Raw genomic sequence first — 144,179 nt, 5'->3', positions numbered from 1 at the left:
CCAGACATGATGGGGAGAGGAATGGAGTGGGGATGGAGACAGGGAAGGGCTTAGATTGCGCCATTGTTCTCTCTTGGAAGGCAGATGCTTGGCAATACTGGGTGACATTTTCAGTTGTCATGATTGGGGCTAGAGGGTTTTACTGGCATCTAGTGGGAAGGAGTGCTGCTAAATACCCTAAAATGCAGGAAAGAGCCCCCTCAACAAGGAATTATTGGATTAAAAATGCCAGTAGAGCCTAGGCTGAGCAACCCCTAGATAGCCAGACCACACAGGATCTAGGAGTGCTGAGTGAACACGTGTGCATGTGAAGTGTTTTATCTCCAAAGTCAGAGGGAAGCGCTGGAGGGTTATAAGAGCAGGTGTGGTGTGATTATATTTACTTCCTTAAAAGCCACCTCTGGCTTCTGTTGCAGAAGAACAGCTGGCAGGCCTTTGCAAAAGTCAAGTGAAAAATCATGAGGCCTGCACCCAGCTTGTCTCAGGGTGTAAGACCCAACATTTCCTGTGCCCAGCTTGTCTCAGGGTATAAGACCCAACATTTCCTGAACTTTGAGCTGGGGAGTGAGTTTAACTGGATAGGACTAAGAAGCAGAGAAAAGAAATGGATTTCCAAGAATTGGAGTTGGGATTTATAAGTACATGGAAGTTTTGTTGCAGGGGGTTGGGGTGGGTGGTGTAAGCCTTTGGTCTTCTCTTTCCTATTGTCCTGAAGTCACCACTAAGCCTGCCACCATGTTGCTTGCTCTAATATCCTCCCTGTTTTCACCTCCAACTCTGCACTTGTACAGACAGCTCACTCTGGTGAGCTCTCCCTGCCGCCTAGACTCACCTAAGAAATAACAGCAGGTTGATCACTGTTCTGGGGACTCTCCGGACCCTTCCTCCTTCCAGTGTGAAATTTTGGTCTGCCTACCATGTCAAATGCTTTGAAAATGAAACATCTGTCCCCTTTGAAACTGTGTTTCTAACAAGTTCCAGAAAAAAAGCAGTTTCCCCATGCCTGCTGCCTGCCATGTACATGGCATCAATATGCCAGGGCATTGCCAAAATGATTTATACCTTTGATGCTTTTAATAAAAATAATTTATCATGGGTTTTCTTATCAGCATCATATAACTTCAAGTACTTTCTAGGGGGAAAAAGGCTAGGTACAAATAAATCTAATTGTCATTTGAATTTTAAGTTTGTAAATTGTTTTTCCAGTGCTTAATTTCAGTGCATATGTCAGAAAAAAAATCCTGGCTGGGAATGAAAAATAAAGGTAGCTGTGTTTACAAGTCATATTCTGCTCCAGAGGAGGATCAGAGTAAATAGTCTTACACTGATGATTTGTGGGAGTGCCTGACTCAGATATCTCAAGATTCTCACACAAGTCAGGCACAGGCCTGAACAAGCTCTAGCAATCAGGGACCCAGAAGACAGGGAAAGCTAGTCTCATAAAACAACCAGACCACAAGAATAGAAAAGAGTGTAATCTACCTCTAACTAGACTGGAGATGGATATATTTGAAGGTGTCCCAACTACTAACAAAACTGCCTTAGGGGCAAAAACAAATAGCCAAATGAAACCTGTCTAGAAGAATTGTTTGGCCAATAGGTGCCATTTCTAAATCTGGTTAAGAAAAGCTAATATTAAAATCAAAGGTCTTAAGATTGCACTATAAGTATTAAATAGCCAAAGAGAAAATTTGATAGATGTATAGCAATTAAACACACACACACACACACACACACACACACACACACACACACACAAACACACACACAGTGGGGATGAAGAATGGTTGGCATAACCAGAATTCTTCAAAACACTAGTGTCCCCTCTTTTGACTTTTGTAATATCAATGGTACCTATATAAGGACAAAGTTACTAGTCCCTCTCCTTGTCCCCAATTGTCCCCTGGCCATCACTCTTTGCTCCTCACATACGAACACCCACAATTACATACCGAACGTGGTCAATTGTTGTAAACAAGGCAAATCACGGTCCTTGCTGAACTGCTGTCCTTAATGTGTGCAGGCACATTTGTAAGCTGAGCAAAGTAGGTCATCAAAATCTGGGGGGACATATTAACTGTAATGCCGAGTGCACAATACAGCACATTAAAGGTAGACTTCCAGTCTTAACTCTTAATCTCTTTTCCAGCTTTGGTAGATTTAAAAGAATCTGATATTCCAAGCACAGCCTTATTCTTTCCAGCACTACAGCTGTGAGTTGCTTGCTATCTTGGGAGGAGATGTTTTTTTGCACAGGTCTACTGAAATGCAACACAAGAGAAATGCCATTTTAACAAATTTCAAGGGAGAAGAAAGTGCACTCTTTTTGCTGCAGTGGATTTTTGTTAGAGTGGAAATGTTATCTAGTAATCACACAGATAAATAAAAGTGGAATGTGCAATGGAAGGAAATGCTAACATGTTCACATCTATATAATATAATTCTAAATACCTCAAAGACCTTTACGGATGTTAGAAACTATTCTTATTGGCCTTCTTCTTTCGGCAAATGTACAATCTGGATGGAAATATTGGGGTCAACGTCGGCTGAGCATTTCCACTGAAACTTGTGCTGATATCAAACCTCCCCGTGAGATATTAAAAGGTGGAACGAGATGGGAACCTTCACAAGTGATTAGTTCCTGAGTGTTCTCCCTCTGCATGGACTGACTCACTCACAAACGAACAGATGAACAGCTAGTGGATTGTCTTAAACCATGCACAGCTGTGTGAGTCTGCTTGCCATTCTACAGAGAGCACACTCGCCATCCATAACCAGCCAGGGTGCTCTCACCAGATTCAGCTCTCCATGTTGGACTTTTTAGCCTTCATCTCTGCAAGAAATAAATGTGTTGGTGAATTACTAGTCTCAGGCATTCTATTGTAGCAACACCAAACAGACAATGACAGACACTTTTGTAATGACTAACAGAAGTGATACTGCGCATGTTACATACCTTCCTCTGTCTCAGAAACTTGGCGTGAGACTCAGACCCACAGCTCCTTTCACAAACGCCGAGATCTTCCATTCAACTGTTGTTGAGGGCCAACCATGATTTTAAATGCTGTATGTGGAGACTTCTTGGCTGACAAGGCTGACTGATTTATGCAGAGGAAGACAAGATGCGAGGAGGCCATCTTCATCATGAGAGGAGTTTGGTGAAGGCCTGAATGGACACTTGGAAGTTTCCATTTATTTTATGAATTTATAAAACTTTTTTCTTTTATTATTCATTTTGTTATTTTAGAATCTACCTTCAGCTTCTAGAGCCACCCACATCCTGTACCTTTGCCTCCTCCCTTCAAAGCTCCACCTTGTCATATAAGGACTCTTGTGAATAGATTTGGCCCACCCAAATAATTCCCAAGCATATATCTTGATTTAGAGGAAACCCAAAGGCATTTAACATTATTTTTTCCTCATTCAAAAGACATGGATATCATGCTGATAAGAAAACATAAAGCACTCATCTGTGGGCAGACCTGAGACTTTCCTAAAGACACTGCAGAAGCTCTTCCTTTCAGTCTATTTAGAGTCTCTTGGTCATTCAGACTAGTTTATTTGGAGGTTTCTGTTATCTCTACCATAGATTGTTTAAAAAAAAGCAAACAAACAAAAACAGATGTGTCTTTGTATTTCAAAGAAGTATGAAAATTTCTAATTCTGCCAATACCCCTCCCCCAACAATCTCATCAGTAGGGAAGGATACAGCAGAGATAACTCAATGTGTTACAAAAAAAAAAAAATTAAAGAAAGAAAAAGAAAAAGAAATAGCCTCGATGATTAATAGAAATTTGGTGATGTAGATTAGAAAGTAGATTGACACCTGTGGGTACATTTTAACCTTTAGGTTTTACTCTGGGCTTTGTAGATAACATAATGACTACCAGCAGCTTCCATCTTGCTCCTAAAAATAATCTATTGAAGTAACTTCTGAGAAATGTAGGAAATGGTGAGACAAGCGATCCACATGTAGAGGAACAGAAGAGTTTCTTAGAGCCTGTCCTGCTAAAAAAAAAAAAAAAAAAAAAAAAAGAAAAAGAAAAAAAAAAGGGAAGGAAAGGAAAGAAAGAAAAAGAAAAGGCTGACTGGGGCAGGAGGCAGAGCTGGGTGTGTCTCTTGGGTGGGGATCAGGCCTGTCAATTCAGGGAAGATAGTTGCTAATCTCTGAGCAGGTGGGTGAACACTGAGCTACACTCTGGATTTTCTGTATCACAGCCCTTGAACTTTTCTCCCTAAGCTCATTGCAGAAACCAAAATATTTCTGGGGCCATTTTGTAAATGGTGTAAGGCAGGTATCACTTTTTAACTGTTAATGTCATTTATAATCTTTCATGGTGCTACATAAAGGAAGAAATCCGGCCAAATGCAAGCCATGGGTTATTTATATGGAGGACCTGCTCCTAGAGCATTCAGTAGACTGCTTTCTCTTCAGTTCCATATTGAAAGGAAAACACAAAAAGGGAGCATTTTCATGCTAATCAAAAGGCTTTTCTGAACTGTTAAAAGGAAAGAAAACATATCTTCCATATTTTAATTACAGCCTTGAAAAAAATAACATATATCATAATCTTTTAAAACTGGTATATTGAACTTGCTTTATTATAATGTTAACTGTTCCATGATAACTATACTATATAATTTTAACTTCTTTAAGACTTTGCAGCACTCTGACTATAACTTAACATTGTAAAATATGATCCTAGAAGCTAGGAAACAGAATAAGTATGAATGCTCTGAACAGGCTAAAATTCAGTAACTATTTTCTGCTCGAGTTCTGAGGACTCAGAGCTGAGATTCAGCAGTGACACAATAAGATTTAGTCTTCATGCTTAAAGAACTAAAGAACTAAGAACAAGTTTGTAACACACACGCGCGCGCGCGCACACACACACACACACACACACACACACACACACAGAGAGAGAGCGAGAGAGAGAGAGAGAGAGAGAGAGAGAGGAGAGAGAGATACACACACATACCATAATAAAATTGCAAGAAATCAATTGTAGATTTGAAAAGATAAATCATTTCCAAGAGAATTTGAAATCACACTTGATTGGCAAGTAAAATTCAGAAGAGGATGGGCAATAAGAAAAAAAAATACCAATCATAATGATGGCATAATAAACAGTTACTGGGTGCACCCTCAATTCTAGGTGCCTTCACAAATCATATGTTTTCTTCCAAACTATATCAACTAAGTAAAGAATCATTAAAAACTAAGTCAGTGTAGCTGAAAAAAGCTACAGCTAGTGAGTGATACAGGCAGGATTGAAGCACAGACCTGGCTCCCTGTGAAGTGTACACTCATCACTAGAAAAGAGCAAAAGTTCAGGTCTACCAAACACTCCTGAACGCAAGGCTCTGGGGAAATTGCAGAAGAAGGGGTAGAGAGAAGGGGTGAGAGCCAGAGGACCAGTAGTTTGTTGTGACATTGTGTTGCCTAGTAATATCAGAATATACACCCATAAAGTCTCTCCAAAATGATTGCCCAAATATGAGCTTAAAAAGGATGACACCAACAAACATAGTAGACTGGACAGAGAAAAGTCTACAAAGCCTCAACTCTACACTAAAAATTATAGGCACAGAGGAGAGGCCATCTTCCCCAGGGAAGAGCACACCAACTGGTTGCCCACTGCCAAGTGTTCAGCCCTGAAAACATACATATAGGTTGCATTGTATGAACTGAACAGGTTAGATTTAGGAAAGTTTATGTACGTGCATAATACATACATGCATGCAATAACAATTAGTGAAAAAAGAGGCCATGTATTTGAAGGAAATATGAGAGAGGTATATGAGAGGGTTTGGAGAGAAGGAAGGTAAGAGAGAAATGTTATAATTAAATTGTAATCTGTGTGTGTGTGTGTGTGTGTGTGTGTGTGTGTGTGTGTGTGTGTAATTATCAACATGCTGTTTTTAATGAGAAAAAATCACAAAGGAATGAAAATTTTGTTGGGAGGTTATATGAAAAGAAGTTTGCATAACAAAGGCAGTAAATCTGAATAGAGCTAAATTATGAAGGGATTCGATGGTAGGCTAGAACTCTTAGGCTCTAGGACTCGGTAGGCAAATAACTCAATGTCCTTGGTTAAAGGTACAATTTTGACAACCATTCAGATTTATTGCGTTCCGTTTTGTTTCTAGCATAGAACACAAACTCTCTTACCCTAGTACAAGACCTGGGAGACAGAGTGTGCTTCACAGGTATCCAATCCCCACTCTTTGAGGGAGAAATCTAGACCCCTCCCTTCAGCTTTTCCTTTAAAGAATATGCCAATGATCCAATCCCTTCTTTATTGTCCTTTCAAATTCAGATTTTCACTTTACCTTCTTTGTCTGCACCTTTATTATTTATGTGTTTATTTATTTACTTTCTGTGAAACCAATCAAAGCTGTGCACATGTCAAGAAATGGCTGTCCTCCTGAGCTATGTAGCCCTATTCCTACATCTTTCTTTGAGAGCACTAGATGAAGCCTGAACCAAAGGACCATTACAACTGCAGCCAGGAAAGCCATAGCTTTCAGCACTGAGTGGAACAAACAACACATTTTGAAGTAGGAAAAACTATTCAAAGAATTGTGTTGGTATTTCTGAGATTCAAAGTGAGGAATGTGTGCACCACAAGTAGTAGGATTGTTTCCTACCTTGTAAAATCTACCTGATAGTCTTTACAAATAGAAGAGTCAACTGGGAAAAGCAAGTGAAGACGCAAAAAATGGTATAAAACTTATTAGTAAAGAGGGATGTAAATACATGAGGTTCCAACGTGTTTTTCAAATAATTTTATTGTAGTTTTATTGTAGTAATAGTGTCAGAAGAGAAATAGAAATTATAACCAGTGATAAGGTGTTCCTGTCAGGGCTGGTGCTGAGAACCAGTGAATGCATGATAAGCTGAAAGGTGTATCTTTTTTCTTCATTCAGAGAACCATACCTCAGATATCCTGTGGTGGTTTGAATAAGAATGGCTTCCCTAGGCTCATGCATTTGAAGGCTTAGTCATCAAGGAGTGGCACTATTTGAGAAGGATTAGGAGGTGTGTCCTTGTAGAAGGAAGTGTGTCACTGGGAGTGGGTTTTGACGTTTCAAAAGTCCAATCCAGGCCCCAGTGTCACTCTCTTCCTATAGATCTAGATGGAGAAGCAGCTATGGTACTTCTCCAGCACCATATCTGCCTGCATGCTGCCATGTCCCCTGCCATGATGATAATAGACTAAACTATAGCAGATTAATAGACTAAGCTATAATAGACTAAACTATGATAGTAGACTAAACTATAAGCCAGCCCTAATTAAATGCTGTCTTTCATTAAGAGTCCTCATGGTCATAGGGTCTCTTCACAGCAATAGAACACCAACTAAGACAACAGTCAGTTTTAATTCATGCCAAAAATAAATGCAGAATTACTACCAAAAAGAAATTACAAGTGGAAATTAGTGGCTACGGATTTGGTTGATTATGCTGAGCAACAATTATTTGCATTCCTTGAAGTATGTCTTTGTGCTCTATCTTGATAGTTCAAGATCAGGAAATCTTTACTATGATTTTTATTCTGTTTTTAAGGTAATAGTGTATTGTCTCTAAAGAGAAAATATGAATGTTTTGAAGGAAGGAAAATTTGTCTAGAATTGTAGGGAAGATTGATGACATGGTATTGAGACAACCAAGGCAGAGCAGCCTTGGAAACACACTTTCCTTTTCTTTATCCCCTCTTTGCCTTTAGTATTGCAATACCTCTGCTCTGTTACTTCCTTTTTCTTCATTTATTTCCTTCAACTTTTCAGTCTGTAGGCCAGTGACGATAATTAACTCCTCTATATCATCTTACTTACTGCTCCCTGGATGTCCCTACCATTGGTTCAGTTCTCCAGGCTGCCACTTACTAAGTCACTGACCTTGGTTAGCACTTTTTAATTGACGGGAACTTTCTGTCTTCCTTCCCCATCTTTTCTGTTTTGTGTCATGAGTGCATTTGTAAATGTGTACCAGAAAATGCAGAAGAGCATGGACAATTTCACAAATAGAGTTTTCAGAATTACTGAGCTAGTATTAGTTTTAAGTTCTTATTCATTGAACAAGAACTAAGAACGTAAAGGAATAATTATTTTTGTTCATTTCGTCTCACTGAACAATTGTGCTTGTTTCATTTGTTTCATATTATCCTGAAACATAAATTGAATAAACCTTGCATTTCTCATCTTTAGGCTTAGGTCATTATGGGATACCTGAACTACTATCACTTTTGTTCTTTGTCTTAATATCTTCGGCTTTGCACATTACAATAACCTGTGTTTGCACTTTGTTAAATCTGCCTGGAGCAGGTGGCAGGATATGGGATTGAGAGGCAAGTGGAGTGAAGAAGCCGTATAAATCAAGGTTCATTTGTTGTATTCTGTCTGGGATAATTGAGACTAAATATGGAGGCCATGGCTGCGATTCTAGGTGTCCTGAGTGTGCTGCCAAAGCAACCGACTGCATTGCTTTCAGGGCAAAGGTAATTAGCCATTCTGCAGGAGTTCCACTATTTCTCAGATTGAGCAAATCCCAAACAGGTGCAGCCTTAATTCAAGGCTTTGGAAAACGGCTCTGAAGAGGCAGCTGTGAGTGCTGAAACACGTCAAAAGTAAATCGTAAGCAGAGTCTGCCACGGGAAGGAGCATGTCCCAAGAGCCAAAAGTACAGCCTCGCAGTACCTAAAGCACTGTTGGCATGGAAACAGTGGAATGCATACCGTGGTCTTTTGTATCTCCTTGCTATTCTGCCATGAATCTTCTGTGCCTGGAAATCCAAGCACAGAGACAGAGAGGTGTATGGACCATCCACACGTGATGCTGAAGGTAAAACCCGGAAGAGGGGGAAAAAATCAATGCTTCTGAAACATTTATAATTGTTTTTAATTTCTCTTCTTGTGATCAGCTTTCCGTTATGGTGACAAAATACCTTAGGTTAACAACATATGAAGATTTATCTTGGCTCATGGTTTTAGAGGTTTCCATTCATGACCAGCTAGCCCCACTGGCTTCAACATGAAGCATTATGTCATGGTGATGACAGTGTACCTCGAAGGAGGATGCTGACCTCATCGTGGCAAGGAAGCAGTAACAGGAAAACAGTGACGGACCCGGGTACCATCCATACCCTTCCAAAGACCACCTGTACTTACCTATTAGCTCTCAGTAGACCCCACCTTCTGCAGTTTCCACTACCTTACAATAATACCATTAGATAACAAGCAAAACTCTAGCCCCATGGCCCAGGGAAACATTCCAGACCCAAATCATAACACTTTGATAAGGTCAGGTTGAATCCTCTTATCATGAAAACTATCAAAACTACAGTAGGGCTGAGAGAAAGCAATGACCATAGACACTGTACGTATTATTTTATTTTCTTGATTCTTTTTCTTCCACAGTGATGGGGATTGAACTCAGGTCTTCACACATGCTACCCCCGAGCTCCTCTCCTAGCCCTTCTTATGCAATTCAATTTGTGCGCCACCAATAATGAGTTTGGAAACTATGTCATTGAGAAAGTTAAGAAAAGACAAAAAAGGAAGAAAAGTAGGAGAAAAGGGAAGGAAGGAGAGAGAAAATGAGAGGCACACAGAGAAAAGGGAGAAACCCAGGAGAAAATAAGAGAGTTATAAGTTCTGGCTATATAAACTTCGATGCTGGCTTTCAGAATAGCTTTAGCATCGTTGGTGTTAAAGCTTGAGGTCTGAGAAAGCTAAGTGGTGGCTCTGAGCCTCTCTGGAGGTTTTGGTGTGTCTGCGAGTATAGACGGCTGCAGGGGAATCAGGGAATGATTTTCTTGCTCGGCACCCAGATAGGGGTGACTCTGGGACTGGCCCCTTGTTGAATGAGAGCTAGACACATGGGCATCTGTAAACATGAAAAGAAACATGGGAGGAGAATGAATTATCATCTGAACTAATTTCAACTTCTCCTCAAATGCATAGCTTTTCAGTGTTGAAAGGTTAACTCTTTGGTGGCGCAGATCCTTGAGTGAAGCTTCAGAGACGGCTCAATCAGTCTTCCTTCATTGCTAAATGCATGCATTGTAGTCATGACTTCATGGGGTCCCAGAAGACAAAGAGCATTTACTGATCAATACTGAACATAATTCAGCAATTCGGATTGTGGCTCAATTGGCCCTGGGTTGGGAGTTGGACTTGAAAATTGCAGGAAGCCTAATATTTATTTATTTTATAGGTGGCTTTGTGCAGGTTCCCCTTTCTAGAATCCTGCCACTTTCTTTAAATAACTAAACTTTCAGACAGACAGAGTATCAGTTACTGGACATCTAAGGACAGTGTGTTTATTTGGGAAAGAGAGGACTTGAACGTACCCTTAAATTGCTTTGACTTCCAAAGGCGAAGAAACCCTTCCTGGCTATTTCAGCTTAGAGAGTGATGCGCAGGACTGGGGGTCACTACCTGTTAACACTCATATAACCAAAAAGCTGGATACAAAGAAACAGGAAGGCAGGAGAGGAAGGAGAGAGGTGAGAGGCAAAGAGAATTAGCAAAGGGCACAAAAATAAAGGAGTGGATTTGGTGGGGAGAGGTGGAGGCCATTTCCTTATGTGATATTTGATGACATATAGTTCAGGGAGACCGTCTCTGAGAGCAAACACAGGCACTGCTCTGCCTCCACAAGGGCCAGTTTTGAAGAGAAGAGAAGCCCGCCCCACGGAAGGACAAGCTCATGTAAGGGAAGGATTCAAATAGGCACAGACGCCCACTCCAATGGCAGAAACAAGTGGGAAGAGAGAAATCTGTTTTTGAACTCCATTAACAAAGAACTTCACTCAAGGAGGAACTGTTAATCAGTAATGAAACGAAGTGGCTGTTATGGAGATGAAATGCCCCTGTGTCTAGGTACAAAGTTCAGACTGCAAAGTGCCTCTGTCACCCTGTCACTAACCCCACCGCAGCCTTAGAACCTCTAGTTCAAAGTGTGTCTTGCTGCCTTCCTGTTACTAGGCTGCTGAGTGCAAGGTCCAGCCAGGGGTCAGAGTTCAACGTCTGAGGCCCAGATGACTGCCTTCTTTGTCTAGCTCAGGCTGGCTTTTCCTGAGTAAGCTACATACTGCTTATTTAGAAGGATTATTGCAAGCAACCGACGGATGATTTCCCCCTAGATTCTCTCCTTTATCCTTCACAAGGAAGCTTAAACAGTCCCTAACAGGAATTTCCTGAGCATTTCTATGGACAAAAACCAGCTAATAGAAGGGCACTTGCAAGGATAAGAAAATCTATTTCTAAGCAATAACTATGTTCCAAGCAGATGTACAAAATGGATCCTTTGAAGGTAAGAACTTACCAGAATAATTTCAAGATGGCTCAAATAATTCACTCTTTAATCACCTAGGGCCCCATAAATGCTAGATTAATGCCTTCAAACCAAGCTAATACATATGAATTAATATGTGCTAACACATATGTAACAAGTTCAATTCAGACAAAATCCCAACATGGAGAATGGGAAACTGGTACCAAGTCCTACCCCTTACAAAAAAGCTACTTGCAACTGTGAATGGCTAGGAGAGGGAAAATCGGTTTCTTTTAGTGCAATGACACTAGGTACATCCACCACACTCTAGGACATGGCCTATGCTCAGGAATAGTTGGCCAACACAAAATGGACTCCGTGTTTAGAAATAACATGAAGTTGGGGGGGGGTGCATAGAGAGATGAGGAAGATATGGGAAGAATTGGAAGAAAGAGAAGAAGATTCTCAAAATGTATGAAAGTCTCAAAAAATAAATAAAGACAATTAAAAAGTAAAATTAAGCTAACTTTTCCTCATACGACAGTAGATTGATGTTCATTTATTAGAGCTACCTTCCATTTGATTGTTGTTTATGTTTACTCTCTGAAGAAGTAGAGAGAAACTCACTCTGTCAAATGGTTTCCATACTTTGACCTGATCCTTGGGAGAATTTCAGACAGCTGGTAAAACATTAATCCCTCTTCCCATTTTGCAGGTAAGGAAACAGAGACCTTCACAACCAGCCAGGAAGCTTCCCATTAATACAATGTGAAGCAGAGCCTACCTGATGCATTCCTTTATCCTCTCCCATAGCCCCCCCCCAAAAGGCTATCTCCCCCTTAGCTCCCTGCTGCTTTTGATGTCTTGACACCAGTTTCCTTTAAATGGACGTAGTTCGTATTCATTCTTCAAATTTACAGTAGTGAGTTGAGTTAAAATAAAACACAGGAGGCAGGCTACTGGGGGAAATGAGACTTGAAAGAGCACTTCAGGTAAGAGTTCAGGCAACCTGGCCCGACTGCACACTGGCGTCTCGCCAGGCCTTGTGATTCATGCTCCATCTCCTGGCCACAGGTGCTGGGAGGACAGGATTTTAGCTTAGCTGCCCAGTGGGTCGGTTAGGGCGCTGAGAGCAGTGATAGCCTGGATTAATATTTTACCACAAAAAAGGAGTTGTGCCCCTGGGTGATATACCAGTGTCCCACAGGCCTAGAATCTAGAATTCTACTTACTTTCCATTTGTGAAAAGATTTATTTTTTTCCCATAGTTTGTTCCTATTACAGTATTCCTTAAAAATCAATAGGTTTCATTCCTATGGCAGATATATGTGAGGATATATTTATAAATTACGCACACACACGTTAAAGCAATGTTTCAGTTATGTACTGAGTTACTAATTTATGATGTTAACATATGTCTTTACAAATATTTACTGGGACCACACTGTGCCATCAAGAAGGCATGCATATAAATTCATACATGCCCTAGTCTTTCTTCTCACAAAGCTGGCCCTATAGCAGAAACAAAAGGGGGAAATGCAAATAGCTAGTGAGAACAGAGCCATAAGTTATGGGAAAATGGGCGGGAAAGAACAAGGGTAGTGGTTGAGTGCCAGTTCAGGGCCAAGCGCAAAAATGGATGTTTATGTGGGGGCCTTGAATTCTCACAGTCGCATCAGGATGGGCCAACACTATCTCCATTCTACAGATAATCACACTCAAACCCAGGGTGGTTAAGGTACTTGTATAAAACCACACAGCTTATAGTCTCCCTCTAAAATTCACACAGAGGTTGGGAAAGGAAAGCTGAGAAGGGAAAGAAACAGGGAAAGGCAACAAGGATTGCATCAGAGCCTCAACGGAGAGACAGAAGGGAGCCTGAGAGAGGCTGCTGTTTGAGAACAGGGCCCTGGAGGTCAGAAAGGAAGATCAGAGACTGTCAGTAGCTGATAAGGAGAGGTGAGTGGGGACCTACAGGTGGTATGAGCTCCTAATCCTTTATCCCGAGGTGGAGGTGGTGGAGTGGAAAGATTGAACAGATTGAACGAGTTATGTGTTTGGTATCACCGTGCACTGGCTCTCGTTTTCTCTGAGCCACCTACACAAGAGCATACGTTTTCTCATCCTTAAATACATGTTGGAGTGTGATAACAGCTCTCACCTGAGCTTTGAAGGAAGATATGCCCTAATCTAAACATCTGGCTGCTTAGATATTTTGTCATAGTCTGAAGTCAGAGCATCTATATTTATCTATTGCACCATCTTACCATCCTATAACCTATCTTACTATTTGGCCTAAATTTCAATTAGTCATTATACTATGAAAGTTGGATGTTTTGTATGAACATTGAGATTTCTATATTTTGGAGAAAGCCAGAGTCAGGTAACACTGGACCATATTTCCAATGCAGCAGCCATCAGAGCTGCCCATTACAGGGGACCTTCCCTTCCCTTTCAGTTTATGGCATTCGCAGGCATTGGTCATATTAAGAATATCCACTCTTGTTATGTTAAGGGTGACATTATATGTCCCTAATCTTTTTCTCCCAAACCCAGAACACCAGGCAAATATTAAGAAAAACTGAAACCTTGGTTAAAAGGCTTCCTGCAAAATACTGACCAATGCTCTTTAAAATTGAGAATGTCATCAAAAAAGGAGTAATAGCTGAGAGCCTGTCAAAGCCAAATGGAAGCAAGCAATATAGTGTCCTGGACAGAAACACCAAACAGAAGATTCAAGGTAAAAGCGAAGCTGCTGTAAGTGAGGGCTTTACTTAGTAACACACCACCAATGCTTCATTAATTGTGACAAAACAGACCAGACTACTGTAAAATGTTAAGATACATTGGATGCCTGGAATCCATCTATACTACACCACACAATGATCTTGCAAATATAGACCAAGTCTAAATTTCAGTGATTTTTATAAGAACTGTGTGGCAGAACTAGTATGTTGGAAATGTATTTGTTGATTGCAATCTTCTCTAATTCTTCAATATCTCTGGTATTGGTATACATTAGTTCTTCAAGAAGAGCGTATAAAGCCATGTATTTATATAGACGGCTAAATACCCTTTCCTACAGGATGGCTTTTTCTTACATATGTGTACATAGATTCCCATGCACACATGAGACATACTGTGGTATGTGTTACCACTTGATCACTTACAAAGTGTGCATGGGAATTACTGAAGAGTCAAAGACTTTAGAAGGAGAAGACTTTCTCCTCTAGGGACTGAGTAGCTGGGATGCCTGAATGTGGGAAGTAACACTGGTGGGAGTGGATGCTTTCTCCAGTGGCAACACCATCAAACCAACAGGACCTGTTGTTAAGACATAAATAGAAGGAACAAACAAACAGATGGACACAACTGATTTTGGAGAACTTGCTGACATCACTTTTTTATGGGCTTTTTGCATTCATTAACAAATTCAAAGGTGTCCTGAAAACACATTCTAAAAACCACTGGGCTTCTAAAGAAACACTGCTGCAATTAATCTGAGTAGAAGGACGGGCATGGCTTCGATTCTTCCAAATGCTTGGATTTACACATTACTTTTCCTTTATTAATTTCATTTTGCTAACTATTCCCCACAGTCGTCTTCAGGGGTACATTGCTCTTTTCCTAGCTTTTCAAGGTGAAGAAATTTTGGCTGAGAGAGGCTCACTGACTTTCCAGAGGTTACCCAGGGATTCGTTAATAGAATAAAAATTAGGCTCCAGTTAATGTCACTAAGTATCACTGTCCTCATCTTCCTGCCTCCCTCAATCCAAAGAGGCTCTAAATAAGGAGATAACATAATTAAATACCTTCAGGGGAAACACAAATGAATCAAATCTGCAGAAAAGATGGAGATAAATTCATCAGACACAGTAAGATAGCTCAGGAATGCAGGGCGTTCAGGAGACAGCAAATTAGATTGCTGTTTGTAAGAAATAAGATAGGAAAGTTAGGAAGGCCAGGGATGTTCTAGTCTGTGCTCAGAGAGAGATGGTATAACCTGATAAGATCTTGGGGAAGTGAGTAGTACAACATGATGAGTTCCTGTCTATTCTGAGATGTTCCTTTAGGTGTCTGTGAATTCGAAATCTCCAATGTGTGTAGTGGGTAGAGACAATAGGAAAAGTGAATGGGGTAGCTTTTGTTTGTCAAGTTCTAAAGGCAAAGTTAAGGCAGACGCAACTGACTTAGCAAGCTGAGCCACTTGGGTCAAAGCACTGTGTGGTTTTGGTCAAGGCCAAGCTTGTCTCTGTCTGGAAGTGGACATGAATCAAGTGACCTAATGCCTTCACATAGATTGGCCCCAATCTCCCATGATTCTACTGCACTGACTACCTTTGTGGTAACACAAAGGAAAGAACGTCTTAACTACAGAGACATTTATTGCAAAAGGGCTGATTTTCAAAGACAGGTAAAATATTTGTATGTGTCATTGGGACAGAAAACCCCTGGCTTTCTCCTTTATGGCATCCTCACATGTGTGTTTACGAACCAACTTGGTTCAAATCACAGAATTTGTAGTTGTGCCTGCAGTAAGGGGATGGCATTTGAATCATGCTTAGGCAAACAAGGGTTCATCAGTCCTTTCTAATCAACCTATCTTCCATCTGATGGATGGACAATATCCATATCCCTCAAGAGGAGTTGAGTGATGTGTGGAGGGAGAACTAATTGTTTTCTGCTAATGGAAACTGGGAGAAATCTTATGACACCCAATCCAGAGAATGGATTGCATTTAGGAGACTTTAGAAACAGACGGACTTTGCCTACTTCATTGCCCTAATCCTGACGAACAAGGAAGAGGAGAGCTGTGCTTGACTCTTCTCCCCTTTCCTGTCAAGATGATCTGTTCTACAAACACCAGTGCTCATTGAGGAGAAGAACTACTCTTCCCTACGAACCCAAAGGCTTTGTCGACTGAATTAACATAAGTGGTTAGATTTATGTTTTCTTTCTGATGGAATAACACGTAAACCTAGAAACAGTAATCTAGTTCATTAAAGGAATTCTCCATTCTTTATTGGGATAACCATTCCACCCCTACTTTGTATACGGAAGTCAAGACTTTACACTGTTCACTTAGCACAGAAAGGTACCAGATAATAACACCTATTGCATGGAGAAAAATCTAGAATACTGTGTTTAGTACTACATTTCTGCCTCTTATACCCTCCCTTTAAAAATTTCAGTTGACATTTGACACAAGCGCGTCTTCTTTGCTTCCTGTTAGTATTTATAACTACAGTGCCTGCAACACATATTGCCTGACTGGAAGTTGAAGCATCCCACCACAGCCTCAGAGCTGGGATTCATAATACATTTTATTAATGGGCAGTGATAGGCATAAATGATAAGTCAGGGAATAAGAAGACTCAACAGCTTTACCACAACGAATTTCACCGGCTTCTTGGGTGTGGGGGTACCAACCTTCAACCCTAGCACTATGATAGAGGGGGGTTGCTGAGACAGAAGGACTGCTGTGGGTTTGAGATCAGTGAGAAACTATTCCACTGCAGTGACAACAACAAACAACCTAGCAGACCAAAAAATAATTTAACTGCCTAGAATGTGAGGGCTGCCTAGCAATACTGACTAACTAGAAGCCAAAAGGGTGCAGAACTGTTTGGTAGCATGTCCTAGTATACACAAACATGGAGCACCTAATAAGCCAAGCAGGGCAGTGTAGCCTGTAACCCCAGCACTTTGCAGGTACACAAGGGTATTCCAAATTCATGATCACCTTCTACCTCACAGAGAGCATGGGGCCAGCCTGCACTTCATGAGTAAAAGAAAATAAATTTCTTTTGTACTATTACCATTTACATTCTCTGTTGCCTCTGTTTGTTTCTATTCTTGTTAGCTTGTGTAATTTTCAAATCTCAACCAATATGATTCCTAGAATCAGAAGGATCCAAGAAGAAACTCAAGAGGGATTAAAAATCCTCAAAGATGCTGACACCATCAGGTACCACAGAACTGCCGCTGCTGGAAACCCAAAGGATTTCGGAACTGAAATTTTTCTTTGTTTGAAAAAAAAAAATGCTATGAAATGACTCCAGAGTTATCTTGGGAAGACTCTCTTCCTTCAGGGTTGTGATCATGTGTGTTGTCTTCACTTCCTGTTGGCTCCTGCTGCTGCTGTCTACGCAGCCAGGGAGCACAGTGTGGGAAGCTGATGAGGCATACCCTCTACCTCAGGGATTCTACTCCGTCACTGTGGCTCACTCACTCATGTGAGCATCAAAGATCCAAGTCGGTGCTAGGACCTAGAAGCAGGCTATGAGGTGCTGAATTCAAAGCTCTTGGAACGTCCTGCATCACAAATGAGTTCTGAATTATATAATGTAGTCAGCAGGGGCAGGACTCATCCCACGACCTATCTTTAGTTGCCAAAACCATGTTTAGGTCAGTCTTTGTTTTCTTTGCAGTCATAGGTTTGCAGATTATGTGTTTTGTGAAAATTGTAAGTAGGAAGTAGCTGACACAATATCACTCTTCAAATGAGCTTTATTATGAGAGAGAGAGAGAGAGAGAGAGAGAGAGAGAGAGAGAGAGAGAGCAAGAGAGAGAGAGCATGCTTCACAGCATGGACAACCATGATGGGGTCGAAAAGTTTCAGAGTACTAGAAGAGACACAGCATCACAGCCCTAGACAGTCGTAAGGGGAAGAGTGTTCTGGAGACTCTGGTCCCTCATGTTCCCTCTGGGTCTAAGAACAGATGGAGTTTCTCTGCTTTGCAAGTTTCCAGGGGCTTAAGAGCTATTCTACACATGTGACTTAGCTTGACCTCGCCTCTGTAGCAAGGGACACAGAGGCAGGACTAGCTAGCACCATAAACATCTCTTGGAAATGTAAGCAACATGGCTTATCAACCCTAGACCTCTAGTCTGCAGCATAGGTGTGCCTGATTTCTGAGCAACTGAGAGGCAGGTAAAGGGTCTGTAACACACACACACACACACACACACACACACAATAAGTCAGGCATTAGATGGTGGAGGCACTCTTCTTTTGAACTATTTCTGGCAGGTGAAGTATCTGATCTAAACTTTGCCATATACTTTCAGCTAGTGATGCTCTCTGGGGGGCTATGATTTCTGTTTACAAAATCATCTCTAGGGAGGAGTGACACTGTGCAGCCTTTTCTCTAGCTGAAACTAGTTATTTCTTAGCAAAGGAAATGAGCAAAGAATTCATTTTAAAATACTCACTTGGAATGACTAGTATTACCTTCTTGTTAGGTATGGGTCCTCAGTGATTGAATCAGACCAGTGGTCTGATACTGTGGATAATCAGGAACTCTCTGCTGGGATGCATTCGCTCTTTAGGAATAACTGCTTTTTAGCAGGCTGCTCCTGGAAAATTGGTGAGGTCCAGTTTCTAGATCTTTTTTTTTTGCTTCTCTTTTGTTCACCAGGCAAAGCTGACATCGCAAGCTAAGGGTCCATTGACAACAGATCATGGGGGCAACTTATATTCCAGTCTTGTTCATATTGTCTTTGTAAGACAAACAGACATACTAGCTGATCCCTTGAGACATGAACAGGTAGAAGAAAGCTGGGTATGGCTTTTGTCAGGCAGAGGTGGGACTGACTTACCTTTTAGTTCTGTGTAATTTGGCAGCGGTGGGTGGAGCTTCAAGTCAGTGCTGCTGTTTAAACTGCAGAGTTGGTGCACAAATGATCCATAACCCATTCTAGCATAGTAAATCATCGTCACAGTTCTAATATCCCGTGAAACCCAATTTACATATACCACAGCTCAGGAGATGAAAAGCAAGAACAGACTCCTATTTCCAAAGGCATCAGGCACACTGCTTCACTTCCTGGAGTGCCACTCACTTCTATAATTCCCTTTCTGGAAAAGGTTATTAAATCACCATTGCCTTCCAGCTATTCAATCCTTAATTCCCCCCTCTTTTGACATAACATATGGAAACTCATCTCTCTCCCTCCAATGTCCTGCCCTGTTTTTTTTCTTTCTCTTTCATCCTAAAGCTCTGTTAACTTGAGATGAATACCTCAGAATCCTAGGTCATAGCCAACATTAGTTTTACCTTTTTGATTAGATGTGTAATACAATTGGACTTTAGATATTCATTTAGTTAGTTAACTTGGCAGATGGTAGTTGTGACAGGGCAATAGAAGGTGGGCCAGACAAGAAACCTGCTCTACCTGAGTTTAGAACTGGCCTTGCAAAGAGAATAATACATAGATAGTTACACAGGGCCAGGATGCAGCCGTGTTGCGTGGAACACCACTGTATAATAATGCTGACATCTATTAAATAGTCAGCCTAGACAGTAGACTTACTACCTAATTACAATTAGCTCTGTGATATGACAAAGATTTCATGGTTTGGACAGTGTACCACAATTGGCTTTTACCACCTCAGAATATGTAATTCCTTTAAATTACATATTCTGAAACATTACCTAATCGTGTCCCCCAGAAAAATCATGTCCCCCAGAGAATGCTCGTGTTATATTAGAATTAAAATCAGTGTTCTCAGCCATTGTTATCAGTTGCTTGGCATTAGATTAAAAAGACACAGTCCCTGCCAAAGTTGTCCTTTTCACCAGGGTCCCTTCATCATGGTTTCTCAACATTGGCATGTGTCAGATTTTGAGACAGATTATTCTTTATGGAATAAAATTGCTGTCTGCACTTCAGAGTATTTCGTTTTTGCTCACTATAAACTAGGTGGAAGTAGTCCCCTCATTGGGACTCTCAAAAAGTATCACAGCCATTGCCAAACACTCCTGGGGCAAAAGGACAAAGTTGCTCCCTATTGACAACTGTAGCTCTGGGCTCCTAATCTTTTTTCTCCCTTTCTCCCACGTTCGAGTTCCATCCCTTCACCAGCACCACTTATTTCCATCCAATCAGATACCCTCTCATGTCTCCCTTTTTCTCTGAAATTGATTCTTAATCACATGAAAGTACCTTGAGAATGCTAGTGTAAACCAAAGCAAATCTGAACCTCAAAAACAGCATACAGAAATTCAATAGAAAGGGGTGAAGCTTTTGGGGGGATAGCTAGAAAATGTACCTGGGCCTCTGTAGGAGGAATAAAGTTGGTCTTGACTGCCTATGGCCTTTGGGTGGCTCTCTGGAACCCATAGAAAAGGACTATTATGGGGTTCGGATGAAAGACCCCTGAAGAACAAAGTATGTGCTATTACAGCCTAGAAAAAAATTCCTCTTCTAGTTTATACCTTCTATTGATTTCCTGTATAAATTATTCACTATAAATTTTCCATAACTTAAAAACAATTCTCCAAGACTCACTCTCCTTGACCTACTTAGTTACTCTTGGCAAGTGACAACCTTCCTAATTTGACACCATGAAAACTGGTGGGGAGGGGGCTGGAGAAATGGCTCTACAGTTAATTAGCTTTTTTGGATGTGTGATGCACTTGGATTTTAAATATTCATTTACTTAGTACCTTTGCTGATGGTGGCTCTTGGCAGAGGATTAGAGTTCAGTTCCCAGCACCTGTGTCAGGCAGCTCACCAACCCTGGTACTCCAGCTCCAGAGGAGCCTATGTCCTGTTCTGGCCTCCATAGGCATCTACCCTCACATGCACGGTTAAAAGGTGAACCCACAGCCCAGGTGCATATTAACACACACACACACACACACACACACACACACACACACACACACACACACACACACACACACACACACACACCACAAAAATTAAAAGAAATCTTTAAAAAGATAATTGATAGGAAGTTCTAAATCATTTAAATGTGTTTTCTCTCTTACTTTCCCCCTCTTTTCCCTTCAAAATATTTCTTCTTACACCTCAACTATACTTGTCTATTTTCCTCTCATTTCTTTTTCTTTGTTGGATTAGTTTTGTACTTCTTTTCATGTACTTTGTATTAGCACGTGTAGAGCAACAATCTTGCCTTTCATGAGTAACCCTATGAACTCTCCTCATGACCTCAAATGTCTAAGTATCTGATTTTCCTTACATTTTTAATGCTCTGCTCTTTGTTGGCAGCGTCTACTCTGTGTACAGACATTACTGCCCATATCACCATCATCTCTGTGGGTAGGTCAACCTCTTGTCTCAGAGTACCTCCCTCCCCCCTCTCTCTCTTTCTCTCTCCCTCCCTCCCTTCCTCCCTCTGTCCCTCCCTCTCTCCTTCCCTCCCCTCCTCTCTCTGTGCATGTGTTCCCTTTTTTCTCTCCTCTCTCCCAACACACTCAAAGCAATAACCTATCTTTCTAGTTTTTGCTGTGCCTTACCCTTTCAGAAACCATTATGGGTTCTTTCTTCCCTGTGTGTGATATCTTCCTTGCACAAATAAAGCCTGTCTGGGGGTCAGAGAATGGAGCTTGCCACTAGCTAGCCATAGAGGTCTGGAGGTCTGTACAGACAGACAGGAAATGATGTAGCTGATATCACCACACTCCCCTTTACAAATCTCTTAGAACCATGTTGCTTCTCTAATAGTGACAATTCAGTCCCCAACTGTCCTGGATCCTGGGACATGCAATTTGATCCTGAGGTCCTCAGGCTCCCCTAGTTTCCAGGCTACTCCATTTTTCTTAACTCCTTGCAGCCTTTGTAGCTGCTGTGCCCACTCTCGTCTCCAGGAAAGTAAAGTCAAGGCTTCAGTTGTCTGCCTTTTCATTTCACATGTGGGCACCTCAACGTACGAATGCCTCAACAGCATTTCCATTCAGTGCTGTGAAGATGTGGTGGCTCCGTTTGGACTTAGAAGTGTCATCCATTCTCATCCGGGGAGCTCCATCTAGGGCACTTTTCATCATAAGACACCCTCTTCAGTCACTGTGTGAGGAGTATTTTGTGTGTGACACTCAAGAATGACTAGTCACAGCTACAGTAGCTAAGAAAAGCAGCATGATTTCATCCCTGCTTGGCTGATTAATTTATGTAGTTGATAATGCTACCAAATGTCAATTTGGATAGCTGTCTTTTAAAAAATCTTTTTGCGTGTAAATGGGATTGATGTGTATGCCTGCACATATGCCATTTGCATGAGGGAAGATGCATACATCTTTGTAGGTGCATATACACATTTGTACCCATGTATGTAGAGGCCTGAACTTAGTGTCGGCGTCTTGCTTGACTGTTCCCACCTTATTGAGGCACTGTGGCTGAACCCGGAACTCATGAATTCCTGCTAGTTTTAACCAGCTTGCCGCAGTCTCCCCTGTCTCTGTTTCCTGAGTTCTGAGGTTATAGGCAACTGCTATGCTTGCTTGCTCTTTGCAGGGGTTCTGGAGATATGAACCCTTTGCAAGGGTTCTGGGAGAATAGAGCCCCTCTCTCAGCCTCAAGATAACTTTCTGAGGAAATTTTCTTCCAGGGTTCCTGTCACAGTGGATATGAGAAGTAATCACATGGCATCTACCTTGCTAGCAAATCTACCACTATATCCAAACTGCAGGAAAGTCTAACTCAATGTTTCAGAAAGCCTAAGTAGAAAGAGCACTCTTTTGAAGCTCATGAAGTTTGGAATACCTGCTCAATGGTGTAAAGGTAAAAGTCATGTCTACTTTCTAAGAGTGTTTTGGGAATGAGTAGTAACCATAGAGCCACTGGTACAAACTGGGCAAACCTCTTGTCCCAATTCAGCATCAGAATACAGATTAGTGGTTCTCAACTGTGGGGCTTGACACCTTGCGGGGGCGGGGCACATATCAGATATTCACATTACGATTCATAACAGTAGCAAAATTCCAGTTACGATGTAGCAAGAAAATAACTTTGTGGTTGGATTCACAACAACGTGAACTAACTAAAGGGTCACAGCATTAGGAAGGTTGAGAATCACTGTTATGGGGCCTTAAAAAAAATCTTTGGCAAACCTATTGCAAACCAAGCAGAGGCCTAAAATCCTAACAGTTCTAGGTAGAAAGAACAGTTCATTTTAGAAGCTGAGGTATCAGTCAACAGGGGTCTCTTCTGGACATTCAACTACTAGAACTGATTTATCCAAAGTACATGGGATGTAGACAACACAGAAAGTGTAACCTGAGGTATGATTGCTTTGTATTTATTTTTCTTTTTGAGGTAACCAAGTTAGTAAGAACTGGTTTATTGGTTGTTGTTAAAGTAAACAAACAACAAACAAAAATCAAAACTCATGGTCAAAACAGCTTTAGAAGCTATTCATCACTCCAAGTCCTAGGAAAACAGTAAAGAGCAAGACAAAGTGCCTCCACTTTTGGTGTGTAGCTCTAAGTGGAAATAGGTTATTAGAAAAGCGCTATAAGAATTTTGAATGTGTTCCCTTGATATGTAGGAATACATTTGTTTTACATATAGACCAACCATCAAAATCATTAAGGAAAGATCAGTGAGATGACTCGGTAGGCAAAGCCATTTGCCCGGTAGCCTGGCTGTCTGAGTTCCATTCCTGGAACTCATGTAAAGATAGGAGAAAGAACTGACTTTCAAAGTTGTCCGATGGCCCCCTCATACAAACCCACAGACACACATCAGACATGCAAGTAATTAAAACCGAGAGATACCTTTGGAGAACTAGATAACTCAATTGTCAAGGATCTGACAACTTCTATAATTGATCACTATGCAAAAACTACCTTTCCTTTGTGTGTGACTCTAACATGCACAAATTCTGATAAGCCGAGAGACTAGTGGGCCAGAATGTAAGTCCAATCACCTTATATCAAGACCTGAGCTGAGAATGGGGTGGCTGCTGCAGCCACCTTATTTTCAATTGGGTAAACTGTGGCAAGAAAATGCACAGAGGTCAGGCCTAGGAGAGAGTTGGGAAGGCTTGTGTAGCCACAAATCCACTGCTGTAGATGTCCTACTGTAGCGGTAGCATCAGCAGCATGAAAAACCCAAGGATGACAAAGTACTAGTAACAAACCATGGCACCATCTCCTATACTGATGTGAAGTTTGAACTGGGACTCAGGAGTGGAGATGTACTGCGCATGTGAGCTCATGTTGTGGCCTCCCTAGGTAGATGCATTGCACGCAGCATTATTTGGAACAGCAGGTCAGGCTCGATAATAGAAGCAAATGAGAAATTTCATGGGAATGTCCTGTTCTTTGTCATGGTGCTAGGCAGAAGCTGACAGGTTGGAAGAGAATGCAATGAAAGCGACCGGAGTGGAAGTTGGGGAAAGATACTTTCCCCACAAAGTATGTAGCGGGTTGGCGTCAGTCTTGAGGACTTGACGTGTAGAGAAATGATGAGTTAGTGTGACCAATGTAACGGGAAGCAAAGGAGATACCCTTTGTCAGCTTCAAGTTCTGCCTCGGAAATCAGCCTCCAGTTAAGACAAGAAGGTGGTACGAGCACTCTGGGGTTTACAGTGAAGTAGGCTGAGTGGGGGTTGGAGAAGCCATTCGGAAGAGAGCAGAGAGATGGAGAGACAAAGCAAAGTTTGGGACTGAGAGTAGGGGAGAGGGTAGATGGTCAAAGGGACTTGACTGCTGAACAGAGTCTGAGAATAAACATGGCCATGAGGTCTGAGGTCTGGTAGGATCAGTGCTTGCAAGGCCAACTGGAGCAGAGATGCAGTGTGCTTTCTGCACCAGGACTGGCTTGGGCCCCAGGGGGTGTTGCCAGAAGCTCCACGATATTACTAAATTGTGGATTTTTTCCCCTCAGTTCTCCAAACAGAATCTGTATGAGACAGTTTACAGATAGCCCTGATGATATCCTTGATCAGACATCTTTTGATTAAGAGTGAGGTCTCCTGGTGATGGATTGGCTCCAAATCTCTCAGAAGACTTGCAGTGTCCTGATTCAGTAGACCTTTGAAGAAATTCTGGCAGTTTCTCAGCCTCCTTTGAACACTGGATTCCTGACTGCTACACGTGATCCGGGCCCTTCTAAGGAGCCTTTACACTATGGTCACCCCTTAGCAACATTGATACCTCAGCTGATATACAGCCTACCTGAACTATGACTGACTGCTACTTTAACTAAATTCAAAGGCATAATACAAATAGAGAAGTATCTGCCCTGGAAATCTCAACATACTGGATTCAGGTTGATGGGGTGTGTGTTAAGACATACACACAGAGAGATTGAAGTTCTCAGGCATAGCTACAGGAAAGGATCCCATAGCTGGTATTGATCCAACTCCTGGAAAACTCTCTAGCCACCAGCCTGAAAGCTCTGGGTGTTCTGGATGGAAAAATGACTCCTTTGTTCTGAAGGATAACTCAATGTGAAATAAATATACATGGATTTAAAATAATACATTAATTTAAATTTGCCAGGTGGAACTACTTCCATGGAAATTTACCTTAAAAAGCGACAAATGATCTGCTTCTGCATCTAATCAGCCAATCAGACACCCCCATGCTGATTACTTAATGAACTGGAATTTTCATGCAAATTTTTTTGATTATTCACAATTCTTCCCTTCCCCCAGGTGCCCCCCAACACTCTGCTTATAATTCTTAACAAATTAGTTAATATTTTCTTCAACCATATCACAGAATTTGTTAATCAAAACTGAATTCCTAGCTGCATTTCTCAGGGCCATGTGCAAAGTCTGCAGTCAGACAGATGAGGCTTTGACAACTAACCAAAGGATTCCTTTGCCTGGGAAGAAGCAGATACAAGTAGCCATATACATTTGAAATCAAAGGCCCTGGCCCTTTACGGAAGTCTCATGGCACGTAGCAAAGAGAGAACATGATTAGATGCATAGAATGGGCTCCAGACCATTTGCCATGCTCTTTCGCCTGCTTGGTGTGAGGGACCTACTGAGGTAATAGATGCAGAGCCTGGAAATCTGCTCCAGTTGCCCACAGGTACTCAATAAACAGTTGCTATTATGGTTAGCACTCTAGGTGGTAAATATCCCTTTTCTCTCGGGAAAGGGATTGAATTCCAGAGCATTTTCGGTGACTTCTACAAGTAAAGCCTTAAATCACTACCTTGAGAGTGCTGCCAGGTCATCCCGAAATGAGCTGAACTATTGGCCAGCTCCTAAATCTATTTCTAAGCTCATAAATTCAAAGCCATAATCAAAAGACTCACATGTGGGTAATCTGAAGAGAGCCGTTGAACACAATTCTATCAAATCGGATATTACAGTTCATGGTCTGCAGTTGTGCCAAAAGGTGAAGTGTCAGTTGCTTGGCCTGCAATTTGAATCATTTGCAGGTGTCTGGAAGCTCTGCACAAAGGACCTGGAGACGGTCTGTTTGGGGGAGTATTCACCATGAGAGACATTCTAGGCACATACATGTAAAGCCATAATCAGTTGTCAGAAGGGGGGGTGCTTCAATGCTATGTGCACCATGATGGGCTGCTACACAGATCTGGCCTTGTCCAGCAAACCTGTGCCCAAGGAGCAGCTGTCCAGTTCCAGAGCGGAAGAATCTCCACCAGTCCCTGAGGCTGAAGACAGATCATGAGTACCTGGTTATCAACTTTAGTGTTCACAGTGAGTAAATCCAATAAAGTGGAGGATTTCTTCCCAGTGGAAAAGCAGCCGTACAGATGCTGCACTCCAAACACAGAGAGCCAGAGAGTCCTAAATGCGTTGGAAAGGAGCCTCAGTCCCGAGGCAGAAAGTGGTTACTGTATTCAGACCAGTATGGCAATGTGAGAGCCCAGACGCTGAGAGTCTCGGCTCAAGAAACGGAGCAATGTAGGAGAGCTTTACATGCATGCACCATATACACACACCACAGGAGCTTCTTGAACAAGATGGAGATATCTGGGAGTGGGCACCAGCACGTCTACAATCTAGTAGGTGGGAAATAAAATAAATTTTGTTAAAACACTAGCATGACTCCATTTTCCCCATTGGCTGTAGAGACATAAGTTAATCCTTTTTATTAACTTAGTGAATAGAAGTGCTGTGACCCAAAGAACATTACAGGAAGTAAAATAAGCTTACTTTTCTCCAGGACTAAAAATATGGAGGAATGCAAGCAACGTACAGTGGATGATTTTTCCATTTTACTTGTTTACTCTAGAATCTAATATCGGAGGGGGAAAATAGTTATCAATCATATAAGCAATCTATTAATAATTTTAAAGTATGATATTTAGTACATTTCTAAATATGCTCAAGAGAATAGAAGATAAATGTTTACAAATCCTCATTTTTATTCACAGTAGCTCAAAAGTAGAAATTAATGAACATATCTACAAACTGACAAATGGATAAATGAAATATGGTACACTGACATAATGGAATATTAGTCATCCCTAAAAGAAATGAAGTACAGCATAGAGTTTTAAAAGACTCCACCTATTCCTGGGAATGCCTACAATATGCAAACATGAAGATAGAATGCATCCAAGTGGTACCAAGAATAGAAGGGAGGTCCTGGGAATAGGGAGTGATGGTAGATAGGTAAGGAGGGGGTTATTCAGGAGGTAGTGGAATTTATTTTGGTAGTGGGTGTATACCACAGCCACTGAGGTGTGTCTTTCAAATAAATTGCATGATCTCTGAAATATTAAGTGCTTCCAACAATTCAACAAAACAAAAAAGAGAGGAAGCCATCCTTACAGGATTTTGGGAGTACACAGGATATACTAATAAAACAAAACAAATTTTTCCTGCTTTATCTGGAGCCCATTCTCTCACCTAGAGAATGTTAAAAATATTTTTTATGGTGATGTGTTGGAAGATGTTCAATGAAGCAAAAATCTCTTTCAGAGTCATTATGATCTCTCAAGTCTCCCTTCCTCACATCTGGGTCAGGCAGTCTCTATACAGATTCAGTCCTGCCCCAGGAACTGAAATCAATCTTGACCTTGACAAAGGGTATTTGTTGAACTCTAGTTCAGTATTCTACATATATAGCAACAACTCTACTCTCTGCTGGTCTGCTTCTAAGCAAGCATTTGGGTGTGAGACTTATTACTGAGTCCCTTATACCTAGATATTCTGGGTTTGAGAGGTCAGAATGAGAATGTCCTTCAAAAGTTTGGACATTTGAGCAGTGGATCCCAGTGGGTGGCACTTTTTGATAAGGTTAGGAGGTGTGTGGCCTTGTTGGAAGAGATATGTCATTGGAGGCAGGCTTTGAGAATGTAAAGACTCCATACAGCCCACTTCTACTTTTCTCTCTCTGCTTCAGGCTTGAGGCTCAGATATGAACTCTAAGCTTTCTGCTCCTGCCTGCAGCTGGCTGCCTTGCTCCCACACTATGATAGATTCCTATCCCTCTAGAAATGGAAGCCCAAATAAACTCTTTGATAAACCTTGGCCATGGTGTCTTTTCGCACAACAGAAAAGTACCTATTACATGGATTCATGCCATTCTCTTGGATGCTTATGCCCTAACCAGAGATGGAGGAAGTCTCTGTGTAGACTGAGCTTCTGACTTTTTAGGGCTGGGCTAATTGTGAGGATCTGATCTTTGACTGTCATTGGTCCTGTTCAGACTTTCGAGACTCTAGATTAAGATTTACAGATTCAGACCCCTATCTCTCTCTCAACCTTCCATATGTTGGCTTGATTGACCTTTGGTCATGCCGTGAACTTGGCACTAAGTCATTCTAACTATCTGTGACTATAACAACGTAGCATTGTGGAACCTGGCCAGATTACCTTTCGCCATTATTGGTCTTGCCTTCTGCTCAACTTCTTTACTGCTCCAATATAGACACAAGCTTCTAGACTACTTTGATTGTACCAACCCTGATATTTTTGGAATCCTTAATGTGCTGAGAAAACAATGTCAGTTAAATTTTTTAAAAAAAATATAGTTTACCATTCAAATCATTTTTAGGAAATGAAAAAAATGTATTTCTAATAGAAGATTGAGTACTTACTACATAAAGAGTATTCCCATGGTTCTGGAAACATGAAGCTACAAAAAGTGGGTGATGGAAAAAAATCATAGTCACTGAGTATTGTCGTGGGACAATGGATATAGATCCATAAGCTCATTTATTTCCACCGTAGACTTGCATTAGCTTCTAATAATAAATTCATTTTATATTAATTTCATTTTTTGTAGATATACAATATAAATTTCTTACCTACATTCCTCAAGTTATACTTAAATCTACAGGGTTGTTATTATTAAACATTGCTACTTCATATCTTTGGTTGTAACATGTCCCTTCCTTCCCTTCTTTGCTACACACACACACACACACACACACACACACACACACACACATCCTCAAATTCAGTACTTAAATGTGATCATGAGATATTTTCTTCACATGGTATCTCCTGAGTACTTGCATGCAGCAAATTCCAGGGTGTCAAAATCTTTTAAGCCTGCATAATTCTGTGGTTGATACTAATCAGGATGTTATATCATCTATGGAACTTAAATTCTAATAGAACTTACCACTAAACAGAACCCAAAGTACTCTGTTTAGTTTCACAAAAAAAAGGTGGGGTGACATTCCATCTTCAAAAGAATCGTGGCTAGGCTTGCTTCCTTCCCCCCTGGAGATGATTCATCTAGGGTCATCCGGGATCATCGAGTACAGTTTCACAAGACTGAGACAGAAAGCAGAGGTCAAGTCAGAGGATGTTATTAAGGCAAGGGTTAGCAGATGAATCATAGTTTTCCTAGGGGCATAGTACAGAGAGTCTAGTTTTTACAAAATGTGAGTAAAGATTCCCAAGGAAAAAAATTACAAATCATCCTGAACGCAGTATTCCTGTATCTACATGGGATACCAAGATGTGAAGTGCCAAGGTTAATAATGTCTTCTTCTTTTTGTGTGTATATGCGTATGATGTGTGTGCATGTGTAGGCACGCATGTTCACATGTACGTGGGCTCATGGATGTCTGGACATGATTGCACTTAACACACATACCGAGGCCTGAGGTTGATGTTGGGTATCTTTGTTTCTTCTGCCATCTTATTCTTTGTAGCATATTCTGTCAGTCAAACCTAGAGCTTGCTGATACAGGTTGTCTTGCCAGCTTGTTCTGGGCATTTACATGGGCTCTAGAGACCTGAACTCAAGTCGTCTTGCTTGTTCTTTAAACATATTAACCACTGAGTCATCTCCCCAGCTGGAGAACAAATGTTTTAGTGTCCTATGATACCATGTCTGAAAAGACTTGTACTGAAGTTTCTAAACCTGGGAAGTCTGGTGAGTCAGCCAGCTGCTTCTCAGACAATAGTCTTCTTCAACTTCCGGTTCCATGAATATACCACCTTGGGCATCTAGTCCTATTGCTGCCTTCAAATGATGACAGTAACAGTCAACACCCACCTACACGTTCCTGAGAGACTTCCTGTAAAACGATACAGTGAATCCCTGGTACTCAAAACTGATCAGAACAAAAGGATCCTTTTATGTCCTTAAAATCACAGATGGTTTCTTGTACTGTTGTGTGTCTTCTCCTGGGGAGATGTGAACAAGTATATAGTCAACCAATATAGACAACCAATGATAGACCTGAGAAACGATTCTACCAGTCTAACTTGGTGAACCAGTGAGGAGATTGACTTACCTATGGATGCATGGGTTACTTGGAGGTGAGTGCATCACCAGTAAGCCCACCCCATTGAGAGAGACAAATCATAAACAATGGGTTCCTGGACCTCCCTGAAAGACTCTTAGGCAGCTCTATAGGTTTCCAGCTATTGCCATGCTTATGTGACCTTGAGAATCCTTTTTTATTATTATTATTTACTCATGGAGATTCTTTTCCTCTCTCCAGGAATAAATACTTCACTTTGGATAAAATAACTATGTAACAGATTGCAGCAGCAACCTAGAAGCTACAGAGGAGGGATAATGCTTAGGTTCCTAAGACATATATTTCAGCTCTTTCCATTGCATCTCAAGGATGCCTGCTGAGGTTTTGAGAGAGGCAGATTCCAGTGTGGAGGAAGCAAATAGGTTCCAGAGATGCTTAGCGTTATGTCACCATGAGTAATCGGCTCATAAAATCTCCTTCACTACTTAGGCTACCCATTAAGCATGGTGAGCTTTTCAAAGCAATTAATTTTTTTTAAAGAAATTCTCAAGATCCATTGTTTTTAATGTCAAAAAGACTTCAGTCTGACTTCAGTTCTGGAAGGTTAATATTCCAAGATAGCAGCATGGAATTTTCCATGGTGACAATGGTGAGCACATCAGAAGGGGATAATGGTGTCTATGCCCTGCTTCTTAACTGCACAGCTGGGAATGGCAGGAATGGATGGTTGAAAGAAGCCCTATATTCCTTCTGCCTTGGTCACAGGGCTAATAATAAGAAGACATATTTAGAGTAATTGTTTGGAAACTTTAAGTGGTTATTCAGCAAGCTGTAAATCAGGCATGCTGGATTCTAGTACCTGTCACTTTCTCCTCTTCTCGTGATTAGAATTTTTGCAAATGATGCCATGTCTCCTGCCTCAACTTCTCTTCCAAATAAAGACTCTCATAAAGCATGCCATCTGCAGAATTCTCTGGAGGAAAGAGAAGGACCTCAGCCATAACCTCCTAACCCACCCTGCATACCCTCAGCCAGCAGCCTAATTCTCCCTTTGGCATTCAGAAGCCTCTGGGACCCCTTGCCCTCACAAGAGCTATCAACATAATGAAAGTTGAGGTGAAAATTAATCATTTAATAAGTAAGCTTCTCCTTCTGTCTGTTATAAAAAACCTTCTGAGGGTAAGATGAACCTGAGAAGCTGAAAAGTCTGTGTATCTGTACAGTTAGGGCCCCAATTTCTACAGGTTCTGTGACCCCCAGATTCAATCAATGGAGTCCCGAAGTGTTGGGTGTCTGCACTGAATGTGTGCAGACTGTCTTTGCATAAGAAACTATTTACTTAGCATTTGCAATGCCTTGGTTATCATAAAGATTCTGGGGATGGTTTAAGGCACACAGGATAATGTGTGTAAGTTATATACTGCTGTTACATCATTTTACATAACGACTTGAGAAACATGGAGTGTCTGAGGGAACACTGAAACCCATACCATACAAGTACAATGGGTAGCTGTTTTACTAAGGAAACAAACACCTGAGAAAATCCAACAGAAAAGGAATGCTATTTGTAAGCATTTTATAGAACGTATTGTAGATTTTGACAGACATTCTGCCTCTAATTTCCCACAGCTTTCTATTCTTTTTTTTTTTTTTCCCCGAGACAGGGTTTCTCTGTGTAGCTTTGGAGCCTAGCCTGGCCTTAAACTCACAGACATCTGCCTATGTCTGCCTCCCGAGTGCTGGGATTAAAGGCATGTGCCACCAACGCCCGGCTTCTATTCTCTCTAACAACCTACAGTATTACATATTTTCTATTTTTTATGCCTATAAAATTGCATGAGTTTGTTTATTTGTTTGTTTGTTTTGTATCGTATTCCTAGGAATGGGTAAGATAAAATAAAATCTTAATAGACTTTTGATGAATTAATAACATTTTAACTTCAAAAGGAATAATATTTGGAACAGAAATCTAATGTTGGAGAAGAAACCACACAGAGAGTGCGTACAAAATCCCAGCTATATTTATATTTAGGGTTCAAATCTCAGCTCTCGATAATGAAATTAGTTTGGACATGTCCTCAAATCTACTTCCGTGTAGTAGATGGAATAATGATATTGGTATGTGACATTTTTAATGGTACTTTTGTATTTATTACACTTATTTTTAAGACACTTCTAAACTATTTGGCAAAAGTTGATGTCCTCACTTTAAGGATTAAGAACCCAAACTTTAAGGAGATAGAATTATTTCCTCAGTTATTCAAGAAGGTGATGGGAAGGGCCCAGAGCCCCAGACTCTAGCATCCTAACTCCTAAGCAGGACTCTTTGACTGGAAGCCCCCTGCAAAATTCTGGAAATAGCAGAAGTAATTGTTTATACTAAAAAAAAAAGAATCAATTTGGATCTTGGTCAGAACCCGGAGTTTCTGTTCTACACCTTACTTGGTGATGAAGCCATTTTTCATTCTAGGGGCAAGCACTGTTGGAGCTAAAAGCTTTCTGCATTTTTATGTGAAATGAAGGATGGGAAGTTACCCTGAAAATGTCTGAGGGCTTAATTCAATTGATGTTGGCACAATCAACTTCGGGACTCATCCAAATCCTTTATTAAGGGTTCTTATGCCAAAACTCAGAAAAAAAAAAAAAACCCGATGTGGAATCCTCAGGAATACTTTCTGCTCTATGCTTTAAGGTAAAACAGTAGAGTTTCCTTTTTATATGAGTGTTCAGTATCAGTTTATAGTTGAAGCTCTAAGATGAAACAGAAACAACATCTCTGGCTACTGACTTACCCTTGCCTTGTACATAGTAACACTCTGATTCTGCAGTGTAAGCAATTGCACAGAAAAGCACTTGTTATTGTGCAATGGGACTAGAAAGTTCTATCATTCCATGTTCTCATAGTCATCGACCAGAAGTCAGAGACCTCAAGAAAGAATTAAAAGATTACTGGTTTTCCTATAAGCTCAAATGGGTAACGAGGGGGAGGAAAGAATCCATAGGCCCCACACAAGTTCTATGGTATTACAGAATCAAAGAGCCGAGCTTTGTAATTGAAAACAAGATAAGTAATTATCTGCAATTCTTCTTCGAAGAAGGTGGTAGTTAGTGAGGATCCCCACACCCAGGTCAATACTGCCAGCACAGAGCTGATAGACCTCCCCAGTTTGATGTTAACAAAGTAAATAGAACAATACATACCCAAGTCTACAGGGGAAGACCAGAACATAGTTGGAAATCTTACTCCTGTAATTGTTACCTTCTGTGGATGGAAACTACAGGTAATCTTAATAAGAGATCTCTACTAGCTCCTTAATAAGAGATCTCACTCTTGAGCTCCTTAAGGAGAGAAGAAGATATCTCATTAGTTGCACAACCTCAGATTCCTTAAAAACAAACAAACAAAAAACAAAACAAAAAACCAAGTTTGAAGATACAAAACAATGGCAAGTAACTCCTTTCTTAAGGATTTTTAATCTGAAAAATATACATTATTTTAAAAAAATAAAATCCCTACTAACTCTAAGATATGAAAGTTCCTTAGACTATAGGGTGGTGTGAAAGAGAAATGTCAAAGAAAAGACTCTGGGCATGGCCAGACACAGGGCCAATCACTAGCATCTAGACTAATAATCTGGTCTTGAAATTCTAGTGGTTTAGGAAAGAGCTCAATCTGCCTACAGGATAGTATAGTTTTTTTATTCTATCCAGGCCAGTGAGTCTGCTCAGTAGATACAGATGCTTGCTGCTAACCCTGACAACACGAGGTCAGTTCCAGGATCCCATTCAGTAGAAAGAAAGAATTGACTCCAGCTAGGTGCCCTCTGGTCTCCACCAGCACCTGGTATCATGTGTATGTGAGGGTGCACATAAATGAACACACATGCACGCACGCATGTGCTCACACATACAAACACAAATGAAAATAGAAGAATGTAATTTTACAAGGTGGTTATATTAAGTGTAGGTACTAACACAAGGAGTTGAACATGATTTGATCCTTCAAATCATTATTGGAAATTAATGATTTGAATTGAGAGTGAGAACAAGCAGAGTGGGAATTTGATTTTAAGAGTCAACATTGATATATGAAAGTTGTTTTCACAGGACATCAAATAAGGAAGACCTTAAAAGTCACGACCTTCATGTCAAGTCCTTAAATAGAGAGGGGAATGAGAATTCCCGGTGTCAAGTGGTCTAGTTTATAGTTAATTCTGGTTCCCTACTGTAGAACTTCCTGTGAAGGTCACTGTGAGGTCCTCAGTAACCAAAGAAGAAAGGTATAAAAGGAGAAATTGCCTTTGTGAAACACAACTGTGCATTATCAGCTAAATTCTCCATGGAAACAATTAGGAATATCTAACACATGCGTGTGAAGTTATGAAAGTTCAGCCTCGTTGTTAATTTTCAGTATATAGTAGGCTTCATCTCTTTTGAAAATTTGCTTTCACATTGGAATCAGAAAGCCTGTTGAGTCCTGGTAAATGCACCAATTCTATTTCCATTTTTACACCCTTTCCAATTTTATATAAAAGGTGCATTTTCATTAGGGGAATTAGGTTACTAATTCTCTTGGAAAGACTCGGCTGTCACTGAGTAATACGATCTTTTCCCTACCCTCTTCACCCAGGCTGGCAGGGACTTGACTCCAGCAAGCAGTGGCTCCGGCTTGCAGAGACACTGCTGGCCGTTGTGACAGCTGACAGGAGATGGGTAGCAGCTAAGGTGTCAAGCCATCTCTTCCCCAATTCCATTTGTTGTGGAGATGTGCTAACTTGAAAGTCCCAAGAGCCACTTAAAAGGAAGTATTAGTAGATGGTACAGATTTCTGTTCAGTTACTTGCTCTGCTTAGGAAGGAAAAGATATAACTAATGTCACCTTATTAAATTGATACGAATATCTGAGGACAATATTCCAAAGTGTCTGTGATCTTCATATTCAAGCAAGTGGAAAAAAATGGAGTCAGTTTCCAGATGTTTATATCTCTGTTTATAGTATAGGTGAATATTTATATTTTGTCTTTAGTAGGGAATCATAAAACACTGGTTTCAGACCCAATATAACAACATCTAAGCACCAGCTTTCCTGTGGTTTTGGTGGATTTAAAATGTCATTCATATGCACTTGCACAGAAAGGCGAGGAAAAGGAAAGATGGTGGACTGTGGAGATGTACAACTTGACCAGTTTTTGTGTTCAGAAAGCTTCCTGACCAGAGCGGTCAATAAAGTGTCAATATTTCTATAAGATCAGTAAGACTCACATGAAATATTACCCCCCAAAATCGTAAGTTTTACCTAAAAAAAAAAATAATTTGGTGACTTCACAGAGGCTCTATGACTTCCTAAATGGGCCCTCGGCCTAAATTTCTGAATACTAGTCCACAATCAATCACTCATAGTTAAGGACTACTGTATGTCTCTGTTTTCAAGGTCTCCTGCCACAAGAAGGTGGGGCTAGATCATTTCCAAATGCAAACAGTGATTTATGATACCTTTAAAACATGTGCCATGTTTTTATGGTGGTTTGCATCATAGCTAATAGATCAATTAGTAAATTACCAAAGCATTACCCCTAATTTAATTGAGTGGATTACCTAGGAAACTTCTCCATTCTAGCAATCCTATAAGAGTGACTTGGAATAAAAACACCTTTGCTTCCTGCTTTCTAATTAAATATTTATAAGTAAGCACATTGTGATTCCTTTTTAAATAAGACAGACTGCAATTCTATCTGAAGCTACTATTTACACATGCGGTGTTTGCTTTTTGGTTTATCTTGTTGACTTTTGCCAATCCCCCAAGTGGTTTTCACTGAAGGCAAGGTTATCTTGCCATCCTTGATTTGGGGCACTCAGCCATCACAAAACAATTCTTGGTAATAAACATTAGAAGGAAAGACCTGCAAACAGCTTCCGAATGATAAATAAGGATATCATTTTCCAAATAGGAAACAGGAGGAGGTTAATTCAAAATAAACCACGATGAGGTTTCTTACAGAGTTACCATCACCTGCCTTTCAAAATGAGCCGTCATTACAAGTGAGAGCAATTGCTCATCTGAAATCTTGTTTTCTTGTCTGATTGTCCTCCCCAGGCATACTGCTTTCCAATAGGTCAATCAGTGGTTTGAAAGTGGCTCTCAAGACTACTTAACAGCATCTTCCATCGGTCAAAGTGCGCATATTACATAAACTGCCCTCCGTTCATTTTTCCCATCAGGGATGCATCATGAGCCTTATGGTGGCTTACCTTCGTGTCCTGGCATTCCTAGAACTTCGCACCTGCTACCTACCAGATCAAGTTGTTTTGCCAAAGTAGTAATGAATCAAGGTTAGAGATGATTCCCTTCCTAGAAGGAGGCATACTTTACCCATTGTATAATTTACTCAGGTTACTTGAAATGTTTGTCTCATTGCCCTCATCTAAGAACAAATGCTACAACATGTACTCACTGACTTTCTGTGAGATCAAGTTATATTATAAACCTAGTGTTACAACAGTGACATAGCAGACACCAAATAAATGGTGGTTACAATTTTCCTAAACCTATGAGAGGATCCCTAGGTATTGAAAAGACAACACTGTCCTGTATAGCTGTAATCAGTTTAAATAATACATACTTGCATCTCTTTACTTATAGGTGCATGCAGGCCTGAAAAAACAAGGGATAGAAAAGCTTCTCTGTATGTAAAAATGTGAATGGGGAGAGACAGAGGAAGGGTAGGGAGGGATTGGGGAACACGGGGGGGGGGGGGGAGGGATAGGGGAGGGAGCCATTTTTCTTTTTCTTTTCTTTTTCTGAGACAGGGTTTCTCTCTGTGTAGATTTGGAGCCTGTCCTGGAACTTGCTCTGTATACCAGGCTAGCCTTGAACTCACAGAGATCTTCCCGCCTCTGCCACTCCAGTGCTGGCATTAAAGCCATGCCCAGTTCCATTTCTAATCTTGATTCATTACCACTTTGTCGGAGCAATTCCATGTAATGGTTCTTAGGAAACATGACTGGAGTGTGAAAAAAAATGAGGTAGTGGAGGGTGGGAAATCTCTACTGATAGGGCCGAAGTTGATTATTGTATTAGGGAAAGAACAATATCTGATGAGGGCAAATGGCCAGACACAGGAAGCCTTTTATGGGTGTGCAAGGATAAGCACAGGCAAGGCCTGAGCTCTGGACAAGGCTGTTCAGAGAGAATGAGGACGAGTGGTATCTTAGTTACTTTTCTATTGCTTGCAAGATTTACCATGATCAAAGCAACTTATGCAAGTATCTCCTGGGGGCTTAGAGTTTCAGAGGATTAGTCCATTACCATCCTGGCTGGGGATGTGGCAAGCAAGCAGGCAGGCAGGCACGCAACTGGAGAAATAGTTAAGACTTACATTTTGAGAAAATAATGCAGAGGCAGAAAGAAAGCCAATGGAATCCCCTGGTTATTTGAAACTTCAAAGACTACCTGCAGTAGCACTTCTCCATCGCGGTCACAACTCCGGATCCTTCCCAAATAGTTCCAGAAACTGAGGACCAAGTATTCAAATATATGAGCCTACAGGGTCAATCCTGACTCCAACCACCATGGTAGAAAACATCCATGCATGACTCATGTGTGACATGTTGATGCTTAATATGTCGAATTGCCATTTTTTTCCAAGTTAAGGATTTTCTAGGATTTGGGGCTTCTAGTGTGAATATATCTTGCCTGTGCAAATAAAGCCTGTCTGAAGGTCAGAGAATGGTGCTTGCCGCTAGCTAACCATAGAGGTCTCCAAGTCTGTACAGAGAGACAGGAAGTGAGATGGCTGGGCAGGGAGAGGATATAAGTAGGCAGAAACAGGAAGTTGCCTTCTTGTCCGCTGAGAGAGACCAATTAAGAACTCCTTTTTACATTTTGGCATCGCACCTTGGGGCTACGTCAGATGGCAACTACATTTTAGTCCTAAACCTGAGATGATCCAGGTCCCTTAGGTGAAGGGAGGAGGAGACGGTGACTTTGAAAGGTGTCTTAGTTAAGATTTCTAGTCTGTGACAAAATACCATGACCATAAAGCAAGTTGGGGAGAAAAGGGTTTATTTAGCTTCCACTCCCACATTGGTGTTCACCATTGAAGGAAGTCAGGACAGGAACTCAAACAGGCCAGGATCCTGGAGGGAGCAGCTGAGGCAGAGGCCATGGAGGAGTGCTGCTGCTTACTGCCTTGCTTCTCCTACCTTGCTTTTTTTTTTTTTATAGAACCCAGGACCACCAACCCATGGATGGCACCACCCACAATGGACTGGGTCTTCCATCTTCCCCCATTGATCACTAATTGACAAAATGCCCTACAGCTGTGTCTCATGGAGGCATTTCCTCAGCTGAGACTCCTTCCTCTCTGATGACTCTACTTTGTGCCCAAACCAGTCAGTACAGGAGGGCACAAGTAAAACACATATCAATGAACTCCATTTCATCTTACATATCGACTGGCTTATAAACATCCAGATTTATAGCTATGCACATGAAAGAATAAGTCATGAAAAATGCTTTACGTAGAGCATGTTTTTGTCTGACTTTATTATTTTTAAAAGGTGGCTAACTCATGGGAGCCAAAACATAATCATAATGAATAGATTTAAAAGATAAATAGTAAGCTGTTTATTTTTAATGCACTCAGGGTTTTTCTTAAAGTTAAATATTCTCCATTGTTTTTACTTTATATGTTTTGTATTAATATCTCCTAAGATTCAAACATTTATAGCTTTTAAAAATTATGGTGAATAAAACATTTCTAGCCGGGCGTGGGTGGCACACGCCTTTAATCCCAGCACTCGGGAGGCAGAGGCAGGAGGATCTCTGTGAGTTCAAAGCCAGCCTGGTATCCAGAGGGAATGCCAGGATAGGTTCCAAAGCTAAACAGAGAAACCCTGTCTCTAAAATCAAAAAAAAAAAAAAAAAAAAGTCTGACCTGTCTCCGGAAAAAAAAAAAAATTCTGAAACCAGGTAGTTGTGGCACATGCCTTTAATCCCAGCACTTAGGAGGCAGAGTCCAGCAGATCCCTATGAGTTCTGGGACAGCCTGGTGTGCAGAATGTTTCTAGGACAGCCAGAGCTACACAGAGAAACTCTGTCTTGAAAAAAAATTCTGACTTTTAAAATCAAAATTTGACTTCTGGAGGATTAGCTACATTTTACATATTCATATGTAATCAAAACATGTGACATTGTTTTTTATTATATTTTTCAAAAATCATTATTGATGTCTGCCTATGCATGTTATTAAGTTGCTTTTGCACATGTCAATAAGAAAATGGTATGTCTGTGCAACACAGTAGTTACCTATACTAAATGTAAAAAACTTCAGTTTGCAGGATTCAATTAGCTTATCCTACCAAACTCTTCATTCAGCAAACACATGAATATGTTTTTCAAGATGAGAAAGACTGCATAAATGCTAAAGAAATAAAACTCCGCAACCATCATTAATGTGACAAGAAACCTTGTATTTTTCAACTATCTGTTGACTGATAATCTGGCATAAGTCCTGAGTGTGGCACCAGAAAGAGGAAGAAGACAGTTGTGTTGGGGAAATTTATATTTAGCAGAAGTAATGCTGACTCCAGGAGAGACTCCAGGAATGTTAGTCATGAGAACAACTCTTTTCCCACAAGCCATGGTGATGGTGTGTTGAACTCTCAGATGCCTAATCAAATTGACATGAATCGGCTAGAAATTTAATTAGAAATCATAAAAGACTAATCTATAGATCACATTATTTCTAGGTTCTCATAAGAGCTGAAAAGGGTTTCGAGTGAACGTAATTGTTAAAATCTTGACTAAAGACTCTTTGATGAACTTGTCAATGTCACTTCCCCTCCTTTTGCTCTGGTTAGTCAAGCACAGGTTGCACCATTTTTTCCAGGGTAAGAAACGTCAGGATGTTCTGGACCCTGGTGGGACAGTCCTATGAGTTCAGATAATGAAGGATGCAAGATGGCTAAGTGGATAAACGTGCTTGCTGTCAAACCAGAAGAACTGAATTCCATTTTCAGGAACTGCCTGGTGGAAAGAGGACTGACTCCTGACTCCTCTGACCTCCACACATTTGAAAGACAAATGCAAAAGCAAGATTGTAAAGAAGGAGCGATGGCTCCGTGACCAAGAGCAGAGACTCTTGAAGTGGAGCAGTTTGGCTTAGTTATCAGCCTATCAGTGACTCACAACCAACGCTTGTAATTCTAGTTCCGGGGATCTAGAATTCTTCTGTCCTCTGTGCATGCGCACGCGCGTGCACACACGCAGCCATGTACACATGCTCACACATTACTACAAGCACACGTACTCCTGCACATGCACACACGTGTTAAGCACATACATGTGCACATGAGAAAGAATTATTTCACTAAAGAAGAAAGATTATGAGTCTTAGGACTGCCTGGTTCAGGTGAGTTCAAAGCCTTCCTGGTTGGCTTAGAAGGACCTTGTCTCAAAATACAATAAAATTCAACAAACGGGCCAGGAGTACAGCTCAGTAGTAACATACTGCCTAATATGTGTGAGGCCCCGGGGTTTGGTGCCTACTAACACACACACACACACACACACACACACACACACACACACACACACTTATCTACATAATGGTTAGACAAATAAAAGTGTCTCTCTGTGTGTTTGTGTGTGTCTTTCTCCCTGTCTTGGGTGTCAAGACAGTTGCAATAAACTAACCACTTAAAAATCAAGTCATGTAGTAAGGGCCTCACTCTGAAAAACATTCTGTTAAGAATCATCAGACCAGTTGTCTAAGGGTCCCAGCCTTAACGATTGGAAAATCATAAAAAAGAACTAGCAAAATGGAGTATCATCCTCTCTTGGGCTAGGCTTTGCTCTCTAGACAGCTTTTCTCTTAGTGTTCCAAGCTGGCGCATCTGAGACTTTTGACTAGTGTAAACCACCTAGGCAATTTGCACTGCCGAAAGGTACATTCTGGTCCTGCAGGTCTGGGGTAGAGCCGAAGATTCTGCATTTCCCACTGGTTGCCAGGCAATGTTGCTTATCCTCAGCCTCCTTAGGATGGTGCTTAGCTGTGTAATGTTCCCATGCTTCTGATGAAGCAAGGCCTCAACTTATTAGCATTTTATTATCTTCAGTAAAGTCATTCAGTTATATTTATCTCATGTTTATAACTTAGGGAAGTTGCTCAGACACAGGGTTTCCTTTGATCTAAGATGTCAAATTAGATCTGTGGGTTTGAGGTGTAGGAAATGACATACCCTTCCCACAAGGGACCTCTCGAAGGTTTCTTCCCTCATTTTTTGAGATTTTCCATCTTTTTCTAGAAGTTCCTTTGTAGATCTGTGTGGCAAATTGGCTAAAGAAAAATGGCCTTTTATTTTCTGTTGGTTAAAACAGAACTAAGTCAGCCATGAAGGAAGGGTTCTAGAATGAGCTGGAGGAAGGTGTTAGAATCAGGAACGAGGGGGGATTTGAGTTGATGATCATAGTTTTGTTCTGTTGTTTAAGAAAGCCCTCTGAGTGTGAGTGCCAGCTAGGAGGCCAAGACCATCTATGGGACCTCTAACAGTGGAGCCAGTCCTTATCCCTGGAGCACAAATGGACTTTGGGATCCCATTCCCTATGGAGGGATACTATTGCAGCCCAAATACAGCAAGGAGGGCCTAGGCCCTTCCCCAAACGATATGACAGACTTTGAAGGTCCCCTGTGGAGGGCCTCACTATCCCTGGGGAGGAGTTAGGGGTGGGTTGGGGGGGTTGGTGGGGAACAAGGGAGGATGGGAGGGCAAGAGAATGGGGGAAAAAAAACTAAGAATAAAAAAATTATATATATATAAAAAAAGAAAACCTTCTGTCTGGGCTCCAGAAGACACAAGCATTCATGAAGTCATCTGGAGCCTAGGAAAGCATTTTGTCTGTTTGTTTTGTTTTGCTTTTTTGTTTTGTGTTGTTGTTTTGGTTTTTTGTTTGTTTGTTTTTGTTTTGTTTTGTCACTTACTAAGAATTTATTTTCGCCAGCTGACTTTCCTTCACCCTTTTGAACATATACTTTCCCTTTATTTTTTTTAATGGCAGAATGAAGTTAAAGAGGCAGTGATAAACACTCTATATTTTCCCCAACTTTAAAAAAAAAACATGGCTCTATGAAGAACAAATTTGAACTCTTCATAATTTCCTACAGAATTAATATTCCAAGGGCTCATGAGACTCCCATTCTTATCTGAGCTACCATTGCCAGTTAATGGTGGCTGAAGAGTGTCACATGCTTTAGTGATGTAGTCACTGATGTCAACTGTAACACAGACACATATGTTTGATTGAACATGTGTGTACATGTGCACGTGTGTGCACACGCACATGTACGCATGCACTCGCGTGTGCGTGCACACGCGCGCACGCACGTAGGAAATATTGAGGGTTTCAGTAAGAGAAAGAGGTGGGGGTTAAGACTTGGGAAAAGCTGAAAAGGACTAAATTTCATTATATACATGTATGAAACTGGAAGAATAAAACAAAGAAAAGTTACCATTCTGACTATGGTATTCATTTGATTATAATAGTTTACCAGGCAGCCAAAGAGCTGTATGCAATCCAGAGTAGGTCTTGAGAACATCATGTATCCATAAAGATGACTGGAAAGCAGGATTATATAGGCCATATGTGAATTCTTGATATCTATCCTTTTAAAAATGTAGCGTGTGTGTGTGTGTGTGTGTGTGTGTGTGTGTGTGTGTGTGTGTGTGTTATACATTTCTTGAGGATGCACATGCTCATATATGTGTGGGCTCATAAAGGCTGAGATCAACTTCAGGTACTGTTCCTCATGAGCTAGACATCTTGCTTTTGAGACAGAGTCTCTGACAGGACTGGTGCTGGCTGAATAGACCAGGATGATTGGCCAGGGGGCCTCAAGGCTCAACTTGTCTGTGCATGCCTCCACATGCAGCTTTTTTTACAAGGGTTATGAGGTTATGGGCTTGAACTCTAGACCTCACGTTTGCATGGCAAATGCTTTGCTCACTGAGCCATCTCTGCAACCCACAGTATCTTTAAAAATTGCAATAAAGGTCTATTTTCATAGTGTGAGGCTAAGCACTGCTTTTAGATCTCATTATAGCCCTCTGCACCCACAGACTCATCTCAATAATGAGAATAATTTTTTTCTTTTTAGTGCAAGAGAGATAAAGTCCTTTTCTTTCTAAATCTAAAGTCACTAAATAAGAATGCAAAAAAAGGGGCTTTAGTACCCAATAAATAAAGATGGTAGATGTAAATGAGAATGGATGTTACTGTGGTTTCCCTAAGACATGATAAACTGTTTATTCAACTAATTAATCATCAGCAACATAAAGGACGAGTTCTAGAATGCCTGTGATGGAATAGAAATAGTGGCACCGCCAAGCATGGGACAGGACCTGGGAGGCTTGAGGCAGGAGGCTGACCTTTGAGAGTAGCCTGGTATACACAGTGAAGCCTTGATGAAAAGAAAGATAGAATGTATGAATTGGAGGAGGGGAGACAGAGGGACAGAGGGACAGAGGGACAGAGGGACAGAGGAAGGGACAGAGACAGGAAAGAGAAAGGGGTAGGGTAAGGAAAAAGAGAGAAGAGTAATGAGAAGGGAGATGAAAGACTGGCTTCAGTACCCAAATCAATGTAGAAAGACTATAACCGTTCTTCTGCATCCAAATTTGTTTTTGAGTTTATAATGCTTTAAGGTACCACTGAGTCAAAGTTTTAGAAAAATCAGTCACAGGTTCCAACAATTCAAATTTATCACCAAGTATAATATAATGGTTTTATAAGTTTCATTTATTTTCAATTCCATTCAACAGTGGTCAGTAATGGAAATGTGGCTGTGACCGTAAGAATTGTGTTACATTGACTTGTCACTAATGTGTGAAATGCCATTCTCAAATATTTAACCTTTCTCCTGCCACATGCTGCATCTACACTGTGAATAAGAAAAAACTCAAAGGGGTGGGTAGGTTTCATCACGTAGACAGCTTTTCAGGTCTTGCATGGATATTCCATCCAAGCTTGCACACATAACTTGATGATTCTCTGTTTGAAAACAGTGCTAATTATTCTATCACCATGTGTGCATGTGGTGCCGATAAGAATGATGCATGTCGGAGAGGCCTGTCTACACCACTTCGACGAGACTGAGCCTTGATTTGCAGCCACAGCTGCTAATGGCAGCACACTGCTATTTTCAACCACTCCACTTAGATTCACATTCTTCTCTGCTCTGGGTCTTTAAAAAGCATCAGATGCTTGCCTGTCTCCACTCTGTCCTGGCAGGCCATCGTTCTACAGACAGACTTTAATTTGAGCTTAGGCATGTCATCACAAGTTTGTGGGCGAGTCATCCGAAATTTTCTGAAATGTGAGGACTGTGTTCTTGGAGCACACATGGAGGATGTCACGAGAAAGATTATGGATGACTTTGAAGAGTTAACACCATGTCTCTGAAGGATGATAAATCCTAGGAAGTTGTGCACCCTTACATAGCCAAGATTCTCCACTGTATTGCAGAGAGGAAAAGTGTCATACATCCGTCCTCAGTCCCATAATGGACTGACAAAGAAGCTCAATGACATCTCAGTTCACCAATTCCTATTGAAACAGCATGCTTTGTGCAGAATTCCTATTGAAACAGTGTGCTTTGTGCAACACTAGCCTGCCTATCAGAAATTTAAGTCTTTAACACTGTAGTGGTAGCCGAGCCAACTCAACTTATGTCGTCTGTGATATTTCCTACCAACCACCAAGAAGATACCAAATAATACACATTCATACAACAAGGACATTATGTTCAGTCATGTTCATAACAGCATTATTTGTAATAGCCAGAACCTGGAAGCAACCCAGATGCCCCTCAACTGAAGAATAGATAGAGAAAATGTGGTACATTTACACAATGGAGTACTATGCAGCTGAAAAAAGCAATGGAATCTTGAAATTCGAAGGCAAACGGTTGGAACTAGAAGAAACCACCCTGAGTGAGGTAACCCAGTCACAAAAAAAAAAAAAACACCAAACATGGTAGGTACTCACTCATATATGAATTTTAGACATAGAGCAAAGGATTACCAGCCTACAATCCTCATCACCAAAGGAACTAGGAAACAAGAAAGACTCTAAAGGAAAAATGCATGGAACCCGGAGAATGGGAAGGGGCAGGATCTCCTGAGCTAATTGGGAGCATGAGGGTAGGGGAGAGGGAACTGGCAGAATGAGAGGAGGAGAAGAGGAGGGGAGAGGAGGAAATGGAGAAGCAGAAAGGTTGTGTCAGGGGAAGAATAGAGGAGAGCAGGATGAGAGACACCATAACAGAGATCTGAGGAGAGATCTGGCACTAGGGAGATTCCAGACATCTACAAAGATGACACCAACTGGCAATCTAGGCAATGGTGGAGAGGCTACCCTAAATGTCCTTCCCCTATAATGAGACTGATGACTACTTTATATGTCATCCTAGAGCCCTCATCCAGTGGCTGATGGAAGCAGAGGCAGACACCCACAGCTATACACTGAACTGAACACTGGAACCCAGTTGCAGAGAGGGAGGAATGAAGATCAAAGGGGACCAGGCTGGTGAAACACACAGAAACAGCTGGCCTATACAAGGGGAAGAACATGGACCCCAGAATGCTGTCTGGGAGGACAGCACCAAACTGATCCAAACCCCTGAACACGGATGTCAATGAGGAGGCCTCGGCACTCTATGGGCCCCCTGGTAGTGGATCAGTATTTTTCCCTGGTGTAAGAAGGGACTTTGAGAGCCCGACCCACATGAAGGGATGCTCTCTAGGCCTGGACACATGGGGGAGGGCCTAGGCCCAGCCCAAGATGATGTGGTAGACTTTAGGGAACCCCCATGGAGGGCCCTACCCTCTCATGGGAGCAGAGGGGGATGTGGTGGGGAGCTTGGTGGGGGTTTGGGGGAGGGGAGGGAGAGGGAGAAGGAGAAGGAATTGACATGTGAAGCAAACTTGTCCCTAATTTGAACTAATAAAAAAAAGTTGATCTCTATTGTTCATGCCTTGCTACTGGCCCTATAGATGTGACCATTTGCTTTTGCTTTCTCTACCCAACACCTCTCTCTTTGAAAGCAAGCTTTATTTCTTTGGATCTCTAGCAGACTCACAGTGTCCCGTGAAAACTTTTGTTGGTTAAGTACTCATGGATGATTGGATGGATAATTAAATGGAAAAAATAAGTAACATTTGATTCAGATATAGGCTATTTTGTTTGGCTAGACCTGGTGCTCCTGAGAGCTAGAAACAACAGGTGAATCAATTTGAAGGAAAGGAGAGGATGATGTGGAATGACAGTTATTTGATACCCATGCTTCTTGATGGGCAGCTGAAATAATAAGGGAAACAGCTTTGTCCCTTTTAACCTGGCATCCAGGAGACCAGCTCCCCTCCTTCAATGAAGAGAATGAAGGATATCATTGCTCTAGAATTCTTCTTCTTCTTCTTCTTCTTCTTCTTCTTCTTCTTCTTCTTCTTCTTCTTCTTCTTCTTCTTCTTCTTCTTCTTCTTCTTCTTCTTCTTCTTCTCTCTCTCTCTCTCTCTCTCTCTCTCTCTCTCTCTCTCTCTCTCTGTGTGTGTGTGTGTGTGTGTGTAACTATGTAACTATAGAAAAGAAGCTTTGAAATTGGACACATTGAGGAACAAACTATAATCCAGCCAATTCTAAATAACTGCATGATTTTGGAGAAGTTGCTCAGTTTCACAGACTACTTCACTCTACATGAATTAATTTAAGAAAAATAATCATGATATCATACCTTGCAATGATTAGGTTGTAGTATACTCTAAAGTGCTGGCACAGGCAGATGGTGGAACATATTTTTATTTATAATGATCATACTTATAAATAAATAATATTTTAGCTATGAAATTACATTTTATTTCATTAAATTTGACATTAATATTTCTTGGTACTATTCTTTTGGTCAATTCAGACTTCCTATGGAAAAGGAAATTCAAGTTCTAAGAATTTGGTGTCTGCTCTTAAGCAAAATGCTGTGTGAAGAGGGTCATATATTCTTTGAAAAATGCCAAATAAAATGGAGTGGCCATGGGAAGGTCCTTACCTGGAAGACATAGCTATCCAGATTGCAGAGAAAAAGCTGCACTTGATAGACAGTAGAAAGAGGCACTTAACACACGATGCCATGTCCCCTTCAAATGTATGTGTTGAAATCTTAACTAATGTGATGAGGGTAGAAGTTTGGGCCTTTTGGGTAAAACTATGAGGATAAAGCCACGTGATAGGATGACTGCTATTCTCATTCTAATAGGAGGAGATGCTGGATAAGATGGCTGTCACAGACTACAGAGAGATCTAACTGCATAAATCCTAAGGCTTGGATGCTGTGCTGTCTTTCCAAAGCATTGATGCATTGAAAGCTTAATCCACAGGCAGCAGCACTTAGAGGTCTAGGGGAAGGTGAGTGGATCACTGTGGGAACCGCTGTCTGAAGGGGGAAAGTGAAACTCTTGGGATTTCAGTGACTTCCTGTGAGGTGGGTTGTTATAAGAGAGCTAGACTGTCCTCCTCATCTCTGATTTCTTGTCACATCTTGGCATCTCTGCTGTGAACATACTTGGGCCACCATGATCACTTACCAGAAGGCCTTCACCTGAGTCCAGCTGACACGTTCATCATGCTCAGCACTTCTACAACTATGCACTAAATAAAGCGATTTTTCTTTCTAAAGACTCAGGCATTTGGGAAAAGCCGTGTGAAATAAATGGACACAATACATGTTAATACCTTGGTCTCCTATTTTCTGCCTCTGGAATTTAGAGGAATGCATTTCTGTTATTTGGAAGCCACCCAGTCAATATTTCATCACAGTATTCTCAATTAATGCAGGCGCCTGTGCATATGCAATATAAGAAGGAGTGCATGACTGCCGTGAATGTAACACTAATATTTCCATAACCACTTCCATTGCATCTCCCAGGGTTATGGAGGGACAGAGTTGTCTGAATTTTGTGTGTCCTAGCCTTATATTCTTAAGATGCTAGTCTTTCCTTTCTTCAGAATAGTAAAATCTGTGGATGAGAATAAGCAAGTGACCCAAGAGGATGCTGCCTTGATGAGTCACTCTGAATGTTGTTGAACAATTCACAGGTTGTTATAGCAACCAGGTCCGGTATCTGACACTAGCCTGTTTGACTTTGACTCTCTCTCTCCCTCCTTCCTGGGCTTTCCCATGACCCTCACTCTAGATGATGACAGCCTGGACCCAGCAAGCTCTCTCTGTGTCATAGAGCAGTCCTCTCAAAGCCTCCCCACTCCCTGAAGTGACCCAATCTCTAGTTACCTTATGAACCCTGTGTTCCAACTGGTTGTCATAAGTTATTCTGGGCTTTAATCTCAGACGTTGTGATCGAAATTATGTAAATAAGATCTAGGTGACTGGGTATACCTGCATGAGTAAACATGCTCTTAATTTGCATAAGTTTTTAGCTATCCATCCTTCTGATTCCCTTACACCTTCCTTTCCTGGTTCAGAAGAGGTGCTTGGACGTGCAGGTTTTGTCTCCCTTTCAGTATCCATTAAGATGACTTCAAGGGCAAGCTAACATGTTGGATGCCAAAGAGAAACACCAGGAGAGGATACATTGTCTTTATATAAGATTTTGACTATGTGGGAAACTATCTTTGAAAAGAGATCATATAAAAATCCACTTCCTAATTAATTATTAGGTCATTCCTAAGTGAGAATCTATAGACAGTTAAATTAGTTACCTCAATATTTTTTGATCAGAGAGTACACAGTTGATAACATGCACAATATGATCACCTATAACACACAGCCAGACAAGCATTGAGAAGACAGGTTTGGCCTTAGCAAAAAAAAAATAATAATAGCAATGAATTCTGAAAATATGAGGATGGAAGAAATTATTGAAAGAAATGCCAACTCTCGGTCTGGGAGTATGGCTCAGTTGGTAGAGTGCTTTGGATGGGCAAAGCTCTGGGTTTGATCCTGGGTACCTCATATATTGATGTGATTGTTTGCACCAGCAATTTCAGCAATGGGGAAGCAAAAGCAAGAACAGAAGTCCCAAACCATCCTTACCTATATAACCATTTCAAGGGAAAACAACATTCTTATTAGTAAAGAGCTAGAACTGTGGTTCTTAAAGAAGAGTGCTGGGGAAATCATTATTAATTCTTGGGAGCTAAAGGCTAAGGGCTGTAATGTTAACACCTACTGGATAGGACACAAGACTGTAGTAAGGGGTTAGCGAGTTCAGCTTCCCAAAATAATCCTATAAAATCACCCTGCAAGCTGAGGTGAAGCCCATTTGAAAATACTTCCTGTAAACAGAACACATCATAGATGTTGTAACTGTGAGATCCCACTACAACCCCATGGGCAGACAAAGAATAAGAAGGTTGTATCTACATATGTCTCACTGGTTGGAGATAGGAGCCAGTGTTGTCTGAGCTGCCCAGACTGGTGATAAAAGTATCACCACCTAAGAAAAGAGCAGCGTGAAAATCTTGGTGCTATGATTTATCAAGCTAAGTTCTCCCCAAGAAATAATATGCCACAACTCCATTTTTTTTCTTTCACCTATTGGCTCCCTCATTATATTTAAATATTATGAAAATCAGTGGCAAGTGGGTAATGAGACAAATGACACTCCTGACACTCAGGGCCCTCCAGGAACAGAGTCTGTAAAAATACATCTTTCTACCAAGTCGCCAAAGCCCTGCTTCCATGTGGGCACTTTCTGCCAGGCCACCCAACTTCCACCCTCTGCCATGCTAAAGTCCCAAGTAACACACAGAGACTTATATTAGGTACAAATGCTGCTTGGCCAATGACTAGGATTTCTCATCTGCTAGCTCAGTAATTATCATCAATCTATATATTTTATAAGACTTAACGGATGCCAGTGGAAGCGTCCTGTCTTCCAGGGCTCACATGGTGACTCTGCACTTTCTCCTACCTTCCCAGAATCCTCCTTGACTCCAAGTCCCACCTATCTTGTTGTCTTGTTGACCATCAGTATTTTATCTATCAACCAGTAAGACAATCATGTACACAGAAGGACCTCCCCCATCAAGATTCTATGAAGGAGGCTATGGAAAATATTTTGCAGAAGTACCACAGAGGGAGGGACCTGGATGATGGCTCAGCCAATGTTAAATGTGTAAAGGAAGAGTGTTTATTGTGAATGGATTCTGAAGGACAATTCTGAAGAATGGATTCTGATACCTGAAGGGATCAACATACTGATTCCAGACAGTGACTCAAGTGCTCTGAGGAAAATGTAGCCCAACCAGATTTGAACTTCAAAGGGGCTAACATTCCAGAATGTGAAAATATTCCAGCATGAACAGGATTGAGCCAGTCGGAGCACTGACTTCATTTTTCTTTTCTGTGAAGTTCCGAGACTGCTAGATCAGGGAAATCCAGTGTTTTTATTTCATCATGATACTTGATGAGCTCCCTTGTCAACAAGTTCTGGAAATATCTACTGCATGGTGGCATAATTATGTAGATTAATCACTAGGTTTCAACTTACCTTACCAGTCTTTTCTTCTCCTTTTCCCTGCTCCTCCCAAAGATCCATTCATTAAATTCCTTGTTGATCCTTGTACACACCCTGTGAGCTCCAACCACACTGCTTTCGTTTATGGCGCCCTCTCCACCTGGAGTGGCATCCTTTCATCTCTTGACACTGGAATCCTGTTCATTGTTCAGTGCGCCACCGCCTCCACAGATATTTTTATACTTGTCTAATGATCCTTTTCTTCTGGATCTTGCATTATAGTGTAATGTAGGTCAAGGTAGAAACTTTGTGTTCTCCAGCATAATCATGCTGATGCTGATGATAATAGCACAGTGAATGTCTTTAGTGCTTTTTAAGCAGCTCTCACAGAAAGCCCCTTCCAGACTTTCATGCCTTATGGACTTCCATTTGGCAAGTCAGTGTGTAAAAGCACCAGTGTGTAAAAGTATGAGGCTAGCTCCTGATTGCTGTACATTTTCTGAGTAACTCGAGGCAACTTATAACTTAAATTTTCTCATCTCTAAACTCTTACAGTTCTTTAGATAATTGGGGGAGATTATTATTTAAAGGCACTAAATGCCATATGTAGTGTTTAACACAAAATCAGAATAGAATACAAATGGTCTCAGTGAAATCAGTAGTAAATCTAAGACACAGATGCTTAGAAGTTTAGAGGGACATAAACACATATGTGAAGCCCCCTTGGGGAGTCTGTCAATGCTATTTAGTGGTGATAACTACTACCATGCCTAGAAAAATAATGGAGAGTGAGCATAATAAGCATTTCTCTTTCATGTTGACATAGTATTTAGTGCCATATAAAAGTTAAATCGTTTTCTAATCCAGCACACCTGGATTATATCCATACAGTGCATCAATATTTTAATCTTTGAAACTAATTTTTTAATCATAGGAACATGTGGCTTTCAGGGAAGGGCCATATCACTGAGTTCACCTTCAGATTACACAATTTTAATTAACTATAAAACTTGTTTTGTTTGTTTGGTTTTTTATTTTGTTTTCTGAGCCCAGTTTTATGTAGCCCAGGCTAGTCTCAAACGGGCCTATGTAGTTTAGCATGACATTGAACTTTTGATCTTCCTGCCTTCACCTGGCAAGTGCTGGGATTACAGGGGTGTGCTAACCTCACCTGTTGCATGCATTCCTGGGTGTGGATGGAAGCCAGAGCTTTGTGTCCATTAGGCGAGCACTCCACCAAGGGAGCCGTATCCTCAGCCTCCATCTTAAAAAAAAAAAACTATGGGAAAAGAATCATCCAAGGAATTTCTCAAAGAAAAAGGGAAAGAAAGATGTGAGAATTTGGGGTAAAAAAACTTTTGGGGATTATTTTTTCAATTATTCTGTGAAAACCGGAAGTTTGGCATTAAGGGAAGAGCTAAAGGAACTGGAAGGCTTGAGATGACCCCACCCTCAGCTGTTCCCCACCCCCCCCAAAAAAAGACAAAGGCCAGGACCCTAGGGTTTTCATCTTTGGAGTGCTCTTATCCTCTTCGTGGTCACTTACCTCATCCAGGGAACCTGGGCTCACCTGCCCCACACCACAGGCTTTCTTTCTCACTTTGGTGTTTGACTGGTTTCTAATAATTCGAAGGGGAGATGCCAACTCACCGGACAGTGAACTTGGGGTTTTCCTTCCTCCAGCTCCTGCTCCACGAAGCTGTGAGATAGCAGGGCCCCTACTGTGTAACTCCCTCACCTCTCACCAGAGCATTTTCTTCATCTGGATCTTTAACAGCCCTCACTTCTCCCGCTTTCCAACCCTCAAAGTGGCAAAACCAGCCTCCCCCGCCCCATATTTCACAGTCTCTAACTGGTTTTACAGTACTCGGCACTACTGTTCAAATGTGCCCCTTAAGCTCATGTGTTGGACATTTAATATTCAATTCAACACTTTGGGGAGGCAGGGCCTTAGTAAGAGATGATGAGGTTAATGGATTAATACTGTTATCTTTAATACTGTTATCTTGAGAGATAGTTGGCTAGTGAGAATGAGTCCTCAATGAAAGGGAGATTACATACTCAAGCTCTTACCTCATGGAAGTGGCAGTGCCTTCTGTTATGCTGTGATGCCTGTAGAAGGCCAGGGCCAGGTGGCAGATCCTTCCATCTTGAATTCCCCATCCCTATATCCATGAGCCAAGTAAACTTCAGTTGTTTGTAAGTTACATGGCCCATGGCATTGTTACACCAGTAATAAGGAAGGGGTCTCTGTGATTAAGTCAGGTTTATTAAACAGCTGAAAAATATAAAGAATACTCACAACACAGAACAAGACAGCAACACTCATGATGTCTCAGCTGCTAATCTTCTGGTTCCCAAGGGTGACTGGGGAGGTCTCAGAAGGTCACCATGCTGCTGCTGACAATGAGAGCGTTGTTTGGGTCTTCAGGTCATGTACCACCAGAGAAGACCACACCCATTGAGCCAATACACTACGTCAATCTGCTGTCAGAGCAAATTCCCAAAACACACCAGCACAAAATGAATACCACTTTTGTCCAATCTAGACCTTTATCAATTATGTCAATTTAAAGCTTCTCTCAGTCATGCCAGCTGAAAGTGTCACCTGGAACATTGCTGTGACTACACCCTTGGAGCTGAGTGTCTAGTCTCCTATAATGGTGGCTTGGAACAGGCCGGAAGGGAGGACTGCTTTTATGGAAATAGGTTTCACTCTATTATTCAAAAATTATTCTTTCTTGGAAATATTTTGTTAAGAATTGACTGTAAATCTCAGTCTCTTTGGTGAGGATATTGTAATTTCTTTGTAGAAGGGTTCAGGAAAAACGTTGTCATTTTTCCTAGTGGAACCATTGCTAAGAGAAATACATCTTTTCCCTAGCCCTTGTCCTCTGGTAAAAATGAAAACAAGTTATTCTTTGTGATATGAGACCTACAAAAGAGCCAGATGAGCTCAGAGATAGCATCCATCATGAGGCTAGGCCGGAAGTCTTGGTAGAGAACCTCAGCAAGAATATAGGATGAAGAAATGACAAACCAAAAGAAAAGACAGCCAAGGGCTCAGTGGGGAAGGGCACTTGTTGCTTTCCCCAATGACCTGAGATGGTTCTCCAGGCCCCACATGATTAAAGGAGAGAGTAGGATACCACAGGTTGCATTCTTACCTTTATACTTGTTATGCTTGAGTACACACACACACACACACACACACACACACACACACACACACACACACACACACACGGGGGTGGGGGGGAGAAGAGGAAAGAGGGAGAAAGATAGAAGAGAAGGTGGGCCACACGTGTTTGGGATGGAGGAACGTCTATGTAGAAATTACTCAAGAATAGTTCAACCACATAAAAATATGACCCTGCAATTCTGCCAAAGTCAACAGAACCATGGTGCCAGATTTAAAAAGAGCTAGTCTCACAGGATACCGGTGCCTGCAGCCTACTACAGTTTATAGCCCCATTTGTCAGCATTTGCAAGGTGTTTTTGAATCCTGAAAATTTAGCTGTGCAGAAACTATGAAATAAAACCCATGTTTTTCTGGTAGATAAGACCATAAAAGGATGCAAAAAATTCAAACACAGGTTTTTGTTATTTGATTAGCAGTTATCAACTGACATTTTCCTTATTTGCATATTTAATTGGTTTTGTTGTTTGGATTTAAGGTCCATAGGAATACATATAATTCTTTTTATTCGATGCTCATTGAGGAAGTTATTGTCATTGGTAAACAATTTGTAGAGTTCTTATTAAGCGTCAGATTTCTGGTACTGCACAAGCAGTCATGTCATACATGCTGAATTTACACTGTTTGAATGAATGCAAATTTGTAATGAAGGATGACTATTTTCTCTCTCAATTTGCATGTCTGTTAACAAAGTAAAGGAATTCCTTTCAAGTTTCAGCTACAATCCCCACTCATGCCCAAAACAAGTTATAGAAGAGACCCATTTCCAGCCATGACCACGAACCCTAAGTTTTTTCTGCCCAACAATATTTCTGGCCCAAATCAACTTTCAGTTTGTAGCAGAGAGTCAACGTGGTAAGGATAGGATACAAAACAAGGAAGATATTTGTGGGAAAGGCAGACTGGCAAGAAATTAGAAACTCCTAAAATGATCCTATTCATTTTATACCTTGCCCCCAAATCAGAGCATTTAAAAATATCTATGAAGAGAGCCTCAAGCAGTATTTATGAGGGTCATGAATGTTGAGATGTCCAGTATTCCTAAGTCTGGGCTGGCACTGTGCCAACTAGTCCATGAACTCTCCCATTAAGTACATCCTGAAATGTTCTTGGAGATTGCAGGTCATAAATGTGCATGATTAATTGCTTATGTTGAAACAAACCAAAGAAAAAACTGTTTCCAGAACATTCAGATGAGACAGTGAAGCAAGACCCTAGTGAGTATCAGGAGAAATCTTTTCGGGAAGCTGACAGTGGTGGCTGGAGGAATGTAGAGCAGACTGGAAAGGCTGGTAAACATTCCTAGGAGGTAGAGCACAGAAGAGTAAGATTGGACAACAGACATTTGGTATAGATTGGGAAAGGCACCAAAGAAATCACAGCATAGTTACCAGGCAGTGACTTAAGTAAAATAGAAAGCCAAATGTAAGGTAATTACCAAGAGAAATTTACACTGTGGTCCCTAAATAAAAGTAAGAATACTAGAGAGGTGTGCTGTCTTTTCCTCGTAGATGTACCTGGGTTCATTTCAACAATTGATCACTTTTTTATTTCTGACTTAAAAATTATTTTGTGCATTGAGATACAGGCATAGGCAGAGGCAGAGGATCTCTGAGAGTTTGAGGCCTGAGTTTCAGGATAGCTAGAGCCACATAGCAAGATCCTGTCTCAAACAAACAAATGAACAAACCTATATTGCCTTCCTTTGGAGTATAACTGTGTATATGTAAATACCTACTTTAAACATATTGCAGATGGCATGACCAAAATAGGCAAAGGAGAACCCAGTTTTGTTAACTGAGTCCATACTGTCTGGGAGATGTCACTCTTGGCACACGAACTATCAGACAAGAGGCAATATAGAAAGAGAATGAAATCAACTGGTGAATGTTCTAGTCTCTCTCCACCTATACATGAAAGAAATGATATAATCCTAGTGCTTATGGCCATCATGGTTTTTGTGATGTAGCTATAGTTAGGGGTTGCCTCTGGCCTAGATGAATACACAATGAATCTCAGGGTTCAGACAATTTTCTTTTACATCAATTAATTGTTTCAAGACAATTGTATCTTACTGCTATTCTACTCAACGGCTCCCTTCTTGCCACTGGCTTCTCAAATCCAAAGAGAAGAGACTCTGTCTTTCACCAAGTACCATTTCCCAAGAGAGATGAGGGCAGCCTGGTGTGTGCTGCACCATAGCACCTCCCAGATCAGCTCGACTCTATGGGAGCGCCGATTGTCGTTGCAGAATTCTGCAGCCAGTCCACTTCCCCTAAGGCAGTTCATGTTGGGAGTCCTGATGATTCCTGTTAAATATAGACAGTTTATGAGCTGCAGGCTGGCACACAGGAGCTTGAGGAGATCTGATCCTAGTGCATATGAACTCCCAGGTCCTAGGGCACGTGTCTTACCGTCCGGTGACCTCTCCCTGGGAGGAGGATCACTATCTCAGATTTCCCCCATACTCAAATTTCTCAGGGAACGACCCTCAGTCACTTAATCAAGGTAGCATGTCTTTTAAGCATGGTTCCTAAATATGTTGCATATATGCCCTGTAAGCTGTTTCCGTGGGCAAGCACATTCTCAGGATTCCCCTTCAGGTGTGGGCAGCCTGGGTGACAGTCTCAGCAGGTTTTCTCCATGACAAGAAGAAAACTAGATTTAAGGGTAGATCAGGAGCCCGGCATGGTGGTACATACCAGAATCCCAGTACACAGGAGATTGAGGCAGGAAGGTTGCCATGAATATGAGTCCAATTTGAGCTGTGTATTGAGTTTGATATTATGCTGTATGGTGGGATCTTGCCTTGCCAGTGAACTTGTGGTGGTGGCCACACCCTTTGGGCATGTTTTCAGTGCAGATGTGACCCATTATAAGGGAGAGGAGAGGGCTGGCTTGTGCTCTCTTGGGTCGTGGAGGGCACAGAAGGGCAGAGACTGCATCTTCTGGAGCAGGAAGACCTCGACAGTTATTTACTCTTATCTGTGTAATTGCTTCCCTAATAAATACCTATTCATCATCTATCTTGGGTCTGGTGGACTTATTTCAACCCTGCCTTCAATCCTGGGCTACATAGTGAAACTCTGTCTCAAAAAACCCAAACAAATATCCATAAAACAAGAGACCAGGAAAAGGCTTGTATGGCATCTCTTTAAACTGATCAGTGGCTGAGTTTAGGAAGTTGGTCCAGTCCTGCACACAGCCTTATCAGGTAGAGGAACGGAAAAGATTCCCGACAACCCTCCAACATACTAGAATATGGGACTCACCTGCAGATGAGGTTGATAAAACATGCTGTTACAGATGTACATTGGAATTTGAGAAATAGCTGTGTTCGTTTTTGTGTCAGAGCAGAGGATCTGGGGTCGTGTGTTCAGGAATCTTCTGGAAGGATGGGGTTCACATTCTCCTGTGTCATTACTGGAATGTGAGCATTTGCTCAGGCTATGCTAACCACAGTTATAAGTCAGAGTCTTTGGTCTTGGTTGTTGCTGTGCCATAGAAGGCAGTTCGAACAGTTATCTCCAAAGTCTTTGATTTACTGTAAATTTCATGTGAATATTAACTAGAAAGCTGAAACTCTGATAAGAGGGAGGGAAAAGTCAGTCTCTACTACATAGCTGGGAAGGAATTGGACTTACATGTGTGGTGGTCAGGGGACAACATGTGCAATGTTGTCTTACTCTTCGCCATGTTGGGCCCGGGCTTTGAACTCAGGTCCTCAGGCTTGTCTGCAAGAGTTTTTACCTACTGAGTCAGCTCAGATGCCCTATTCTTTGCTTTAAATTTTTAAAAGCTTACATTTAAATTTAAAGAATATGTGAGAGGATTTTATGGAAGTTCAACAAGTCAACCTAAAATGAAATTAGAAACAGAGGCATAGGAGATATTATCTTGGGACAAATTAATCATGGAAAACACATTGACAATTAATGATATTATGTTGTTATAATGTTTTTGGGTGTGACTACAGTAACTTATATCACTGTAGGATATAGGAAGGGATGGAATTTTTTCTTTTTAGGTTTCCAGATATGTATATTTAAATATTTAGGATTAAACAACACATGTATAATTCACTATTCGATATGTGAGTGAAACACAACAATATATAAACTTAAAACGGCATGATATTAAGAAGGCTAAGCCTCACTGACATTTCTGCTGCTATTATGTAAGCTATGATCTCAGCTCTTCTGTAGCATACCTTTCAACCCAAACTTGGAGGAAATCATCCTATCCAGTTTCCACGTGTACCTCCCTTATGTCTTCATTTCAAATAAAGTTTCAGTTTTTTTCTTTCCCCAAGGGAAATGGCACTTAAACAGTCTTTAAGTCGCCTAAAATATGGCACCCGGATTACAATTTTAGATACAGGAGTTACAAAGCAGTAAAGCAACAGCCTATTTCAAAAAGACCTTGATTGCAACCCTTGATACGACTTGTGTCTCTCATACCTTTGCATCAGAGGTTCCTGAATACTTTACAGCTTTTGCTATTTCTCAGAAGCCAGGTGACACTGGGTGACACCGTGACAGTCTGAATCTAACAACACTCAAATGTTTGGGAACTTGAGCAAGCTACCGTCTGCATTCAGCTTTCTCAGCTATAAAATGGGGGAAATGTTGCCATGTGTGTGATGAGACCTTCTGTAGGTCAGTCGTCTAACACCATCAGCACAGCCTCCAACACTTGGTGTTAATTACTGTTTAGAGATTTTTTTCCTAAAGGAAAGCCTGCTAGAGTTTGAGTCACTGATCAGGGGATAAATATTTCCATGTTTCAGATGATGAAATTTGCTTAAAGAGGATTGTTTTCCCTTAGTGTGAAAGCACAGAGGCCAAGAGAATCTAAAGGAAGAGGAAGTATAGCCCTGTGGAATTCTTCCATCATAGTTATTTCCTTACCAAGCTGTTTTGCTCAGGTTTCTCAAAATGCTAGAAAACCAGTGTCTGAAAAATAAATTTCTCAAGACTCCCTAAAAATAACTACATTTTTTCTCAACAAATTCAGGCAGAAAACCTATTTGGTGGATATTTCATTGCACTTGGCAGGCATGCAAACATGGTGTGGTTGTTATTTCAAAATGTTCTGCAATCATTTGTAACCAAATAAGAATAATTCCTTAGCTTGTGAACCTATTGTAAGTGCTGATTGAAATCTAAGGGCTTGAACTCTGTATGATGCATAAGTTTCCAGTTATTTATGAATTTGTAACGTAAACAAGGAACACACATGAAAACCGGAATACTTTTGAATGCAGTTATATAGCTATCATTTATCATTACTGGATCTGTTTTATTAAAATTCGATGATGTTCTAATTTATCTTTAATGGGCTGGGAATGTATATGAGTGGTAGGCTACTTGTCTAGAAAATGTGAGGCCTTGGGTTAAATCCAAATTACCACAAAAACCAAAGTCATTAAAAAATTATTTAAAAAATAAAAGTCTTAGAGGAACTCTCACTGAGACTCAAGTTTTATCTTTGCTATAATTCTTTGTTTAATAGTGGTTCCTATGCACATCTCACCTCACATAAATCTTCCATTCTTTTGTTTGTTTTGAGGCAAGATCTAACTATGTAGCTCTGGCTGTCCTGGAATTCATTATGTAGACCGTGGTGGCCTCGACCTCAGAGATCCACCTGCCTCTGCCTCCCAAATGCTAGGATTAAAGGCGTGCAGCACCAAACTCAGCAATCTTCTCATTATTAAAAGAATCAGTGAATGACTTCTCTTTTGAAGTTTCATGGGGCCCTGGATTTCTTCTGTTAGGCCAGAAGTTCCTTGGGATAAGGAACATTCTCTGTCAGGCCAAACACAATTTTCACATCTCAAAGAGCCATTTACAACATTTGTTGAAATGAAAGTCTTGTGTTGCCAAGACTGAGAGCAGAAGCCCTTTGGTGTATTGAAGCAGTTGCAAGAAGCCATCGTCTAAACCAATCCTCCAGATCTTTTCATGGACGAGAAGCCAATAGAGTTGTGGATGCAGTTTGGTTAGGAGAGTGCTTACTTAGTGTGTATAAAGCACTTTATTCTATCTCCAGAATACACAAATGACCTTGTTGGTGTGTAACTGTCATCCTAGCATGCAGGAAGTAAGGTAGGAGGAGCAGGAGGTGCAGAAACTCAAGATCATCAGTTCAAGTTCATCCTTGTCTAGACCAGAGTTCAAGGCCATCATGGAATACATGAGACCATAGATATATAGATGGGAAGACAGAGATAGATAGATAGATAGATAGATAGATAGATAGATAGATAGATAGATGATAGATATGTAGACAGATGATAGATAGGTAAGTAGACAGACAATAAAAGTCAGGTAGAAGACATGAAATAAATACTTTACCCTGGAGCCTTCTGAATTCAACCTAAGTCAGCAGATTCAGAGTTCTTGGGTTGCTTCTGGTACCTCATTGGAAATGAGGTCACCTCTTCAAATCCTGCCAGTCTCTTTGCAAAGGAATTTTTCTCCAGTGTGCCATGAGATACAAGCTGTCCTGGCATCTTGAGTAGGAGAAGAAATGGACAGCAGGATCTCGTTGGTCCTTGGCACTCAGGATCTGGTTAAAGAACTGTCGGCCCTAAGGCAGTGTGACACCTGGCTTTGTATTTCTTTTTCATCTTCCTAGCTCTCCTTGGCCATCAGATCTCCTTTGACTGATATGACCAAGTCTTTCTTACCAATCGCAGATGTCATCATTGCTCTCATCTAATCATTTCTAAGTTGGCAATATTCTGCCCAAGCTTAATCTTAAAAAAACAAAACAAAACCAACACTGCACAAGACATCGCTACTGTATCCTTCTAAAATTATTGGATGTCTTTCATTCCTCATGGGATTCATCTTGGAACTTATCTGTCCTATTTATATCTTACACTCTTATAAAGTTAGCCATTGGCCTCTGGATATACATGCATGTACCCATAAACTATTATTATCAGATTATAAATTTATGCATTTCCTTCATTGGTCTACACTGTGGACTTTTCTTTCAACTGTCTCGGACCATCTCCTCTCATTCTGGCTAGAGGATGAATTTGCAAACCTAATAATGGAAAGGTGAAAAAGCCCTGGTTCTAAGTTAGCAATACATGTAGCTCTCTGACCCCAGGAGGCTGCAAACTCCCAAACATTTGCTTAGGATTCCCCCATCTATACAAAGAGTTCGACTCTCATCAGCTCCCTCTCCAGTGGCAAAGCAGGCAAATTTGGACACAGCAGCTGTCTGCTCCCGAAGACAGCTGGAAATAACCATGTCTGATAGGATCAGCTATCAGAGGCAGGGCAGCACTGTTGTGTGTAAACAGCATGCTATCTCAGAGACGCTGACACAGTGACATAAGCAGCACCAGGCTCAATCTGCCCTCAAAATAGCAAGAAATACATTGGGTATCCAGCCTTGCCCAAGTAAAATCAGAATCTAAAACCATAGTGATCACAGCGTAACTACCCTTCCCCCACAGCCTTTTCAGATTGAAGGAGAAACCCGAGGCTGCTGGAGATGTGGAGATCTGTGTGATATTTATAATTGTCACATTTGCATGCATGTGTTTATAGCTAAGCCCACTGGAGATCTCATACATGCACAAATCGTTCTGTTATGCTTAAACTAGCACATTAGTTTCTTTCCACATAGCTGACTGTGAACACCCTAAGGTTTCTCAAGATGTACCCTTAGATACAAGGGCAAAATAAATACCTTCAATTCAAATGTGCCCTCAGCATGTGGGGCAGCCACAACCTTGTGGTTATTGTATGCCAGCCTTTGTCTGCGGTCAGGCACCGAAACTACAGAGACAAATGATTTCCACAGCCAGTGTGGGGAACAGATACATGAACAAATAATTAAGAGATATTACAAGTGCCATATGGGAGATTTATGTAAAGTGAAATATTAGTATATGAAATGGGAGCCACTTAGTAGATAGTGAAACAGTGCAGAAAACACATACTGAAGTATCTGCATAGTAACATTTGTGCTCTGCAGAAGGCAGTCAGAGAGATGGGTGGGAGAAAGGAAGAAGACCATGCACAGGGAACATTTTCAAGAAGGAACACTGCTTGGTTTACTGGGAACTAGCTTCTGAGAGCAGCCCCTCTTTATTTCTGAATCATCTAGTCTATTACCCACTGAAGGTAGTCTAGTCTATTACCCACTGAAGGTAGTCTAGTCTATTACCCACTGAAGGTAGTCTAGTCTATTACCCACTGAAGGTAGTCTAGTCTATTACCCACTGAAGGTAGTCTAGTCTATTACCCACTGAAGGTAGTCTAGGTTATTACACACTGAAGGTAGTCTAGTCTATTACTTACTGAATGTAGTCTAGTCTATTACCTACTGAAGTTAGACTGCTTATCTGTGTTACAAAAGTCTCCTTTGGAGCCGTCCATGTGGACTTCCTTTTCCTTCCTTCCAAGCGACTCTCCTGGACTCTACCGTCACTTGCGTTTGGGTGCTCTTTGATTGAGATGGTCACAAATAGGACCCTGGTGCAGAAAAGAGGCATTCTGAGTGAACAAATGGGATTGTTGGTGGCAATTCCAACCGTAGGGGTGACTCTGGGAGATCATAAAATTCTAAGAATGACTCAGAGGAAAGGTTTTCACTGTGACCTCTCTGCACAGAACTATCCCATGAGCCACACTGCCACCATCTTTAGGAGTTTATCTGGGCCTGAGAGCAAAATATCCTCATAGCTGGGCTTGTTGACTGCTGATTTCTCTCATAGGAGAGTAAGGAGGGGGTTGTGTACAATTCTGACATAAATAAACATGAACTTCGGGGCTTGGCGAGGGGTAAAGGATATGGACTGCACAGGACTAGGGCTGGGGACCCCATATATAGGTCCATGGAGAGTCATCATTCATGCTGGATGAAGACCTTCCATGGTGGCTGCTTTCAAGGCCAGTCACATTCTTGCCAGTCACTGCTCTCCAATTGCTCTGTAAGTAAGGCTAATAAACTCTGGTTCTCCAGAGAGAACTTCATTTTGTCCCCAGGACCTTAGGCAGAGGGAGGGAAGAGATGTTTACATCTCCCCCATGCCAGGCATGTTGGCTGCATGTCAGGTACAAATATTTATCACAACCAAATATTCATCACAAATACTAGAAGGAATAAAGGATACATTTTCCAAGTTCAGATTTATGAGAAGTCAATGTCACTCAAATTAAGACATATGATTGCTTGTCTAAAAATTGATTGGTTTTAGAAAAGGAAGAGGGGGAAGGAAAATAGGTCTTTAGTTTACTAATGGTACAAACAGATACTATATGGCTGTCTTGGAAGTAATTTCTTCTTCACCCTCTGTCTTTGAATGTATACCTACTTTGAATATATACATACAGTGTGTTTTAGGCAAACATATTATTGTATAATATACCATATGGATTATAAACATTTGCTCTCTAAATGTGTTAACTTTTGTTTATAAGTAATATAAAGGTAATTTTCAATTTAGAGCACCATAGACCTTCATCTCTAGAAGGTATTACCTAGATTGTGATCCAAATATGTTCACGAAGGAGTCATTTGTCTAAATATAAAATGGGGGCAAGCAATGTGATTTAACAGGTAAAGTGTCCTGTTACCAAGCCAGGTGAGCAGAATTTAAGCCCCAGGCCCACATAGCAGAAGGAGAGAAGTGGCTCTTGCACACTGTCATCTGTTTTCTACCTATATGCCATAACACTTACACACATGCACACAGTCATTTAAAAAAATTGAATAAACAGATTTTTTATAACAGGTCCTGCTTCAGGTGTATCACAGTACATTTGAATAATTAATCTCCAGATAAGGGATTCCTGTCTAGCTGTTCAGTTAGTGTGCATTTAGGAAAATAAGGACAGCAATGATACCTATAAAGTGTTTAGAACAGAGCCTGGTCAAATACCTGCTCAATGTACATTTCCAGTTTTATTGCTATAATTCATGTACTAAATATTGGAGGATCCTCCTTTGTGATTGGAAAATAAAGTTTATAAAACAGCATGTAAGTTATGTTACCAATTGTGTGTCTCTCTGTGTGTGTGCGTGGTATATGTGTGCGGTGTGTGTATGTGTGTGTATGTGCATGTGTGTATGTGTGTGGTGTGTGTGTGGTGTGTATGTGTGTGTGTGTGTGTGTGTGTGTGTGTGTGTGTGTGTGAGAGAGAGAGAGAGAGAGAGAGAGAGAGAGAGAGAGAGAGAGAGAGAGAGAGAGAACTTAGCAATAGATGGCTACTATAGCAACACCACAGGTTGTATGGTGCAAATAAGACTACTGTCTTGCAGTTCTACAAGTCCAAAATTGAAATCTCTGCAGGGTTGATTCCTCTAACAACCACGAGGGTAGGGTCCTGTCTCAGGCAGTGTCCTTAGCTGGCAGGTGGCTGTCTTCTCAGCTTCCCTATGTATGTACCCCCGATACATTGTAAGGACACAAGCTATGTTAGATCAAGGCCTGCTCTAATGGCCTCTCTTTAATTTATTGTCCTCTTAAGATTTTATTTCCAAATCAAGCCACACTCTGAAGTTCTAAAAAGACTTCAGCATCTGACTTTGGGGCTAATACAATTAAACCCATAGCAGATAGTTCGTGTATTTGTAATTTATTTAATATATTTTATTTATTGCTTCTGGTATTTTCTGTGAGTACTAGCGTAATTTTAAAACATTTCGTCCCAGTTCCATGTTTCAGAAAATTTAAATGAAGTTATTTTTATTTCCATTAGTGTCTTTCTGCCCTCCTTTTTTGTTGTTTGTGTTTGTTTTGTTTTGCTGAAACAGGGTCTTATGTAGCCCAGATTGACCTCAAACTTGTTATGTAGCTGAGGATGACCTGGCTCCTCTGATCTTCCTGCTCATTCTTCCCAGTTGCTGGGATTAGAAGCATGCATTGCCATGGTCAGCTGTTTCTGCCCATTTTTAATATTGCTTCCAGTTGTCCTATTTAAGAGTAAGCACTGGACTTCTGTTTAATATTCTCTGTGCAAATGGGAAGTTTGAAGCCTGAAACCTTGGATATTCTGTACACACATACACACACACACACACACACACACACACACACACACACACACACACCACACATACACCACGTACACACACACATCACACACACATGCACATACACATGACACCTACACACATATACACACACCACATACATGTACACCACACACACATACCACACACACCACACATATACTCACACACAGACACACACATACTTTCTCACACACATATAAACACTACACACACACATACAGAAACAAACACCAACACCACACAAATACACACACTACACAGGGCAATAGAATTTGGGAATGTTTTTCTTTGTAAATCCCTTTTCAGTAAAGCAGAATGGGTAGCTAGTTTTCCAGAAGCTCTCCTGTCACGTCTGAAGTCAATACTACATATATTTTTTGCACGTGCTTTGAACACTATATCACTTAAAAGTAGGAATTTTTGAGATTGAAAAATGCACTAACACATGTGAAATGTGTCTCCATAGTCAATAATAGTAGTATAAAATGAATTACACTTAAGCATAGTAGCATCACCTTTTACATTTGTAAAATAAAGAGCAAACATGTCAATGAACAATGTGACGATTCGTAGTTTCCAAACTGAATTTTCTTAAAGCTAAGAGTGTCCCTTCCTTGTAATGATAACCTTGCTGAGATTAGGATCTGCCACACCAAGATGGAAAAACCGACATAAAGAAACATATACTTGAAAATGCCTCCCAAATCTATTGTCTGAGAGTACTAGTCAGTTGACCTCAAATGTCATAGCTCATTCATGGGTGGGGTGTTTCGTAAAGTGAATTTGCTGTCTTTAGTTATTATATATCATCTGTATGTTCTCTTGGTTCATGGAGCTAAAGCTTTACCAATGCAATTATCAATATGATGTACTTTCATGGACTAAGTCAGATGCAGAAAGAATCACATTCTTAACTAATATTTTGGTGATGCTGCAGAATTGCAGCAATAAATCTTGAAAACATAGCTAATCCGTTAGGAGAGGGAAAAATAGAAGCACATAATTAGCAATTGCTTAGAAGGAAGACCATATCAGACAGAGCTCCATGTACTTTATTGTTTATTTATTCTTCCAATGTGGGAATGAAAGCTGTTTTGACGGATATTAGATATGAAAAAGTATCACTGACATTTATCAGTTCTCAGAGCTGGGGCTTTATCTCTAGATTTAAAATAGCTGCATGCTTGGCTATATCTGATAAGTCAAATCAGACAAGATGCTTAATATGGGACTCTCCACTGTGTGTTTGAAGAGATTCTCCCATCACTATGTTTCTCTCTGTGGCTTCCATGGGAAATTAAAAGTTAATTTCGTCTTTGCTCTTTTGTCTTTTGTCTTTATCAGCAGTGCCTGGGAGGTAGGGTAAAGTATGTTCAAAGTGACCTTCAGTTAACTCGTATCATCTTGACACGAGTGAGCCAAGCTCTACACTGATAATTTTCATTATTGGCTGCAAGAAAAGGAGTGTCTCTCAGTAGGAAAAACGCATCATCCAAAAAAATACAGGCATTTTATACATCTGGCGTGTGATTGTTCCACGGAGGCTGCAGGGGAGACAATCAAAACTCAAGATAATGCGCAAAGGAGTCAAAAAAAAAAAAAAAAAACCAACTACAGATGAAACTGCTACTATGCAGAAGGTAAAGTGGTTTACCCAAGGTCAGCAGCAGAGCTTCTGCTCACTCCACAATCAGAACTGGAAGCCCAGATGCTGTGCTCTTCCTTCCTTGGGTTTAAACAGCTGCATTAGGCCCAGCACAGCCGCATGATAGTATGGCCTGCTGCTCTTTTACCTCTGCCCTATTCATATTTTTCTCCCTGTCAACTGAAGTCAGAAACTGAGACTCCTGGTTGTAAGGGCACAGCGTGGCTCTAGCTTAACTTTTCCCCTGTAAACAGTTTTTTTTTTTTTTTCTTTTATGAGCATACCAACCAGGGGCATGTCAAAAACATGTGACTGCTTTTGGCATTAGAGCTTCCACCCTCCTTTTCCCTTTCCCATTTCGTGGATTAAGGGATGTTTCCTGATCATTCTTCTTTGCTGAGGGCCCTGGAAACTTCTGGAAGCTTCTAGAAGACTCCTGAAAACCCTCTCCCATTTCATAGACACTTCAATGCCATTTTGCCTTCTGCAGTGAAAAGCTGATTCGGATGAATACATCGATTAGAAGTCAGAATACATCGATTAGAAACAGGTTAAGTCTATGATTCTCTCAACACCCAGACAGCTAAGAAGGCCTGCTGATGTCTTTGTTGCATCCCCCATCCAAGGTGCTGTATAAAAATTTTAACTGGAACTTACTGAGGAGCCACTGTGGGTTCAATAAACACAGGGCAGGCCATCTGAACACAGCAAAGGACACAGAGGAGCATCTGTGCCCTTGGGAATCTTCACTATAAACATGCCAGAGCAGAGATAATGACCTCATGCTTCCCAGGGAACATCTTCTCTCTGTTGTCCTGAAGTCACCTCAAACTCAACCACACATCCAAAATAGAAAATAGTCCTCCTCACACACTCAGGGGTTCAGAACATTCTTCTATGTTCCTGGACCAGGAATCTAATTTTTAGGTCAATGCCAGCCAGGTTTTGGTTCCAGACAGTTAGTATCTTAGGTGTCTATCTATTGATTTTACAGTCATGTAGTTACCCTTTCTAGTAGCTTCTCCAGTACTCTGTAAGTGCATCTTTTCTCTCATTGGCCATCTTGTGTGTTGCTAAAGGGATCATTGATTAAAATGCCTGCTCAGGTTTACCACTGTCCCCCAAACAAACCTCCAGTCATTCCTTGTAGCCTGCAGAAAAAAAGTACCAACATTTGAAGCCAACTTTTTGCATGATTTGGTTAAGTGTTGCTTTCTCAAGTTTGTGAGACTAGAACATTACCATGGGTTGTCCAAATGCAAATCCCTATGTTGGAACCCAGTGTCCAGGACTATAATATTTAGAGCTGTGGTATTGGGAAGTCATTAAGGCAAGAGTCCTCTGACCTCACAAATTGGGTTAGTGTCCTCATCAAACAAGTTCCTTGCTCTTGTTACAATGGGATGAGAGCAAGTGGGAGAACCAGAGGGCATTCTCGTTAAATGGTAAATTTGCTCTTTCCTTGATATTTGATTTCCCAGCCTCCTGAACTATGATGAGTAACAGATTTCTCCTGTTTATAAATTACTCTCAGCTAATATATTTTTGCCATAGTAGTCTTAATTAAGATAATCAGTGATGAACTAAATCTGTTTTGTTCAAATGTGCTCCTTGCATTCAACCTCTAAGTTCATTTTCCTTCTGTTCTTCCCAATGCCCTTTACGTCTGGACTACCCATGAAGATCCTTCAAAATTACCCTCTCAGGGATACACTAGAAGTCAGCATTTAGGGTTCTTAGGTTTAATCCAACATGGAAGCTCAGCGTTCACTTGCATAGTCAAACCACAGAAGCCAGCAAAGCTGAGAGAATAAAAGATGAGGATAATTGGCCAGTTATCAACAGGCAAAACTGTCCTGCAATGTGACATATTCTGAGGACAGAGTCAAGCTATGAATATGACACATGCATCAGTTATAGTACATTCATGGACAAGAACTAACATACGGGGATGGAGATGGTGAATTGAAAATCTTTAGTGGTGATCTTTATTTTGCAATTAACCTAAAGCAAAGACTTTTAATAATTGCGGTAGCCCTCAAAATTCAAACTATTGCAGGGGAAGATGAGATTTAGAGAGGGAATTACATTTCCAATTTTCTTACCCTTCATGTTGTTTCTTCCAAATATATTTATCAAAGTGCATTTTGAAGAGAGGGGTGGGGAACACTGGTTACACAAGCAAAGCTATCCTCTGCCCAAATGAAGAAATTGTTTAAACCCAGTGCATTGTTTCATAAGCAATGCTTCCTAGTGCAGCCAGAGCCAGTAAGGGCTTAGGTTATTAGTTATGTAATCACTGGTTCCTCAAACTGCAATTTTGATCTAAACACACAGTTTCAATTAGTTACTTCAGTTTTTTGCCTTGAGGTGTATTTCATTTTTAGAATCAAGGGAAGCTCAGATAATCACAGCGTTATGGAGCTGCTCCTGTTTGCACAAATAACACATCTGACCTCTGAGAGACAATTTAACTACAGCTTTGAGCCCGGTGCTCTTTCCATGGCCCCACGTATAGACTGAATCATGCTGCCTCACAAGATATGTTAAGTCTTGACTTCTAGTATCTGTTAATGTGACCTTACTTAGAAAAGGGGTCTTTGCAGACATAATGAAGAAATATTCTGCAATGAGGTCATACTGGAGTTGTGTAGGCTCTTAATTCAATCTGACTGGGCTCTTAAAAGGAGAAGGAGACACAGAGACAGGCACAGACAGTGAAATCTCTCTAACAACAGATGAAGGTCAAACAGCACAAACACAGATGGTTGCTACCAGAGAGTAGGAAGAAGCAAAAGATGGATGGACCCAGAGTCTCAATGGGCATGTGGTCCCTGACAGTTCAAGTTTGGATGCCTATCCTCCAGAATGGATCCAGAGGAAACTCCCATTTTACTTCATCCAGCTTATAGTACTTGGTTACAGAAAATTCTAGATGATAACTACTGCAGAAAATTCTAGATGATAAATATACCTCCCCTGATAGTTAATTTTTATTTTTATCAAATTGCCTCAGGAAATCTTGAAACAACATCACTCATATTGCATCTGAGTACCAGAAAACCTTCCCACTTGGTGAGTGTCATAGCCCTTGCCCTTTAGACTGGTTATGATAGAGACATTGACCTTGGAGCCATTATTATCCATAGTGTCACATCAAATCTTTTGTCTTCCAACTTGGTTAGTTAAGAACTCGTAGCTAGGCACAGTGGCACATACCTTTAGACCTAGCACTTGAAAGGCAGAGGCAGGTAGCTCTCTGTCTGTTCCGGGACAGCTTAGTCTACATAGTGAGTTCTAGGACAGCCAGGGCTATGTAGAGAGACCCTTTCTCAAGAAAAACCAAACCAAACCAACTCTCTTAATACTGAACATTTAGTGTAAAGCCAACTGTATCTGGCATGGACAGAAAAGAGAAGATGATGCAGCTGTGGAGAAATGGAAAGCAACACCCTATCCATTTGGGGGTGGGAGAAGCTTACGGCTAACCAATGGCTGGCATGGGAATTAAACACAGTGGATCTGCCTGTGGGGAGGTATGTTGCTCAAGGCATGACCATCTTGGAGAGATTCTCTTTTAGGGTCAATGGTTGAATAATTTAATAATTCAAATATTTATTTGCTAAAAGTATGATATTATCTTACTATGCTAGCTTATGCACAACAGTCTTTCTTTCTTTCTTTAGAAAGAGCTAAGCAATCAGGGAAAAGAAATCTGGATGAATGTTAAGATCCAGGTATGTTCTGTCTTTTCTCAGAGTCTTGCAAAGAAGCAGAAGCAGAGAAAAGGATTGGCTACTTAGGCATCTGAAGTGTGGCCTTGGACACCAGGCTCCCGGTTATCTAAAGATTCAGGGAGTGGGGATTCCAGATGTTAAGTAATCCTCCCATCATGGACCATGGACATTCAGGAATAGTACTGTAGCCTATAATTAGAGTTGTCCCCTTACGTACTGTAGGCAGTGTGAGGCCTCAGAACTTCTGAATGGTATAGACACAATGCAGGGACTGAGCATCAAGAATGACTCCGATGGAATTTCAGGAGCTCAGAGAAACATTCGTTCTCTTCTAAAGACAACAAAGCACGCAGCATTTACCACACACCCACTTCAACTTTGGAGCCATGATTCGTAACCAAAGCACTTGTTTCCATGTCTGTCTTCATTACTGGACCATGGGCTTCTCCAGGGCAACATCCAATATCCTCTGCCTTTACATTCTTTCTACTTGCATTGTGTAGCTTGCAAGCCAGTTCCTAAGCAGATGTCTCCAAATGAATGAATGAAGAATGAATCACTCAAGGAATCAACCAGCCTCTATGGGCTCTGCCTTTAGTGAACGTCTATGAAGGACATGGACAAGGCTGCTGATCTTCCAATCTATTGTGTGTTTGTGTGTGTGTAAATGAAGCTAAAGGTGGGTAATTAACATACAAAGACTTCCTCTCTCTTTAGCCTTTTGATTGAATTTTCTTATTGTATTTGTGTCCACTAACTACCTGGCTACACAGTGATAAATGGAAGAATCAGGCTGATGCCAATACTTAACAATTTATCCAGGACTGTTGGAAGCTATTCAAAAGTTTCTTTGGGGGAAAACAGTCAAGAAAATAGTAGTCCCACCCCTCACCCCCCCCACACTTGTTTGTTTGTGTGCTTTGTTTTGTTTTGCTTGCTGACTCAAAATTTCACTAGCTGCCTGTTTTTCCTAAGCATCTGTTCTCAGAGGTCATGCTGAAGGCCAGGATGATTTGGCTGAGGGTGTCTCAGCTTCTGATTGTGCAGTTTCCTGGATTTTTGGGAATCCCCACACCAGGGCATGAATTTCGTATCCTAGTCCAGACTTGCAAGGGTTCACGTGGTTTCTTTCAGGTGCAATCGATTATTGGATCCTTTACTTAGCAGAGAATATAAGGAGCCAAACCCCAAATTTCTAAGGGACAATTAGAAAAGGCAAACTTCAATGTAAACTATGAAGCCAGCCACTGCTCTTTTGTTTCCTTCCCAGCTCCTTGACCAAATAGCCCTGTTATGTTTTACAGAATGCCAATCTGATTTAACGACGATAACAAGGTTGTATGATAACAAATCCCTTCTAAACAGTGGGATTTCACTTGTTTTCAGGGCCCCTTTCATCTTTTACCCAGGGTGACTTAGCTCCTCACTAAATTATTTTTGCTTAGAGAAATTGACAGGCTGATCACTGGTTTCTGATTCCGGTGATCTTATTAACCATCTGTTAGAGCCGAAATACCTTGACTCTCCCAAGTGGGGATCAACAGAGGCCAGGAACTTCCCTCACCTCAGGGCTATTTGGCCATCTTCCTTCTTCCTCCTTCTATACCCTTTGGAGGTAAGAGTCATCCTATCCCTTCCTTTGCAGTTTTGCTGGAGTCAGAGGGATTAGGCAATGGGCGTGGACTGCAATATGCCAGCCCCACCCATGGGTCAGGGCTCATGGCCAGGTTACTCACACAGAGGTCACTATGGCTGTCTGCTACCATTCTGCCAGGGGGAAAGCACTAGTCAGATTCAGGTTCTGGTACTATTGGCCATGGGACCAGTTTAGCATGGAACCAGGTGGACGTTCTGAGTAGACCCATCACATAATTCCAGGTTCAAGTCTGGAATACAGGAATTTATAACCAAGGGAGACAAACACTAGAGACCAAGGGAGAATGGAAGAAAATATTTTAAAATGTATAGGTTAGGGAAAGTAATTTTGCTTCTTACAAAAAGAATGTATTGTAAATATGGGATATTGATTACATCAGTAAAGCAAATATGGAATTGGCCATAGCTTTAATAATAGTGTTAGAATAGAACTATATAAAGAAATAATGTTAAAGGAAAATTTGATGTAAATAAAACCACCATCTTTAACTGAAATCTTCTTACATGTTTTGGGGTTCACTGTAGAAGCGCCAGAGCAGTTTCCCTACCTTTTTAATTTCCTCTAAATTCCCAGAAACTGTCATCAATTGTGTTGTTTTCTATTTGTTTCCCACTCTTTTCCCCTAATTTTCAATTTCCTGTTCTATCTCATAAAAACTGTTTAGGGTCTTCATCTTGTGTGATTTTCAAACTGACTCCCTGCATTTAAAGACAAACTTTGAAGACGTAAGAGTTGATTTTCCACAGTGTACGTTTGGGCCAGAACCCCACTGCGCTTGGCTTGAGGAGCTCCCGTTGGTTCTTCAGTCCAGCTTCCATCACCTGCATGGTCCCTCAAAACACTTCGGTTCAAAACTGCAAGAGAATAACCAGCAGCTGTTACAAGTGGGCTAAAGGTGCTTCTTGTTTGTTTTCTGGACTAGTCTCTGTTGTTAGGCTTCCTTCATGATGTTTATAGTACGATGTGTGCTGTGCCTGCTGCCAGTGATTCTGTATCGCCTAGCTCTTCACAGTCTTACCTTGTGTTTGTCAGGTGCCCATAGAATCTGTTTCAAACCAAAGAAAGAAAATGATCGTAGAGATAGGCTAGGCAAGGGGAAAGGAAGAAAGAACTGCTCACGATCTATAAACAGGAAAATGAAATTAGGACAACGGGGCCTCTGCAGCGCTGCAGGCAGGCACCCTGGTAAACAAATGGAGGCTGTCCTGGACCAACCCATTTGTCCTTAACTGGGATGGGGCAGTGTAGTCAGTGCTAGGGCCTACTGCGGATCCAGGAACTGGCTTTAAGTCTTGCCTCAGACTCACGGTTCTGGAGCAACTGGCCTTGGATTGAAAGGCCCTGGACTGAACGGCCCTGGACCGGGTTTCCTGATCAGGCTGATAGGCAGGTTTCCTGCCTTCTAGACTCTGTGTTTGTAAGAGGAAAGGTTGCAATGGGCAAAGGGCACAACTAAGACAAAAGCGGGGTTATCAGCGTCAGCAGCCAAGACAAGGGGGTGGGTGCTAGCTCCCAAAGTTAGCAGCCCAGGCTTGCCCTCCTAGCTCCCAGGCTGTCCTGCTGTTTATTTGTTTATTCCTGCGTGTATTTGTGTATTTTGTTGAGCTCTCTGATAATCTGGGAGATTCGCAAAGCAGCGAGAGGAGGTGTGAATAGCTAAGGGAACCGCACAGTGACAGTTGGTGACGTGATGCCTCCCTGTCTTTAATGCATCTTCAGTCTTCATGATCCAGTGGCCACCCCTTGTTGCAACCGACACTTGTATTCCACACTTTCCGAAATACAGCAGCAGCCCTTGGCATTTTTCTGAAAGTGGTGTCAGGCCTACCCATTAGAAGACAAGACACTGAAACCTGTCTGCAAAGAGAGCTGTGTCTGAGGACTAATCCACCCCTGCTAAGACCCAACCCAAGCCCTAAGTTCAGCTGAGCTTGCAGAGGAGTGAAATCCATAAATAGTTAAGAAACTCCAGCACACCCCCCCCCACTAAAGAGGAAGTAAAAACAGACTAATCTCATGACCTAAAAACACACATAAAGCTGCAAAATAATTAACTTTTACCTGGCCTCTAAACAGAACTTTTTATAATAAGAATCCTTGGTTATTTCTGGCTTGAATTTCCATTCCAGCATTGGAATCAAATAAACTTGAGAGTAATTGTACGCGCTTAGATTTCAAAGGCCAACTTTTAACAAGAAAATGATTGCTTTTGCTTCTTAAATCATGAGGAGTTGCGTGAGAGTTATTACTATTTAGCCTGGAGAGCAGTTACAAAATAGGTAAGTTAATTCTTTAAAATTTAAATATTTTCAATATATTGAATAAAGTCTATCAGTACCATTTTTCTCTTTAGAGGTCATTGGCCTGAATAGTAACTTGTGCTGTTTGTCTGGGTGAGGAGGAAGGAAGGAAAAAAAAAAAAAAAAACAGGTTCAAGCTTGCTCCTCTCCACATTTAACACCCAACTCTGAGCCTGAAGAAATGAAATTGATTCTAAGCTCTGGCTTAGTGGAGAAAAATGACCTGCTCAGTAGTGATATTTCTGCCCTTTGCCCCCAACTTCGCTCCCTGTCGGCACTTTGCTACAACTCTCTCTCTCTCTCTCTCTCTCTCTCTCTCTCTCTCTCTCTCTCTCTCTCCATTGTGAACCTACTGTATAGTCAGGACTGTCATAGCGAGTGCATCAGAATTCAATCTGAAAAAGCAAAAACAAACAAAAGACCCCCCAAAACAACCCCCCACCCTCCCTCCAGTCTTCAGACTATTTTGAGAGAAACAGAAGACAAAACTTCCACATTCCCTACCAGAAGATTCTGAGACCCTTAAAGAAATGGAGACAGCCTGACTGCAGAAGAAAGGCTCAGGCGGGACCCTTCCCAGTGTGCTTCAGTTTCGAGTTGGTTAATACTAAAACAACTTTGACCATTTAGAAGTACAGGAAGAGAAAACACACACACACACACACACACACACACACACACACACACACACAAGACGCAGAGCATCTATAACACCCGAGGACCCATGTAGAATGTAGATAGCATGTGCGTCTTTGATTAGGGCCAAGGAGGGCGAAGATGAGCAGGAGGTGGCATTCTGAGACTGGAGGGCTAATTTCCTAGGTCTTGCTATGGAAACCCTCCAGAGGAAAATGGAGGCCATTGGGTGTGCTTAGTTACAAGGAGAGCACAATCAGAGTGTTAAACGACCACCCTTTCAGGGTCTGGAGATCTAAGGAGACTGAAATAGGGAGTCATTTATGAGCAGGCATTTTCCTTCTAAATAAACCTGGGCCGGAGCATTCTTTACACCCCAAACCTGTAGCTTTTACACCACGTGCTAAGAAGATAGGAAAAGATGGTCACTCATAAGATTCTAGGTAAACCAGAACACCATCTTGCTCCTCTGGACCTCAAACTTAGCTCTGCTATTCCAAAACTCCGTTGCTTTTATGCTAAAATGCAACAGCTTTAGTACATTAGTGTTAACCATTCTTAGAGTACTTAGAAGAATAATTGCAGAGGCCAAGGAGAAGGCTCAATAAATACAGCTCTTGAAGGACAAGTGTGAGGATCCAAGTTCGGGTCCCTGGAATCCTTATAAAAAGTGAGGCAGTCTTGGAGACCTGCCTATCAGTCCCAAAGCTCAGAAACTAGAATCGGGATCCCCTAAGACAAGCTGGTACACTAGCAATGTTGGTGAGCTCTTATTTCAGTGACAGAGCCTTCCTCAGGAAATAAAGTTGTAAGTGTCTGGGGAAGACACTCAGCATCCACCATACCCTCAACATACATGCACACTTACACATGTGAACATGTACACACACACACACACACACACACACACACACACACACACACACTCATACACTAATTTCAATGTCACTAGATCTCCCCTGGCACTAGCAATTAGGAAAAAGTATAAGAAAAGCAAGAGAAATGTTTTCCATCCTTTTAAATCTACACCATTCCCTGGCCTATATGGATATATTATCTTCATTTTCAAGAATGTTTAAAGGGCTGAAAGTTAATTTTAAAGGGGGAAAAAGCTGATTGACAGCCTCACTTTAATTCTACTTGTAGGAAATAAAGGGGGATCAGAATTAGCACCTATCTCAGCAGAGTCCTGAGACACCACCATGTGAGAAGACAGGGTGCGATCCCAATCAGAAGCCACTGCAATGAATTTTCAGAACCAAATATAGCTTCCAAGATGGAGCTGGACCTGAAATGGAAATAGTCCATTGTACAGTTAAAAGAAAATCCCAAACAATCTCCATTCATACCTTGTATCAATTCCTCTAGGTTTCAGGAATTATAACACTTGACTGTGGTGGAATTTTTCCCAAGCACAATTACAACAACAACAACAACATAAAGCTATTTTCAAAACTTAGGGTAAATTTTTTATAGCAAAATAGTTTGAAAGTTAAAAAGAAAGGTAAAAAGCACAAAGATATATAAGGAATTCATGTAGCACTAGACATAAGATATAGACATAGAAGACATAAGATGAACAGAATGGATCTCACACAAAGAACTCCAATGGAAAGCTACATGTACAATTTGCAGCTCATATATATTAATAATGCAAGAACTCTATACATTTATTCATAGTAATTGGCTGAAGATAATTTGCCATGGAGTAATTGAACCAGAACTAATTGTTGTTCTATGCACTTTATTTTAGTACTATCCCTTTTCATACCCAAATGTTATGCTGTCAGAATTTAATACATCCTTAATGTCTGGGTTTCATGTGTATGAGCAGAGTATACAAAGGGATACCATGTTTAAACACAACCCTTCTTAAAAACACCTCCTATTTTTGTCTTTAATTAAGGTATGTATACACTAATTATAAAGCAAAGAATTTAAGTGATTTTGGCTCATCAATTACTGGTACATGTAGTGCAATTTTTATTGGTTTTAATAATAAAAATCTGGAGTCAAATATGGAGTAAATGTTGAAAGATCAGAGAAGCAGAGCAGCTAACCACTAGTTCTTACCTCTACTAAATCCTTAGACCAAACGGGCCATCCTCCATATGAATCCTCAGATTTTATGCTCTGAGCTCCTGTCCCCTCTTATAGTCCTCTCTCTGCCCAGCCATATCCTTTATATCTGTCTCTACCTCCCTAGTGCTGAGATTAAAGGTGTGTGATTCCAAATACTGGGATTAAAAGTGTGAGCCACCACCACCTGGCTCTGTTTCTCTTTTAGGCTGGTGGCTAGCTCCGAACTCTGATCTTCAGGCAAACTTTATTTGTTAAAGCACAAACAAAATATCACCACAGCTGCAGATTTGTCCCATGCATGCAGGTGTGGTGGTACATTTAATATCAGCACTCATGATGCAGAGGCAGAGGCAGAGGCAGAGGCAGGCTGATCTCTACAGTTTTGAGGCCCGTCAAGTTTACATGGTGAAACTGTGTCCCAAGATAAATCAATAAATCAATAAATAAATGATAGATTTACTTTTGGGGATGAAAATCATTCTGATTATTTCTCAGACAAAAATCTTCAAAATTCATAGTGAACCCTAAAAATACATAACTAAAAGTGCAGAGAGGAGGCTTTCAGCTTTATGGGTAGCTCCAGACCCCTTGACAACTACTTTGTACAACTACGGAGGTAGGGAGCCTTTATCATTTTTCAGCCCTTTCTGTAAATATTTTAACAAATCTGTCAATTACCAGAGAAGCCATTATCCAATTGGAAAGATCTGTCTCTCACTGAGCCTATTTACCTATTAATCTAGTCTGCTAAGGATCAGAGCCTACCCCTCTCTCACCTGGGAAAACTCAAAACTTCAGCTGCAGCAGTCTACACAGTGAGAAAGAACTCTGCTCTGTAAAATCCTAGTCTGTGATACATGGTCCTTCTGACACTGCAGTGTTTGCTGTGCTCCAAGATCCTCAAGTGTGTAGACATGTTAAGACAGGCTTTCCAGCCTTTCCTTATGTTAAAGCTAAGCTGCTAAGACACCACTCATAGCCGTACAACTCTGTCCTCTGCAAAGCACAAACATTTAGTTAAGGTTAAGCCCATCATTTTGGAGGTAGATCTCAAAATTTAAAGAGAAGTTTGGGTTACACCTTCTAAGATTAAAAAAAAAAGTAAAAGAAATAGATGGGTTTTATTTTGCTTTTTAAAAATTTTTTAGCAAAGTTCTACTCTGTGGTCCAGGTTGGTCTGAAACTTAGTATGTTGTTGCAGAGTGCTGGGATTACAGGTGTGTGACACTACATCCAGTCCCAAGATCATTTTGAAACCCAGGTAGAGTGTACCCAGGCTGCTAACCAGTGAAAAGTGTATTTTGACTCTAAGACTATAGAAATAGGCAAAAGTTGCATGTGTGTGTTTAACTTAGACTCGTTACCATAGCAATTTCTGAGACTTCCTCATTTATTTCAGGTCATAGGTAGCAGGAGCTTATTTTTTAGAGAACCACATAACTAGGTCTCACTATGGTGTAACATGCACACGCTTCCTCTCTACCAAGGGCTTCTGATTAATGGGGACATTTTTGATAAAGGTCTTCTCCCTTTGGGAAAGTGTGGGGAGTAAAGGTGCTGTTGCAGGACCAAAAAAGCAGTGAAAAGGAGGTCAAATCAAGCAGTGGGTCTTTCTTTGCTGTCCCCGTTCAGTCTGGTAAGATGAAGCAGATCTTGTCTTCATGTTTGCGTATGTGGAATTCTATGGATCTTTGTAAAGAGGAGGTTTTAAGGGTAAAACAAGCATTCGATGCCTTCTAAGAGGCAGACTCTATGAACAAATTTAGACTTGACTAAAATAACCAGTTATCTTGTGATCTGATCTTGATGTCATGTGCTTTTGAGAATCAACCAGGGAGATGCATTTTATTAGTGTGCTCCATGGGACAGAATCTCAGTAGCTAGTTACTTGGGCTAGTTACATGTGGCATGTGTTTTGGAAATCCAGCCCGCTTTGGGAGTCAGTCTCAAGATATTTGTTCAGAGGTGTTTGAGCCTTTAGTCACAAGATGCTTGAACCACAAGCAGCCAAATCCGGCTAACTTATAGCTGTCAGGTAGACTTTCCATGTTTGACAGTTGTGACCAAATACAGGCATCATTTCCCTCAAGTAACCTTGACCATTTGTCCGCCCTCATCTCATTGTAGGGTTTATAACTGTCTTCCTTCAGACCAAACTGTGGGGATGCTGTTCGAGTTACAGAGTATTGGGAGAAAGATGTGTTATCTTTTTCTACATTATCCAACCACGCATGGCTGTTCCAAGAATGATGATCACCATGCTTTGCAGTATGTGATGAAACAAACTTTCCAGTCTTACTTGCTTCCTTAGCCCACCCCAAAGTGCAACCTTCTTTGTCCTTTAACTCACAAAGTCAGAATGTCACCAGTGACATTAGGAAAAGAATGCAGCTTGGAGAAATAACCGATACTATGATTTTTTTCTAATAAGTAAATACAGCATTTATTTGCTTACATATTTATTACAACATTTTCCAGGAAAACGTCATTTAGTCGTGATCAAGGATTACTCTGCACTAAAGGACTGTGTGTGTTTAGTAAATGGACGTGGTAGTAAGTTTGCTTTGGGGTAAAAAATAAAGCTTCTAGCAGCTTGATGGGATAATGTGTCCTTGAGATAAACCTGGTAATGTCCCTCCCCGTGTGCTTGGGCCAGCTGATTCTTTTTGTGACATGAAAGAGGCTTCAGGGTCTGAACTCTGTTGTTTGTCACAGGAGTTTATTTATAGCTTTTGCAGTCTACGATGGTTAATGTTTATTATACAAATCACTCTCCCTTACTTTTATGGGTCCTGTGGTGTAGTCTACATGGTTATGTAAGCCATGCAGTTAAACATTCTCATGCTCTTTCTCAGTTTCCGGATAATAGCATGTGTTTACTAACAATACATTTGAACACACAGAGACTGACAGGAGTCGAGGAGACTGTTTGAGTTTCTGGTTTTGAACTGAATAAGGAACGGTCATTTAGCAACCCACTAAAAAGGGCACGAAATAGCCTTTTATTCTATAATATGAACACCTGCATATCACATATATGGCATCCTTTGTTTGTAATGGAAATAGTGATACATAAACAGTACAACAAAAGAGAATCGATTTGCCAAAATCAGAGAGGCAAACACACGCGGTAGAATGTAACTCCACAAGGAAACGTGAAGGGCCAACAGAACTCTTACATAACCATCAGTTTAACCAATCTGCAAAGGCAGATGTCATAGCAGTTGCTGGAAATCTTTCTAAGGTTTCCAGGATGTGTTTCCAGCCATTTTTAAAGCACCTACTGTATTGTGCAATCTATACCCAGCATTGACTAATTTATATTAGGTAGCATCTTGAGGCTGACTCAGGTCCAGTTCTCCTTAAAGGGTTTCGACTGAGCAGCATGAGGGACTCAGGCAAAGAGGCTTCTCCGGGCAGGACAGAGCACAGCCTCAGGAAGGTCACAAGGGTCAAGCTGATTACCTCCTCCAGCTCTGGCAAGCTCAGGGCTCAGCTGGGTTACCCAAGTTCACAAGGAGCTATTGACATTCAGCTGCAGCTCTCTTTCATTACCAGACCAGCAGGGAACTGTCTGGGCTTCAGATTAACTCTTCTGTAACCTGTTTCAAGATTTCTGGGAAGCCAGAGCCAGAAACCGTAATTCAACTTACTCCTGGTTATTATTCAAGAAGTGAATCTTTACATTAATGCCGAATTCACCCTTCACAAGTGGAACCAGCAGTCCACACAATCATTTCAAGAAGCACCAGATAGAACAGGAGTAAATGCATTTGTTTCATGTTTACCCATGCTACAGTCTGAGCTTATTTATGAAGTGAAAGTACAGGGAAATGGTTCATGTTCCCACAAAAGCAAACAAGTCCTACTTAATCCTGAATGAGTGAAGTCACTACTCTTTTTTTAAGAATAGTAATTGTTGCAATTCATAGTCACTAAGAGGTGTGTGTTTCCCCTGAGTTCATTAGTGAAGTCCGGTCTCAGGGAAGCACCGTCCCCAATGTTAGGTCACAGACACAGGTATCTGTGTAGTAAGCCTGTTGCTTCAGGCTCTGATCTCCTGATGACTCATTATGATCTTCTAGAAGTGACTTAACCTGCCTGACTCCATAAAATGATTTATAAATTGAGAATAATATTTGGTGAATCCACAAAGCGCGTTGCTATGGTAGCAACCAGAGGACCTAGTCACTGTTAAGGCTAAGGACCACCACAGTGTAACTGTAATTGCAAGACTGTCCTTGTTTAGTATTCAACTGGCCCCAGAATACATGTTATGCCGAATCCTTGGCTCTCTTATGCCTGACATCTCTGACACAATGGGTGGCGAACTGTCCCCAAATCAGGCCAACGTCTCTTTACCTACTGTAATTTCTTTTTTAAAGTGTTAAGCTTCTTTTCAGGGCTGAGGACTAGTAAGACAAAAGCCTTACCCATAAAGGAGTTTAGAGTTTCCCAGAAGATGTGGGAGATAAGAGCAGTATGTTCAGTTCTGAAAATCCAAATGTATAATTTAGCGCCCTCTTGGACTTTGCAGTTGTTACTCAGTTTAATTCCTAGCTTTGTCAGATGACTAAGCTAACTGCCAAAACCAAAGACGACTCCTATAGTCGTTGTGACTTTGATCACAAAGGCAAACAGAAACCCTCCGACCTACCTGGTTTGACCTGGCTGGCCACTCTCTTTATTATCTCTTTAGATTACCGTGAACGGGGAGCACTGGGTAATGCTAGTTGACAATGAGTTTTAGCTTTGTGTGACCATGTTTCTTCATTTCCAACTTCAATTAGACCCTCCCTCCCAACTTTAACTAGCCTCTGGGGTTTTTAATTCAACATGCTAACACTAACACCTGCTGACTTCCTTTGTACCATGTATAGATTTGTCATTTAATTGGTTTCCAGCTTCCCAGCTTTCCTTTTACCTGCACAATTTTCTCTCCCAACTACATCTCCTCAATTCTGTGTTAAGCCTGTGCCTTAATTTACCATCACCTTCTTAACATTAATCTATTTGACGCAGGACCTTGATTTAATCATCCCTCTGTGATACTGTCAGAGATCACTGGTTAAATGTTGAATTCAAGCAGGTTTCATTTTAACTACAATACTCTGGCTCCAATTTACTTTGTGTCCTCCTCTGACTATGATATTCTAGTGCCTTCTGGAACCTTCTAAGTCTCCAGGCCTCTCCCACAGAGTCTACATAGTTTACACGTGGATGCCTCCTGCCATCAGCATTTGCTTGTCTACAGACAAGACTTCATGATTCTTCAAGGATCGGTTCATAGGTACCTGTAGTTGCCACTGATTCATTTTCTAGATAACCTGTCTAAGATGGACTTTTCTGGAGGCATCGACTAGTAGTACCATAGTTACCTGCATAACTTCTAAAGTCCTAGGAAGACAGAGGAGATTGTCTTTTGTGGACCCTGGATCCTCTCTGCTATGTAATATGATAAATTATGACAGTAGATCATATTGTATTATTTATTACAACTGTAGAAATGAAATAGAATAAAGGCTATCTACCCTAAATATTTCTGAAATATTTCAAATTTTAAGATATCAAACTTAAGTGAAACCCACTTCCCCCATCATTCACTCTACTCAAACTTTCTAAAAACAATGTACAAGAGGAACCCAAATTAAAAAAAAATATGGACAACAGAAGTCTACTAAATGAAGATTACAATTTAAGTGAGAGCTAATAACATCAGAAGTGAAAACCCCACTAGATTGCAGAGAGAATGGAAAAATCAAACAGCAAAATCAATTTATTCTCATTAGACTTTCAATTAGTAAGTTGCAGGAACAAAAGGTCTCCTCGGGAATATTCAAAGTGATGTCCAAGCAGGGCTGCCTTCATGGTCAGATCCATCCAGGCAGCCAAGAGAAGGACACAGAATGGAAAAGAACTTCTGCAAAGCAAAGATAATTTAATGTGAAGTTAGCATAAGACCAAATTAAATTTTAGAGAATCAGATCCTGAGAAGAAATGACTGCCATATCTTCAGATACAAAAAGATTTGTTCATGTGGCTTATTGTACTGGGTTTTAAGGGAGGCATGTTTCATGGGAGGGAGGGGTTGCTTGGTCTTTGTAGGATGCTCATCCAGGTTTGAATTCAAAGCTTACCAAAGCAGTAGTAGGAGAACAGCCTAACAAATTTATATTTGGTCAAAGTTTACATGTGACGCAGGAGCCTACAGAAATGAAGTCCCAATGCATCAACGAAACATGGGACATTTTCTGCTTCCATTTAGTGATGAATAAACGTGTCGAAATACAGAAGTCATGTGACTGGACAACAGTGTGATCTAATGTTAACAGACTGAGAGGAGAGGCAGAAAGCCCCATCTGGCCTCTGTGCTGTGTTCGTTCCTCCCAGATGAAGAGGGTCCCATCTAATGAGGGTCTTGTGCCCTACTGCCAGGTAAGGAAGGCCACAGACTTGTTTATAGCACCCTTTCTTAGGAAGACCACAAGAGGTTAGAATCTCATTTCTAGGATGAGGAGTGTCTTCAGAGAAAGAACAAGCAAGTTCATATCATCTTCCTCAGGGATGAGAGAGTAGGGAGTCTAGGTTTGGGGACTGGAAAGAGGAGCTGGGAAGGTTCAGTGTTATTTCTGAGGCCCTTTCTTTTAGATCAACAGGAGGCACTTTACTCTGAGAGGTCCTATTCAAAGACCCATTAATGTTATGGAGTATCATTTTATAACAATTTTAAAAAATAGTATGCAAAGTATTAGGTATTGTGATGGTATTTTCTTCTTCTTTTTTTTTTTTCTTTTTGTGCTTTTGAGACAGGATTTCTCCGTGTAGCCTTGGGTGTCCTGGCACTCACTCTGTAGACCAGGCTGGCCTTGAACTCACTGATATCCACCGGCCTCTGCGTCCGAGTGCTGGGACTAAAGGCATGTGCCACCACTACCAGACATTGTGATTGTATGGTAGATTCTCTTTCTCCTTCATTTCCTCCACCCATTGTTAACCTTAATCCCACTTGCACCCCCCTCCGTGTCTTTTCCTGTTTCTCCTTCCGTATGTATGTATGTATGTATGTATGTATGTATGTATGTATGTATGCGAGTGTACACATATACATTGCAGGTTATCACCCACAGGTTATCATCTACATACAAGAAGGAACTCAGTGCTTTTGTGTTTCTGAATTTGACTCACTTAATTTAATATTATACTTTCTTTTTTTTTCCTTTTTTTGTTGGAAAATATTTTTTCTTTTTTTATTTAAATTAGAAACAAGTTTGCTTTACATGTCAATCCCAGTCCCCTCTCCCTCCCCTCCTCCACTGCCCCCCACTAACCCCCTACCTATCACATATCCTTTCTGCTCCATAGAGAGTGTGAGGCTTTCCATAGGGGCTCTTCAGAGTCTGTCATATCCTTTGGGATAGGGCCTAGGACCTCTCCCTTGTGTCTAGGCTCAGGGAGTATCCCTCTGTGTGGAATGGGCTCCCAAAGTCCATTCCTATGCTAGGGATAAATACTGAACTACTTACTACAAGAGCCCCCCTCTAAATCCATCAATTTTCCATAGTTTTTTCTTTCTTTCCTTCTTCCTTCCTTCCTTCCTTCCTTCCTTCCTTCCTTCTTTCCTTCTCTCTCTTTTCCTTTCCTTCTTTCCTTCCTCCCTTCCTTTCTTTCTTTCTTTCTTTCCTCTTTCTTTCTTTCTTTCTTTCTTTCTTTCTTTCTTTCTTTCTTTCTTTTTCTTTCTGTTTTTTGAGACAGGGTTTTTCTGAGTAACACTGGCTGTCCTGGAATTAGTTCTATAAACCAGGCTGGCTTTGAATTCATAGAGATCCACCTACCTCTACTTCCCAAGTGTTGGGATTAAAAGTGTGCACCACCACCACCCAGCTCTACTTTTTGAGGTACTTCCATATTGCTTTCCCAAATGGTTTTACTAGTTTGCAATCCTACCAGTGGTAAGTAAATGTTTATCTTTCTGCACATTTCCACCACCTGTTTTATTACATTTCTTTTCTTTTTCAATGGCTTCTTTTATGTCTTGAGATTATAATTACATCATCTCTCCCTTCTCTTTCCTGTTCTAAACTTTCTCACATAATCTCTCCTTGCTCTCTTTCAAATTCATTATACAGCTAAGCAGGCTGTATTAATATAATTAGGAACGTATATGTATATACAAATATGTATGTGGCAACAATGAAGGAAAATAGAAACCCAACTTTTCTATCAGATTTCTGGATGCAAGCTGTTTTGACTAAGATGAGGTGGTATCTCAAAGCAGTTTTCGTTTGCATTTCCCCAGTGACTACAGATGCTAAGTTCTTTAAAATACTTACTGGCCACTTATGTTTCCTCTTTTGAGAACTGTCTGTTCATTTCATTTGCCTATTTGTTAATTGATAGTTTTGAAAACGTATTCATGTTATACTTAATGGTGTGTGTGTGTGTGTGTGTGTGCATATGTGTGTTGTGTGTGCCTGTACGAGCATTTGTATCCATGTATGGTGTATGGGTATGTACATTCAAGTGCTGGTGCCTGTGGAGGTCAGGGTTTTGGACCCCTCTGGAGATGAATTATAGGCAGTTGTGAGCTGCTCAGCATGGTTCTCGGAACCAAATTTGGTCCTCCACCAGAACCGCATGTACTCTGAGCTGCTGAGCTAGTCCTTTTTCAATTTTGGATAATAGCCCCTCTTTTAAAATATAGATAGTGACTGTTTTCTCCCATCCTGTGGGCTGCCTGTATGCTCTGCTGATAGTCTCCTTTGCTGTGCATACCTTTTAATTTCATGGCCACTCCTTTGTTGGTTCTCAGAGGGGTCTAGTTCCTGTTCTATTGGAATTCTGTCTTGAACACTTTCCTAAGGCTGTCTCCTCAAGTGTACCCCTGCCCCCGTTTTCCTGCTATCACTTTTGGCAATTTAGGCTTTCAGTTTGATCCATATCCAGTTGATTGTTTGTAGCCTATCTGTGACAGACTCTGGGATCCCGCCAGTTCTGGGGTGAACTCTGGCACCCCTGGCACCAAAGATCCAGTTCTTCTGGGAACTCTGGAATTCCCAGAGTCAAAGGCTGGGTCTCAATTTATGGAACCCTGGGGGAGCTTCGATCAAAACCTGGAGTGAACTCAGGGAATCCTGTGATCAAAGGCTCTATCGACTGTGATATTATGGACCCTGTTCCATAGCAAACTCTGGGAGTGCTGTAGCCAAGCCCCCAGTCTTGCAAAAAAACTTTGGAACCCCTAGTGCCAACCATTTGTTCCCGAGGTAAATACTGGTACAGATGAATAAGTTTGTGTTTTTGCACAGTTTTAAAATATTTAAAATAATAATAATCTCATAAGGTGCAATAGTTTCAATAACAGTAATTTGTGGTATAATGCCACGTACCTTAGTAATCTAGTTGTGGCAAGCACAGGTCCTTTTTATCCCAATTACAATTATTAGCAGTAACTCCCATATCACACAACACACAGTAGTGGCATCTACGAGCACACACGCTGTTTGTTATATGAATACCAGTTAAAGAGGTTGCAGCAGAATTTAAGAGGTTTCAGAAATGGCCTGAAAAGGAGTCAGGATTGATAACAGATCAACCAGCAGAAAGGAGAAAGACCAAACTGGGGTTCAAGGGCAGGAAACAATGGGTTTAGGTCAACGTCCAGATGGCCAACAGGTGGATGGGCAGGCTGTCAAGTAGGTCAGGTAAACAATGGGAGACCGAGTTGAAGCCAAGCTCCAGGGATGGCAAGGAGTGAGGGCCCCGATGCTCTTGGCCCTTTCCTCACACACCAGGTACCGGATGATAGGCTGGTTTGGGACCATGCCATCACAGGGTTGGGTGTCTGTCACTTTAAGGGATCCAGGTGCTGAAGTTACACCCTATCCTTTGTCTGATAAGTATGATAAGCTCTTGGACCTAGTTTCACTGATATGAGTTTTAATACACCCAGGTGCTCCAATAGTTTCAAGTCATCCCCAGAAAATTTATAGCGTGTCTCTGTTTTTCCTTCCAGGAATAAGTCATTTATATTTATAAGCCTAGCTTTCTTGTCCGACTATCTTTGGATCACCAGCCCCCACACAATGACACGGAGACTTATTATTAATTACAAAAGCTTGGCCTTAGCTTAAGCTTTTTTTAAAGCTAGCTCTTATAACTTAATTGATCTGTTTCTGTTAACCTACATTCTATCGTGTGGCTTAGTTACCTTTCTTCTGTCTCGTTCGACTCGTTCTGTGTGTCCTGTTGGCATTCCCCCAAGCACCCCTCTGACTTCCAGTCTCTCTCTGCCAGAGATCCCGCCTATCCTCTCCTGCCTAGCCAATCAGCTCTTTATTACACCACTCTGAGCAATGCATCTTCCCACAGTGTACAAATATCCCACAACAATCTAGGGGCTCCAGTCATCCTTTTCCCTCAAAATGGAGTCAGAAGCATTGCACAACCTAGAAAACCATTAAAAAAATAAAATATGGAGTAATTTACAGTAGTACACAGCCTAATCTTTCTACCCTGGGGAACACTGGAGCCATAGATCCTATTGCCCAGGGAACTCTGAGGTCAAAACCCTGGGTGAAAAGTTAACTCTGGGACCACTGTAGTGAAAATGTGGTCCCTTTATCACTCTGTAACCACTGGAGTCTGGTGCAGTAGGAATTCTGCCACTTACCAGTTCAAAACACCATTTCCAGAATGAACTCTGTAACCACTGAGGCCAGGCCCAGTCATCTGGGGGCATTCTAGAACCACAAGTCCCAATTCCCTGTCCTGACCAGAATTCTGAAGCCAGGGACTAGGAGCCTGGGTTCTACTGTGAACTCTGAAACCCTTAGGTTCTGAGAGAACGGCGGGTCGCTTGAGTGAAAAAACTGGGGTTCCATGGGGTACTCTGTGATCCCTGGATCCAGAAGCCTGCTTCTCGGAGAATTCTGCAACCTGTTGTTAAAACGGTGATCTGACGCTAACACTGGGACAGCTGGTCAAAGTTCCGGTACTGTGGGAAGGCTTCTTCTTGGGAAGTCAGGGGTCTCTGGAGCCAAAGGCCAAATACTGCTTCCTACAATGGTGTCGCTGGAGGCAAAGGCCTGGTTTCATGAGGCAATTTTGTACCTCTGGAACTAAAGCCTTGGTCTTGCAGTGAACCCTGCAACACTCGGAGCCAAAGACTGGTCCCTTGGTGAACCACATACCAGGGAAACACTGGGATTGCTGGACTGGCTTCAAAGAGGTTGAGAAACTACCTTTTGGAAAATGGAACTGTAACCCATTGGGCAATGCGACCAAACTCACCATGGAAGTCCCCCACCCCTGCCCCCTCCCTCCCTCTGCCCTCATAAGTATTCCCTTTTCTTCTCTGTGGAAAGAGGTAAGTTGAGTGTGATCTAATGGCTACTGTCAACCTTCGGGACAGAAACTGTCACTCTTGCCTCAGTGCGAATGCATCTGCTCTTTCTTAGTTTTCCTGGCAGAAAACAGTGAGAGTGTAGCAGACGTGACACATTCCTTGATGGTGGCCATCTTGCTAGCGTTGTCTGTTAGGAACTAAAGGAGTGTCAGAGGTGGACTGACTCCAACTTGCAGCTCCCATCCAATCTGTTCAATCACCCGTGGTCTTTAACCTTATTATGTCTCCTCTACAGCACTTCCTCGTGCATTCTGGCCCATGCAAGCTTCGACTCAACAGGGTGACTTCACAGCAGGCTGACCTGTCTGCCCTCCGGTTTCCCAGAAGATTAGGATCGCGCTGCAACGACAGTTATGCTTCAGGTAATTTGAAGTCATCACTTTCCAGACAGCCTACATCCATCCCACCTCGCATACATGCGTCATCCTCCTGTAAGCCTGGTGTCGCCATCACCTATACTCTTCCTGAATCTTCACTTCAGTGAAGCCCACTAGCAATTGGACATATCCTGCCTCCTTGCTGTTTTGCCTGGGTTCTTACTAGTAAATTACCTGTGAGAGAGTGGAATGGGCCTTTGCATGTACTGCATTTGAAGATCATTAGGTTAGGTGATTAACAAAGACTACCATAATAGGCTACCATAAGATTCCCCAAATCTTAATGGCTCCACATATGGCCTCTTTCTTGGGCACTTATCAATGGAACATGGGTAAGAGAGGCTCCCTCTATTGAGACCATTGGCTTTAGGTTACCAAGAAAGGGAAAGCAAGATTGGGAGGATGTCTTGTGAAGAGTTTAGGGGCAGGATTGGATCGTCTGACCGACCACTAGAACCCAGTAATCAGATCCAATTGGAAGCAACTGGAATCCAGTAAACTATGACTGAGTATGCTAACCCACAACTGGAATCTCAGTACTTGGCAGCCTGTGACAGGAGAATCGTGAGTATGAGGCCAACCTGAGCTATATGTTGAATGGGAGGCCAGCCTGGACTACAAAATAAGGCCTTCTCTTTAAACCAAAGGTCAACATTTTTCTTTTTATTTTAATTTTTGTAATAACCATAGAGCTTCTGGTACTGACTTGTCACCTTGAAGTCACTTTTCTACTTGCTTTTGACCCTTCTTCTGGCATACAGTATCTTTATTCCTCCCATAGTAGTGTGTGACTGGGGCTGCAAACACATGGACACCGGCAGACATTGACATATAAAGTGTCAGTTTACACTGCAACTGACAGGTAAAAATAGAAGATTATAATCTCTCAAACCACATCCTTCCACCCTTGCTCCCATTTCCCCAGGGGTACCGACCTTGAAGCTCAAGGAGAACTTCCGCCTTTTAACTCTTTTTTAGCTCTCTGGGGGAAGTCACCAGCTCCAATCTCACGGAGGCCAGGCAGGCAACACCACGAACAAATAAAGCAGGGCTAGAGTGCCAGGACTGAGGGCTGGGGAGACAAGGACAGTAGAGTTCTGCAAGGGAAAGCTGCTTGGCCGCTCAGGCCAGCTGCTCCCGAGTTAGAATACAACAATGATGCTAGGAGCTTTTCTCTCTTCCATGCCCTCATCCCCACCCCCCACCGAGGAAGGCAGAGATCTGAAGTCTTTGATTTAATTTCACAAACATCACACAAGAAATAAAACACAACCTGGAATGAAAAAGTCTCTTGCTGAATGATCTTAAAGGCCGTCAGCATTACAGTTGGGTGAGACAGTACATCCAAGCTTCTACTTCACATTTACAACTCCAAATCATTTGTGATTATAAATTCCCAATTTATAACCTGAAATAGCTCCTTATTTTTTTAGAGAGAGAAGCTTATCAATTAGCTGAGAATTCTTTTTTTACTTTATTCCCTCCAACTTTGATTGAATTATTATTAAATGTTGGTTTTTGTTGGTGTTTTCAGAACTGACATTATATCTTTTCATCTTATGAAGATAAGTAAATTAACACCCTTTCGTCTCCCTTCTCCTTCATACCTCTTTGGATCTGTTAGTTGTAAAGCATTATGTACATTCACCAAGTTTATGTTATTTAAAATTAAAACCAGTACAGTTAGTTACAAATCGAAGTTCTAGACTTTGTATAAAAATACAGAAGCAAGCAACACTCTCAATATTATAATTATCATAGAACTGTGAACAATGACATCCTCGTGTTTTTGCTGATTGTCAATATTTCATCAATAAAGGCCAAGTTGAGTTCTTTCCTTACAAAGGATTTATTTCTCAGAATCCATCTGCATCAGGATTTTCTTCATATCGGACCCATGGTTTCCATACGCAGATCTTTGTCCTGCCATGAATTTCCCATTTTCATTTCCATTATTGCCAGTAGAATCTCTCTTTTCTATTTCAGCACCATGTTAATCATGCCTCTTAGGATATCATAAGCTGAAGTTAACCCATTTGGTTTTGGAAATATTGTAGTAGGAGCTCATTTTCTGGTTATGACTGGTTTTCTTCTCACATGCCACAGAGCCTAACCGATGGGATTCTTTCCACTGTAGTTTGAAATGTGCATATTATTTCTTAACTGCCATGGCTTCATTTCTTTAATTCTTTGTTCTCATTTTAAACTATTTCTGTAGCCTATCATGTGTGAGAGTCTGAGTCCAACTCATGTGACGGGGGAAACCAGTACTTACAAAGGGTCAACACTGTTTCTAAAGGACAAACATGAGTAGATAGCCCATCATGTGTTTGGACATGTCTTTATTCCATGCTATAACATATTTATTTGCCTTTAGACTGGAAAAAGGTCTGATTTTCTTGGTGACTAGACATGGCTTTTCCAACTTGTATCCAGTTAACACTGTGTATTTCTTTAGAATGGATGCATTTGTTGAAGCTTTTGGATCTTCTGATATAAATCTCAATTTCTCTTGATTTTTCTCTCAGAGACATATAATTTTCTTCAGTTTCTGGGTCTTGGGCTCTATTTAAACAAGGGGTTTCTTGACATGCCCTAAGTAGTTCAATACATGTCTAGAAATTTCCCAGTTAAATATCTAAGAACTCTGGTTATATAGTTTCTCTTTTCTCATAGTGCTCTCTTGAGTATATATATATTGCTTTTTGTTTGTGTGAGCCACACCTTCCCGAATTTGAAAGTGCAGTTCTACTCAGTGAATTGCCTCTGTTACTCCGAGGTCATTTGTTGCATTCACTTTTATTTTCTGTTAGCCTTTATCTTGCTTTGCCTTGCTTTGCCTCCTTTGGCTTGTCCCCCTCCTCTCTCAGCCCTGTCCTGCTTTCCCTTTCCCCTCCCCTGTCTTCCCCTCTTGTGTCCCTGTTACTTTCTCTCCTCCTGGTCTTTCCTCCTCCTTTTCTCATTGCTGAGGATTGAATCCCCAAGATATATATATATATATATATATATATATATAATATATATATATCAACTTAATAAACTTATGTCTAGTTATACTTAGCCTTCAAAACAGAAGCTGTGAAACTTTACATTAAATTCTATAGTATTGAATTTACTTTATGTACTTATATACCACCAAAGCACAAAAAAATATACAAAAACCTAACAAAGTTCAATGTAATAACAGTTTCTATATAGGATATATATATATATATGTATATATATATATATATATATATATGGTATAAGTGCTCTAAGTGCTCTCTGCCTGCATCTCTGTGTGGTTCTAGCCCTAGATCAGAGGATCTTGCTATAAGACATTCCTGAGTAATGCAGCCTGCCTGTCTCAAGGTTCCATGGTTTAATCAGTTATTCTGTGAACACACCAAAACTATTCAATTTGCTCATGTGTTCCTGCAGTGATTTGAGTATGTCCCTTTCATTTAGCCAGTCTGTTATGACACAAACATGATTATAATGAAATAAGAAAACACATTTCCTCTGTGGATTTTCTTCAGTTCTAATTGCATTAAATGGAAAACATCAATCTATTTGGGAATGGGAGGAAATTACATAAGGGTCAGGTGGCATACAGATGTAGTCAACTTCAATCATTTTATGATGGCTAAATATTATAGTCTTCATCTTTACTGAGGCTACTAAAATCTCCCTGGGAAATGGACTCCTTGATATTGAGTATTTTCAACATTTGGTAAGGTGGAAACACTAAGATGCTCTGCTTCCACATGAGAAAAAATTAAGACGCAAACCCGTGTGAGGTATAAAAACCTGGGCATCTGTCTATTAACTTTCTCTGGGAAAGTCACCCCAGGGATCTATGTCTTCTCTTCTTCATTGTTCCTATGGATTGGTCAACAAGGAGCTTTATTCATCTGAAATTATAAGAGGCTATCTCTAGGGAACTCACACTCCAAGTCACCTGGCTAGTTTTTTGTTTGTTTGTTTGTTTTTGTTACAAGTGAGTGAAAACTAAAATGCCCATGGAGTTGGACATGTTGAATAGCTACCCATCCATATTACACTATGTGGAAAGAAAAACAGAAATAACCATGACAGGCCTAGAGAACCAGAGAGGCCACAAACTACAGGAGGGGCACTACAGGGGCTTTTGTTGCTAATCCCCACTCCATTAGTGATCTAGGGTTTGTCTTCATCTGAATTCCTGGAATCTTTTTTTTTTTTTTTTAACTTAGGCTGGGTTGAGGCGCTTTGCTACTGCTATCCAAACTAAGCAAAACTGTGGTGGATTGAATCAGAATGGTCCTCATAGGCTCATATATTTGAATGTTTGCTTCCCAGGTGGTAGACTATTTAGGAGGGATTAGGAGGTGTGGCCTTGTTAGAGGAGGTGTGTCACTGAGGATAACAGAACATTTGTTATATATATATATATATATGAAGGGACTCATCAATATTGTTACTTAGCAGAGAACAAACTAGTCAGTCAACCAACAGGGATAATCCAAGTTCCCTTCCAAGTTTGTGGACCCTGAATTTCCTCACCACATTACCAACGCATTTAGTCATTCATTTCTCTTGGATAATGTTTATAAGGCTGTGGACCACATGTTCTAGTCCCAGAATGCCTAGCAAAAAAAGACTTCAGAAAACAAAAGGCCATTTCAAGATACTTAACAATATCTTACCTCCATTTCTGGAATAGCACAAAGATGGTCCATATCTATATTGTTACATCCTAAAAGCCTTTTTGGTCTTGTTTTGTGCATCACAGTTATCCGAATCTTAGTCCCAACCCCAGAGCCTAAGCATAGGTGGTGGTAGGGAGTTTCCTTGCTGCTTCCTTCCTACCATTCCACTTCAATTCCCATCACTGGGGATCAAAAGAATCAATCGGGCAACAGCCAGTAAGGATGGAAAAAACTGAGAGCTCCCTGGCAGAATTCTCTTAATGACAAAGGAAAGAGAAATGACTGTGATATCCTTAAATGAGTGAATTCCTTTTATTATCAAAATGTTTTGAATTCATTATTATTATTTATTTGTTTATTGATTGATTGCTTATTGTTGTTGTTAATTGGCAATACAGAGTGTCAAAACCAGCACTTGATATTAACTAGGCAAAGAGACTTATACTGAGGGACATTCCCAGACCACATTTTTAATTTTTAAATGACTATCTTACTGTATAGTTCAGGCTGGCCTCAAACTGATCATTCCAAGTGCCAGAATTCTAAGCATACACTACTATATCTAGTTTCTATGAGAAAAAAACTGGAAACTTTCCCACACAGTCATTTATCCAGAATTTTGCTCACCACAGTGTTTAGGTGGGTAATTTTCTCTCTAGGCATTCACAAAGGCCCCTGGATCAATCTTAATATTGCCCATTATAAAGTTGAAAGACACAGGTAATACAACAGCTGATTTATTTTCAACCTTTCATAAAATGAGAACATATGGAACTTATTTATTTTGACTTAAGAGCTATAGCAGGCATCTTTCTCAATCAACACTTAGTGATGTTCTAGGATTACAGCACAGTTCAGTCTCATGAGAAAGGCAGAGGAGAAAGTTTCTGGAATCCTCTCTTCTTGTGGCTATAGAGCCTGGAAGAGGAAAGGCCAGGAGAATTCTTTTGCCCAGTGATTGGCTTCCAAAAAAGCAGAGGAGACAGACAGGAAAGGAGCTGAGAGTGCTTAGAACATTTTAGTCTACCTCAGGAATGGTGCTGCTTTAATCACAGCAGTAAGAAAGAGGCAGGCAGATGCCTGAGCTGAGGCTAGCCTCATCTGCAGAGCCAGTTCTAAGACAGGCTGAGAAGTCCTGAGTCAAAAAAAAAATTGAAACAAACAAACAAAAAGCAAAACAACAACAACAAAACAAAAACAAAAAAAGAAAAAGGAAGAAGAAAGGTAGGGAAGGAAGAAAGGAAGGAAGGAAGAAAGGAAGGAAGGAAAGAAGGAAGGAAGGAAACGAAAAATATTACTTAAGGGAATTCAAGCAAGCATTCCTAATGGGTTTGGTACATAATGAACTGCTTTGGAGAATGCCATCCCAGTTTCTTGGGCAGTTCTCTCACAGGCAAGAGGGTACCTTGGAACTCATAATGATGTCCCCCAGAAAAGCCATGTATTGGATTTATCTGACTCAGGAATGAGGCATAGATGAGTTTAGGGGATTTTTATTTTCAATGTCAATGACATTAATTAAACAGTAAGCAGTGGTTAGATCCCCCCCCCAAAAAAAAAATAGAAGCAAAGCAAACTAGAGTGACATCTGCCATGTTCATCAGGGTGCATAAGCCAGGGGACAGTCAGACAACCAAACTTCCCAATGTTTTAAGGTACATTGCAGCACAAGGCCCCAAATATTAGCAGTGAAGGAACAGAACCATAGCAGGACATTATCATTCTAGGCAGCCTGAGGAGTTTCCCCAAGCATTTAGGAACCTCAACTCAGGCCAAATCTGGATTCATGGCTTTGACACTGAAGAGAATTATAGAAGTTGCTCGCATAAGAAAGATATTTTAATATAGGCTTAAGCGTGAAGGTTAAGAGCAGGCGAGCAACTTAAACAGCAATTAAGATATGTGTGTGCAGGTGCACTGGCTTTTCAAGGGAAAGTAGTCTTTCTAAGTGGGAATTTTTATATAGTTTGTTATCTAGTTTTTGTCTTAAAATGGGGCATTAAAATATTTTCTTTGATATAGAGTTTTGTCTTGTTATCGAGTAAAGAAGGAAAATGAAAATTTCAGAGAAAGATAGATTGCTCTCCTACTTTATCTTTAGCTCTGCCAGTACCTCTAACCTTTTAACAATTCTTTCATACAATACATCCCAACCACAGGTTCCCTCCCTCCACTCCTCCAGTTCCCTTCCCACACATTTCCCCTCTCCTCCAGATCCTCCTCCATTGCCCTTTAGAAAAGAGCAGGCCCTGCAGGAGTACCAACAGAACAGGACATCACGTTACAGTAAGAGTGGGCACAAACCCTCACTCATATCAAGGCCACAAGAGGCAGCTCAATAGGAGGAAAAGGGTCCCAAGAGTAGGCAAAAGAGTCAGATACACCCCTGCTCCCCGTTACCAGTTGACAAAGACACCAAGCTAACAACCATAACATATTTGCATATTTGCACAGGACCTAGACAGACCCACGCAGTCTCCATGATTCTCGCCTCCATGATTATCGTCTCTGTGAGTCCCTATGAGCCCTGCTTAGTTGACTCCGTGGGCCATGTTTTTCCTGGTGTCCTCCACCTCTTTGGCTCCTACAGTTCTTCCTATTCCTCTTCCATGAGTTTCAGGGAAGGGGCCTAATGGAGATGTCCAATTTGGCCTCTCTCTCCACCTAATGATTGGCAGTGGGTCTCTGCATTTGCTCCCATCAGCTGCCAGAGGAAGTGTCTGTGATAACAGCTAGGCTAGGCACCAATCTATAAGTACAGCAGAATATCACTGGAAATCATTTTTTTGTTGTTTTTATCTCTAACTTAAAATAAATAGTTTTCTATTTATATTTAACCCCTTTCAACAGAGATCTAGCCTTTAAAGCTACTAGTAATGTTTATAAATTACCAACTTTATCACTTTGGGTGATTTTAAAATTTCATTGAAATAGACTACTCATTTATAAATTTTTTTTAAAAAATGGGACCTACATCAAGTCCCTCCCCTCAAGGCTCAGTATATTCTCAGAAGCAGGGGGAGAAAAACTATAAGGACCAGAGTAGTGGATAAAATCAAGTAAACAATATTTTCTGGATACAAAGGGCAATTGGACATATAAACTCAGAGCAATTGTGATAGCATGCAAAAGACCTCCATAAACTCAACCAAACAAAATCCCACTATAGTATGGGGAAGGTGGGCAGAAAAATCCCACCATTAACTAAGCAGCTATTGGTGTTTGGTTGCTGCTAGGAGAAGGGGAGACAACTTTCTTTAATGGTGTTACCCATGGAAGGTTGACCACACACAAGGGAAGTCTCTACACCCAAGACTAGATGTTCAATACCAACTGGACTTGATGAAGGTTAAAAAGAAGAAAAGAAAACTTAAAGTTGAATGGGAAGAAATTAGAAGGTGAGACGATGGTTATGGAAGGAGCTGGGGGAGGAAGGATAAATATGTTCAAAATTAATTGCATGATACTCTCAAAGAATTAATACAAATATTGTTCAAATTTTTCTTTTGTCTAGGACTTTTAGTTAATCATATAAAAGAAACTAATTCGGAGATAGCAAAGGTTCTCCATTGAGGCAACTGGAGTTTGTGAATGGTTTTGAGCCACTGTGTGGATGCTGGAACTTAAACCTTGTCCCTCTGCAAAAATGGCAAGTGTCCCTAACAACTGAACCATTTCTCCAGCTATTCATTTTTGCCTTAATACTTATAAGTTGAATGAACATATTTATCAAACATAAATATTTTCTAATTCTTTAGATAAGATTGGGGAGTAATTTAGAGAAAAAGACTACTAGCAAATTAACAAACCAAATGGCCAGAGACTAAAATGTCTTGGGGGGCTGGAAGCAAACAGATGACAACAACAACAACAAAAAACCCAGACCAGAATAGTCAGAAACTAAGATGCTTTCAAAGCCAACCAACAAAATGAATGCTGTAAAGTAAACCCCAATCCAGAAGGTCTACAAAGTCCAGTCAAAAACAAGTCTTTAAGAGTAACAAATAAATGGTCAGACCTTTAAAAAAAAAAAAAAGTTGCTGTGGCCATGGAGTCTCTTCCCAGTAATAGAAACCTAAGAGAGAAACCAATACATGAGTTCCCCAACTCCAATACTTCATCTAGGGTTTGGGGCAGCGAGTAAAGGAGAATTGTTCTTTTACAGGATAACAGCTATATGCACAGCCACACATTTGTGGATTTGTATAGTCCTTGGCACACGCTGTGCATCTGAAGAAAACAATCTTCTAAAACAAAAGTCTAAATCTCAGGAGTGACTTTTATTTAAGAGGGGAGAGCAGGGTGCTGCTGAAGGATAGCCACACCGGCAATATTCCTGCTGAGGTCTACTCTGAAAAGGAAACAGAACTACTTCTTAGTGATGAAATGGCTGTTCTCTGTTTTGCAGACTTGCAATATTCTGTGCAATGCCTACTACTGTCCAAGGAGGAAGAAGCCAAAGACAATAACATTTTAATAATGCTAGGTAGTATGAATTTTTTTGACATAGTGCATATAGGATGAAATACGTGATCTTATTAGAGATAATTGAAGTCACGTGCCAAAAATGGAAATAGCGCTCACTGTTTTTAATTTGACCAAGTCCCATTAAACACCAAAAGTCCTTCACGATTAACTCCATTATTAATACAATGACTATTGTATTTATTGGGTTTCCGTACATAACAAAATGTTCTCTAATCTAAAAAAAAATAAATGTAAAGTTTTCATAATGTATTTCTATGTTAAATTTATTATTGTTATGTTTACTTTTATTATTATTATTGTGTGTGCAATGTGTGAGTTTGAATGTGGGTACATGTGTGCCATAGGGAGACAAGGACAGTTTCACAATTCAGTTCCCTTCTTCCACCATGAAACCTTGTTTCAAAAAGACAACTATGCCAACTAACTGCCCCAGTAAGAGCCATATTGAACCAATGTATTTTAAATGAAAGTAATATGACCTATGTTTAATATTTCTTATTGCAAACCTCCACTTGCTCTTTTGTGAATGAATGATTCCAAGTTAGTTTGACATAAAACTAGTTTAAAATCACATATCCATACTTAAGGACGATGCCTTAAACTAATTCCTGATTCATTGTGGTTTCTGTACTAGTTGGGGAACAATGCTAGGAAATCATTGGCACTTGGGTTTTGACGTCATCGGTTTGCAGAGTCAAGTTCAAAAGAATTTAATCTCTAATCACAAAAATAAATGACACCAGAGGAATAGACCCTCTGTAACTAACAATAAAATCCACACCTTCACACTAGGGGAAAAGCACATTTTTTTTCTTCCCCTGAAATACAGCAAATTCTTATTAAAACAACACTCCAAAGTGCCAGTATCCAGTCTCGATTACCTTGACGTTGTTGGATAAGCTTACTTATCTTTTGGCTCCAGTGACAGACACCACGTGTTTCTACCCGTATCACGCTTCTGCTCTTAGGCTTAGTGGCAGGATACTCTGACCCTCATGATTCAATTCTGGGCACCCTGACCTTCGTAACCTGACCTAAGGCACTTTCGACCTTCGCATCCTAATCATTCAGGACAATTTTATTTTTCTGCAGATTTTTTTTATTTGAATTAGAAACAAGATTGTTTTACATGACAATCCCAGTTCCCTCTCCCTCCCCTCCTCCCCTACCAACCCCCCCAAATAAAACCCTACCTATCACATATCCTTTCTGCTCCCCCTGGATGGTGAGGACTTCCATAGGGTGTCATCAGAGTCTATCGTATCCTTTGGGATAGGGCCTAGGCCCACCCCTGTGTGCATGCAGGACACTTTTAAGTCACTTCAAATCTGTGTCCTGAGATCTGCTTTAGAGTCTGGGAGGGTGGTCTCTTTGGATGCCAGGTGGGCGAGTCTCCTTGGGCAACTAAAAACCACTCTTACTGCATCCGTCACTTTCCAATCCAAAAAAACAGCTGATTGATCTGGATACAATTTCGGCTTTTCAAAATTCAGCCCCCTGCAGGAGTTTCTGCTGTGCTGGGATTAGAGGATTTGTTTAAAGGTGTAAGCAAAGCCAGCAGGAAGCCCCCCCCCCAATGTGCCTGGAGCTCAGATATGCAAAGTCTGAAAGTCGAAAGTGCTGGAAAACTGCTTACTCTCTTCCCTATTGGGACTGGCCTCTAACTCATTCTGCACCATTTTCAAGGGAAGTAGGTTCTGTGCTTGTGTTGACTTGGGAAGAGGCCTTTCATCAAGTGTCAATTATCTAGAAGAATTGCCAAAGCAGAACTATTTACCATCTGCACATTAGCAACTGTAAGGACCATTCTCCAGCCATCCATGTGAAGTTCCTGGGTTGCTGCTGTCCTTCCTGTCTTCTCTGCCTTCAATTTATTCCTAATTCAAAAGACCCTTACCTACAAACTCATCCAATGTTTATTCCAGTGTGTTCTATGACTACACAGATTTCCCAGGTGTCCCAGGAGATGTAACTTCCAGTGACTCACCTCTCTCACCATTAGCTCTCAGCATCGTTCTTTCCTCCCCTCCTCCTCCAGGTTTAGTGTTATTTGTGTGTTCTGGGTACAGTTACTTTTGCCTCAAGTACTCCGCTATGAATTCTCATTTTCCTTACAAACTGTATTTTAAAGCCTACTTCCTCCAGAACTTCTGCTACAGTGTGGCCATGGAACAGTGGAGATTTCCACCCCATTGTATTTGTGACATTCTTTAATATTAATGACAACAATAATAATTACTACTTTCAAGTTCTATTAATTTACCATATCACTTTTTTTAATCTGAGTTACTATATTAAAATCACTTGAAAATCAACATTAAATTCCCCTCCACACAAAAGAGGAGCTAACTAGCAATTAGAGACCTTGAAATTGTTGTTTACTGTTTTTCTTAGGGTAGACCTGGCACAGTCAAGAAACAAACAGAACTCTATAATGACACATGTCAGATAGACCCTGAGGATGTCATGTTCTCTGAAATAGCCAAGCACCTATTGTTCAAGACATCTGGTGTTTATAGTACCTTTACTGTGGCTGTTATTAGAAGAAAAAGAACAGAGAAGTCCATCATGACTTTAAAACAGGAAACACAGGAGATGAAATAGTAATACCTAGTAAGGAACAGATTGGGAATATGGAGAGGCACCATCACAACACCCATAACACACCCATCAGCCTTATGTTGGGGAGGGCAGTGTTGTTATTGAAAGCTTCAGGCATTATGCTGGCCTGTACCTGTTACCTGGCAGACAGGCAGTACTCTGGTCAGTCCAGGGTTCCATGGGAACTAAGTCTGCATGCAGGTGCAGAAGACCCCTTTAAAAGACAGACCCTGACCATTTATGCTCTCTCTCTCTCTCTCTCTCTCTCTCTCTCTCTCTCTCTCCTCTCTCTCTCTCTCTCTCCTCTCTCTCTGCCTCTCTCTGGCGACCAGCAATGGTCAGCCATTAACCAAGTTCCTCTTCTCTCTTAGTCTCTCTACTCTGCCAGGCCTAAAATAAACTGCTTAATATGTCTAATGTGTCTCATCCTATGCCTCATCTCTTGCCTCCTCCTCTTCTTTATCTTTAGTTTAAACAAAAATCTAACAGTTATTACAAACAAATGAGACAGTTTTCTGTGCACAACGCCAGCGTGAAAAGGAAGGCTTCAGGAAGGAGATCTGAGTTTTAAAATACTATGAAAAGAAGAAAAAGAGAAAGATAAAGGAAAAATAGATAATGAAAACAACAAAGGAAAGGAAAAGTCAGACGTTGGATTAGAAATTCTGCAAAAGAAACAGTGTGGGCGTGTTTCTACATCTGTCATAGAGATACTCTCCCTTCTTGCTCATGAAAAGGATGGGTGGTCTCAAAGATATTTATAACCATGTAGATTGGGGCTCATGCTGTTTTAATTGCTTGAAAAGATTGGTTGGCCCTCTGTGGTTCATGATTAGCAATGAGACTGGAAAGGATGCAAGTGTAGCATTGTAAAATGTTCTCCAACCAGCATCCTCACATGGGATATAGGTGACTTTGGTATCTGGGCCCTATAAGGCATAACTGTAAAACATGTGCCAATTGTCTTAGACTTTAGGTTCTCAGACTAGTTACATTTGGTCATCAAACTTAGGAGATTAGGGAAAATGAAACTTGTTTTAATTCCAAATTTATTCACCTAAAATGTTGCCTAAGAAAACTGAAAAAGATAAAATAAAACAGCTCATCCGTATTGTATCTTCAAAAGTTTAAAATTCAATGAATAATGAAAAGAAAAGTTAGAACCTTTCACTGCGTTCTCTTGCTTAGTTCCCACTGAAGGTGCTTGAGTTCGGATACCTGTTTTATAGCTAATTCGCAGAGGGAGCTGGAGAACTTGATGGAAACGCTGGCCTCCATCTCGTCCTCTAGAAGGTATGGACATGGGTAACATCTACTCATGGCCATTTGAGAACAAGTATGTTCTGATGTGTCAAGCACTTGGCTTTGTGCTGGCTTACAGGAAGTCTCATTAAATTTCCACTATGGCATCTTTTGTTTTTGTGTCTGTTCAAATCTTTTAAAAAAAAGAATTTTATGATTTAAGAGACTATCCAAATGGCTCAATGGGTAAAGGCACTGGTTGCCAATCCTGTCAACCTGAGTTTTATCCTCATGACCCATAGCAAAAGGAGAGAACTGACTCCTATAAGTTGTCCTCTGGCCTTCACACACTTGCTGTGTTGAGTATGGGCAAATCATACAAAAAAAGAATATTATGATTTGTAGAAGAGATGCCCTTTGAGTGTGTATAACATGAAAACAATGTTATGTTAATGTGTTTAGTTGTTTAGTAACTGTGCAATGGTAGAGATAATTGAATCTTTTATGTTTAACTTATCCTCTATGATGTAGCTATCTAACTAGCTATCATCTATGTATTCTGTAGTGTATGTTTGTATCCTTCCAAGTTCATATGATGAAACTTAATTTTTAGTATACTGGTACTAAGTGGTTGAACTTCATTAAGTAATTGAGTCATCAGGGTAGTTTTCATTAATGAAATGTGTGACCGTATAAAAAGTCTGAATGATGTTTGTTTATTTTTCCTTCCCCCATATAAGGTCATATAGGAGGTACCATCTATGAAGCAAAACATGACCCAGACTCGAAATTAGCTGTCCCATTTCTGTTCATAGCTACCAGGCAGAATATAAAAACAGAAAGAGGAATATATAATACATATATCGTATGTTTGGTTCTATTCAGAAGTTTTCAATTGTCTTGCGTATTTATTTAAGATCATGACAGAATTGATAAACACACACAGACACACTTCTTTCTCCCCCATCCTCCTATTTAAGTTGCAGCACATATAGGAAGATGGGAGGGGGTGACCATTATATCATTAGAATTTAATATGTGTACACACAAACATTCAACGACAACATTTGTCAGCAAATCATCCTGCCTGCCATCCAGAGATTTACTTCAACTTACAACCAACCAGAAAAACTGGGAATGGCCATGGTCCTTCACTTTTGACTTACCACTTAGGTTGTTCTTGTGAGCATCCAAGCTCAGGATCAAATGTCCCTGCTCCTTTAGTAAGTTTTTAGTAATGCCAATGTTTCGTTATGCTCTGCTTTGTGATTTCTAGCTGGAACCTAAGCAATTCTAAGTCTTATATTAACTTTCTCTTGTTTAAAACTTGTCTAAGTCATGCTTGTGGCATTGTCTTTATGGCCTAGGCAATTTCAGACACTGAGGCAGGAGGATCAATAGTTCCAGGCTTGCCTGGGCTACAGAATTAAGTTCAAAGACAGTGAGAGAAATAGTGAGCTTTTATCTCAAAAGAAAGAATGAAAGAAACAAATGAAGGAAGAGTGGAAGGAAGGATGGAAGGAAGGAAAGAAGGACAGAAGGAACAAAGGAAGGAAGGATGGAAGGAAGGAAGAAAGGGAGGGAGAAAGAGAGGGAGGGAGAGAGGATTGGGGGCATGGTGGGGGTGAGATAGCTCAGTGGGAAAAGTGGGTGCTCAGGCGTGAAGACAGAAGCACAGATCACCAGCACAAGATAAATGCGAAGAGCTGTATGATACCATTATAATCCCAACAGTAGAGAGATGGAAACAAAATTCTGAGAGCAAGCTGATCATCTAATCTCGATAAATTTGTGAATTCTGGGATTTCATGACAGCCCCTCCCTCAATATATAAGCTATTGGGCAAGAGAGTGATCAAGGAAGACACCACCATCCTCAGGAACCCATGTGCAAGCAGACACACGTGAATGAACACACACATTTGCACACATGTGAACAGGCATATACTTGCATGCACACCACACAAACACACATACACACATAGGCAGACAGGAGAGAAGGGGATGTGGGAAGGGGAGGGAGGGGGAAGAGAGAGAACTGGAGATTTAACTCCGAGGCAGAGCACTTGCCTGGCATGTGGGAGGATCTATGTTCAATTCCCAGTACTGCAAAAGATGGCGGGGGGTCAGGTTATGGACTTATCTCACTTATAACCCTCCCTCCACCATTTTTAATCCAGGCTTACAACAACATTGATCCAATGGCATATTTATTTTTTCTATTAAAAGAAATTGTTTTTTGTCACCCCTCAGAGGTGGTTGCCTGGGCCGAGTTGAATTTACGTTACTGCGTGCTTTTGTGTCAGGCTCATCTCCTCCGGAAACACTCCAAGGATGAATATTTGCCTCTAAGGTCTTCCTCTGGCATGTAGTCCAGCTTGGACCCCCACGCTCTGAAGCAAGGCCTTTTCCACAAAAGCCTTTGACTTCTGAAAAGGGTAGACTTTTATGTGTCTCATGAATATGGTCTAACTGCTCCAAGCTCTCCTCTCTGACCTTTGTCCTATTTAGTGGAGTTCAATTGTCTCTCACATTCATTTAAACTAATGATAGAAGCATTAAGCAAAAGCTGAAAAAAGGACAAACGGATTCATCAAGAAAATGTACTCAGCTATAAAAAAATATGTACACCAAAATGCTGTTCGCATTTGTGAAAGTCATTGCCTCTGATATTATATAGGCTATTATATATAAATACTTGCAAGGATGACTCTAGCAACTACTAAATCAAAATGGGGTGCTGGGGGATGGGAACAGTGGTACATCCTTTCCTTTGGGGTCATCATGGAGGTGAGCTGGACCCTGCTGAGGGCCTCCTTCAGTCAGGATATATGAGCTTCTTGTGGCTGCCATAACAAATAACCCATATATTTGAGGTCTTTGAGGAAATATCATTCACTCACTGTGGCAGAGGCAGAAGTCTGAAATCACAGTATTGATGGCATATTTGCTGCAAGGGCTGTAGGGAAAACCTGTTCCATGATTCTGGAAGCTTCTGGAACCTTCCCTGATATTCCAGTCTTTGCTCCTGAGTTCCTAGCATCTGTCTTCTGCTCTTTCTGTCTGGCAAATGATTATATTTAGGGCCCACATGTATAATTCAGGGTAGCTCTTGCTCTAACATCCCCAATTCACATCTTCTTCTGCCATGTAAGGTGATACTTGTTCTTTTTTCTTCTTAAAGTCATATCCACAAGTTGCAGGGATGAGAGCCTGGTACATTTATGTAGGGGCTACCATCATTCAGTTCACTCTACAACACAGAGGAATTGTAGAGCTTAGTTTTTCCCAACTTACAGTCAGAGGACACCGAAAGCCTCAACTTCAACTCTCATTCCAACATTCCTAACCTCTACTTCCCATACCTAAATTCTCTCTTTCCCGTATTAGCAATGAATGCTCATCCTATTGGATGTTACCAGAAGCCATTGATTTTAAAACAACTTTTAACAGGATTTCTATCAGGTTAGCAAGGCAGGATTTTCTTTCTCTTGGGAAGGACATGCAGGCCAATATCTATGCTTAGTCATCCAGGTACTATCAGTTAAAGATGCACACAGTCCCAGAGAATCTGTGCTAGGCTTCTACAATGTTTTTGATATGCCAAGAAGACAGTGTATATGTTCATTTCCAACATTCCTAATCATAAAGATCCTAGCCAGGATCTCCTGAGGTACATTTGGAAAATTATATCTAAAAGGAATTTCAATAAGAACATCAATCAAATTTCTGAATTTTTCTTTTCTTATATCAACAATGACTCCATGGTCCTCTTTACATTTATAGGTTATCATTTTCTCCTAAACTTTAAGAATTAATACAAGGAACTAAGTTGTCCTATGACTTAAAAAGTTCCCTATAGATCCCAGCATATCTTCATTGCTCTTGGGAAATACATGAAAGTCGGTATCTAGGCTTAATCAAATTCACATGTTATCAGTTAAAATATGTGCACAGTCCAAGGGAAGCTCAGCTTCTACAGTTTTGTTGGCTCAGTCTGGCTGGGAAGCCAAGATTACCTATAAGAACCTCGCATGTGTTCAGCTTGGCTGGAGCCAACAGCAACATTTACAACTTTTGTAGACTGAAAATATCTGAAAGACAGCACTACACAAACTCCCCCAAATCAATCTATCATCTATCTGTCTGTCTATCTATCTATCATCTATATGTTTGTCTATCATCTATCTATCTATCTATCTACCTACCTACCTACCTACCTACCTATCTACCTATCTATCTGAGTCTGGCAAGAACACTGTTTTATTTTACCACAATGGCTTGAAATATTCTTAGGTCTTCAAGTTCTCTTTTATTAAAATTAAAGGTTCTTTATAATGCATTTTTTCATCTGGTGAGTCAATAAAAATTGAATTAAGATTTCTATTTTCAGTTTCTAGACTAGACAGCATGAGAGAATATGTGTATGCTATGAAACACTTGAGGTATAAGAGCAATAAGGTAGAGAGAAAGTTTTAACAAAGGAATATTCACACTTAGTCACAGAGTATGAATAGAAGCTCATTGACTAAGAAAGTATGATTTAGAATAGAAAAACCCCAACAGAATGCAGCGATGACTCGGTACAGTGTATCTGGGCCAATGCAGAGGTAAGATCAACCTGGAAAAAAAGAGGGGTAGAAAAGTCACCAGTCGTTATTGGAAGGGGTTTCTTATTGTCTTACCAAGATGTCTGACCTAATTCTAGAGGAAATGGGAAGTCTTTGCAGAGTTTTCACAAAAGAGTGACATCTTGAGATTCTAATCTTAGAAAGTTGCTTCTTTAAGTGAGCACATGGAAGGTTTCCTTTTAATACAGGAGCCTGTGGGCTGGGAAGGTGGCTCAGCCTGTGAGGTACTTGCAGTCCAAGTCTGCACACCAGAGTTCAGATCCTCCGGGACTATAGAAGAGACGGAGGGTGTGGTAGCACACCTGTAACTCCATCCCATAGGAGGTGGAGACAGCTTCCCCAGAGCAAGGTGGCATTTTATGTACTCAAAACCACCCAGGCTTCCAGTGACATAGCTCCCCTCAGTGTAGAAGGTGGAGAGTAGTAAAGGAGGATATCTCCTATGCGCATGTGCGTGCATACACACACAGAGAGGGTAGGGCACCTGGTAGGTAACGACAGGGAAACAAAGTTTTATTTAACTATTTTTTTAATTGTAAAGAGACTGTAAACTGGGGCAGAACCTCTGTGATAGAACTCATAGGTTTGCTTTGGTTTCTTTTGAGTTTCATTGGCGATTGAGCAAATGAGGGAGGGGCAAGGGCTGAGTCCCAGGCTTCTGTCTTAAGTGAGGTGTGTGGCAGAGGTGACAGGAGGGAAAAGCAAGAACAGCTACTGCCTTGGGGTGGGTCTGTGGATGGAGACAGGCACAGCGGCCCTCTGCTGTGATTCAGAAGGCGGGTTTAAATGCTAGAGATTATGTCAAGTCTATTTGCTTTTGCTATACATCAACACCACCAACCAGACAAATGATAAAGCAGAAAGGCAGGCTACCTAATGCTGTATGAATGGAGAAGTCTGTGTGCATCCCAAGGGCTCCTTTCTGAAGAGTGTCACCAGCATAGCCTCGAAGGACAGTTTGCTTTAAGAACAAAGGCACACTTGTGATGATCGTGAACTTGATACCATGATAGCATTATAGAACCCATCACGAGGACCTTCCTAAATATAAACTCCTAGGGGATACATGCGAATAAAGCCAGCATCACTCAGCCACCGTTCTACTCACTCTTAGCCTGCCTTGATTCACTATTGTGTGCTAGTAAGCTGCAGAAACCCACAGTTCCCACTTCCCTTTGCAGCTGTGCATCACTGCATGCCCTGGAGACTTGGGAGATGGACTTGAGCATCCTGAGGTGGGTTCCACTCATTCACCTGCTGTTTCCGACAGCAAGCATGTGCATGCCATGTTTGCTGCTTCTGCCTCACCTGTGGCAGAATCTCCAATGTCAAACCTCTGGCTTTCCAGTGTTGAAAGGCAAAATCAGAGACACTCTGCTGTTGGCAGAAGGTGTGGGAGGGCTTGGAGAGCAGTGCCAAAGCTGGCAGCCTTAGAAGGGCTGCCATTATCATGCACTCCTTAGCCAATTTACCTTATGATAGACAGAAACACACACACACACACACACACACACACACACACACACTCACAAATAATCATGTATGGGAATTGTTTAAACATTGATGCCTTTATAAAATCATTGCTTATGCTTGACACGTGTGTTGTGTGTTTGTTTGCAGCTGACAATGTACCAGTTTGTCTCAGTCATAGCTCACACAGGGCATGGCCTTGTCTTACACACTCTTGAGTGTCCAGTGTGTGGAACAATGGTTCACACCTGGTGCTGGTCTGTGTATTTATTTATTCAGTTTCCCTGAATTAATCGAATTGCCTAAACAATCTGTCCTCTGTCTAACAGTGTCAGATAGCACAGTTGGCAGCTCCCTAATGCCGGTGGTAAGTCGCCTATACTGTTAGTACCCCAAATGCTTTGATCCTAAGTTTCTGCCGAATTCTCAGATGTACGCCATCTGGCTTCAGTGACTCATGGAAATGTAATGTCTTGAGTTGTATTCGCCACCTGTTGTTTCTTTTTTTGTATTTATACTGGTGAATCATATTTGCTTTCAATGAAAAGCAGTTCTTGAGTAAAAATGCCACATTTAACCTGTCAGTGATGATCACTGAGTGATACAGAATAGCCATCCAACCTCTGTTGATCCTTAAACGTTCCTGGTCTCCCCAATGACACGTGACTCTTTTGAGTCCCTCCCACCCCTACCCTGGCAGGTGTCTCTTTAAACCTTTATATTGTTCTTGTAAGTGATCAGTTTCTACTATGGGTTTTACCTGGATTGTTTTGTGTTCTTTCTGGTAGAGTCAGGTAATACTTTACAAGTTGGGAGAAACCCTCTTATATTTCAGTAGTATTCATATCTCTTACCAGGTGTCAATGTTGTTAGTTATCCCCTGCATACATTGTCTTGCTTATGAACATTTATGGGTTTCTTTTGTTTGGCTGGTATTTGAGACAGTACCTCCTGTCGCCCAGGATGGCTTTGAATGTGCCATGTAGCCAAGGATTACCCTAAACACCTGCTCCTTCTGCCTCTACCTCCAAAATGCTAGGAATACAGGTGTGAGCAATCCACCATGCCCATTTATGATTTCAATGCTCTCCGTGCAGTGGTACCAAAACATTTTTCTATTTCCATGAGCACAGCAGCTGCTGGGAATATGATAAAAGGGACCCAGACATTGTTCCCCCTGCCTGTCAGGATGCTTTTGCTATAGATATCAGGCATCCATCTCAAACCTAACATATGATAAAGAGGGCTGGGCTTTGTGACTCTCACCTCTAATTCAGCATTTGAGAAGTTAAGCAGGAGGATTACCACAAGTCAAGGGCAGTCTGGGTTACGAAGGCCAACCTGGGCTACATAGTATGAAAGACCCTGTTTCAAAACATTATCAACAGACAATCAAAGAGGTTATATTTTTCCCAGACCAGGGAGGTAATGAGATAGGAATTTCCTTGGTTATTTTTTTGTGGTTTTTGTGGTTTGCTTCATTTGTACTGGCTTCTTCAACCTTTGGCTTGCCTTTCTATAATCCCATGACAGCTGTCATTTGCATTCTGGCTTGCTATAGACACAGCACCAAATTTCTAAGCTTTGTTCGACTTGGGTCTCTTAGAGTGGAAAACACATTTCTGAGCTGTCCTTCTGAGCTTTCACACAGGGAGGTATAATTGAATGACTGCTGGGAAGGAGAGCTTGGCATCTCTACATGCTTAGCACTAAGTCTTCTGTGTCCTGCCCTAACTGCCAGCAGGCCATTCAAGGTACATTTTCCAATATCTTTAATATCCAAGTTACTTCGAGCACACACACACACACACACACACACACACACACACACACACACACGTGTCATTTTACTGTTGCATTTATCCTATTTCTCTGTTATCAACGGCAAGATGAGGGTAAGTCACCTTTTGCACCTGTTACTGATGTCCACCAGAAACTATGGGACATACTTCACTAGAGGAAGCCGATGACTGTTGACTGTCACCTGTGGTTTATACTGATTATGTAGATTCGGGATAAAGTAATCTTATGGGTATATGGTATATAGCCATAATGTATTTTTTAATATGGTTATTACCAAGAACTTATGCTGAAGTTTAACCCCCATTTTTGAAGTTTTAAAGGGTTGGAAATGGTGATGAGCCTTTGGGAAGTGGTTAGCATTTGACGTGCTCATTAGAGTAGTGTCCTTGTGACTGAACCCTGCTGGCTTTAGTAAAAAGAGGAGGGGGGAGGGCGAGAGATGCAGGTTGAATCCCTAACTCTTCCCATCTGAGGCTCTGGGCCCCCTGGCAAGTGTGGTAGAGAATTATTTGAACTATGTAAAGATGTGTTACATTTGTTTATGGTATGGAATATTAATTTAATTGTGTAAGGTGTGTTACATTTGTTTAGGCTGCATTTGTTTAATGATGTAAGGATGTGTTTTTAATTAGGTAAGGATGTGTTGAATTTGTTTCACCTTGCCTGCCTAAGGCACCTGATTTCTCTAATGAAGAGCTGAATAGCCAATAGGGAGGAAGGGCAAGGATAGGTGGGGCTGGGGGGCAGAGAGAATAAATAGGGGGAGAGAAGAAGCGATGAAGGAGAAAAGAATGAGGGAGGAGGAGAGGGCAAGAAGCCAGGCAGCCACCGGACAGACAGACATAAGCAGTGAAAGATATACAGGAGGTGAAAAGCCCCAAGGCAAAAGATAGATAAAGAGAAACAGGTTAATTTAAGTTAAAAGAGCTAGCCAGAAAGGAGCCTAAGCTAGGTCAAGCATTTAAAACTAATAATAAGTCTTTGTGTCCTGATTAGGGAGCTGGTTGGTGGCCCACAAGAAAAAGCCTGGTACAGGCAAGGTCATAGATGTGGCTGCTACACTGTACCTTTCCTGAGCTGTAAGCCAAAACGGCATTGTTGTCTTGCTAAGTTAGCCAGTCTCAGGCATTACACAGTGCTTACAAAAGCACATTAATACAAATCCTGACTTAAGCTTTGCTTCTTGGGCAAGCAATCCATCAATCGGTGGATACATATTAAGTCCTTCTATGTGGCAAGACACTTGGTGGGATAGGAAGAGAAAACCGAAAGTAATATGAGCAAAAAGTATCCCACTGAAATATCTCAATACAAATGTCTAGTACTTGGGTCTAAAATACCTCAATACAAATGTCTAATTCTTGGGTCTAAAATATCTCAATACAAATGTCTAGTTCTTGGGTCTTTGTCGTCCTTCCTGCTGCATTTAGAATCCTTATGCTTTGAGATTTGTTTTTTTTTTTTTTCAGGTTCTCAGTGATGCAGTATCTGTGTATCCCTGTCTATGGCATCCTCATCACCTTCTTTTACTCATCAGAGCAACAACCCAGTCAGAGTGGAGCATACACTGTGTCTCAGGACTCCACAGTTTAATAAAACTCTGTTAACGAATGTAATGATGATGATTCCAGGATAGAAGTCAGTGTCATTCAACCAAAGGATCCCAGGTCAGGAGGCAAGAAAGCCTTCCTGGTTTGGGGAATGCTTCTGAATCTTAAACATACACAAAAACAAGTGAAAAATCAGGTATGTATAAGAGCATTTCATTGGGAAGGACACCTGAGTCCAGAGGCTTCCCAAAGCTGTTAGAGAAATATAAGTACCTCCCTTTAAGTGGATTATTTAGTACAAGTGAGAGACTGCCATACACAGCCTGACTCCCCATCTTCTGAATGATGAAGAGATACAGCTAAAGATTTTCATAATCCATAAGTCACAAATTGACACCAAGGAGAACAATTTTCCTCTTGAATATATGAGAAAGCCAATGCTAGAAAAGGCTGAGAAGTAATTATTTGGCTCAGTAGGAAGACCCACCCCTCTCGAGGGCCAGGTCTACGTAAGGGGAAGTAGGTTAAAGTGATTTCTTGCCTGGAGTGACATGAAAGGATCTCTCTGAAAAGCGTGTTCCCAGTGGGGTCTCCATCCCTTTCTACCTGGCTACAGTTTCTCAATACTAACTCTCTAACTACCAAGGTCAGTGAAAGTGGGGCATTGTCTTCAACAGGAATCCTCAGCGATGATGCAGCCTGCCTGAAGAGCTCATTAGCCTAGATTAGCTCATTATCTTTGAGATGAACTCCGGAGGAGTTTCAATTCAGTGCAGAAAAGAGGATGAGATCACAGGGTGCAACTCTGGGCAGGCAGGGCAAGGAAGGGACAGTGGGGCCCCAATGGGAAAGAATGATTTGCTGTGTCCATGTTACCATCTCTCCTGTATCATTTAGGGCCTGAGATGCCACTTCTGCTTCACTCTTTTAATTTCCCCCCTTTTGTGGTGGCAGAGGAAGCTCGACTGCTACTCAGAGATGTCCACAACCCACTTCCCAGGACCCTGTATATGTGTTACTTTGCGTGGTAGAAAGTTGTTTCGAGACTGACTTGAATTGAGGAGTTTGAGATGGGGACACGATCATGGACTCCCTGAGTGAGCCTGAATCCCAAATGAAAACAGCAGTCCTTGTGGGTGAAAGATAAGGTAGGAGAATCACAAGGAAATGAGGTGGCAGAAGCATATTTGTGGCCCGAACTCAAAAAGTGTAGGTAGTCTCTAGTGGCTAGAAGAGGCGTCCTTAGAACTGCCAGAAGGTGTCACATCTAGTATCTTGCTGTAAGCCATGCCACAGACAGCCCATTTTGGACTTTGTCCCTTCAGAAGTGAATCAGATAATAAATATATATTATCAAACTAGCTACATTTCTTGTTCTGTGACAAACTATCTGGCAGAAGCAACTTGAGGAAGGAAGGGTTGATTCTTGGTCACTATTGGGTCAATATTCAAGCATACAGGACATCATGGTAGCGAAGTCATGGCAACAAGAGCTTGAGGTGGCTGACCCATTAGACCAGCAGACAGGAAGCAGACAATAGTGAATGCTCTTGTCATTTGTCATTCTCTTTTAATTTGGTCCAGGAACTAAGACCATGGGTTGGCACTGCCCATATTGAAGGTGAGTCTCCCATGTCACTTAACCCAACTTGCTAATTCCTCAAGTGTATTTCCAGAGGCTTGTCTCTTAGGTGAGTCTAGATAATTTGAAGTTGTCAATCCAGATGAACCATCACAGTCTTGGTACTTTGTCACAGCAGTGTGATGGCTTGAGTGTGTCTCTCAAGTCTCATGGGGCTTGTAAGTATTTGTGTGTGAGATCTTAGGGAGATGCTTTGGATTCTCTTGTGGATCAGAGGATTCATTGATTATTTAGGTGGTAACTTTGATATATAAGGAATTCTGTCTAGAATGAATGCTTTTTTTTTTTTTTTGGAACGCTGTGATGGTTTTATCTGATGCTGGCACTTTGACAATCGATTTTTCAAGATCCATGACCTAAAATTAAATAAACCCCCATTTTTTAATAAATTACACACACTGTGGTATTCAGGCATACTACTAGAAAGTGAGGAAAGACAAAGAGCTATAGTAGATTGCTACATTTCTCTATAGAAAATGCCCATGACTCCAGAGCTCATCTCTCTTACCACCATCTCTCTCTGGTTCCATAGGGTCATTTAGGAATGGTGTCTCAGTTTCAAACCATGAGCGGAACCAAAAGTGAACTACATATCACATCTCTGGAAAACTGAGAGGTAAGGAAGGCCCACAGCAGTGAAATCTGAAGTTTCCTAACAGTAGTGTAAGGATTCAGAGCCAGAGAAAACAGTAGATGAGGGGCTACATGCAGGAATGGAGGAAGCAGGATCTGGAATGAGACAGGGACAGCCAAGAACAACTTTAGACCTGACTGAGGTGTATGTGTGTGTGTTTGTTTTGGGCTCGACATACTGTGGATACAGTGACTCAAGTATAAGGTACAACAATCCATTCATTTTAGAACATCTTTACATAAATGTCTTGGGATGAGGTGAACATAGAAAGGGAATCTGAGAAAAAGAATAATTACGTTTTAGTGTATACACATTTATTTATTTATTTTATCTGAACAGCTGGTAGCGGCCAGTATTTTATCTAAAAATTATTATTAAAATCCACCTTAATTTATTCCCCATTTGAAAGCGACACAGAGCTCAACCTTTATAGAGGTCACCTAAAATGACTTGAGTTATTCTGTAAGGGCTGTATTGGAAGGTGCATTTCTATTGCTGTGATAAATCACCATAACCAAAGCAAAGTCACAAGGACAGAATTTATTTGTGCTTATAAGCCTCAGGTCCATCATCCAGGGGAATTAGAACAGGAATTCAAGGCAGGAACCCGGAGGCAGGAGCTGATGCCGAGACCATGGAGGACCTGCTTACTTGCAAGCTCCTCGTGGCTTGCCCAGCCTGTTTTCTTGTAAAACCTAAGACTCACTGCCCAAAAACAGATGGCCCCCCTACATTAATCATCAGTCAAGAAAATGCACCATAGGTTTGCCAAAAGGACAATTGGTAGGGACATTTTCTCAATGGAAGTTCTCTCTTCTAAAATGACTAGTTTAGGTCAAGTTGACATGAAACTAGCAAGCACAGAAGGTTTTCTTGAGCTTAAAAAGATTTATTTATTTTGAATTTTAAAAAGTCCTGAAAGATGTATAATAGTATATTGTATATAATAATTGCATATCCTACACATATATGTTCATACATACATATATATTCATTGTAGTATTCAGAAAATTTAACCTAATTTGCTGAAGTGGCATACACAGCAAAAGGCAGCATCATGGGTGACGTTAGGACTCGCTGTCTTTTCATTCATAGGATCTGGGGTAGGGCACTCTGGCCAGGGAGCAGGTAGGCCATAGCTTCACCTCTTTTTCTTTCATCTCCTCCAAATCCATCCCTCCTCCACTGCCATCCTTAGCTTTGCAGTAGACCACCTGCTGCAGCTCCCCATCTTTCTCTGGCCCCAATGCCAGTGGATCACACAAGTCTTCCCCTTGAGACTTCTTGGCTTTCACTCAGCCCATCAGCAGGAATTCTATGAGAAGCCACAAGCCAGGTCTGCTAGAAAAGCAAAGCCGGTAGAACAGCTTCAGATTTTCACACTGCCTGCTTTCCGCTATATCCAATCCCTCAGTCTCATCCCCAGCTCTGTACTAGGCTAACTGTTGTGACCTCTCCTCACTTGCTATCCCCATTCCCAGGGGAGTAAGCACATCCTGGGGAAGCACCCTGTTTTCCTTCAACTGACTGACTACCACCCTCCCCCATCACAAGTCCACTCCTGCCAGCCTCCACTATGTAGAAACATATTATACCGGGAATTACCTGTGGCCACATCTTGCAAGATCCCAGAAGAATTTTCTTCCAGGCAACACAGAGCTACCACAACCTCCTAAGAACCAGAGAGGGCAACAGAATCCAAGGAACAAAACAGCCACTCAACACAGACAAAACCACATATGAGACCTAGAATCTCTATCTTCCCAAACCCAGATGCCTAGATGCCAGCATAACAACACAATAAATAACACCCAGGATACTACATCTCTACTAGATTCCAGCAACCAAAGTAGGCTCTGAGAATTGCAACATGAGTGAAACACAAGACAAAGACCTTAAATTGGCCTTTATGGATACGATAGAGGCCCTTAAAGAGGAAATGAGTAAATCCCTTAAAGAAATCTACAAAAAACACGAACAGTAGATGGCAATAAATAAAAACAGTTCAGGACCTTAACTTGGAAATACAATCAATAAAGATAACACAAACTGAGGGAAATCTGGAAATGAAAAATTTAGGAATGTAAGCCTCACCCACAAAATACAGGCATGGAAGAAAGAATCTCAGGCATGAAAGACATGATAGAAGAAATGAATATATTAGTTAAAGAAAATGTATACATATTTTTTTCATATGTATATTTACATATTACTCCTGGGACAAAACATCCAGGAAATCTGAGGCTCTATGGAAAGACCAAACCTAAGAATAATAAGAATAGGAGGAGAAGAGACCCAGTTCACAGACCCAGAAAATATTTGCAGCAAAATCATAGAAGAAAAATTTCGTAACCTAAAGAAGGAGACGCCTATAAAGGTACAAAAAGCATACAAAACATAGATTGAACTAGAAAATAAATGCCCTTTGACACACAATATATCAAAATACTAAACACAGAGAAAAGAAAGAATATTAAATGATGCAAGAGAAATCATGAAACTTTGAACTAAATGGATGGAATTAGAGTCATCCTGAGTGAGGTAACTCAGACCCAGTATGTGTTTCATATGTTGATATTAGATGCAAAGTCAGTGACAACCAAGCTACAGTTTATAGAGCCACAAGAATTTATGTAACAAGTAAAGAAATAGATTTCACTAGTATATGGAATGGGGGAATTGAAATGAGCGGTCCAAGTGTTGGGGGGAGTAAGAGGGAGACAAGGGAGGGAAAATAGGCAGAGACATTTGTACAGGATGCTGTAGCCATGCCTGCTTAGGGGCTGGCTACAGGATTGCCTGACCATGCCTGCGAGGATGTGGTCAGGGTGACATAGGGAAGGTTTAAGAGGAGGGATGCTTACATGGCGGCCCTGCTTTTTGTAGGGGATGCTGTAGCCATGCCTGCTTAGGGGCTGGCTACAGACATTGAATGAGACTATTTGAATGGGGACAGCAGTGTTGGAACCCATATACCACTCTGCTTGGATGACCAAGAACCTGAGACTAGAGAGCCCAGGAACTTAAGATAACCAAATATAACTGTTCAAAAGGGATAAAATAACTCCTAATGATGACATGCCACTATACTGTGCCTTGTTACTCATCATCAAAGAAAGAAAGGAACTAATCCAGAAACCAACAGCTAGACATTATGCAGATAATCAGAGCCTTAAACAGGATGTCTCCACTGAATCCTTTCTATCAAGGCTCTGGGAACCCTGAGGCAGAGGAGTCAGAAAGATTATAAGAGCCAGCATGGACGGATGACACCAGGGAAACAAGGCTATCCAGGGTCCATGCACGTGTGAATTCATAGAGACTGAGGCAGCAGCATGTCTTGTACAAGTCTGCACCAGACTGCTCCTAGACCTGAAGAAGAGGACACATGCCCCCATCCCCAACCCAAAAGCTATCTCCAGTTGATAACCACATCAATGAAAATTTAGTGTCTTCTAAGAAAGTCTCACTGGGGTAACAAGCTACTCTTCAGAGTCTCCTGCATACCCAGGAGTAGACTGCCAACAGGAAAGGAACTCAATGGGATTATTAGTGGTCCCTTGTCTTTTGATGTCAGGGCTTTTGAAAAATTTTATCTTAATTTTATTAATATATATTAATATTTCTATATTAATTTCTATATTAATATATACATTTCTCTCATTTCACTCTACAGGTCCTTCCAGTTTAGTGCTTTTATGAGATTTCTGAGAGTTCAAAAAAGTGGGTCTCTTTTCCTTCTGTCTGTTTTGTTCTATTCAGATGTGTTAATTTTTGTTATAACTTATTTTAGTACTATCCCTTCAAAGCCTGTTTGTTTTCTAATGAGAGACAGAAAGGGAATGGATCCAGATGGGAGGGGAGGCAGGGAGGAACAGGGAAGGGGAGGGGGAGGGGAAACCATAGTAAGGCTATGTGTAGGGGGGAAAGGTTATTTTAATAAAAGGAAACAAACAAACAAACAAAAAACTAAAACCAGCAAAAGAAGGTGAGGTAGGAAATCACAGCTTTACCTGAAAGACAGGTCCCTAACTTGCCTCCTTCAACAGACAAGTGGCTGACAGAGTCTGCTGGGCAGAGTTCTGAAGCCATTGCCCACATAATCACCAAGGAGACAGATCTTGGGGCTATGCCTGGGAGAATCTTCTAGATTATTGTGTTCTCCTGCATTTGAGCATTGACTTGGATGTCTTCAGAGGCTGCTAGGTAGTTCCATTTCTGAGGACCAAGAGAGCACAGCCAATCAAGGGGCAGTGGGAGAGACGCCTGAGGAACAGAGCTGAAAAGGTTTGTGACAAAAAGCCAGGATAGAAGACTCTGTGTTGTCACAGGACATTCTTCCCCTGGGCAATACCAACCACATTAAGAAAAACATCACTGTAGGAAATCCGTTCTCCCTGCTGTTGCTCAGAGCACAAAACTCCCAGTTTGCACTGTTTCTTCAACCTGCAGTTTCCAGTGCTATCTTTGGGGCACCTTCCTGCCAAAGAGTTGGTGAAGTTTTGCTATACAATAGTTTTCCATGAAAATAAAATTTATTATTAATTAGTCAATTATTTTGTGTGTATGCATGGGCTCGATGACAATTCCTGGGAATGTGTAATCTCCTTCCACCACGTGGGTTCCAGGGATCAAACTTAGATCAACAGGGTTGGGCCTCACTGAGCCCTGACAGTGTCCAGTTAAACATGCTGCCAGCATCTCCTCACCTTGGGATTCCTAACTGAGCATGGGCACATCGTAGCCTGTGTTTAGAGGAATCTTCACAGTGATGGCTTTCCCCATGAAAAGTTACATCCTCCCCACACATGGAAATGTAATGTACATTGCACTGGCTCCTCATTACAGGGTTCCCTTCTAAAACTGTCTTAGTGGGATTTTAAAAAGAATATGGCAGTGAAAAATGGAGAGGAAGCAACCTCTCCCACTCCTTTGTGATCTATGGTCTTGATGAGTTGGCTTTTTTTTCCACCCTTGTTGTTTTGAAACAGGGTCTTCATGTAGCCCAGGCTGGCCCTGCAGCTCTATCCTCCTGCCTCTTCCTTCCAAGTGCTAGAACTGGAGACAGGCCACCACAACTCCTGGCTATACAGCAAGGTCTTGAATTTGGTCAGTCTTTAAAATATGTGAAATATTTGCTTCAACTTACCTTTCTGCAACTATTGTGGCTGCAACTGAACTTTATCCAGTGACAAAAGATAAAACAGAACAGAAATATGTTAAGCCACCTTGGAGACTGAGACTGTTCTTCAGGAACTGCCATGCTCTGCATGGCTCCAGGGACTGTCCTAACAGGGGTGACAAGGGACAGAAGAAATGGCAAACACACCAATCAGGTAGGCTGGGCTCTCTGATGGAGAAGTCAGAGCATTCCAGAATCTCGGCATGTGTATATATACTGAGCAGGAGGTGGGTTACTGCACACAGCTGAACCCGGAGGCAGCTTTACACTAGGCTAATCTGGGTAGAAATGGTCTCTGCAGCCGAGAATATTAAGGCCATAAACATCGTCAGGGGGGAAAAGCTACAGTGGCCATTTTCTGCACACACTGTCAGATTCTGCACTGGGATCTGAGGAAGGCCGTGCTAGCTTTCAGACTCTCACCCAGGAAAGGCCAGGCCACTGCCATGGGTTAAAGGCAGTGGGGTCCTTAGCAGGCCTGGTCTCTTGTCAACAACATCACATTCACCCAGAAATTCACTTACTCCCTCCAAGAAATGATTTAATAGTGACTAATACTTTTCAAAATTAGAAGATCATAAGATCATGCTGTGGTGGTATTTATGTTTTCTTCACATATTAGCCTGAACTTAAGAGATTTAAACTCAGTATTAAGTTGAATAAAATTGTCAGAGGCAACCAGTATTTTGTAATAATGAGAGGGGGGGGGCGGGGATACAGCACTCTAAAAGATGAATGTTCTAAAAACTATGAGAATATGGACAGCTTATTTTCTCACAATTTAAATACATTGAGTTACTTTTCCAAGGCTGGTCTCCTGAGAGGGGTAAAAATGTATTTACTTGGCTGCTATATATAGGGTAACATGGAAAATGTATTCTGGTTTGCTGAGTCCCCTGCCAAAGATTGTCTTCATATGTCTGCTAATAATTAATCAAATTAACTAGCCTGAAAAATAACAAGCAATTTTAAATAGCAAATAATGCAATAAGTCTACAATGTCCATACATTTCTCTTGCTAGTTTCCTTCCACTTCATTTTCTGGTAGTTAAAGGAAGAAACGGGAACAAACTTTCATATATTTTATTGTCTTTTTGAACTTTAAAAATTTTATTTGCAGATATTTTGGCACTCATCCTGAAATCCTCTGGGTTATGACTAATGTTTTTTAAAACATATACAAAAAAAGCAACAATATTTACCCTGTATTTTATTGAAGTACTTAAAATAAACCCCTTAAGACATAGACCCAGAAAGGGCTAATCACATTCCAGAACACACTCATTAAAGATGTTGTTTTGAACTCCTAATACCTCCCCATTATTTACCAGAGGAAGCAATAACCTCATTCGCGCTCAGAAACCATTCCCAGCAGTCTGTGTTTTCTTCATTTTTGCTTCAGGTCTTTGGGTTCAAAAGCATCTATTCTCTACCCACAATAACATTCTCTGGACACAGGTTCCTCCTGTGGTACCTTCCTTCTGCACAGTGGCCTCCTCCCAGCTCCTGAAGTTCTGTAGTATCTCCAGAGGCTTATTTACCTCAGGCTACCTTTCGATAATAGGTGGGGGCCCCAACTTACACTTAGGTACTTGACTTTTAAACTCATCTTTGCTTTTATAAAGTTCTGGACGTTATTTGGAAATCTACTTGCATCTTGCCTCTCTGTGTCTCAGCTGGGTGGATGCAGGCTCCCAGTGCAGGCTTCTCTGATTAGCAGTTTCCTTTTTTGTAAAGCAAGACTGTCTACTGGCCTCTCACTGTTTCTTGTAAGGATGAAGTAAAATGATTTCTATTGAGTACTTGGTTTAGTAACTTGTGCATAATGAGAGCCCAATAAGTGCTAGATGTTGCTTTTACATTGGCATTGCATAAGGCAAATGGATTCATGTGTATGTGTATATGTTTTCTATGTGTGAGTGTATGTTGGGGGTGTGTTCCTCCCCTCCCCCCAGTCCTTAATTGAATTGTTGGAATTTTTAAGCTGAGGAAAATAAATTATTATGTAAAGTCTTTCTTGTATATTGAGAACTGTCCTGAATTAAATAGATAATACGACTACACATTTTAAATTAGTTTTTTCTTTATTCTTTTGTAATATTTTTCCAAGTGATTATTAAGAAACTACTATTAGATACTTACTCAATATAATTGTTGAATAACTGTTAGAGAACAGACAGTGTGCCTGCCTGTTTGTGTGTATTCTTTCATGAGTGGGTGCACAAATGAGCATGTACTTGAGTTCATGTACATTCATGTGGAGACCAGAGACTGACATAGATTTTCTTCCTGGATGGCTCTACTTTATTGCTGAGTAAGGATCTTGGGCTGAAACTAGAGCTCACTGGTCCAGATCATCCAGCTAGGGAGTTTGTCCTGGGGGTTCCCTCTGTGTGCCTCCTAAGCACTGGGATAACACATGGGCCAGCACACCTGCCTAGCACTTACTGGGGGCTGAGGATCTGAACTTTGATCTTCATACTTATACAGCAAGCACTGCATACACTAAACCATCTTTCCCAATTAATTTACACATGTAAAGTAATGTTTGCTATTTCGTTCGCATTCAACAAACATGTTAAGGGCATATTCCATTCACAGTCACATAGCATAGTAGGATTTAGATCTTCAAACTTCAATCTATATTCTTCACACAATGTTGTTTGATTATTTTGTCTCAGTTAGGGTAGTGTGGCATATCAATTTGTCTTTACATGGGTGGTTACCACATATGATCTTCCTATGTTTCACTATCATTTCATTTTAGTGAAGAGCCATTTAAAATCTTGCTAAAATTTCCCCAAAGACCTATAACTGTTTATAACATTTTAAAATTATTTGGCTACAAGTGGAAATTAATAGGGCTCCTTATTTTGAAAAATACATAGAAATGTTTTACCAATTTAAAATTAAAATCTGTGTAACAAAAAACACCAAAACCTGAAACCCAAAACTACAACCAGAATAGCTGAAATTCAGCTCTAAGATTATTTTTTTAAGAAGACCATTTTTATAGTCTCATCCCACCGGCAACTGATAGCATTTTCTAGATCTCTCCCTTTACATGTTAACATTGATGAACCTTCAAAGAATTGGCTCACATCAATGGCCACACAACCTTTCACACATTTAACTGCTGTAGAATCTAAGTCAATATGTCCTGTGGGGTTGACTGGGTTTAAGTAGAGAGTGGTCAGAATGCAACTATCAATAACCCATCTCTTGCTTTGAGTGTTTTTTCAGCCACAGGGGAATGAACTGTAATGGATGAGAAGGAGAAAAAACAGGAGGTTTCCAACTAGAATCTAGTCATTCACAGGAAATCCCTCTTTTTCCTATGTCTTGGGGAGATGGTCCACCATGCTCCAAGAGCTAAATATCACAGACTTTATATTTTTTTCATCTTGTAGTATCATTTAAATACCAAATATAGTAGATGATTTTTCCTTCATAGATGAAAGAGCTAAAATAAAATGAGATTGATTTATTCAAGACAACACATGCTTAGGAAAGACTCGAAACTTCAGTGGAGGTCCTTGACTTTAAAGGCAATGCAATTACCTCTCTGCTTATTGCTTGAGCTATTCAGAAAGTGGACAATAAAATCATTGGTAAGTTAATGCATGCATCTTTAATGATATTAATAACTGTAACTGTGCTCCATGATACTAATGGCATAGTAGACAAGCAGTGCACACAAATGGCTGAAATTAGCGTGCCTTTTAAACATAGCTGTGCTTCCTTTTTGGTATTTGGGCAGAAGGGAAAATAGATTAGGCCAGAGGGAGAAGAAGATGGGTTTCTTTGTAGATCTGTCATCCACAGTCTGGTTTTGACAAACTGAAGCTACAAGGTTTTGTTTATCCATGTTTCTATTGAAGCCTACTGCAAAGGCTAGGCACCCTGTAAAAGATGGATCCTGGACTCAAACCTCATATACTGAATATTCTGTTTGGGAGGGTTAGTTTAGTCAGACAGTAATTATCTGCTCCTATCACTCAGATATGAGCTAGGGATTTTTTTTTGTTGTTGTTGTTTTAATTTCTATGGTGGTTTTCTTCTAATCTGTAGAGAAGTGATGTCCGGAGTTTGTGGAGAACAACTCAATTACAGCTGTTACGAGGTGTCTCATCCATTTTCTGTTAAAGCCTGAGTAATGCGTAAAGAATAGAAGTCCAATTTGGCTCACGGTTATTGAAACTGGGAAACCAAGGTCATGGTAACCGTGTTTGGCAAGGTTGCTGTGAGATGATGTCCGTGGTGGGAATGCAAGAAGGCATATAAGTACCTGTGAGAAGAGACAGTGCAGGGAAGAACTCACTTTGTGACACAGCTGTATCAGGAACTTAGTCCCATGATAACTCCTCAGAAGGGCCCTGCCCCCATGACCAAAACTACCGGTAGACCCCACCTTCCATCATTGCCGCATCAAAGAAGGAAGCTTCCAATGTGTGAATACTGGGGGTGACGACTCAAGTCAGAGCATGAGAAAGAGGCCTGCTTGGCTATCCTTCCTGATTTTTGTGTCTGTCCCCACCCCTGACCCCTTGCTCTCCCTTTTCAAGAACGCTTACTTTTACTGAGAGCTACTATCTTTTTCTTGATCCAAGCCCTGCCCTGAAATAGCCTCAATTTCTTCTAGTTGCCAAATTATTTTAACCTCAAAGAAAACTCCCAATGCCTTAATATAGATCAAGATTCAGCAAACTTTTTTTGGTGAAGGGCCAGATAGTAAATATTTTCAGCTCTGCAGGCCAGATGGTCTCTGCTGTAACTACTCAACTATGCAAGTCGTAGTGTGAAAACAGCCATAGGCAATAAATAACCAAATGAGCATGGCTGTGTTTCAACAAAACTTTATTTACAAAAACAGATGCCAGGCTGGATTTGGACCAGAGGTTGAGTGTGATGATTTGTGATATGGGCCACTTCCCTCATTACACTGTGCTCTAGTGTCAAACTGTAGAAGAAAAGAAAGGTAAATTTGACATTGGTCTTCATTCATTCAGCAGTGAAGTGTCAGAACCCCAGTCAGGCTTGGGCTTCATACTTCAGGCTTAGCAGTGGCTAACTGAGACTTGGGTTCTATTGAATACTGTTTTCTCAGCTTCCAGCAACAAAAGGGCAGGACAAAGATGTCAAAATTATGACTTAGGAATCCATTCATTCATTTTTTTAAAAAAAAAGATTTTTCTTTCTTTTGTGTGTGTGTGCACATGTGTGTCGCTCTGTGTGAGCATATGTGTGGGTAATGGAAGAGGCCCTAAAAGGGTGTTGGGTCATCTGGAGTTACAGGCTACTGTGAGCCACCTGATGTGGGATGTAGGGACTGAACTCTGGTCCTCTGCAAGAGCAGCAAGCTCTCTTAATCACTGAATCATAACTCTATCCACATTATTTCCTTTTAAACTAGATCGATGCTTGGTCCACAAATCCTGTGATAAACTTGTAGTTAAAGTTCATCATCTCTGTCTCCTCTGAATATTCTTTTGAAGCCCACCCATGACCTTTGCCCCACCCATGACCTTTGGAAGATCATTGCCCTCGTTCTACTTACTAAGACTTAGTCTTCCCTTTTCTCTCTCCTCTATTCTTCACACTTTACTTATCCCTTCTTCACTGCCCTCAAAATACTTCTTGTTGTGTCCATCACCAACACCTTGGATCCTTGAATGCAAATGATGCTGCGTCTGGGACTTGCAAACGATCATCTTCTAGCTCTGCCTAAGCTGGCAAGCGTCAAGCATCTTTTTCCAGCCCAAGGGAAGGCAAGCTGAATTTGGAATTAGCAGGCCACCCAGTAATTTTCTCAGTTTCCTGAAAGAAGAAAGGAAAAGGAAGTGATGTTTGTTGCAAAAGGACAGACAGCTCAAGGTCTATCTGGTGGCACCAGCCCAGACAGAAGGTATGGAATGAATCGATGAAAGCCAGCTCGAGTCATTACCGTAGGTGTGCAATACTAGAGAAAGGCAGAGGTAAATGTTAAAATACATCAAAACAAAATGATATTGTGTCACCTTTTTTGCCTTCCTCGTGATTTTGTAAGAACAGCGTTTGCTTGGCTATCCAGCAGCCTGCTGTAACTCACCTATAAACCCTCATGCATTTTACTATGTAGTTAAGAGGTAAGTGATGATTACCATATTTCATTTCTTTGCTTGCATGATTTTTTGTTATTTCTTTCTTTCTTTCATTTTATTGTCATGCTGATGATTGAAATCTGGGCCTTAAACATGCTAGGTAAATGTTCGACCATGGAGTCAAATCCCCAGCCCCTACTGCTCATTTTCACGAAGAAAATACGTCTTGAGTAAATTTTTCAAAAAGAAACACAATGGTGAGTGCCTAGTTATAAGTTGAAAACAGTAACAAGTAGGTTTTGCTCATGGAAAAGGAAGAAAGGATCCCATATTCGTCTAAAGGGAAAAGTCAGTGGTTATGGCATACGAGCAGAGAAGATAATGATAAGCATCAAACAGGCACGGTGGTCCATACGGTTCAGTTAGCATCTCTACACTTGTTACATATAGAATAAAACAAAGAAACTTGAAATCCACATTGGGTGAGCACAATGCTCCTTGGCTTTTAGCTACTCTGGTGTATTTATTTTCTCCAGGGAAATGTATCCGTGGCTTGAAAAACTGGTCTAAAGGGAATTGGGTTTCCTAAGAAGCTATGGTCTTGCCTGATGAATATGCTCATTGGATAGTAGTGACTGCAATTAGGCTAATTATCATGTGACCTGATAATGGTACCATGAAAGCATCTTCGGAATCAACTCAGCCCAGCACAGGTAAGACAGGAGCTATGCTGAGAATTTGAAAGCAGAAATTCATCAGCATGGTCTCTCTAGAGGCTTGAGACTTCTACAGTAGCTCCTACCATTGCCAAACCTCACTTTTCTTCTCTCTGAACTAGTCAGGTTTCTAGGGACATGGCTCTCAGAACTGCTGTGGCCCTTCCATGAAACTTACAGAATCCTCCTCAGCAAATGCTTTAACATGTAAAATCCAATTACAAATGTGAAAAAAGTCACAATATATTAGTACATTACTCTTTTTGTTTGTTCGTGTGTGCATATGTCTGGTATTCATGTACACCCATGTGAAAGTCATAGGGCAACCTCTGGTGTTTTGCTTACAGTACTGTCCACAGTTTCACTTTCAGGGTCTCTGGGCTGAACCACATCAAATAGGCCAGGCTGGCTGAGCAGCAAGCCCTTGTCTCCGCCTCTCTAGCATATCACCGTAACCAACCCTTTTTGCGTGAACACTGGAGAGTTAGCTCAGGTCTTTGTGATGTAACCACCTGGGCTGCCTTTCCATCCCTGGTAGATGTACTTCTTCAGAGCCGTCAATAAGATCTCAAAGTGTATCTGTATCTGATAACCACCGTAACTTCTAACTACTGATGACCATTCACAATCTATAATTTTTTAATTGGATATACAAGAATCTTCATTGTCAATGATAATTCATTTTTACCTATTTATAGTGTATCTAGAGATGGTTTTTAAAAACATAAAATTTTTCCCACTATTGTTCCTTCATCATAGACAAAAGATTTGGAGCTATTCCATAAGGTTTTGGAAAAATGTTCAATCATGCTTGACCTGTTTGAAGTGGAATTACCTGACAAGCCAGGTATCAAAACCAAAAGAATAACTCAGGGTAGAATTTATCAAGAGGACCCAGCGAGTAAGACAACTGGGTAGAATAGGCTGGGAATCATTTTCTCTCTATAGCAAACATGCTAACTATAAAAAGAGTGAACACTGGAATTTGGTCAGCTGAGTCACTGTGCCGAAGGAATGCCAGTGCGGTGCTGGGTTTTTAGGAAAAATATAGCATCTTTACAATCACATTTATCAGCGATGGGCATTATATTATGCAAGGTCACTGAAATTCCTGTTAAGGACTAGTTCCCTTTGTTATCACAGGGCTCACATAAGGTATCTCTAACACTTTCCCTTCACAGATAAGTGACCCTAGGCAAGATAATTCTGCCGATTTCCCACAAAATGACTGTGATTAGAAGTAGGAAACCTTAAGGCAGAGGCAAAGCATGTATCCTGTTTATCACTTATGATCCAACAGTATTAGAATCCTTTTTTTCCAAGTGTAAACAACATGTAAATCTCTCACAGAGGAAAACAGCAGTACAAATGGCCATTTCGAGGAAAAAAAAAAAAAAACAAAAACTTTCACCCCAATCCTGCTCTGTCAAAACAATTGCTATAGACTGAATGCTCATGTCTCTGCAAAATGTAAGTGCTGAGCCCTATCCCCAAAGGTGGCTGTCTTGGAAGATGGGGATTCTTAGGATGTAATTAAGGATAAGTGAATCCCAAGGGTAGTGCCCTGCTGTGATTGGTTAGTGTTCTTTTAACAAGGGAATATCAAAGGACTTTTTTCTTCCCTGCCTTTCCTCCCTCTTCCTTCCCTGTCCATCTTTCCCTGTCTTCCAGTCTGTCCTGCTTATTCACACAAGAAGAGTGTCCCATTTGAGGATACAGAGAGGAGCCATCTGTAAGGCAGGAAGGGCCCTCACCAGAAACCACAGCACCTGGAATGTTTATCCTGGACTTTGAGTTGAGTCTCAAGAACTCAGGGGAAACACACTACTGTTATTTCAGCCACATAGCTCAGGATATTCTCTTGTGGCAGCCTAACCTGACAGAGACAAGGTGTTAAGTTACAAATTCCCACTTCAAACAATGAGTTGTGTATTACTAACCTGGAAGGTGCTTTTCAAATATAGACACTGATGTGAATATCTGAGATTAAAAACTTGTCAATAAACTGTACCCGCCCCCACCTGCTCTCAGATACTCAGATAAAAAGTTCCCAGATCTGGTACAAATCTTCTATAGAAGCAGACCTGAACTAGGAATCTGGTCAGTAAAATTTTTGTATTATATATTGTATCTCCATTCAAAAATGAATATAGCTCAAACATTTGCAAGTAGAAAAAGTTACACTCGTTGGCCACTACCATCACCTCTGAATGTTAGAGGTTGGGGCTCCTTCCCTTCCTGAAAGAAACAAACAAAAACTAAAGCAAAGTTCAGAAAAATGGGATGCCACGTTCAGTGAAAATACTTAGAAGCATATCTTCTAGAGTTTTTTTTTTTAAGTTATAAATTTCCCTTTCAGTCTAAACAGGTAGATTAGTGTATAGTTACTATGGGTCCACTGGAGTATTCAGTTTGTGTTTAAATGGAGAAAATGTTGTGTTTTGGAAGTGACAAGTGGCCATTATAAAAATCAAAGGAGATAATCCATAGGAAGCCTTGAAAAGTGTCAAGTTCTATTGAAACATCAAGTTGATCATTATTATTGAGTTGCTTTCTCTAAACAGCCAATACACATTCAGAATTTGAATCACATGCTCCTTTATTGAAAGCAAGCAATAGCCGTGTAAACTCTGAAGACAAACCCACAGCTCCCTGACCTGAATGATCATACCTAGGATTTTCAACAGCCATGGGGCACATTATTAATTATAGCCTGGTGACAAAATATCCATAATCAATACAGGTTTTGGAATTGAAGACATGGCTTAGCAAGTAGAGTGATTGTTAAGTAATTAGGAGGAGTTTGAACCCTAGCACTCAGTGCAAAAATTTAAAAAGCTGTGTGTGGTAGCATAGGGTTAGAATGATCATCGTGCTTCAGGGCAGAGACAGTGGCGGGGCTGTGGGGGGTGGTGGTGTCCTCTGGAGCTGCATGGCCCGCCAGGGTAGCCAACACAATGCGTTCCAGGTTCAGTGAGAGGTCACGTCTCAAAAATAAGGTAGGAATAATTGAGGAAGACACCTGATGTAGACCTGTGACCTCCATACGCTCATGCGTGCACACAGACACATGCACACACACACACACACACACACACACACACACACACACACACACACAAACCACACCAAAATAAAGTTAAATAAGATACAAATAAAGTCTTGGCAAGACCAATAGAATACCATATACCAGGCTGACGGAGGATCTGTTCTGTGTGTAAAATGGTGACTTTAGAATCACAAAGTTCATGAATAGCATCATGTGACAGATTTCTAAGAAAAGTAGCATTTAATTTCCATAACACCTAACATGTGTAAATCATTGGCTGGCTCAGAGTCAGACAACACAGTTATGCTGTGCTCAGATACGAGTTGAAGGTGTCTCTCAAACACTAGTGCGCTCGCTGGAAGCTTGGTCCTCAGTGAGCAGTGTTGAGAGGTAATTGGGACAGCTCTCAGATGAGGTCTCGGACAGGAGAATGGGGTAGAGGATGCTGCTCTTAGAAGGGATTAAGGCTGATCTAACAGACACAGATGTAGTTCTGACAGAGTTGTTAGTGTCGGGAAAGAGCAACCCTGCTTCTGCTGATCTTGGCTTCCTGCCTGCCAAGCCATCTTGTTTTCTTTTGCACACACCTAGCATTGTGATGGTTTCCACCAGGATGCTGTCACCAAAGGCTGAGCAGGATGGGTCTCCCCATCCTGGACTTTCAAGTTCCCCGAGCGTGAGCTAAATAAACCTCTTGTCTTTACTAGGTTTGTAACTTGAGGTATTTGCTATAGTAACAAAAAGCAGACTAATGCCGGTGATCTACATCTAGTTCTTTTTTTATGATGCAATCCAGTGGGGAGCCATGTTTGTAGTGTTGGACAATTAGTCTTCAGAATGAGATGAAAGTAATACATTTGAAGAATAAGACAGAGCTTTATCAATAACAGAAAGAAAGAAGAGTAAAACCATAATATTATTCAAAACTACCCACTTCAAAGGTAATACTACATTGTCATTCAAATATTAATTCTTATCTGTTGTTGGTTGTTTTTATTCTTTGCATCTTTTGGGGGTCTTATCCCCCAGCTCCCAAAGAAATACACACATTGAGGCTTATTCTTTCTCATAATTCCCTGGACTAAGCTTGGTTTATTTCTAGCCAGATTTTCTTTTCTTTTTTTCTTATTTTTTTATTAGTTCAAATTAGGAACAAGCTTGCTTAATATGTCAAACCCTTCCCCCAACCCCCCCACCTGCCCCTCACTGCATCCACCCTCCACTCCCCAGGCAGGGTAGGGACCTTGACAGTGGCTCCCCAAAGTCCACCACATCATCCTGGGCAGGCCTAGGCCCTACCCCATGTGTCCAGGGCAAGAGTGCATCCCTTCAAGTGGGATGGGCTCTCAAAGTCTCTTCTTACACCAGGGAAAAATACTAATCTACTACCAGAGGCCCCCTAGAGCACGGAGGCCTCCTAATTGACATCCATGTTCAGGAGTCTGGATCAGTCCTGTACTGGCCTCCCAGACAGCAGTCTGGGGGCCATGTGCTCCCGGTTGTTCAGGCCAGCTGTTTCTGTGGGTTTCACCAGCCTGGTTCCAACCCCTTTGATCTTCATTCCTCCCTCTCTGCAACTAGGTTCCAGAGTTCAGTTCAGTGTATATCTGTGGGTGTCTGCCTCTGCTTCCATCAGCCACTGGATGAGGCCTCTAGGATGGCATAAAAATTAGTCATCAGTCTCATTAGAGGGGAAGGGCATTTAGGGTATCGTCTCCACCATTGCCTAGATTGTCAGTTCGTGTCATCCTTATAGATGTCTGGAAACCTCCCTAGTGCCAGATCTCTCCTCGGACCTATAATAGCCAGATTTTCTTAACTTATATTATCCAGTCTACCTTTTGCATGTGGGCTTTTACCTTTCTCTGTGTCTGTGTATCTTTTCTTTCCTTCCCACTCCGTGGCTGGCTGTGTTGCTGGGTGACTGGCCCCTGCTTTTCTCACCTTTTCCTCTCCTTCTCCCCAGATTTCCCCTATTCATTCTCTCTGCCTGCCAGCCCTGCCTATCCTTTCTCCTGCCCCTCTATTGGCCGTTCAGCTCTTTATTAGACCAATCAGGTACTTTAGATAGGCAAAGTAAGACAGTGTCACAGAGTTAAAAAATAAAACATGAAAGAATGCAGCACATCTGTGCATCATTGCAACAAATATCCCACAACATAAACAAAGGTAACACACCTTAAACTAATATTCCACAACACTTACCCATTCACCAACTATGTGCTTCTCGAAACCAAAGCAACCAGTATCACTGATGATTCCTTAGCAATAGCAAAGACATATGTGTATCTTTTTGGTCCTTAATTCTGACTCTTGTAAAACAATTCTAATGGATTGTTTGTTTGTTTTGTTTTTAAAGGGAATTCTTCTTAGTTGAGAGAAATGACAAAAACTAATGGCAGCGATTTTTGTTTAGGTGCATGTAATTTCTACATTGTCATCTTTATTTTATCTTCAGATATCTCTACTATGAAAAACCACCAGTTGGGAGGTGTTTTGGGGTCTATGGAATCATCCAATTTCCTCCTCTTCTTTTGTTTACTTCTGGTTTAGGAAGAAAACACTATCCAAATGGGACGCTTCATACAGTTCTGTTGTATTATTTTTTAGCCTATTTCAGGGTCTAGGAAGAGGCATCAGTCAGATTTCAGTGAACAAATATCGCCTTCAAATTTGTGAGGAAAATCCAGCAAACTCAGGAGTCGGTTTCAAAAAAGGGAATTCTCCGATGACAACGATCCAATTTGGTGAATGAAAGAGTTAATTGTGTATGGTGCTCATGCCAGAAAAGGCAGAAAGAAAAAGTTAATTTCTTTTCCATATCTGTCAATCGAAAATATGCAGTGTTGTAGCTGAAACATGAATATTTTAGAGTAGCAGCGAATGCCTATAATTCTTCTTGGCCAGCGGCTCCAGGCATGTCCTTTACTGGCAGCAAACCACATGCAGTGCGAGCCTATCTCGCAGTGCCAAGGAGCTAATTATGCTTTCTTAAGGCTGAGGACGACAGTGCCTTTATTACTTTTTCCTCCTCTTTTGCGCTAAGCAATTCAAGTGCCTTCTCGTTTCCCCCATCAAATTGTTTCATTTTAACCTGGTATGGTTTTGACTTGTCTCTTTGTGTTCATGAGTCAATTTCCCAGAATCAAATCAAAAGATAAAGATGCCCTACCTTATATTGATATTTTTTCCCTACAGTTCATTGTGTGATCGCTGCCCCAAACCCAAAAAGGGCCATTCCCAGCAGTGTAATGGAATTAGGCACCATGCTATCCAAATTATAGTTAGTTTATACGGTTCATACATTAAAGAAAATAAGTGCAATTGCAGATGCCTAATGGAACTGTCTGGCACACATTACTGGAGAGTACTTAAATATAGGCTGATAAAAAATTAAAACCAATTTATCAAAATGGCAAAACATTTGGTAATTTGGAACATTCCTAATGTCCATTTAAAGTGTAATAGTCAGTGATTTATTCCATTTTGAAGATATCAAGCTATCTGCATTCGGTACAGTTTATAGAGCTCATTCTTAATTTTGCTATTCTTTACTTTAGCAAATAAAGGAATCCCCCTCCCCCACCCCAAGTGCTGAGTCCCTATCTTGTTTAGTATCACAGTATGACATATTCAGTATGGAGAACAAACAGACTGCTTCCTAACTCTGCTCCCTAACTAAGGTTTTGAACTTCCTTTGTGTCAGCTTTGTTTGTTTGTTTCAATGAATGACCCTTAAAATTCCATGTTTTGGTGAACCAGGAAGGACCTTGTTACAAATGTAGATTCCAGGCTTCTAGGCCTAGCTGTTATGATCAGACTGAATGGGCCCAAATAATCTGCCCTGGTTTTTCATAATCACTCCTAAATAATTCTTTTCTTAGGATACAAGTTGAGTAAAAATCATTTTGATAGAAAATATGTCCTTTGGATACATCAAGCCATTTTACCTAAGAATCATTGATGAATGGTCATTATCATTGTAAGACAAATTGGATTGTTAATTATGTCCAACTTTGGGGACTTGTATTAGAAAATTCGTATTATGAAGTTGTTTCTTTTCTTTTCTTTAGTAACATCACAAGGTTTGTCAGGAAGTCCAAATCAAATTGATCACATCAGTCATTTATTTGGAGCTGGGGGTGTAGCTCTGTGACAGAGCGCTTGCTTAGCCTGCATACAACTGTGTGCTGCAAATAAATTAAAATTCAGTAAGTAAATAAATCATTTGTTGACTGTGACATTCACCAAAAGCTTCAAGAGCCTACGGTGTATTTCCTTTTCTTAGTATCACTCATGGGTAAATAAATATCTCGGAGCATAAGATGTGTTATCATTAAAATGAATATAACAAAAACTCATATACATACCCACTAGAAAGACTGGGATGGTTTTGTAAATATAACATCATGTTTCAAAGACTTCCTGAGTGTCAACTCAATGCTGATACCTCATTCTAATAGTTTACTCAATGATCACTGGCAATATTTAAGCCTAAACATATTCCAAATAATTTAAAAAATATTTTAGTTTATTTTTGAGCTTGAGTCTCTCTGTGGGGCCCACACTGTCTCATATTCAAAAGCTTCCTGCCTCAGCCATGAAAGTATAGAAATAACATTTTAAAAAATGTATATCTATACATGTACTTTCCCACTAGAGATAGCATTCTTACAAAAGCACTGTTTGCAAAGCAGAAAAGATAATCTCATTTTTGTCCCAGGTCAGAGATGAGGACCAGTGAACTTCTGAAGATATTCATTCAATCTTAAAATATTTCTCCAAACAGAAAATTTGATTATAAAGGAATGTGAAATGGAAGCAGTAGATACTATCTTAGATTTAAAATGACAGTTTAAGTAGAATCAGCAAGACTTCTGCCTTTTGACTTATGATGGGGTCATGTCTCCAATAAACCCATCATCTGCTGGAAGTATCACAAGCCTAAATGTAAACAGCCCAGCTTAGCAATACAGCACACGGTAGCATCCCTGGCCTACCATGATCGCACGGCTGCCTGGAAGCTGTAACTCCTCCCTGCTGCTGCCTCCTCAGCTCACCACTGTGACAGGATATTGTAAGAGAGTATTGACACAGATCTCCTTGGCCCCACAGTAAAGTAAAAAAGACGAAAAGAACATAAGTTGGAGACTGCTTGTGTTTCAGAGCATTGGAGCGATGCATTGGAGCATTGAGAGGAGTCAACATAATTACAAGCACAAAGGAAATACCACACATCTCCTCAAGGAAACAATGTAAATAATCCAGGCAGAGGTGAGCAAACACACTGTAGGATCCTGGAGGGCAAGGGCAGAGAGGAAATGAATCCAAGTGCCATAAGGTACAAAGCTTTAGAACTAATTTTTCCCTCTAGCTCTTGGGCAGATGTTGGCAGAGGAAGATGACTGTTGGGTGCTAAGTGACAGGCTGGGAGGAAGGAGGGTGACAAGGGGATTCTAAGGAAGTCAGGACCCCGAGTTTTCATGGTCTCTAAAGATGATACCACCATGGGGACTTTAACAGCTTTCTGTCTTTCTTTTTTTTTTTTTTCTTCTGATATGCTATCTGAATTTTAAGAACAGAGGAACAAGAAAATCCAGTTAGTACCAAGTTCTACATCCATTATCCAAGCAAAAGGCCACAGAATCAAATCTATTGGTACTGTTTATGTTTGCCAAATGAACCATTTGAAATATTAAAATGACATCAATACAGGTTTCTGGAGGAGCTCACTGACATTAACAGCCCTGCCAAAAGTGAATTGCAAACTTCTGAACATTTGTCATATTTAGAAAGCTCTATTTTTTTCCTTTCTTTTCTGTGGAGCTGGAGAAAGGAAATATGAACCACTGTGAGTACACGAGGAAAGAAAGCAAACCGTCATCAAAGCTGATCACAGGCTTCACGTTGCATTGTGTGCTTTCGATATTATGTCATTTACTAAGTGTGTGGTATATGTGAAGGACGCGCAAAAGACAACATTGCACCATTCATAGGTGTCTGGGGCTTTAATGATGAACAGGCCACCTGAAGGGATTTGGCTGGTTGTCCTTACAAACTGCTGGAATTAAAAGTCATTTTCAAGCCAACTGACTTCAAAAGAGGTGAGCCAGTGTCTTCATATGGATATACACTCCCCATTATATCTCAGCTTATACACTTTACCTGAGACTTAGATAGCTTTATTAATAAACCCTGGGAAAGGCAACATGACACATTGAAAATTTTTTCTTATGTTCATTGTGACCACACTGTCAGGAAAGTTGGAAAATCATACAACTGTCAGAGCATGGGTTTTCCTTAAGAAAGGTACAAGCCAAAAAGTCTGGAAGAGGTGACAGGCATGTTCCAGTCTGTCAGCATTGTTCACAGAAGCATGTGAATACCTGGAAGTGTGGCTTGGTTCCTTCCAAGATGACTTCCTATAGTCTAAGCTGAGTAGGGTCCTTCATCATCTCTGCTTGGCATTTTCTGAAGGCGGAGACCTTGACAGCGTATTTGAGTATCTTAGTTAGGAATGTACTATCATGGGTGGTAGATTAAGGAACAAGCAAAAACATATGGTAAAAGAAGGACAGTGACTTAGAATAAATTTTCCACTTGGTCATTTATCCTAATCCACCAAAGACCTAGTCCACAGTTCCAGGAAGGTGCCAGAGGTTTATAGCACACTTATAATTATCATTTGGTCAAAATATGAGGAAGTACACATTGGCTTTTTTCCTAATGACCAAGAATTGTCCCATTGGGCCTTAATTTGCCATGAGATACTTAACACTTCATCTTTATGTAAAAGGAATCTTAGAATAAGATGAACACATATCCCATACTCGAGGAAAGGCGCCTTCAAATTGCCTCTACAGGAAGCTGATCAAATCCCATTGCTGGAACCATATGATATCTGGGTAGGTTTATGACATGTAAATTTCCCATAAAGTAGAAGACCTGCTACTTGGACTCAGTCAATAGTAGATTAGGCAGCAGTCATTAGAGCAGCTCCTGAGACCATGAGAGCCCACAGAAGGTTATGACATCAGCTGGGTGGATGGATCCACCCACACCATGGGAACTGGGATTTCCCAAGAAGCTGGAGGACAGTGGGTTCCCAACACTGCCCACTTGTTATCAGTTGTGAAGAAAAGGCATTTGTTCTCTCATTGAGACTCTCTGACCAATACTCCATTGGAGGTCTACATAGTTAGTGCACAAGTTCTTCTAATAAAAATGATAAACTGTAACAGGCCCCCAAGGCTTAGCACAGGTGATGCCATGTTAGAGGCCTTAAAACCCGGCCCATAGGTCCCAATACCTGCCAAAATGGGAACAAAGACCTAATCCATCAAAGACCTAGGCCATAGTTCCAGGAAGGTCCATAAATGCACTAGCCCTGCTTTTTGGCTTCTGTAGTTCTGATTGTTGCCCTATCAGCTGTCAATGCACCTTTATTCAAAGTACTTTTGTTTAAAATGTCTTATCCTGAAAGTGGGTTTATTTTTTCACCCTCTCCAATTCCAAAAAGCGTGTGTGTGTGTGTGTGTGTGTGTGTGTGTGTGTGTGTTGATAGAGTCAAAACATTTCATAAAGATCCACATCTGTTGAATGTCACTTGTGGAATCATTTATTCTTTGCATAAATATTTGTCCAATTGCCACATGCATAGACTATGGTTCTGGGTGTTGTGAGATACTGCAGGGTGGGAAGGAGCTGGGCCCCAAGAGCACACAAACTTATGTTGCTAACTCCATTTTTGTCAAGGAGTTAGGGTGTGAGAAATAATGAGTAGGAAACAAGTAGGGAAAGAATATCACGTAGAAAGGCTGGAACAGGCCTTCAGCACAGCAGGGCGCAACACTGGACACCCAGGGATACAACTTGTGAAAAGAAAATTGCAGAATAGTTTGCATTTTGAAAAGAACCCCAGACAAAAAAATGTTATCCTTCATGGCAAAGACACTGCAGGGAAACTTAGGTGACAAGATGAATACTTCCCTTGTGGATCCATAAGGAAGAACTCAGGGTTAGGAAGCCCATTAGCAGCTGAAGGGCCCTAGAGCAATACTCAGCCACAGTGTGAACATTCATGGTGGCCTATGTTCATATAAGCGGTTTCCAAAATTCTGAATATCCAATGCATTTTTATTTAGCCTCGTTTGTGCTCAAAATGATTTATGCTACAGTTTTCACCATCACTTAATGTCTTATTAAACCAACTATTTACTGGCTTCCAGCATAGAACTGTAAAATTAACAACTCTCAGGCTTGCGTTTTAGATGTTTTTACTTTTTAATTATACTTCACATTGATGTGCTAGAACCCACAAGACTAAAATGTGATTTACTTTGCTAGTAAAATGGATTTGCAAATGGGTTCAAGTCCCTTGGGGGACTTAAGTTCAATAAGAATGGAGTCATGCATGCGACATTGCATGCTGGAAGGATCCAAACACCAGGAGGAGAGTTTCTGATAGCTCTGCACCTGTGAAGTCAGGGTGGCTGGATCACCTTCTTATCCGTAAGATCATTACTACACTGCCAGTGAGAACCTAGGCAGGAGGAAGCACAATTCTAGGTCGCTAGACAAGTTCAATTCCACAAAGATTTCGCAAGAATCAAATCACATGTGAGCTGAGTCAAGAGTCAAGAGGCTGTGCTCTAGGTGAAGAAAGTAACCAGAACAAGGTTAGAGTGAAAACACAGTAAATGCCTGTAGTTCAGACTCTTGCAGGAGGAAGTCAGGGGGACTGGCCAAAAAATGCTTTCTATGTTGGACCGTGGGGACGAAATGATGATTTGTCAAGTTATTTCTAGATGAAAAAGAAAAGGAAATTCTCTGGCCAATGTCAGGGAACCTTCCAAAGGGATTAGTGACTGTGTGATATTTCTGGGTCTGTGAGCTCTTTCTTGAGTCACATACTAACTAACACCGTTCTCCATGTGTATGTTTTTGCCATGGTCTCATGGTTTGAAGGACTTGTTTGTGCAAATTTTCGCTTCAGTGACTGTGAGCTGGTTGAAGGAACTTAGTCCTGATAAACAAGTATCTCTGGCCTGCTGACAGAGAGGGACACGTTGTAGCAGTCAATAGTTGAAATATGAGGAGGGGCGTCTTGCTAGACCATCAGTTTATGTCCTACATGGATGGATGGAAATGTAAATGATATTTTAGCTCAAAATGCAGATGATTTCAGCAGACATAGTCATAGAGCTCTGGAGCACGGGACTGTGGTGGGTGTTGGATAACACTGCTAACATTGCTGTCTGCGTGCGTACACAGGGAGTTTAATTCACCTTGCTTAGAAGAGTTGATTCTCAATGTAAACTTGGCATATGTTCAACACTAACATCTTAAATACATCTTTCATCAGTATACTGATGTTAGATATTATTTGGCATTTCTCAAATACAATGTGGATTTTTTTTTTTTTTGGTTTATCTTCCTTCTGCTCCTCCACCCATCCTTCCTGCCCTTGTACCTCTGCCCCCCAGTAGTCTCCTCTCTGCTTTCACGTCATACGTATGTTTTTGCCTTCCCTCCATCTTCCATATCATCCCTTACTCCCCATTCACGGTCTCCTCTCTAGTGTCTAGCCTCTACTCATTCCAACCCCCCCATTACACCAATCAAAACACTAAAAGACTGCATAAGTGAGAGAAAGGGGAACTTTTGTCCTCGTGTATCTGGATCATCTTAATGAAGTTCTTTCCACATCCAACCATTTCCCTCCAAATTTCCCAATTTCATTTTTAAACATATTGATCTATCAGTACACTGGTCTCTCTTCTCCCAGTCAGGGCCAGGGTGAAGTGGCATTGTCCACCATGTTTGGCCGAGTAGAGTTGGGAATTCCACGAGCAGTTTTAAAAACAGCAACTTGAGTTTACTATGGACTTAGCTAATAAACCAACAAACTAAAGAGCAGAGGATTTTTTGGTGCTCTTTGGTTTTTAAAATGTGCCCGGCTCTGAATGGTTATTTATGTCTTGAAAGTATTCCACACGCAATCTTGTTTGCTCCATCAACTCTGAACTCACTTTCCTGAAACTTTCTCCCTTTGTCTTTCTACTTTCTTAAAATAGAACCAATGTTCGATATCTGATTGGATGTAGACAAAGTCTAAATTGCAGGAGCGTAAAGGCATTTTCTGTGCCATTCCCGACCCTCCTCAATGACACCGTGAACACATTACACCTCAGCAAGCGAGGGAACATCTGATGGGCTGTTTCCAGGACGACCCTAGGAGGCTGCATGCTGGCCAGTTCAGACTCCAATTCTAGCTTTTACATGGTCAAAAATTGTTTCGTTAGTTTGTAAACGTTGACCTAAAATTTTATAGTTTGAATATTTTATATTTGCAAAAATAAGCCATTGCTAATAACCTTCCAGCAGTGCTAAACCTGTAGCTGGCATTTACATTGTAATGACTAATGTACATGCTGTTTCTATATCAGAGAGCAAAGCAGATTTCATTTATATTCTTACCACAATGCCTCTTCCAGATTTGTTAATTGACTAGACAATTTTACTTCTCTTGGTTTATATGGAAGCTATTGCTAAGCTCATACTGTCTAGTAGTTTTTTGAGTTAAGGCCTCATTCACATTCCTGAACAGTCAACTGTACCTGATAACCTACCTGTTTACTCGCTTTGATTTCTTCTGGAAACTTCCATCCTGGGGTCTTCTGTCCAATGTGGAACGACTTTTTCTGTGTGAAGGCTGTGATCCTGGATATCTGGAAATTTCTTTTGCCTGTTCTCGTTTTTGATCCTGTTTCCTAATGTAGCATATCCTTCCTAGGTTTACCCCTTGCAGGGGATAGAACAGAACATTATCTCCAGATGGAGGGCAAACAGCTATCTATTGAGACACTTTTTCTCAAATGCCCTGACATTGTTGCCATATAGTGATGGTGTGGTTGGATACTGACCATGTGTACAGATGTTGGGATGTTGTGGAAAGATGGCGTTTACATGAAGCATGTGAAATGCACCGTTCCAGACTTCAAGCCTTCTATGTTATAATTAAAAGTAAGACAAGTTTTTATTCCCTGAAGAATTCTAAGTTTTCTTCACCAAATTCCTGTTAGTTGAAAAGAGGTCTTTTGTCTTATTCTTCTTTTTTTTTGTCTTTGGTTTCTCATTGGTTACAGCTTTATGTTTTTGAGTTCCCAACTCTTTTGTTGTAGTTTTATTGCCAATTTGTTTTATGAATTTCATATTAACTCTTTGAGGATTTCATGTATGCATACAGTGTATTTTGTGTATTTTGATCATCTTCATCTCTATTTCCAATTGCAACTCCTCCAGGAATCTCTCCTTCAATTCCTCTTAACAACTTAACACTTGGTTCCCAGTTGGTGGTACTATTTGGGGAGGTTTTAGGATGTGGATTTGGTGGAGGAAGTATACCACATTCTGTTCTCCCCCCTTTCTGTGTCTCTGTCTCTGTCTCTGTCTCTGTCTCTGTCTCTCTCTCTCTCTCTCTCTCTCTCTCTCTCTCTCTCTCTCTCATGGATGGATGAAGATGTGCCCAGCCAGCTTTCTGATACTGCCAGGCTCCCCCTCTCTATTGCCATGCCTCTCTCATCATGATGGATTCTATCCTTTTGGACCCATAAGCCTAATTAAACCCTGTTGGGAAGCTGTAGACAATGGTTCATCATTTAGGAGCACCCACTGATCTTGTGGAGGACTCATAATCAGTTTCCAACACCAATGTGACTGCCTGTAACAAACAACTACCTGTAATTCCAGTTCCAGGTGTCTAACTTCCTCCTCTGGCTTCTACAGAAGCTTCTTCTATATGAGCATGTACACTTACATACATTCAGGTACAGTTATAATAAAATAAATACTTATTAACAAAATGCTAATCTCTTTCTTAAGTTGCCTTTGTCAGAATATTTTTATCACAGAAAAATAACTGAAACACCTGCTGAGTTCCATCAGTGCTACTCCTGTATGCACGGGGGTGGGGCCATCCACTGTAGCACGATCACTCTGCCAAAGGTTGCATTGCTAACGAAAATGAATCCTTCATTCCCTAGCAGCCATCAACCACCAACAGGTCAGCTAGGGGTGAGGGCTCACACGCTTCTTGCTATCTATGCTGGAAGGCTGACTGGCTTGACCTTTGGACAGTCTTGGTCAGACAACCACAGCTGCAATAAGTTCACAAGTGCAATGGTCCTGACATGTCCAGGTGATAATATTTTGTTACAGTCCTCTTGACCTCTGGCTCCTATGACCTTTCTGCCCCATTCCACCCGCATTTTCTAAAGTGTTTCCTGAGCCTTAGGAAGAAGGATTATAATAGAAACCTCCCATCTATGGTTGAGAGGTCCACCAACACATGTTATCTGTATTTTGATTAGTTTTGAGTCTCTGTATTAACCACTATTCACTACATGAAGACCCTTCTTTAATGATAACTGAGTGGCACTGATCTATAGGTATAAAGATAAACATTTAAAAATAGTTGATATTATGTCTATCAGGCAAAATAACTGTAATAGGTTCATCCCTAAAGGTTATGATCTCCCCAGACATGGGTTCTTCTACAGATTTACAGTATCAGATATGAGTCTCCTCCTGTATAATGGGCCTTAAATCCAATCAGAAAGTGTTGGGTTGCCCATATGACTTTCATGTCACTATTGCCCCCATGGGCCTATCTTGAATAGGTCACTGAATGTTATTGCAACTCTCAGGGTTTATAGCTGGATAAGACTGTTCAAGACCTTTTTCAACTAGCAGCCTGCATAGCATCCTCCAACCCTGTGAGACCTAGTCAGCAGCAAATTTCCATCTTAGTCTCCACTCCAGTTCTCCAAGTCCTAGGAACAAAATATGGGACATCTTCAGCAATAGGAGCTTGCTATCCCCTTCTAGATAGCAACCAAAAGAAATGGCAATTGTTGACACTGTTTTGGAGATTTATGGAATGCTCCCAACCAACAACTTGATAAAAGGTAGTGGGCTTTATTTGGCAACTTGTGATGTCTGGGAAAAGCACTTACATGTAGGTAGATAGGGCAACTCCATTTAAAGTTTGCATACGAAGTTTAAAATGCTATAGGTGTCTAGGTGGCCTTTTCAAACACCCTGAGGGCCAGATATTCTTTCCTCTTCCCTCACTTCTGTTTTCTCTCTTCCCTTAAGTCTTCCTTCATTATGTCTCTTTCCCCTTTTATGTCACCTGTGCTCTGTTACTGTCTTCTCTCAGGGTTCTTCTCTGCTTCTAATATTTAGTTTGATGATTTCTATGGGTATTCCAAGTTAAACACCCATATTAGATGTTATGAGCCAGATATTTGTTTGCTGTAGGAGTCTTCTGGTGGAGTCTTTGGAGTCTCACATATAAAAACCCATCAACTGCCAATAGGGATACTTCTATTTTTTCCTTTTCTCTTTGTGTCTGTTGGTAGGACTTCTTGTACTGTACTGAATAGGTGGTGAGAGTAAACACCCTTTGTGTTGCTCTTGACCTTGGTGGGGATGCTTTGAGTTTGCATCATGCAACATGGTGGTGGCTACAGGATTCTCATATACAGCCTTTATTATGTTAGGCTATGGTCCTTCTATCGCCAGCACCTCAAGGTTTCTGTTTGTTTCATTTTTATCATGAAGAGATGTTAGCCTTTGTCAAAGCTATTTTCTACATCAACTGTGATAAGCAGAAGATGGTGAGATCTTCCATGCATATGGATTGGTAGGAGTGCTATTGTGAAAATTACCATCTTACCAAATCAGTCTACAGATCCAATGCAATCCCTTTAAAAACCCCAATGCAATTCTTCATAGACATTGAAAAAAAACACCTTGAATTTCATATGTAAGCACAACAGTCCTTAAATACCAAATCCTGAATGATGATTTAAAAAATCACTGCTGGAGGTATCACCAGGCCTAATTTCAAGTTATGAAAATTTTATGCATTTTGTTTTGTCTCAGGGATTCAGTGCTCTTTTAGCTCTCCACAGATACTAATTACAGGATTTTTCTGCTCCCTGAATGTGCTATGATTCTTTTCTTGGTGTAGTTTTTGAGTTTTTTCATTTCTCTTTCTTTGTGGGGTTGTTTTCATAATCAATAGTAGGGGCTTAATAAGCAAGTAGAAAGGTTTTTGAGTGTTAGCTGCTGTGAAGACTGATCTTAGTTGCCAATTTGATGTACCTAGGACAAATGAACCTCAACTGAGTAATTGCTTCCACCAGGTTGGCCTTTGGGCATGTCTTTGGGCATTTTATTAAATTGCCAATTGATGTAGGACGGCCCAGACAACTGGGTGGTACCATCCCTAGGCTTGTGGGCCTGTGCTCTATAATCACAACTGAATGGGAGCAATGAAGAAAGTCAGTAAGTATCTTTCCTCCATCATTTCCACGTCTCTGCTCTTTCTTGAGTTCCTCCCTTGACCTCCTTCAATAATGGGTTGGGAACTAGAGGTGTAAGATGAAATAGATCCTTCCTTTCCCAAAATGTTTTGGGTGTTTATTACAGCATCAGAAAAGCTAACCAGGACAGGTACACCTCACAGTGGTAAAATTCTTATGATTACTAACATGTCTCACTGGCTAGGTGGCATTTGTGTTGTGAAAGTCCCGGAAGTCTGTATCTCTACTAGAGTTCTCTTGCAGGGTGTGCACTATCTTGTAGGATACCTAGAATGAGTTGGCTTTTCTATTAGCTCTTTGAATTTGAAAATGAAGGTACATGATTCAGGACCCTAGTACCTAGTGCCTGGGGCACCATAGGAGATAGGCATTTGTATTGCTTAGAGTGGTTCAGGGCCAGAGATGGAGGCTAATTTTCACTATGGAATTTTTCAAATATTCTCCTAATATCTCAGTAAATTGCTTCTTGTAGTTCTAATTCTTGAGCCTTTTTCATGTTCTTACAGGACAAATACAGACGTGTGTTGACCTGTGAGATTTCTTATCTTTTGGTTACTCACTACTCCTCCATTGACTTAAGTTTTCAAACACAATGACTTTTGAATTATAGATGTCTTCTAATTTAAAAATGTATTTCCTTGGTTTGATTTGTTTTTGTTTGTTTTTCCTCTATCTCAGAGAGTTTGGATATGGAGAAGAGGTTTAGGGAGGCGTTAATTCCACCAAGTTAAAGA

The sequence above is a fragment of the Cricetulus griseus genome, chromosome 4 (genome assembly GCF_003668045.3).
Source record: "Cricetulus griseus strain 17A/GY chromosome 4, alternate assembly CriGri-PICRH-1.0, whole genome shotgun sequence".
In the NCBI taxonomy this organism is placed as follows: domain Eukaryota; kingdom Metazoa; phylum Chordata; class Mammalia; order Rodentia; family Cricetidae; genus Cricetulus; species Cricetulus griseus.
This window is presented reverse-complemented; position numbering follows the sequence as displayed.